At 37.5% G+C, this 144,179-nt stretch overlaps 6 protein-coding genes and 1 non-coding gene across 8 annotated transcripts; 6 read left to right on the forward strand and 1 right to left on the reverse strand.

The window, feature by feature from the left end:
- Positions 1–1,627: 1,627 nt before the first annotated feature.
- Positions 1,628–3,159, forward strand: LOC146166658 (ferric reductase 1-like). Its single transcript, XM_083395571.1, has 4 exons — positions 1,628–1,753; positions 2,202–2,387; positions 2,818–2,919; positions 3,058–3,159. The coding sequence occupies exons 1-4, from the start codon at positions 1,694–1,696 to the stop codon at positions 3,157–3,159; spliced, it is 450 nt and encodes a 149-aa protein (XP_083251697.1). The 5' UTR covers positions 1,628–1,693.
- A 3,759-nt stretch (positions 3,160–6,918) lies between these two features.
- LOC146166659 (ADP-ribosylation factor-binding protein GGA1-like) lies at positions 6,919–22,905 on the forward strand. 2 transcript variants are annotated; one of them, XM_083395093.1, is made up of 14 exons: positions 6,919–7,198; positions 9,572–9,656; positions 10,115–10,289; positions 10,698–10,821; positions 11,192–11,340; positions 12,829–13,002; positions 14,375–14,600; positions 15,268–15,411; positions 16,440–16,684; positions 17,175–17,251; positions 18,283–18,509; positions 19,390–19,562; positions 20,153–20,263; positions 21,027–22,905. In XM_083395093.1, the coding sequence occupies exons 1-14, from the start codon at positions 7,156–7,158 to the stop codon at positions 21,138–21,140; spliced, it is 2,067 nt and encodes a 688-aa protein (XP_083251219.1). In that variant the 5' UTR covers positions 6,919–7,155; the 3' UTR covers positions 21,141–22,905. The 2 variants fall into 2 exon arrangements, 1 of the variants encoding a protein (XP_083251219.1); XR_014501587.1 differs by lacking the exon at positions 21,027–22,905 and having other exon boundaries at positions 19,338–19,562.
- A 4,777-nt stretch (positions 22,906–27,682) lies between these two features.
- LOC146166660 (kinesin-like protein KIF12) lies at positions 27,683–53,809 on the forward strand. Its single transcript, XM_083395946.1, has 16 exons — positions 27,683–27,904; positions 28,724–28,780; positions 29,670–29,836; positions 30,234–30,343; positions 32,911–33,066; positions 33,878–34,105; positions 34,901–35,045; positions 35,091–35,111; positions 38,670–38,788; positions 43,480–43,568; positions 44,512–44,687; positions 46,037–46,155; positions 47,538–47,674; positions 49,860–50,192; positions 51,563–51,975; positions 52,810–53,809. The coding sequence occupies exons 1-16, from the start codon at positions 27,789–27,791 to the stop codon at positions 52,926–52,928; spliced, it is 2,505 nt and encodes an 834-aa protein (XP_083252072.1). The 5' UTR covers positions 27,683–27,788; the 3' UTR covers positions 52,929–53,809.
- Positions 53,810–54,302: 493 nt separating this feature from the next.
- Positions 54,303–65,835, reverse strand: LOC146166661 (tetraspanin-18-like). Its single transcript, XM_083389348.1, has 6 exons — positions 65,676–65,835; positions 64,412–64,600; positions 63,436–63,597; positions 61,875–62,039; positions 59,709–59,780; positions 54,303–54,974 (listed from the first exon to the last, which is right to left on the reverse strand). The coding sequence occupies exons 1-6, from the start codon at positions 65,736–65,738 to the stop codon at positions 54,927–54,929; spliced, it is 699 nt and encodes a 232-aa protein (XP_083245474.1). The 5' UTR covers positions 65,739–65,835; the 3' UTR covers positions 54,303–54,926.
- A 4,047-nt stretch (positions 65,836–69,882) lies between these two features.
- LOC146166662 (uncharacterized) lies at positions 69,883–78,574 on the forward strand. Its single transcript, XM_083389188.1, has 9 exons — positions 69,883–69,974; positions 71,617–71,641; positions 72,044–72,231; positions 73,762–73,869; positions 74,301–74,550; positions 75,163–75,350; positions 76,598–76,705; positions 77,139–77,382; positions 78,055–78,574. The coding sequence occupies exons 1-9, from the start codon at positions 69,927–69,929 to the stop codon at positions 78,183–78,185; spliced, it is 1,290 nt and encodes a 429-aa protein (XP_083245314.1). The 5' UTR covers positions 69,883–69,926; the 3' UTR covers positions 78,186–78,574.
- An 11,572-nt stretch (positions 78,575–90,146) lies between these two features.
- On the forward strand, positions 90,147–94,289 carry LOC146166663 (uncharacterized). The gene is made up of 5 exons (XM_083389189.1): positions 90,147–90,255; positions 90,650–90,832; positions 91,735–91,857; positions 92,824–93,082; positions 93,509–94,289. Exons 1-5 carry the CDS (start codon positions 90,199–90,201, stop codon positions 93,601–93,603), a joined length of 717 nt encoding a protein of 238 aa, XP_083245315.1. The 5' UTR covers positions 90,147–90,198; the 3' UTR covers positions 93,604–94,289.
- Positions 94,290–111,368: 17,079 nt separating this feature from the next.
- Positions 111,369–111,443, forward strand: Trnaa-ggc (transfer RNA alanine (anticodon GGC)). The gene has a single exon. It is a non-coding gene; the product is annotated as a tRNA-Ala (tRNA).
- The last annotated feature ends 32,736 nt before the right edge of the window (positions 111,444–144,179 follow it).

Raw genomic sequence — 144,179 nt, forward strand, 5'->3', positions numbered from 1 at the left:
GAATTTTTAAATTTGGGGAAGAAATTTGTTCCAGGGAGGAATTGGGGAAATGGATACAAAAATAAGTCATTTAATTGGTTATACGCAATAAAAGGCTTTTTTAACTGTAATGATTGATTTGTAAAAAGTCTATTAGGCACATAATCTAAGTCTATTGTGTCACAGCCATGTAGGAAATATAAACCAACGCAGGTATTTTTACAAAATAATTAAATTAATGCCTATACGTCATAACGATCAAACAAACTCAACTCTTTTTACTTCAGATTTTAAAGTGTGATTTGTTTATTTCAACAGGTTCTTTTCAGTCATTTCATATTGTTATTTTTTCTATCTGTCCACAACCCAGCGCTATGTGGGCTTTTATGTCTTTTAAGTCTCCTTCTAAGGTAAAATGTTAGCCAACTGTAATTTATGGCCTCATAGCTGAAAAAATGCCCCCATCCAAAAAGTCCTGGATCTGCCCTTTTTAGCTAGATTTGCTTTAATGCGAGAACTGTGCAGCGTATCGATCTTTAAAAAGTAATTGGCGAAAGTAAAGCGGTGTTTGGCACTTTATTTGTCTAGCTTCTTCAACCCTATGACAACTCTGCAATAACAAAACCGCATCCATTTGGCCTTGACCACTTAGATAAGAGCTCTTCTCTCTTTTACGACGGAGCTATTGTTCGTTTTGCAAGTCATCGTTTGAAAGGTAGAAATGGGTGAGTATAAAAGGGCCTATAATAAACTGACTTAACGTATAGTCAACTTCAGTGGCTTTCTTAATCCATTTGTCTCTTTCAACGCTTACAACTCCTAAACGGTGTTGATGTGGCCTTTAGACCAAGTAGCCGTGCATGTAATTGAATGTCTCTTACCGTTTGTAAATTTGCAGTCGAAGAAAGACTATAGCTTCGTATTTGCAGCAAATTATACATATTATTGGTGAATTTGGTGCATTTTAGATCAGGCTATTGATAAAATAAAAAATAGTTTACTAGTTTTATAACTTTATTTGGTGGCGCAATTTTGTGGCGAATTTTCTAGGTAAAACTTGCACAGTTTGAAAAAAATCCGTTTTTAAACTTCCTTCGTATAGTCCACATTGGCTTTGGTTGGTACCAGCTAACAAGATGGGTATTATACAGCTACAACAAATCGAGATGTCGCGGTGAGCCAAGCAATTCAAAACCCATGGGTTGAGAAACACTGCGAATAATAGCTTGTAATTTTTTCATCGTTTTAAGAATCTATTCAGCCTCTCTACGAAGTGTAATTTTTGCTAATTTAGACTATAAATGCTGTTATTTCACGTACAGAAATGGGAACTCGTTTAATGAAAGGGACAACTGTGGCAAACCGCAAGCACAGGAGAGCCATAACATTTGGCAGTATCAATACAAACACGATGAATATTATTTCTAATATTCAGTAAGAAGAAGAGCCACATAAATCTGGTCAGCGAGCCGCAGCTGCCAACCTCAGATAGAATAGCTGGTTAAATGTTAAGACAGTCATTTTGGCATTCAGTTGTCTTCGGTTTTACCAGTATAACGGAATGTTAGACGCTCCACAAAAAGGCAGTCAATTGGGCGCGGTCTTCAATAATGTGGCCGTGTCGGAGTTGACGTGTGACAAACGGATACACAGTTTGTTGCAGGTGCTAGTTCGCTTAGCTGCTGTGCGTTGCCGACTCAGCAAAAGCTAGAAAATGCTTGCCAAGAACGCGATTTTGCTTCTTTTCGGAACCACGTTGTTGTCAATGGACCGGGTACGTGTAGTTTTTCTTTTTACCAAAATGTAAAAGCGGACAACGGAAAATCCAAGCCTGACAAACATAAAATTGCTTCGGAAATTTTTAAGGTTGGCTTTATTTAAAAACAGTAAAAGTTAAGGTTAGATTTCAGTGTGACGAAATTATAAGGTTGGCTTTGTTTATAAAAAGAGTAAAACATCGCAGTTTAAGGAAAAAAAAACTTGTTTGTGTGTTTTTGATACAATTAAAAAAATGATTGACTGGCTGTATTGGCCTGACCACACCTTTTCTATATTTCGTTATTCTCATTAATGATATGAAATGATTTAATGTGTTCAGTAGGTAAATTGTATACGCGCCAGTTTGCATTTTCCTTATTTTCAAATCTATTGAGCCAAGTTTACAAACATGGGTTTAAGTTACTTTTATTGCAGAATTTTCTATTTTTTTGTTGTGCTTATAGGTCGCCTCACAAAACCACGCCTCAGGTGTGACAATCAATGCGGACGGTAGCGGCAAATGGATTGTCAATGAATGCCAGCCGTGTGGAACAGTTGAGTGGAAATCATCGGGACAGTCGTTGAACGTAATGCTGACCGGAACGGGAACGGGATACATCGCTGTGGCTTTGTCTGACGACAAACTTATGGTGACTTTGTCTTTTTTAAGTCTGTATAGTTAGTCTACAAACTATAGTAAGCGTTTGTAAAACAATGTCGCCATGTAAAAAACAACATTGTCTATAATAAGTGTACTCTAAGCATTTTTAACAGTTAAGTTAAAATATTAGAGCGGGCATAGGAGAGCAAAGGCTAATAGCAAATTAAGATGATTAAGACATAAGTATGTGTAGCCTACTTAAATGGCATATTTACATAATATATACTAAATTGGTCTTAAATACCATTTTTTACCGTCGGTGGATATGTTAGTCTTATTAAATTCAATTACCGTGTGACCTTATTGGCGTTTTCATTGCTTTTAACACATTAATCTTCAACATAAATATAGACTACAATTCAAAACAAAAAGTGTAAAAAAATCCTATTTTTGTTCAAACATGTTTTGTTCTTGTCAAGGGACCATCTGACCAAGCATATGTGTGCATGACGACTGGCAGCCAGAATTCAATACATTCGGCGATTCTGGTTGGCCGCGAATTTCCGCGCTTTGGCGAAAATGTAAGTCGATTTTCTGGTGATCTATAGCCAGGGTTGCCATACCGTCCTTATTTTGAAGGGCCAGGTCTTAGAAAACTTGAATGTCCTTATTTATAAGAAATGTCCTTATTTTCGACTTATGTCCTTATTTTGTCTTAGTTTCAACAACTACAGAACTTCGATCGTTTTCCTCTGGTGACCGGTTTGAATAATATTCTAAAGTTATGCTTTTGCGCCGAGATTTTATGGCATCACAAATAAAAAGGTACTTCTAAGTGGTGAGATAAGTAGGGCAGTGGTACAACAGTTTTGGTGCTCTACCAGGATACAGCAGCTGACGACATGGGTGCAGTAAACAGCCGAACAAGGTTACTGCTGTGTAGGCTACAGAAGATTAGCGGCACGGGTAGCGTTTATTGCGAAGTGGTTGGTAATGGGGAAATGGGTGCATTGCAGTCAACACTTCGATTAAATAAGTAAAGCTATAAGCTGCGGCGACCAACACTTCAATCGCGATCCACTTTTTCATCGCCACATTTCGCTGCGTTATGTGTCGGACTTTTAAAATAGCGTTCTTTAAGCAACATAAACAGGATTAGACGGAAAAACAAACCACAAACCTTGATAAACTGCTGGAGCAAATTGTTTCTGCCAAAAGTATGGAATGTGATACGACACGGCTCATATAAATACAATGCATGTCCAAATAAGTTAAAAGTTTTTAAATGCTAATCTAATTTTTCGGTTGTCCTTATTTTTGGGTCCATGTCGATGGCAACCCTGTCTATAGCAGTTGGCAACCGCCGGTCTGCGAGAAGTTAGTTACCGGTCCGTAGCAGGGTTGCCAGATTAAAATTTTGATTTAAACCCACACTGTACATAAAAGCCGAAAAAAAGTCGGAGAAAAATCAAAAACAATTAAATGTATTTTTATATTCAAAACACATTACCTTTTGTTTAAATATACTTCATGGTTGATTGGTATGATGAAAAAATATTATTCTCGAAAGGTACAATACATCGAAATATAGGCCAAAATATCATGTTTTTTTATGTTCAAGTGTGCTCATTCTAAAGTGCAATAGAATAACATCATGCAAAAAAAATGTTAAAAAACAATGTCCCATTATAATAATAAAACACTTTTACTAGCCGTACTTGATGTACAAGCTTAAAATACGCATTAAAAAGTTGTAATAAATTTCCCTTACTGAACATTTGTTGATCTTTTACGTCCGGTCCGCGACAAAATTCCAGTTTTAAACCGATCCGCAGTGCACAAAAGGTTGCCGACCCCTGATCTATAGCACACTCATATATATTGGGTTTTTGAAATGAAGGTATTACTTGTCAGGTTTTAAAACCGAAATAATTTTTTACAATTAATTTAACCTCAATGCTGTACCTAATAATTACCAATTAAATCCTAAAGTCGTTGGGCACGTGATGGCTATATGCTGGCCTGCCCCAAACTGTATTTTTTGCCTACTTTAACTGAATCAATGCACGTTTTTTGCGCGAATCCAATCATGTTTTCAGGATATGTATTACTCCATTTAACAAAAATGGTTTTGGCCCAAAGGTGTTGTGCTTTCCTTCGCATCTTCGAAAATAAAAGATTGGTAACTTAAACGATGCAAGGGCGCTTTGCGCTATGCGCGAATCTATAACATCGTTGTAGCTTTTGTTTTGAAGCTAACACCTGTCCAATCTACAACTATAAGGTTACTTTTTTGGACGTCACGCTTACTTAACTTTGTGATGTCATCTCTAAAAAAACTGGTCAAGTAATGCAGTACCACCTGCTTTATGCTCAAGGTGCCGTTGAAATGGACTCCATCCGGTATCATTTCAGCAATAGGAGCAGTACAGCCGACAAAGTCTGTCTGACTGGAAACTGCCAAGGTTTGTCCAGTTACTTTATAACTGACGGTTTCAAATTGGCAATTCTACAGTACAAAGACCGTTTTGTCGCAATGTAAATAATGTGCGCTGAACTTGAATATTCACTAGTCGTTGAGGAGTTAATATACAATATAATTATAAATATCAGTCGCTAAATGCAGCCATTCTATTCAATGTATGTTAATTGCGATACAATTGTTATGAGGTTATTATTATCTTTGTTTTATGTTTTAGTGACGACAACTCAGAGTCCAACTACTACGTCAGGAGCGCCAATCACTTATTTCAATCTACTCTTGTTTCTCTCTCCTTTTATCGCGATTATTAGTTTTTAAAAAAGTATTACTTAAAATGTTAACTAACATCGTATTTGCGCAACTTTTTAAAAAATGACTGACTGTGACTGACTGTATTGAACTGATAACACCTTTCCCATTTCGTTTTTCTCATTAGATGACTGGTAATTGGCTTGCGCGCTCTGTGTAAAACTATAATAACATTCAAAATATCGTTTATTCTACATTTCTTATTGTCTTCTTAAACACGCTGCTTGTTGTTCATGTAGGTAGGCTTATTGCAAAAGTAAATAAATATTTTGAACTATTAACTGTAAGAAGAATCTCACACTTATTAGTAATAATTCGTCCAGGTTTGTATATTAGTTTCAATATAAAATAGTGTTTCCCTATTGAACTTGTAATTAAATATGTTTAGAGATGGGTCGTTTATTTGTAAAACTGCGGAGGTGTTTTACAAAGTTTAATACAGTACCTCTTCTTAGGTTACCTTTTTCACCGAAGGCGGATCAGCATTTTTGATTGAGGGGCATAATTTTTTCCCGATGATATTACAAGTCATAATAACGTGACGCCATAAATAATCTTGAGTCTTGCGACAAAACGTGGTAGCCTATGCAGTACCGTATGCAGTTTTTAGCAAAACTTACATTAATCGCTGGAAGCGCGAAAAAAACAACGTTAAAACTTGACCTTAGATTAAAAGGAGGCCCGATGCATTGGGCAAACAAAAAATTGCACTATATGGCCTCAAAAATTGAACGGTTTCACAAAACGTTAGTTAAGTGTTAGGGCCTACTCACAATTTAATTGCCATAGGCCTATATCAAGACATTATACATGATTATAGGCTACAAAGTTTAGCGAGACAGAAATTGTATTTCATACTTAAAGAATCTGAGTTTATGCAGAGCTATAGGGAAACACATAATAAAGGAAACTATTGTTCACAGCGCCTAAAAATGCCTTGAAACTGACACGTAAACTTGTGACGTTATGTCAAAAAAATTTTCATGCCTTCTGTACTAAAGTAGGTACTTTTAATTATTCAGAGGATATCATAAAAAAAAGTGTTATTGCAGCCCAACTAACCAGTGTTCTAAACAGGAAATTTAAAAATGACTTAAGTTTCAGTCAAGTTATTTGTTAAAAAAATTTAAGTAGAAGTCAAGTCCAAAAAAGTACTAAGTCTAGCCCAAAGAGGTTATAACCTTAATAATATCTGTGGTCATAATCTCTTTGGTCTAGCCCACTGATCTCTAGATCAGTGGTCTAGCCCCAGTCCAAGTCATTAATAGAAATCAGAAAATAAAATTTTAAACTATTAAAACAATCAAAACTGTCCGAGAGCAATAACTTATCTAAAAAAATAACTAAAACCCAAAATATAGAAAGCTAATTTTTTATTTGCAAAAAATGAGATTAATAGCCCAATTTCAAAAATCGTGTTAACTGAAAACATTTATTTTCAATCAAAGTCATTAGAATAATGACTTAGGTCAAGTCAAGTCATTTGAAAACAGTTACCTCACCGCACTAAAGTCAAGTCATTTACTTTAGTTATTTAAACACTGCAATTAACTATTCTATGCGATTGTGATAACGAAACCGGGACTTCTCCATGTGTTTAGCTGACGTCATCATGTTTACGTCATGTGAATAGGTTCCGATGTAGTACAGGACAACAAATGTTACTAATTTTATTTAAATTAATCTATAAAGTACGAATACAATTTAAATATTTTAATTTTACCACTCTAGGTTTACATTCGACACTATAAACGTTTTTATTTATTTTTTTTACATTAAGTTTACATTAAGCTTTTTTTAACTTTAAACACACCACTGAACAAAAAATCAATATCATCACCTCTCCTAATAATTTTGCTCAATATTTTTTGTAAAAAGCAATTTCATCTGTAAGGCAAAAATTCTTAGACAGATATTTTATAGCCATTTGCTTCAATACTTGTATTTTAAAACTGTTAAGTAACACAGAGTAGGTTTCATTGCATTGCGTAACTTGCCAGGGTTGTGGAAGACAACAAAACACACCATGGCGTTAAACCTTTCAGAAGAAACGATGGAAACTTTGTTAAGTAAGTGCTATACAAACATTGGAAATAACCTATGTTTAATTTTTCTGCATTTTATAATTGCCCAAAATTCCCACAATTTTGTTTAACTCTATAGTCCGGTTGTTGCAAGTTGCCAAATTTCTGTAAACTTAATTGATTGCCTTATGTGTTATTGCAAAACATGTAAACTGGACTTGCCTTATCTTAAAAATACAGTTTGAAGTTTACCTACCTTAATTAGGAAATGTTTCGAAGATTCCGTATAATTTAGTAATTCTTTCCTCAGTGAGACTCCACTATGTTTTTGATGGGCAACCGATGCTGTAAACAAGTCATTTTAAAATAACTGAGGTCCCAGTCAAGTTATTTGTGAAATAACTTATGTACAAGTCCAAGTCATTGACTTTTAGAAGACATTACAACACTGACATTAAAAAAGAAATATAAGGCTTGACTACAAATTTTGTTTGGCCAAAATCATAAGCCAAAAAAAATGCCATATATATATACACCAGGACCAGATTTATTGCTACATGGCTATTTATTATTGTAACATGGCAATATTTTATGCAAAATAACGTCATCCTAATCTATATACAGTTTCTGTATGACTATAAACATCCATCTTTCTTTTGTTGCCAAGATTATGTTACTTATTAGTTGTAGTAGCACCATTTTTTATTCATAGTTCAGCTTCAGTGAGCATTTTATGTCACATTCTGCTGATCTTAAGTGGGTAGCACCAAATTTTAGGTTTAGAGTAGGCATCACCACCCTACAGTCCAAGGGCGAATGTTGCCCTTTGGGTTAGATTTGTCAGTTAGCAGAATATTTGTCTGATAAACATAAAAAAATACAGTTGGATGTTATCTGATGCTATCCACACTAAATTTTAATGAAAAATTAAACTGTACACCATTTTTTGCTCACAATATTCTTTGTTTACCGACAATCAAGTTTAAAATAATTGTTTGCATCCAGCCTGCAATTGCCAATATTTACAGTTATACGTTTTGTGACCCTTTGTTAAAAAAATGTTTTGTGACCCTTGTTTAGAGGTATGCTGATTTGCTGCACACCGGAGTTTAGAATTCTTTCACAATTCAATCACCAACTCAAACTAATTATAAATTTTCTAAAATCTAGGTGTGCAATTTACCGCTACTTAGGTTTTCTATACAAATTGTTCTAAACAATTTATGGGTGTGCCTATGCACCTGTCCCAGAAAGCGGCGTGGGTTAAATCAAGTTTCCAATGTATAGTTTACGTTATTTAATTATTTTGTATGGTGGTAGCTAAGCCAGGGTTGGGATTTTGCCCTTGCACTCCCCAATGTGAGCGCAATTTGCTTGGGGCTAGCGCTGCTTTGTCTTATTTTTTTAATGTGTACCAGATTATGTTTAACTCCCAACAACCTACGTTCGATTATTGTGTAAATCTTTAACGATACATGCTTCCACAATTACAACTTTTAAAACAAGCACATCTCATTTGAGAAAATGTCTAAGTATTTAATAGTCAAGGAAATAATTAATTGAGGCAGATCATACTGCAACTATGTCAATGCACCGAAATAGAAAGGCATATTAAATCAATGCTGAAAAATCTAGTTAGAGAACCAATTAGCAGACGGCATGCCAGAATTTTTGGCAAATGTTATTTCTTCCAGGCGAGTGCTGATGGGAAGAGACCCTGCCACACTAAAATGTGGATAGCAGATTAGTTCTGGGCCTCACTATAAACTCTTTGACGCTTGCATATCCAGTACTAAATTTCTGATCTTAAATAACTGCTTCCAAAGAAGTGATAACTTTTATAAGTTTTATCTGAACTTCCCACCGACAATGGTGACTTATTTTCATTGCTACATGTAGCAATCTTCTACTACTCAATAACATGTGCATGTTTAGTTGTATTATGCATACATCCACATGCCCCAACTTTCGAAATTCCAGGGTGTTTTTTTTAACCAATGCAAAAATAGTTGTTTTTATTCACATAAATAGTGTGATTGTTATTATTCAATTTTTGTGCTGTTGCACATTATCAATGAATCGAAAAACACTGCATTTACATAATATTAAAAGATATAGTTTGGGGGTTCATTGGCCACGGGACTATGTGGTAATTCCGTAAAATTTCCAAACACTTTTGGTGAACTAAAGATGTGCTACGGGATTTAATTTTGCATACTAATTGTGCACATAACTTGGTCAGATTTCATGGTTTCTTGACGCCCTGTTGGAAATTCAGATTGTCTAAAAACGCTCTGCACACCGACGTTCGGTGCTTATGCATACCTCAATAGAATTCTATGCTGAATGCCTTCCTGAATAAAGAATAATTTTACAGTGTATTTTTAAAAACTTTGGTAAATTTTGTTGTTTTCTTAGACAAAGCTACCAGTTCACTGAACCGTGAAGATGATTGGGAATACATCATGGGATTTTGTGATAAAGTCAATCAGGAATTAGAAGGGTAATTGTGTGTTTCAACTCTAAAAGAATACTTAATTGTTTAATATTTAAAAATGTGCTAATAGTGTTGTAGTTATTTTTTAAGCTGCACTTTCAAATATTAAACCTCAATAACATTACAACCTGTTTTCTGTTTCAACATATGAAACCCTCATTAGAGTCACTGCTATTAGGTTAGAGACATGTATCTATTGTTTTTTTTTGTCATATTGTATTATGCCTAGTCTCACAGGAAGTAAGATTGACGTAACTTAAAGCGAGCAGTTGCAGCTATGCGTGGTTCCATACTTACAATAGTCAGTCTGCTTTTAAAGTAGACATTCAGACGGCATCTAGGTAATCAATTTTCATAGGATTGTGAAGTATATATGTTAACAGAGACAATAATTTGTGCTATATAAAGACTTTTTTCTAACATAGGCAGTGATATTACCTCTGATCTCGTTGTGTATCTATTAGTCCACAAAACAGCACCAGGCTTTTGGCGCACAAGATTCAGTCGCCACAAGAAAAGGAGGCATTACAAGCTCTGTCAGTGCTGGAAGCTTGCGTCAAAAACTGCGGTGAACAGTTTCAAAAAGAATTGGGAAAGTACCGTTTTCTGAATGAGCTCATCAAGGTTGTTTCACCAAAGGTAAATTTTAACAGACTTGACATGTAACTTTGTGGGTGTTGATGTATGTATATTTTACTTTGATTAATTTTTGAATGTCATGACATGCAAACTTAGTTATGTGTTTTTCCATGGGTAACAGTTATAAAATATGTTGACGTTTCTTTGGTGCTGCATACATTTGACTATTGTTATTCCAACTAAGGAGAGTGAAAATGGGTCAAGGGGCCTTAAGGCACAAGGCTTGTTGGTATAATTTAATTCTTCAAAAATAGATTATATAGTTAAAATTTGAGTTGATGATTAGGAAACTATTTTAGGCCACTGTTTGACACAAACGGTGTATACACATTATATATATCCTTACAAAATTTAAAGAATATTATGTGTTGGATGTTAGTTATTTGTATGTTTTCCTTATCTTGTCAGTACCTTGGAACAAAAACATCGGATAAAGTCCAAAAGCGTGTCATTTCTCTGTTGTACACGTGGAGCGTTGCCCTAACTGACCAGGTCAAAATAAGAGACGCCTATCAGATGCTTAAAAAACAAGGTTCGCCACATCTTTGATGTTTTTAATATTTTAAGACTTTAAAAAGGTTTGAGTTAATAGTTTTTGAAAACTGAAAACATAAACTTTCCATGCCATTGTTAAATCAACATACCAATTTTTGTATTTAGAACTATTTTAGAACTTGTAATTTTGAAATAAAGGGCGTAGTAAAATCTTTATGCTATGTCAATTTTTGTTCTTAAAACTGTCAAATTTTAGAGGTTGTAATTCTGAAAGAAAGGGTTTTTGTAAAATCGTTTAAGCATTTAATAATATTTCAAAGAAATGATTTAAAGTCCAGTTTAATTCCATAGTCACCATCCTGACCTAATACTTAGTAAACCAAAGTTTTTTAAACTTGTGCTTACAGGAATAATAACTGCCGACCCTGAGTATGATGTATCCCTGATAACGAACATTCCAGCTCCAAGGGATGACAGGGACAACCTCTTCAAAGATGAAGACAAAAAGAAACAGCTAGAGCGCCTGCTGAGGAGTACAAAACCTGAAGACCTACAGGTCACACTTTTGTTTGTTAATAAAAATAATGTAAATGTTTAGATCAGGGGTTCTTAACTGAGACCCATAAACCCCTTGGGGGTCCGTAAACTAGTTTTAGGGGGTTCATGAAGGACTAAGTGAAATATTAGTGTATAAAATCAACAGATTTTAGGAGTCATTTGTATTGTTACTTTGTTACGTCAATTTATGATGTCATTTACGAAAATTTCTTGCCTACAGTGGTCTATGGAAGCAAAAAACATTTAGGGGTCTGTGTAGAAAAAAGTTTAGGAACCCCTGGTTTAGATCAAGCTACTAGTTTGGTAGATACCTTTTTTATTCTGGATATATATGTATATTCATGTTTATGTCAACAATTGTATTTACATAATTTATTTGTAAGTTTGATGTTTTAAAACCTAAATAAAATTTGGATTACAAAATTTCCTTTCAAATTTAGTTGAATAAATGTTTATTCATAAAAAACACAGAACCTGTTTGCACAAATTGCGTATATAACCATTTTTGTCTTAACTTTTTATCATTGAAAAACAATATCTATCATGTTGAATTGCTCTGTCGGTAGCAATCTACTTCTTTGCTACGTAAGTGTTTCAATGTTTCTCCTGTTTCATATAAGTATCATTTTATCACTTTTTGAATAGTAGATAGCTCTTGAAAATGCTCAAAGGACATAAGTGTGCTTCTGTAATACAGGAATAATGGTAAATTTTTAGCACACAGTTTTAAAAAGTTTTCTTAGGTGAATAAAAAGTTGGATGCCTGTTAAGCTACATCTATTTACGAACAAAATTAATGCCAACCTGTCCATTAGTTTTTTTACGTTTTTGATTGTATCTTTACCACACAATAGTTTTAGCAATGGTTGTTTATTTTAATTTATTAACTGAAATGCCCTTTGCAGTTAATTAATAGGTTGTGGAAATTCTAATTGCCTTATTAACTAATTACTAATGCTTTATTAAAACCCATTTTTTTAATTCATTAAATTTTAATCACATATTTGCTGATAGCTATATTTGTCTAAGTCTAAATTTGATAATCATGTGTCATTGTTTAACTCCAAATTCTATTAAAATCCTAAGAACTTGAGATTTTATTACAATGTTTTGTTAAACACTGACACATGATTTCCAGATTCATACAGATGTTGTAGCACCTTACAACTTTTACAGTTTAATAACTGTAAAAACATGTTAACTTTTTCACCATAGTTATTTTTCTACGGATCTTACAGTGCACTTTAAATTTCAACTATACTTTGATTTCTGCTGAATCTGATTGTTTTGTGTATTGACTAGCGACTATCACCAGGATATTTTTATTTAAATCTATTATAATCTATACTCTTTACAAAACTACCAAAATAATTCCTTAAAAAAATTGTGTTAAAACAAAGTATTGGCTGTTCTAGCAACTTGGGATACATTCTTCCAAGAGGTTAGATAAGTTTAGTGCTAAAACAATGGCGGTGACTCTTTCCAGGCTGCCAATCGCCTTATCAAAAATGTGGTGCAAGAGGACGAAGCAAAGATGGAAAAGTTGCGAAAGCGCACCGCCACACTCGAGGAAGTTTCAAACAACGTCCGTCTTCTCAATGAAATGCTATCCCAGTTTAAACCTGATGAGGCTTCTATTACTGAAATGCAAACTATGAAGGTAGGATAAACATTATCCTGAAAAATCATTTCTTAGGCTTATTCGTTACATGGAAGGGTCATTTGTTTCAAATGGTGTTAAAAGTTGCCAAGTGTTTTTTGTACGTTATTTTGTAGGAAATTGAACGGAAACCCAGGAAAACAACATTAAAAAGTTGTTAAAAATGGACTGACAGTACATTTATCTTTCCTTTTAAAAATGAAATCTATATGATCCTTGTCGAATAGTATCAAATAGACATCCAATTATTATGTTTTGTGAATGTTAAGATTCTTATATAATAGAGAATAATACTCTCATCACCTGTGAAGCAATGCTTTAATGTTTCTAAATCAAAAATCTGTACAACGATTAACTCAATGAAACCTATTTGCTGAAAATTCCCAATAGAGTTAATTGTACAATGTAAATGCTGACAAATCAATAGCATGTTGTCAATAATCCTTCATTATGCTGTAGGCCTAGGCGCATTATTATATTAAAAAATAAATAATGCAGGAAATGCTTTACGAGAAATAATAAACAACAAAAGATTTGCAATATTCGACAAATAAAAATCTTTAAAACAAATAAAAAAATATGACGAAGTGTTTGTGTTTGCGAGACCGATCAAACTAAAAACAAAGCCCTGAAAAACCCGCCGAATTCCGCGACACGCAACTGAATAAAAACTCTACCATATTGTCTAGTATCAGGCGCCCAAACAATATCGAACCTATAAAAAACAGACACTGACACTGAGCCTACTTTACTTATCCTGCTCCGGTAAAAGGCTTCCTAAAAAGGGTGTCAGTAACGAGTTAAACAACCTTTTGCCCAGCGCCCAATCCCAAACTGACGTGTTGTTGTCTTATTTAAACGAGTTATTGCGTTTCTTTACGGGTTTAAACGCCGTCTCAATACAGTTTCCTAGACAATTCCGCTTGATATATGCACTGCTTTGCAGGCCTTACTGTATGTATCGCGCAGAAATTGTCGCTTTATTAGCCTTGTTCAACTGTTCATAATGTTCCGCTTGTGTGCGACAGCTACTGTAGCACACATTCAACGTGATTGACCAGGTGAAATGTGGCGATCGACGTGTTGGCAATTCCTGATATACAGAATACAGTACCCTAGACAGTTCCGCTTAAGATATTGCTGCTTTACAGGCCTTACTGTATGTTCCATCCAGGAATTATACGACGCCTGTCACAATATTGTACAGTATCCTAGAAAATTCCGCTTGAGATATTGCTGCTTTACACTGTATGTTCCGTGCAGGCGTGAAGGAATTTTACGACGGCTGTCACAATACCGTACAGTATCCTAGACTAGACAATTTTGCTTGAAATATGCACTGCTTTACAGGCTTATTGTATATTCCGTGCAGGAATTGTACGACGGCTGTCATAAGTTGCGCCCGACCCTGTTTCGCCTGGCCTCGGATACAGACGACGACGAACAAGCGTTAATGGACATCCTTCGTGCAAACGATGACGTGTCACGCGTCATGCAGTCCTACGAGAAACTCGTCCAGCCAAAACTGACCGCTATGACTGACCGGAACGGCGACGGCGCCGCGGACGAACCGGCCAAAGAATCGGCACACAAGCCCGGTCAGTTTGTTGTTGTTTTTAGTTTTCGAGCATTCATTAAGAACACACAACAAGACCTAAAAAGCAACAACACCTTGGGTAATGGGTATACACTATGTGTGGATCTGTTATGTAGCTTGATAAACAATTGCAAAGCCAAAAAGGTCTAGTTGATCGACATCATCTTGATTAAGACGTTTCGACACGAGCTTGAATCTTCTTGAGCAAAAAAAAAATTAAAATGTGGTAAAATTGTGTTTAAACTACACAACAATTAATATCTAACCTTAAAATAGCATGAATTGTGATGCATTTCTTGGGTCAGCTCGAACTTTTAGCAATATCTAGCAAAATGATTCCAGTGTTACTTTGTTTTTTTAAATGATCTATTAATTTGTCGTTTATGTTTTTTACTAAATTTTAAATATCCTGTTTATTTAACGTATTTTCTTGCTTTGTGCAATAATTTTATTATTGCTTTTTAATTGCCAGTTAATCTTTATCGAAATTGATTAAAATTTCTTCCGAAAAAGAGCAAAAAAAAGGTTTAAATCAAATTTCAATTAATTATCGTAATTCTCATTTTGCAAATATCTTTAACCTGTGAATAACTCAATTCGCTGCTAACTAATTCTTCTGCGAATGACTGCTACAAATAAACGATGATTTTTCAACCGCTGCAAATCAGAAAATTCCACGAATATTTTGGATTTGGCCGGACTTAATCTGAACTCGGCAGCGCCACCAAGTGCACAAAGCACTAATTCTGATCCGTTCACTCCCTTCGCTGATTTTGGTGCTACACAACATCAGACTGCTAACAGCAGCAATGGTATGACTTGTTTTTTTGCTGATCGTCTTGTTGTTATAGAATTGTGTGTTTTGTAATTAACTTGTAATGACTCGTTTTAATTATTTCTCTATCACACCTGATTTTGTTTATACTGATAAATTTAAAGTAATTTCCTTTCGAATTTTTAAAACAATACCTTTGGCATTTACGCTATTTTGGCAAAGAATAATTACAATAATAAAGAATGTTTACTCGAGTATTTTGTGCAATAACTTTTTGATAAAAGTATCCACTCTTTTAGTGAACCTGTTCGTTTTGTAAGGTGTCATAAAACCCAAATTTTGAACGATGTTCTATTTGACGTTTTTAAAACATATAGCGATCCTAAAGGAAAACTGTTTTGAAGTTTTCCATGGCAGTGTTGCGAACAAGACATTTAAATTACTTAATTCCCAGTCAAGTCAATTGCAAAATAATTTAAAACCAAGCCAAGTCAAAAATAAGTCGGCAGTTGTCCAAGTCAAGTCCCAAGTATTTTAACAGAGCCAGTCCAAGCAAAGTAATTGGCGTAAAAGTAAAAAAATATACCAATAAAATTGATAAACTCGTAATTGGAAAATTTAGATGAATAACCTAATTTTATTCAAAAATTGCAATGGAAAACACTTAATTTCAAACCCAGTCATTTTACTGAATGACTCAGGTCCACAACAAGTCATTTGCCCAAAGAAAGTCAATTATCCGAAGACTTAAGTCGAGTCAAGTCCTTGTCCGAAACAAGTCATATAATTTTACCGAAATGACTTAGGCCAAGCCCAGTCAAGTCATATCAAAACGTTGACTTACGTTATTCCCACACTGATTTGTGGTATTTTACAACTGCCGCATTGCTCATACTCCATGCTACGTTCTCCTACACATCAATGAAAAAAATTACTATTTCTTAAATATACACTAATATTTCAATTAGGCCTTCATGGACCCCCAAAAACTAGTTCACTGACCCCAAGGGGTCCATCGATGAACCCCAGTTTAAGAACCACTTTATTAACGTCCTTTCGATCCAGGACTGGACGAGAACCTGCTCAACTTCCATCAGCAGCAGCCAGCCGGTTCCTCAACCCTTCCAGAATCTTCCAGCAATGACGTCAACAGCCTGCTGAACTTGGATGACCTTATGTCCGCCTACCCCTCAGCCGCGACGTCATCGGGCGTGACGCAACAGCCCATAGTGACGTCACATACCCCACAGGCGATGCAGCCGGTGATGGCGATACCCAAACTTCCGTCGCCGCCAAACCAAAAACCACAAGTGAGTAACACGCTTATTTTGCATTTGTTTCGGGCGTAGTTTGCGTGCAGTAAAACTGGGTCTTCAGTAAGGCCCGGTCTCGCCTGGCCGGCGAAGTGTCTTTTTTCAGCGCGATTTATATATATCTACACTGTTGTTACCAGCAATAGTAATAATTCTCAAAAACAGCTCCTCTGGTAATTGTAATTGTTAACCAACGATTCAGCAACCTATTCCAATCGCCTTTGTCAGGGTGAATGACACTCTTGGTTAACAATCACCAGAGGAGATGATTTTCTTTATTATATAATATATATTATATATAATGGGTTTCAGTGTGCTTAATTCGGGATTTTGTAATTACAGTTTAAATCTCATTTACATTTAATTTTCTATGTAAAAAGACATTTTTAGGTTCGAATAAGTTTTTAACAGTTAGTGTAGACAATTTTTTAGGTTGAAAACAATAAATTTCTAGTTGTAAGTTGTTCATTTTTTTAAATTTTTGCAGATGTTTTCCGATCTTGGCGACGTGGGCAGAAACATGATGGAGCAATCTCTTGGCAGGAAACTGCAAGAAACGTTCCCGTGAGTAAACCTAAATGATGAACCTTTTTAAAGCTGTAAATTTATTTTAAAAATCATAATCTTCTTTAACCATGGGAGCCGAAATACCTGATTAAAGTGACAGAGCCAGAGCCAAAGTGTTTTTCAGCTAAAATCAGAACCGGAACTATACGGAAGTCAGTGACTAACCGGTACCGTGCTACAATCTTCTATGGCTTCGTAGATAAAATAGGACTTCATAAGTTATACGTTCTAGTTAAAAAAAAATTTGCGAAACATATTCTTCTAGTTTTAATACTTCATCAAAAGCATAACCTTTTAAGTCAAAGCATGACTATGAATCAAACAGACCTTTAAGGTAACGAAAGTGACAAAAACGTTAAAAACTAACAATTCTTTGTAGACGTAGGCATCCCTTACACCCAAACTCCCACTAACCACACAAGAAGGCATCGTAGCAGAAATTTTACAAAAGTTTAAAAAAATATCTGTTAAAAATTACCTAAACTTTTTTTTCAATCAAACACTCATTTGAAAACTGATATCTTTTAATGGAACGCCTTCAGAACGTTTGTTTCACCAGTATTTACGTTGTTTTTTGTTGTTTAATGAATTATAAGGCTCTAATACCGGAAGACTTCGATTAACCTAGTTAGATGATCAAAATGCAAGCAAGCAAGGCGAGAAAAACAACTAGCCTGCGGTGAGGTTCGAACTCGCGACCCCTGGTATAAAGCCCTTATATCGCAAGACATAGGAGTGTGCCTGTACCGTTTAAACTTTCCAGATTGCCGCATTTCTTTTATTTACAGCACTCCTGTGACATAACCCACCCTCAACGACCTCAAAGCCCCCTCGTAAAAAAACTCAAAAAGACAAAAAAACTCGAGATCATCAAGCCTGAACGATATTATGTGTTTGCTGAAATAGTTTTTGCTTAAATTATATCTGTTTTCACAAAGATAAAATTCCAACCCCTTATATCGCAAGTCCATAGAAGTGTACTTGTACCTTTTAAACTTAACAGATTGCCGCATTTCTTATATTTACAGCACTCCTGTGGCAAAACCCACCCTAAACGACCTTTCCAAGCCACCTCTTACCACAACTGCGCCCCAGGCCCCCGAAACGGCCACTCTCTTTGACCTGGCCGCACCCATGGCGCGGCAGGAACCCGCCCCGGTGGCCACACCCCCCTTGGCGGCACCGCCCGTGGCCCAAATACCGGTGGACAGTTCGTTAAACGACGTATTCGTGCCTTTGGAGAAGATTAGACCAAGTAAGATTTTTCTGTTTGAAAAAAGCTGTTTTGGTTTGTAATTGTTGTTTTAAGCTTGAAAGTTTAAATTAGGCACACGCAATAAAATTCCGGATATTTTACATTTTCCGGATATTTTCTATAATTAGAGCCGTGCTTTCCAACCAGTGGATCGCGAAGCTATTTCAGGTGGGTCGCAAAGCATTTCTAAATGTTACAGTTTTCTATTAGATCGGGAAAGATCATTAATTTGTTTTTCATTCGCTTGGTCTTATCTCATTGTGGGTCGCACAATAAAACTTGCATTAAAAATGGGCCGCGAACTGGGTTGAGAAGTACTGGTTTAGAGGGTGTTACACTTCGGAGGATTGTCAAATTTTTTAAATTTTGTTTTGCTCTGCGGTCCAAAAACTATCAAAGTAATTTTAAAATGTTGGCAACAAAGACAATCGCGTCAACTCCACAAGCGATGAAAGTTTTTTTTACAATGTTTTCTTATAGATGTGGATGGGAATTTTCCACCTGCATTGGCGTGTTTTTAGAAAAATCCTCGACCTTTTGCTTTTAAAAAAATACAAAAATGTGTGTAAAACCAACAACATTTAAAAAATCAGCTGTGTTGTCGGTACAACCTCTTTTTTGCTGCCAATTTGCGCAAAACCCTTATATATTAAGATTAGTGTAGTGTTAGTTTTATAAATATATTTTAGTCGAAATTGAAAGTCATACCCGGTGGATATTTTCAGATATTTCAATCACTGTGTAACCCAATGTACTGTATTAGACTATTACAACATAAATGAAATTGCGAAAGGCCTCGTAAAGTAACTAATCAGCCAAATTTGCCAGCACCCATCAAACTGCAGCCCAAACGTCCAACTTGTGAGCTTCTCGTCTTAAGGTTCCTTCACACCGATTACGGTTTACGACAACAACAACATCCGCGTGATGATGCACTTCGCCAAAGATCACGCGAGCCCTGAGCGAACCGACACCCTAGTGGCCGTAGTGTCCATGATCAGTACGCGAACCACACCAGTACAGAACGTGCTGTTTCAAGCGGCCGCCCCAAAGGTAGGTTGATTGCTGCCTTCGTGGCTATAATCCAGTTAATGTGGCGCTTTAAGAATCGCTAGTCTTGAACTTTTAACCAAAAAAGTGTTTCAGCCTTAAGCTGGTTTACAGGCCGCCTAAAAAAAAACAGGCCTTTACTTTACCAGTCTTGCTTGCATCATTAATGGCAGATTCGGTTAGTCTGCGATGGCTTTCGGTGTACTGAAGTCCTCTGCTTATGTTTTCAACGAAGTGTTCAGAGCTTTAGAAAGGGGCCAAGCACTCATTGAAGGTTATGAACCACTGCTCCATATTATGAACACGAGTCCACCTATGTTTAATTGTTTATTATTACCGTTTAATATCATTATATCATTGTGCTGTTTCCATGCAAACTTTTCGCTTTATCTAGAAGCAAAAATGAGAAATTACTTTTAAAAACATTTCAAATTTTTCCGTTAGACAACTGATATTTACTAACTAAACAATAATTACCTTTTGATTTTGACTAAATCTGTTGAAATAGATTAAAAACTTCAACGCTAATTTTGGGTCTGAAATATAAAATAATTACTCTTTATAGTAGTGATTTCTGAATACTTTTTCATTAGATAATGAAGGTTAAGTTGCAGCCCCCCTCCAGCACCGAGCTAGCTGCTTTTAACCCCATATTTTCGTCCCCACCCCTCACCCAAGTGATGGTGGTCGCCAACCCCAGCAAAGTAAGTTGTTGCAAAAGTACAGTGGTGCATAACTGTACTGTGGACGGTAACCACAGATTGGGTGTACGTATTTGTATTGGTTTAGTACAGCTACCTATGTTGCGAAATGTTTAAAATGCAGAGGATTACAATTTTAAATTCACAAGATGACAATTTTCTTCGTATTAGCTGTATTTGCTAAAAATAATTGAACTGAAATAATAATATATATAACATTTGATACACATTACATATCAGACATTTTCTTTGTGGAGGGCATTTTTTTAAATCAAAAACAGATGGTATTATATATTGTTTATGTTAAGTGTCTCTGTATTTTAAAAACACCATCAGACTAACTTTAAACCTAAAATTTAACAACGTCAGTTTTCTACGTTTATACAAAAAGCGGTGACGCTCCGTTTAAACTCATCGACATTTCCTACCACAACACACGACATTGAAATATTTCGTAAACGACGTAAACAACGGCGAAAGTTTGGCCTTTTATCACGTACAGAGTCAAGAGAGAAATTCTGATTTAAAGTGGAGCTTTTTATTGGATTACTGCATACTTTATTACATATACAGACTTACAGGGTCGGGATTTGTCACTTGTCCATAATGTCAATGCGAGTGCAATTTGCTCAGGGCGAATGTTGATAAGACCAACTCGCCAAACTGACGAATGCCAGTAAGCAAATATTATTATCAGACCTACTGAACTCAATGTGCGATAAATGTTAAATGCCACAGAATGTAACAAGGCTTTACATTCGCGCAGAAAGACGTGAAAATCCGCTACAAGCTGGACTACAAGATAGACGAGCAAACCAGCATCGGAGACAGCGGTGTCATCACGGGGTTTCCCCCTTGCGACGACTGGGGCAAGCTATGATGCCGTCATGAGTTACGTCACCGCACCGGGCGGGCGCGTTTGCCAAGATTTTATTGTTCCTTGTTTTGCTTCGGGAACTCCTGATTTGACGTCACTCGCCGTCGCACGCTTGACTGCGTTTCGGACTTGCCAAAATCAGCTTTTTTTCAACACTTGTTTTCAGGCTTTTGATGAATTCTATATTTAATCCAGCGAAACTCACTGGTTTAAACGGAACATAATGCGACTGTAAATATTACACTTGAGTTGATTTTTTTAAATATTTATAGAAAAATTGGTGGTTAATGTACTATTAGGCTTCTCCCAATACATATATTTTGTATAATTTACGTTCATGGCGCCGTGACAAAATAGTAGAATGATTACGTCAAGGAAACCGACTGTATAACGTTTAACGGAATTGCGACCTCTAGTTAAAAACTTACAATCATAGAAATGCTAACGTTTGGGGCAAATCAACGACATAATTTCCCAATACAATTATTCAGTGGCTAGATTACGCCATCGTACGTTTTCCACACATCATTAAAGTCATGCGCATTGCGGTTTGGCAAATAATCGTTTGTCGGGTTGTTTCACGTTTGGTTTGAGACCTCCGGTATATGTCGGTACTTCATCTATATTTGTGCATTGCCCCGCAATATACCGCGCTTCCAATCTGTAAATTTGCACGGGCAAGATTGAAAGCGTAACTTGTACAGCTAAATAAGCCTGATACGTTATTTGCGACTACCTTTAAAGACTTGCATGGCGTACCTTTCTTATTACCGATTCCTGTTCTGCGTCGGTTGATCTATACATTCGTCAATTTATCAGCGTGGTTAGCACGTTAGCATTTCTCATTTGTCTTTCCACTCACTCATCAATTGCCACAAACTGCTTTGCTTATAACCGTGTGAACTAAGAGGCAATACCTGCCTGAAAATAAGCTCGATGTCGCAATAACAAATAGTTACCTTGTCTCGAACTAGTTTGCAGTTTCACGTTGTTCGAACCAGGGATGCGGAGTCGGTTAAAAATAACCCGAGTCCGGCTACCGAGTCTCGAGGACTCCGGGGAATGTCTGATTTCGTCCAGTACTAAGTCCGGCCCTGACTCTAAAGTCTACAGCCTGTATTCGGCCAATTTACGTAACTAAGTTAACTTGGATATTCAGCAATCCACTTATATGGGGTGTCATTAATTCATTCACACACAATACATGGTTGGAAAATACCCGCCTTATAGGCCAATCCGCATTTACGATTTACAGTCGCCGGCTATATCAGTTTTTAAATTTGTTACTGCGTAAGTCGGACTCGGAACTAGGATAGTTTTACGTGGTCTTACCCGACTCCGCAGCCCTGTTCGAACAACTTCCACTTAAGTTTACTTCCAAGTAATTTGCCATACTCATATCGTTTTGTTCTTCAGCAGTAGATGAATGTTAATGAAAAGCTCCACAGGTCCTTAGACGTCGTGTTGTGATACTCTGATATTTTCTGTCTGTACTCCGTGCTTCGAATTCGTTTTCCATGTTGTTGTGATACGCTACTTCTGTCTAAGTGTGATTTAGTGCGTCATTGCTCCTTATTACTACGCCAACCCATATCAAATGACGTCATCCACTGTTACGTGGCGATAGCGTCATCACCGAAACAATTTGACGTCTACTTTTGCTATTATTATTATTATTATTGTTATTATTACTATTATTAGTTCCCGATTATTCAAGATTGTTTAGCAGATGACAAAATTATTTAACGTGCAATGGTAAATGAATCGTTCCGTGTATTGTTTTGTTCATTTGTTTTGAGCCAAACGAAAGGTGTATTATTCAAACACTTGAAATTAGTTTAGTGCAACATATCAGAAGGGTGTTTGACTATAGTACGAAGTTGGCTTAGAATGCAGAAAATACAACAGCAAAATTCATCAGGCATTGTAGAGTAAATACTGATGAATACAAAACATTTTTTGGGTAAAATGGTGCCATAAGTATTTTTGTCTTTTAGAATAAGTGGCTTAGTCGTTTTTGATCTTAAAAGTAAATATATTTTGCCAGATATAAATCTTACACAATCATCGTGATTTACACCTTTAAATGCCTTGGTAAACTCACGTCATGGAGACATCTTTTTGGTGGCCAGGCATCAACAATTTGCTTACAACTTATATTGCGAGACTCTAAGAGTCACTTACTTATACCAGGTACTGATCAGGAATTAAGGTCGACATTTATCTTGCAAGGGTCAAGGTGATTTCTATTATTCACATATTCAGTGCAACTTATACCAGGTTGACAGATTTGTGACAGCTGCGATTGGTCTAGTCCTTGAAAAGTAATTAAAATTTGTGTGATAGTTTTGTACGCTGACATTATATAAAATTTTAATGCTTAGGTTAAATCAGGAATTACTATGGCCAGATTTTATCAGAAATTAAGGGCGCATCCAGCATTTCCGTTTGGCCGGCGGTGTAAAAAAAATAGATTTTACATCACTAAGTAATGTCATTAAACAATTGGCTTACATTACGAAACATGCTGTTCGCGCAAATGTACAGTATAACTGAAATTGAGTTTATATTTAGCTGTAGAGATGACCGCGAAGAGGGGGAGAAATGCATTTTAACTGACAAAGCTTTTCAAGTGAGAATTCGTGGCACATTAAACACACAAAACCTGATTTAAGCTCAGTTTGATAAATAGTGTCTTCCCCGTATATCTGCTCTAGTGGTACCGGTAATAGTAATTTGTGTCACAATTCAATAGGCTTTTTTTCCTGACAAGGATTTCGTGGCAAAGTAGTTTAATATATAAAAAAACTCGGTATACTCTGAATTATAGGTTGTTATTTTAATTTGTTCTGGGTGAGTATTGGTTCATAGGTATTTTTTAAATTCCAGTGTTTCTATTCTATTGTCAGTTGAAAGCTTTCGGAATATTGTTTCAAAAAATAGCAAATTTGGCTGCACTGGGGTCATCAAATGAGTCCACCTGGGGTACTTTCGCCTTTTTACCGCGGCTCCCAAAAAATTGAACAAAAAATCTCGCGTATAGACCACGGTAGGCCAAAAGATTAAAAATGACCTCTTAAATTTACGTCACAATACAAATAGACTTCATAGATCTGATGATCTCGGTCGAAGATGATAAGTGAAGCGGAGACTTAATGCATTCAGTGCCGTTTTATTTTTAATTAAACTTTTTTTTTAGTTGATAAATTTATTACTTCCTAAATATACACTAATATTTCAATTGGGCTTTAATGGCCCCTTAAACTGGTTCACAGACCCCAAGGGGTTAATTGACCCCAGTTGAAGAACCCCTGGTTTAAACCAAACAACCAATATACAGTGCGCTGCCGCTGTTGATTCGATTTCGTCCGGGGGTAATTGATTTCGTCACAATGGTGTCGCGCGACAGGACCCCGGGAGATCGGATGACCATTGTTTTAAGCGCCACCCGATCCGTGCTCGCGCGCCCGAAGATTCACTCATTTTGCCCTGGAGACCGCGACAACGTTCCAAACTGACTTGCTGTTTGTGCGTAAGCCCCCAGCAGTTCGTATTAACATTAGGCTACTAAGGTCTTGCCTTGGGCCCTAAAAATTTGCCCCTTAATTTTTATAAAGTTAATTTTTTGTAGGGCTGATAGTGATATAGATCTAGTACCAGCACAATACAGTGCAGTTTTGTAGTAAATAATTTTAATTTTTCATGTATAAACTTTTATTTGACCTACAGTACCCTTAATCCGGCCCTGCTGGCAAGGACTGGTTTAGGCTCCTCCTTCTGTATTAGCTGTAGGCCTACATTAAATCTTAGGCAAGATTAAGAATTATGTGATTAGGCAGGTTCAGCGCAGAGCCCAGGTGCATGTTTTTGTATTACTTTGCTATTCTCTGAGTTGTTCAGCTAAAGGCAATTTGTTTCTCAGGTTTAAAAACGAAAATTGTTTTGCAGATATACACGACTTGTGTGGGTTACGACACATCTTGCAATTTCTCTACAAATGTTCGTCCACTAATACGGCGAATGTTCGTTTACTAAAAAAATATTGCTTTTTGGAAGACGAAAAAGTTGACATAAAAACTTGATTATAGGACAAAAGACTAAATTTTACACTTATGACACACTTTGTTGAAAATGTTCCTTATTTTAAAAACGCATGCTGTAGTGGACAACATGTTTCCAACAGTTAGTGGAAAGAGCAGTTGGCAGCAATCTTGCAAGCGTTTCGGTATGCTTTATAAACGTTGCATAATATGGATATAGAAAACCATAAGGAAGCATTTTGTAACATCTTTGCAAACGTCATATTAAAATATTCTTTGAGCTTTGCAAAGCGTTTTACCATGGCTATTGGTTATGGTCTTGTGTCGTAACTCGGTAAACTTCCAGCTTAGCTTCGATCCATTTATAATATGATATTCGACATGTAAAAGTCCAAAATATGATGATTTTAGTTGACTTGGTCACAATCTATAAAATCGGCTTTTGTGTCGTTTGTTCGTTGTTCACTTTTCTTGAAAAAAGAAACGCCGTGTTACTACCCTAGGGTACTTAGGTAGCCTATATTACTTTTTTGCCAAAAATGATGCGGCTTATATATTGTCCCGTTTGTTGCAGGACTGCATTTTTAAGGTTAAAAAGATTTGCGTTCCATAGCAAATATATAACACAAATGGCTCGGGACATCAAAGACCTGTGAAATTGTGTAAGGCTGTTTTACGCCTGTTGCTTTATGGAAGCATAATAGCGATTTGGTGGAGTGTTAGGGCCAAAAAAATGTATTCTTTAGTCAAGATTTACCATGCCTTATAAACATTACAACTGGAAGGAATACATATGTATGTGGTATTCTTATCACGGTATGTAGCCTATATGCGGCGTAGAGGGGGGGTCTTGAGAGAGTAACGGTTACATTTTTTGTATTGTCGATACGTGTAAAATAAGGCGTAGTACACGACGCCTCCATGCACTCTGTATTGTTCTTTACTGTGACATGTTCAAACAGAAAGAGAGACTTGACGTCAAAATGACATTTGTCGCAAAGAATTCCCGATCGAAAGGCAGTTGTTTAATTTTTTTAGCTTATTTACATTTGTCAAATCGTAACTTTAGTTTAGTTTAACCTCTTTACCGTCAGGGCGGACTTTAGACCTCTGAAAAGTGAAAATCTATTAGGCTTACCGACCTTAAATAAAAAAATCGACACTTAAACGAGCCTAAATGAAGCGCGGAAGTTTATTACTCGAAACAGGCGATCAGTATTTTACAATGAGGCATACTTTACTTACCCTTTCTTGATACGGAACTAAATCAAGAGGGGATTTTACATTTTTTATAGTAGATTACACAAGGGTTAATATTCAATGGATATCACTGCTTTACAAGTGGTCGGCTATAGCATTAAGCATATTTAAGTTCTTTGGTTCACAATATAACTGCACAGGAACTTGATAGTTTTCTTCTTGCAATTGGATATGAAATATAATCCATCCCAATTTTGATAACCTTGTGGTTATTGACAAGAGATTTCCAATTGTACTTGCGGCCTGCTGTTTAACAACACAGCTGTTAGCCTGTAATTAAAACAAGGTTGAGCAATAACTTCTCAGCAGTTAAGTGGGAGCATCAGCCACCGAGCTATAGTTGCGGTTTGCGAGGAGTTCGAAGTCTTATATCGTGTTTGACACCAGCGCGCTAAACCAACACGCATAAAATCCGATTCGGTGAAGTTCGTTTGTATGCCTCTTGCCAGCTCGCTGTTTGTCTTTCGTTTTGAACATTTGCGTTGCCGTCGATTCGGTGATTACCAGGTAATGGTCTCGTTTATGCTTACACGTTCACTTGGAGGCGGTTTAAAGCGATGCGAGAGCAGCTTTGAGATAAAAATAGCGTTTATTTTAGAGCGGTGAAACAGCTGGACGGTTAAGACAACAAACCTTGCACCTTTTTGTTGGATCTTTTAGTTGTGTATCCACCTCTATAACGTTGAGTGTTACTACAGTTATGCAGTAGGTGTCGGCATGTACACAAACATAGTATGCAGTACCTGTCGGCATGTACATTGTACACATACATCGGTAGGCGCTAATCATTACAAAAGCATTAGTATCATTTAAAGTTCGGTACAGCCGCAGTTATACAGTCAAAATAAGAGTACCTGTCTTCTTTGAGCCTATTTTTATATGTTAAGGGTCAGCAAACTCGTAAAATCGGTTCGTTATAGCCCCGCGTAGTTTGTGGTCTTTTAAACTGCCATAATTGAATCGTTCGATAAAGTAAAACAGGACGTGTTTTCCTAAAGTATGGGCACTAAGTCGCTTAATACAAAATGTGTCTATTGAGTTACCTTCTTTCCAAGGCAAGATGAAATAGATTCTTAGAGTTAACGAAGGGTTTAAGCCTTAGCTTTAACAGTTAAGGAGCATCAAGGAAAGAATTTCACAATATTATTACAGTTTTGTGGGTTTTGTCCGTGCGAAGTTTGTCTAGGCTGCACTTTGATCTTCATTCACTCAATTATCCAGCCTGTTTTACGGCCAGGTGTTCAACGTAAAGCAACGGTTTTATTCAAATACTTTGGAATACTGTATTATGACGTAAACAAGGGCCTGTTGTTGCTCGCAAGCCGTAGTAAACCTTCTCGAACGCGTCACAATGGAAGTGGACTCGGAGGCGGTCGCCAGCAAAGATGAAACTGCGATGGAACACAATGAAGGCGTCGTCGAAAAAACACAAGAAACAAACAAAGAAATTACTTTCAGCCTCAAACGGTAAGAACAAGTTAAATCGTGTGTTTTGATTTTGCTGAATTATTATAAAATACCAACTAGATTTAACTTGTTTTTCGTCTTTTACAAGGATATTGAAAAAGTATTTCGGGCGCTAGTCTAGAATCCTACCACAGCGCACATTATTTGGGTTATGGTGAGGATTGGCAGTTTGGGTTTGGGTAGGTTAAGTATTACTACTGAATGATCAATACACTAATACTTGACCCAACCACACCTAAAAGCTAACTCGCACCCTAACCCAAATGTTGTGCGTTGATTTATTAATTGTTGTAGGATTTCAGATCAGCGCCAAAGTATTTCGTCCTTAAGATCAGTATCCAACAACGACCCAGTTGTACATAGTTAAGTTAGGGTGCGTATTTGTAGACTTGCGACAAACTTTTTTTTTTTTTTTAAATTCGAGTTGCATCTGGGGATGTTGGGTTAAATATAAAAATTATATTTCTAACTTCAATAAATGTGTGATTGTGTGTGTTGCGCATAGACTCGTGTCTCTAGGCATTGAAATAACCCACTTAAAATGATTGCTGTTTGACATGCTATCACTCACATGAAGATAGCGCTATTTGTCTAACCTACACGTTAAAAAGTTAAGTAGCGTGTAAACAGTCCACGCCAACACATCGCAATCAAAAGTGTAATCGATTTTCGGTGTCACGTCAGGTATATATACATACTATTGATATGAACATTTGTGATAAGTGGCGTTTTTACCCGAACAACCTGTTATCACACTGTCTCTTATCTTCTAACCAGTCTGTCGAGCTTCTATCGTGTGAGTAATGAGATGTTTTGCAGAAAACCTTCATCGGCTGATTCTGATCCGGACGAATGCAATATCAACGTCGTGGCCAGGTTAGAATTCTGTTATGTTGTGGTTTTAAATACGATATGAGAAAGAATTATTGTCAAATATGCACAATTGATTAATAAAATTGAAACTTAAAACGAAGCCTCGTCACTGCATTTCGGCTTTGCTGATCCTTGCGATTTACCCCAATGTTGGTGACCTGGTATTTTTGCTTAGTGGTTAACTGTAACGTTGCAACAAACGAAACAGCACAATAACTGTGCAACAAGGTTGGAAAAACCTTTTTAATCTTTTTCACTTTTATCGTACACAAAAAATTGTTTTAAGAGCAAAAATTGGAATCCTAAATAATTTAAAACATCTCGGTACCTTTGAACCTTAAAAATGACACGGTAGAGTGCCGCGGCATCCCCGGTTGATTACCACTGTATTAGAGGGGTGGGCGTTTGGCTGAAAACTCCGTAAAAATATTTATCAAGTTTATGTGGGTTGTATTTTATGCAATTTATAGAATAATGGCTAGGGCAGTGGTTCATAAATTTTTATGAATGGAGGTTTAGAACAAAATATGGCGGATCATATAACAATAAATTTACGTTTTATTTACATTCTTCTCAATTTCCCCCATGCCATTGTTTCTGTAAAATTAGGTATAGTGACACAAATGAAACCAATTCTTTAACAAATCTAGCTTTTTTAAAGTGGCCCGTCTAAAACGTTTCCATGGCCTACCAGTGAGCCATGGCCCACTGGTTGAGAACCGCTGGACTAGAGGATGCGTATTTGTGAAATAATATTTTTCTAAACAGAATTTTATTTTTATTTTACTAAACAGGATTTTTTGCACATGTGAGGTATTTGCTACACGAATATCGATACTGACGTGCTATTTTTCCTCACTTTTTCAAATTTTTCGTTTCCTTTCTTTACCAGGGTCCGTCCTCTTAACCCACTAGAAGTGTTAAGAAAAGACAAAGCTCTCATCGAGTTTCCAGGCGAAGCAGCGATTTGGATTGACAACCAAGGCAAAACCAAACCCTTCTCTTTTCACGCTGTCTTCCAACCCGGTTGTTCCCAAACCGACGTTTTCTCTCACAGCGGTGGGGCGTTAAGCTGTGTTTGGTGATAGGAATGTAGTAAACTTAAATATTCCACTGAACTGGTTTACAGTTTAAAGAAATTCGAAATTAATTTTTTTTAATTTTGATAGTCTGAAAAACAATTGGCGGTATTTGTTTCTATATACTAACTCATGAAGCCATCTTTTGTCTGTTCAACTTTGTTACGGCTTGAACAGTTTATATTGTAGGCTAATATATTTCAATAAAGAATAACTAAAGTAGTTGATATTGCTAAATGTTTTCCTCACTAAGACATAATTTTTGGAGGAGACCGCTCTAAAATCCCCCCATGAGTGACATATTTCGATATACAGCAACGCTATAGCGTTCATAAGCATGAAATGAGTAAACTTTACGTTACATTACACTCTTACAGGAATGCAAAATCTTCTCGACATGGCTTTGAAGGGATACGCTTGTACGGCGTTCGCGTACGGTCAGACTGGCTCTGGAAAGACTTTTACGCTCACTGGACCAGTCACTCCGGTAAGGACCACATACTCTAACACAGGATCCGACCCGCCAAGCAATTTAATCCGGACCTCGGCTCATTTTTAATATTTAATCTTATTATTTAGGCAAAAATAAGCCTTAACCTTTTTTATCAAATTTCAGAATTATTTTATGAAATACATTACTCTTGTAAAGCAATCATACCTATTTCTATTCTTACCAGCTTGTCAAAACAAGGATATTAAAATATTCTTTTAAAAGGAATCATACATTGTTTTATGTGTATTCGAGATCCACTTTTTTGACACGGCCCATTTCTGTTCATCACGCGGCCCGCTGTCGAAAATAATTGCCCACCACTGCCTCAACAGTTGACTTGTTAGCAAGTTTTAGTTAACGCCACCATGTTAGGCTATCCTGTGTGCTTTGTTTCTAACCTAATATCCAATATTTCAGCTAGGCCTACTTTTCCCAAAGTCTCTGAAACATGAACTTTTTTGCCCATTTACTGTGAATTTCAATGTCTTTACTGTTTTAATACATTGGAATCTATAAAACAAAAGGCTTTCCCACCAGACTTGATACTAAAATTTCGCACAGCAAATAAATGAGATAAGCTCTAGTATCAGGCGTGTTGTAGGTATACATTTGGAGAGCTTTTTATAGTGTTTTAGTTTGTCTGAATATATCGTAGCATTTTAAATTGCTTTTCTGTAATTGTAAACATACTATTAACCAAACACGTATTATATTGGCGTTTCTTTAAAATAGTTTTTTTATTTCATACCTAATAGAAGCAGTGATCATTGCTAAATTGGGGACATTTTTTTCACTTATTACGCTCCAGGTTTTTAAGCCGTTAAGTCGATTACTTCCTGTTACTATAGGTCTGTTTTCATTCTGGTTCCACAGTAGTGGGAAAGTTTTGGAACTGTAGTTCGGTTTGTTACGTAACCTTAGCCTCTTCACCACAAACAATCCAGCAACAAAGAATTGTCTTGAACAATGAACAACAAGAACAATAAAAGTTACCAGCACCAAAACGGGCGAACCAGTTATGTCAATTAGCGAAGGCTTTATCAAAGAGCTTCGCGATTATCACAGGCTAGTCATGAGCGTTCACACGAATGCTGGCTTTGTCAATTTCAACCAAGCCAAGTTTTCTTTATTGTCGCGAGCAGCCGCAGTTTGAGCGAACACGGCAAAACGTACCGCTTCCACGCTTGTGTTTGTTGTGATGTGAAATTAACCCGATAATAACCAATAGTAGAAGCGAAAAGTCATTGTTGTCTGTCCAATGGCCTTCGACTCAGTCTTGTTAATTATTAACTTTAAAATGACGAAAATCTCAGTCAAGTGATTTGCAAAATAACTCAATTCCCACTCTAGTCAAATGCGAAACTAGCAAGTCCAATCGCAGTCTTTGTCAAAACAAGTACAGTCCATTTTCAGCAGAATAAAATCTGAAATTTTAAAAATTGGTAAACTGGCCGAAAACAAACTTTACAAAAACTGTTTAATGAAAACATGCCAATTATTTAAGTCAAATAAGGTAATTAGGCCCGAAACACTTTAGTCAAGTTAAGTCATTGAAATATATACAATGACTAAAGTACTTACGACACTGCCCAGGTCCAAACATTGACGCGAAAATTAGTTTTGAAATCGGGCTTTTTAAAAAGATAAGGGTGCAGTCACATTCAAACGAATGCCTCCGACGTTTACCATTTATGAATGTATAAAACTCAAGTTGAAAAAAACTCAATTGAATACAAAAAGTGGCGTAAATTTTGACTTAAGCCAGACGCTGGCAGCCATTGAGCCCATTGACACATACAGCTTACTCCCATATGCTCCGATGAAAACTTTTTCATGGGATAATTTGGGTCTTCCAGGTTCTATAATATCCACCATTGCGTTAGACATGAAAGTTGAACAAAAATTTGAGCAAAAATTTCGCACTATTTATGTTTTAACAAATTTGTTTACAAAGTATAAAGTCTGTGTAATTGATGCAATTAAAGACAAAGTAAATACAGTTTTCACCATTGCTATCGGTCGTGTTACGTGCCTAAAGTCAATTAAAACATAAACAAATCAATGCAACAGAATAACCGTTTGACGATATCTGTTAATTAAATTATGCTGGCAGCTACAGGACAAACAAGATTTACATAGTCCGTCTGAGGATTTTTTTATGCACTGGGAGTTCGGGGCAAGCTGATTAACCCAAAGTTAGTAAATTGAAACAAAAATGCCAGGTGCAACTGATACCTAATGTGTCGTTAACCCGGCAAAGTGTTGGATTTCCTACTATACCGCCTTTAAACAAAACTATTTTTAAAACTTTGCGATTATTATCCTGTATAGTCAATAATTTAATCAATTTATGAATACTCTGTTTGCTGAATATCGTCGCTATGAGCACAGCTAACGGGTTCTTATAAGCTTAAGGCTGCTACTCAGTATTCAAGCCCACAGCCACGGTTTGTACAGGTTTGCACAGCTGATGTTAATGTAGACGTGTTTACCACCTTACTTAAATGCTCCCTTGCATTATAAGAAAACGCATATTATAATTATGTGTTAACTTTTCGTAGGAAGCTACCGAGTTGGCACCAGAGAGGTCTACTAGCGACCCGGACAGTTACGGTCTGATCCAGTACAGCTTCGCCTACCTCATGGACCAAGTCGGCCTTAAGACCGACACCATTTTCACCATCAAAGCCTCATATCTGGAAATTTACAATGAACAGGTATAAAGATACAGGTTTTTGGCACAAAAAGGTTTGCAAAATTTAATAGGGATTGTTTAAAACCCAAATGTGCACATTATAGGCTAGCCCAGTGGTTCTCAACCGGGGTGCCACGGCGCCCTGGTGGGCCATTTCTAATGCTCAAGGGTGCTAAACGATATTTAAAAAAATACCTGTGTACTATTAAAGACCAAAATATCAAACGACATTTTCCTACATGTTTTAAGTTGATTGTGTTGTTTCCAGATCCATATTTTTTTTTGACATTTCAGCTACACCCAACGAAAGTTCCAGTTGGGATGCCAAAAATCTATTTATTATTTTGAGGGGTGGCGTAATCCGTAAAAGGTTGAGACCTACTGGGCTAGCCTTTTTAACTTGCACGAAAATCGTAACCTGATAGACCGATGTTTGGTGTGCCGTTCAGAATTGTGTAACTTAGGGAGTAAAACACGACGTCTACTTGCACTTGTATATGGTTCAGTAGCAGCTGTCACTCCAGGAATTATGTACTCGGTAAAGGCACAGAGCATTACTTTCTACGAAGTGGTGCTCTTTCCACAGCTTAATCCGAAGCAAAATAGACTACCGGTGTCTTCATATTTTTTGTCGTATTTTGTGACTGTTTTAAGATTGATCTAAGACTCGTTATAAAAACAGATAAAACATAAATCATTTCTTAAATTTAAATCATCTGATACGAAAAAAAGAATCTTTCATTTTATTGTCGGCGGAAAATTCCTTACTTTCTAAAGTGTTTTAGCTTGTTTTAAGATTGCCTTTAAATCCTAATTTAATTCCTAAAAATTAGGTGCAAGATCTCCTGAACCCATCTGCGTACGACGCTGCCCAAGTGCGCTGGTCTAAGACGCTGGGATTCTACGTGGAGAACCTCTTCATCCGTGAGGTAGAGACTCTGGAAGACCTCATGACTGTGCTGGAGGACGGGATGAAGAACCGGGCGGTGGCTGAACATAACATGAACGAGCACTCCAGTCGCAGTCACAGCATACTGACCGTGTATCTCGATAGCGAATCGGTAAGCTATGCGAGGCTTGGCTTTGAAATAGAGACTTGTTTTTGTGCAATTATTGATTTAGACTTTATAAGAATATCAGAACCCATACAGAAGTATATGTATCATTTTGAACGTTTCAAATAACTCTTTCTTCTTTTCAAAATACTACATTTGTATGGGCTTTGATATTCTTATTAGGTCTTACTACAACCCCCAACCATTCAAACCTCCGAAAATTATGACCATCAATTTCGACTCTTTTTGTTGATTAGGTTGAATATTTTTTGCCACTTCCTTTATACCTCCATATAGTGCCCTTTGATTGGTGCCTTTTTTAATTTACTATAATGTGACCGATTTGTAGCTTAATTATTTATTTTGACATGCTAATTTTCCGCGTAGTTGCCTTTGTTTGTGTTAGAGATAGACCGGTTATTAATTTTTTTATGAGGAAAAAGTTTCTGCCAAGGGCACTTATTTCCAATTTTTAAGAGATTACAAACTTTCAGAGCGGTACAATAGCTTACCCTTTACAAGTTTATCCGATTTGCGATTCACAGTTCTGTATTTAGCTTTGCCCTTTGTTAAGTTATTTGTTATTTTAACAGTAGCTCGGTGCAGTAAAATACAAAAGACGTAATGAATGTAATGTAATGTTTTCCACAAGTTTCCAAAACAAAACAAAAAACCTAACACAAACAAGAAAAACAAAAATGAGAAACGGGAAATGGATATTGTGCTTAATTTTAAGAGTCCACTGACCATGAATAAAAATTCGTGGTTTGACCCATCTTGAATTCTCGTACTTTCTTACAGAGCGAAGAAGGCGAGCTGACTGTGACGAAACACGGCAAGGTATCTTTCGTCGATTTGGCGGGAAGCGAGAAGGTCAAAGAAACCGGGTCGACAGGGGAGATGCTTATCGAGGCCACCAACATCAACAGAAGCCTGCTCACTCTCGGTAGGAGAAATATGGCGGTCGTAATAGTTGCGGAAGAGACATTAGACACATATAGTGAGGTCGACTGCTTGAACCATGTTTATTTTTTAATTTAAAAATTATTTGTTGGCAATCCGAAATTCCTTGACTTTCCAACAAAAGGGCAATTCGGACATTTTAGGTTTCCCGGTAGTTTTGACTCTGGTTAAGCAGTTTATTAGCGTTAAAATTAAAAAAAATTAAACATTTTAAAATATATTTCAGCCTAATCAAATAAAAAAGAATAGTTCAGCATTTTTTTGCAAATAACTTAGACTAAAGAAGCAATTTTTGTAAATCGTGTTAAATTGTTTCACAGCCCGTTTATTGGCAGTTTAAATGGTGCTCCAAAATGTTGTGAAAGTTTATTAGAAATTTGCTATTTGGCGATTTTTTTTGCTTTATACCATCTGTCAAGTAATTTCAGGTAATTTAATTTAGTAATTCCTTTGAACGAATTATTGCAAACTGAGTGTCGAACTTCTAACGCCCCGTTAAGTGGGCTACTTTAATACGGCGCGTGACTAACAGCCACCCTTCTCGAGTGCAAAAAACCCCAAGTTACTGTGACGTAACAAGATGTCATCGCGAAGGTTTTGAAGTGGTCTGGGTCGCAACAATGAATCAATTGTTCCTCGTGTTTTTCTTTGACAAATCCTTTTCAGACGGTGTTCCGCAAGGCTTTGATATTGATTATGAAAACGCGCAGCGAAATATTGGCATACGCGAGCGATTCTAAACCAGTGGGCCTTTCTAACTACGTGCTTAGTCGATATATTTACCGAGAAGTAAGTTTGTCTACATTTACCGGGGAACGTTAAAGCAGGTGGCCTGGTTTAAAGGTTGGCAGCTGGTAGTGTTTAAAATTAATTAGGATTTATATATTTATTTAGCAGAATGATTGTTTCTTAAGAATAACTTGTTATGCAGTACAAATGGTTAGGTTTTACCTATATACGTGTTGCGCTATATCATTTATTTTCGACAATGAAAAAACTTACAAATATAGAGAAGACATAATAGAAAATTTCTTGTTTAAAAAAAAGTTTTGTATGCTTTAATACTCCAACAAAGAAATATCTAATGTTGCCTATTTCTTAAATTGTGTTTACTGTTTACCCCAAAACAAGTTTATAGTTTGTGTTTTAAGCGTACTTGCTTCGTGATTTGACAAAAAAAAATACGCTTTGGTGTCATCGTGTAGTGAATTGACATTAAAGCATGGTTTCAAAAACTCGGATACCTCTAGTCAGGGGTCACCAAACTGTTTTCATAAAACGCCGTATAACTGAAAGGCCTGACGTTTGCAGTCCGGGTAACTGTATAATAAACGATCGCGGGCCGGATCTAAAATTTTGTGTCGAACTTCATTAAGCTGGTTTATCGTTAAATGAAGTAAATATGAACTAATGTGGAACAAAACTGTAGTGGGCCTTAACAGATTGTCGATCAGTTTAAACGAAATTTTGCTTCAAATTCCATCCGACATCATTTTACCTGTACTGTTGTTTGTTCATTACGGAAATATGCCACGGGTCGGTAAAGTTGCTTCTGCGTGCCGGATCTGGCCCGCGGGCCACAGTCAGGTGACCCCTGTTTTAGGTTCAAGCGATGGAAAGAGCAGCATTCGATCTAAGTGCGACCGAAATTCTTTAATAGTTCACAATGAAGTTAATTTAATTAAAATCTAAATCTGGTGAAATTCAATCGTTCTGGTCAGTCTACAGAGTTGGTTTATAGATGATATTTCGAATTAGAGCATTGTTTCTTATGTTTGAACATAATGGATAAAAAGGCGCGAAAATATTTAAATTCAGATGATTAGCCGAACGGTTATTACTTAAAAGGATAAAAAATTGGGAGGTTTATATCCCTACAGTCGATTCAAGCCAAGATTAAGAATTACATTGAACGACAAAAATCGTTTTTATTCGCTTTATATTGCGGAAAAGTTGCGTTATTGTAACAGACCTATTTTACACGGAATTTTATTTGAACAACATATAAATATTTAGTTGTCCTCACCGTTGGCTTGAAATCGACAATATATAGGGTTCCACTAAGAAAATGTCTGCAATTCTAAATTATCATTTCTTATAAACAAACGTAGGTCTCGAGAGCAGTGTTGTAATGATCCGTAAACCAATCAACTTACTTAAGTGCACGACTTGAGTCAAGTGAATTGACTTCACTTGACTCAACTCTTTTGGTCAAAATGACTTGGGTTGAAATGAAGTGTTTTTCTTAAGTATTTTTTATAAAATTGAGCTGTTTATCCTAATTTTTGCACGTAAAATATTTTGCTTGCTATGTATTGCGTTTTTCTCATTTTTTAGATCTGATATTGTTCATAAACGTACGAGTTTAACAATTCCAATGGCTTGACGTTTTTTATGAATTAAAATTAACTTAAATTATGACTTTGGCTGGGACTTGACTTGGGCAACTAATGACTTGGAATGGGACTTGCCTTGTTATTTATTCAAAAATACTTTACTTATAGACTTAAGTTATTTTACAAATGACTTGACTGGGAAAGTCTTTTCAAACCGACTTGTTTACAACACTGCTCGAGAGTTCCTTCGCAATGAGTTCGCATCGCATGTCGCGATGATTAAATGTTCGGTTTTTGCCTTGCGGTTTTACGGAGGCGACGGGGTGCTTCACAAATATTTGCCCATTACGGTGCGATGCGCTGATCCAGGAAATTCCATTTTGCAAAACTTGTTTTCATTGCCGACCTCGCGTCGCCAGGATACAGATGCGTTCCACGGTTGATTCGAATTTAAAGTAAACCACGACGCTCCTAATATTCCAGCTAAAAATTGCGCCACGGCTAGCAGACAAACAGCGAAGACGGCTCAAACGACCGCGTTTAGTGCCGGTAACGAGCCATTATTGAGCTATATTTAGGCCGATAAAAGTTATATATTTGCAGTGTTTGACGCCAGACAAGTTACAGCCGTTTCCAGATGAGCAAAGCTATTGCATTAACGACCGTAGCTTTGTGGCGTTTCAAACTCTGTATAAATAAAACGGGCGCTTTTAGAGAAGGAAAAAACTCCTTTAAAACTCGCTTTGTTACTTAGCCTCGTTCTGACCCCTTTACACAGTGAAGAAGGTTCTTTGCAGCAACAAGCCTTAAAATCTAAAAGGAAGGCAAAGTGATAATCATTAATTTAAAACTGGTAGACAAGAATCGAGAATGCCTTAAGCGAGCTGATGGAACTATTATCTCAGTCTGACCGAATGCTTTTGCAGAATTGATCATTGCAGATAGTTGTATCTTTTTTAGAGAATTGTAGTCGCCAGTTTTGAGAATTGGTAAAGCTATAGTTTGTTCTTTTCTATAGTATTTACTAGGGCAAAAAAACAATGAAATATTAAGAGTTAAAATTTGTCTTTGATGTGATGCTTGAAAGTTACGAATTTTATTTCGTTTCTGTCCGAAACCTATTTTTGTCCGAAAAACAAAGAAATTAAGTAAAGGGCTTAAAGAACGGCCATGATTAGCAAACTTTGTTTATTTTTATTGACGAACAAAAATATTATGCATAACAATCGGTGTTTGTACTTTGCTAAGTAAACATTTATTTATACGATAAGGCAACTGCATTTCTGCTCTGAGTGACATCAAGAAACGTGGTGGACATATTCCCTACAGGGACAGCAAGTTGACCAAGCTTCTTGCTGACAGCCTTGGTGGATCGGGAGTCACTTTAATGGTAGGTTGTTTATATTTTCGTCCTTGTTTGGGCCTTTTTATTCATCGGTTTTTATTTCAGTCAATTTCAAACAATTTGGCATTCAACTTTCGGAATGTATAATACACATATTGAGTGCGTTTTGCCCGTTTAGCTTAACCCGTTTCTAAAAGACTTGACTACACTATCTCAAATTTAATCGATCGAACAAGTTTGAGTTATTGTTAAACGACGATTAGGATCATTTAAACAGACATGGCTGAATACCTGTTTCGTTGATACGTCTTGTATGGCCTAACAGGGGCTTTATAGTTGTCTAGCCTAAAGCAAGACCAAGAAAAGTTTCTTACCAATTCAGTGTTTGCACTCACACCTCCCTTAAACACATATTTTCATTTTCGTTTGCAATCAGTCATCACACTAATTACGCGAGAGCAGTCTGAACTAGCATTTGTTTGGAGTAACAGTCGCCATTTCTTCACAAGGCCGAAGAGATATCTGTCTAAACACTTTGCTTTTGTCAATATCGGCAAAGACAACGGTGTTGCTTGGCTAACCAGGTAACTCTGTTTTCCCGTGTTTATTTGTATAAGATTGGAGTAGCGTTGTCAGGGACGTATCCGCACCGTCTGCAAGCATAATAGCCACACGACACACATACAAGAAGCGCTAATTCGGGTTCTTGTTAACACGTCAGTTAAGCATCAAACCGCAACTGAAATCTATGGAGGTGTTCGGTACGTCAAGGGCGCTTAGGCCGGTCGCATCCCAACAAGGCAAACTGTTTGCTTTTGGCTATGCCAGTATTTGCCCACTACTTCCAACTGTCGACACACGCGCGCTCGCGCCCACTTTGAGAACATAACCGCAATAAACAAGCGATGAGCGGCTTTGTAGGTAGAAGTGCATACGTGAGTGGTTCGATTGCCAGGATTTTGCAGGATAAGTACAACACGCGTTTTGTAAATTGCTAAGAAAAAACATTCCCGGAAAATCAAATCAGATAGCTGTAATGGAGAGTTTTTGTGTGAATGCTCAAAGGTGCGTTTGTTTATTTCAACGGACTGCCATTATGGAAGTTTAATACTTGCGACATAAAGCAGTAGGATAATTGTAGCTGATGTGGATATACAAAATATAAATGACATTTAGTTGTGGCGGCTTCACCATAGTATCGTTCTGCCAACAAGTTTTTAACCGATTCTTTGGTTTTTTTTTTTTGTTTACTTTGAAAATAAATCGCAATAAAATTAGTAAATGCATCTTTAATCGTGACGGGAATAGAATATTGCACTACCAGGGTCGGATTTAATGTGAACAATTGGTTGGCACCACACTATTTGTGATATATAATTTCATTTTATTTTACCTTGTTTGAAATGCATATTAAGCGACAGAAATAAGACCTCGTCGGAAATAAGACCCTAAAACGTATAGTTTAGGCAAGAGTAACCAGGGTTGAATTTAATACAAACATTTTGTTGGCACCACAACATTTTTTGATATATAATTTTATTTTATTTTGTTTGCAAATTTATATTATGCGACAGAAATAAGACCTCCTGAGACGACAGTGTAAAATGAATACTTCAGGCAAGAGTAACCAGCAGGGTAGAATTTAATACAAACATTTTGTTGGCAACACAACATTTTTGATATATTATTTTATTTTATTTTACCTTGATGGAAAATCTATATTATGCGACAGAAATAAGGTCTCATGTTGGGATGCTAAATACAAAATATATACTTCAGACAAGAGTATTTGTATCAAGAGAAAAGAGTTCACAAAACGTGGTCAAACTTAAGGCGTGTCTAAGTTTTATTAATCTAAAATCGACAATCGATTACTTTGATTTGCTTGCGAAACACGTGACCTCAATGGTAAAGTGCTTTGGGTTGTGATTGTTCGCCTTTGTGCGCCCAGCCGCTTAACTTAACGGGTGTTGGTAGCAGCAATAACAAAGGGTTTAGCGCAAATACACTGCACCTACTTTCTTCTATACAAGCGCTTGGATTAACGAATATCGAATCTCTTTGATAGGTTTGCTTTAGACAGGCCGAGTGTTTGGTATAAGTTTTAAAGAGATTAAATCCATGGGCGGCGGAATTTAGCCTTGCCTATATAATTGATAAGGTTATGAGACATTTATATTTTTTAAGTTAGTTTTTTCTACAGATGTTTCTCTTACCCGATTACGTTATGGTAAAAATGTTCGATTTGCCTTCGTATGTGGAACAGCGAAAGGATCCATTGCGAGTTCCAAAGTTACGCTTGTGTATATGTTTCGGGAATGTTGTATTAGTGAATAGGCGAACGCCAAATTCGTTTCGCTTTTAAAGAGATTTCAACGTGAAACATAACAAAACTGTTCTGTTTTGCCTGTTTATTAAAGTTTTTCATGCGAGGAATGTTGGGGTATCAGGCCATTTACCTAACGCATCTTGTATACTTGGGTTTTTGCATTTAACTTTTTCGGTTGCGTCGTATTATCAAGATTGAAATTCACGATGATTTTTGTAAGTTATCGCTTTAGAAAGATAGCATGCGTACAAGATAAAATAAAGGGTTTTGTTAAAGTTTTCATGGTTATAGCTTGAGAAATGCACTCTTATTATAAAAATTTAGAACTTTTATCGTCGGTATTATGTGTTCTACTGCAGGTAAGAGCCTGTTGTGGCAATACTAAGTTTTCCTGGTTCGATTTTTATCTATCACGGGACTTTGGCGAGTTGTCGCTCTTAAGAATGGTCCCAATTATCAACATGTGTACAAGATAAAAAAAAAGTGTTTTGCTAAACTATTTTTGGTGCTATATTTTTCTACCTCCACTCCAATGAAAACAACGTCCAAACCCCCTACATGATTTCCCAGTCGTTATAGCCACCAAGCATCACGATGATGGGCCGGTATTGCTGATTGATGCGCGTCCGACAATTTGCTGTCGAAACATTTTTAATCCGACGCCCGTAGCGCCGGTGGCCTGGGAAAGCCGCCGTACACCAAAGAAAACCCGCGACGCAATTGGCTTCGTTTATCATAAGGCGCTGGGCAAGTTTTCTCTGGCGACAAAAGGACCGAACCAACACGGTCCAAAGTTATCGCTTTTCAGGTCGCCCGTCGAACACTTCCATCATTGCGTTTCGCTGTCGTCTTTTGGGTAATCGCATTTCGGCCTGATGGCCTTAAGTGTACAGACGCCTTTCTTTGCTTATCGAGGACCGTCAAGGCCGCAAACGATTTGTGTTGGCGGCGTACAAAGGGCCCGGCTGCCAATTCAAAATAATTGCGGTCCGCTTCTCGACTATATAAATTGCGTAATATACTTTAGAAAAGGTAGCCTAAAAAATGCGAGATGCAAAATTACGGCGCGACTGAGTAATTTGCTTAAAGTACTGGGTACCATTTTTTTCTGCATTTTTTACTACGCACTAATCGAAAATAACCATTATTGGTGTTTTTATTTAATATTGGGTACTTAAAATAGTCTTAGAAGAGAAAGCCAGCCGGCAATTAGGTTGTTAGCCTTGCTCTTAAAGTCGCTTTGGAAGGGTCACTTGAGAAGTCTTTTTTCGTCGCAATACACTTTCAAGTCGCTAGTTGTTGTCCTTTGCGGTTGCTGAAACGCTTTTTAGAAGTTCTGTATTCGGTTTAATAGTTGCGCTGTGCTGGGTGAAATGCTGTTTAATGCGTGGAAGAGATTAACTAGCTTGTTACCTTTCTGCATTTACCTAGTTGATTGGTTTGAGTTGTTGACGATTTAATATGTTTGATGACGACATTCAGACTGACGAAGGCTGCTGGTGTGGCTGCCACGATTTGGAGGAGGTAAAGACTAACAAATATGACTTGCAAGAAAACAAAAGCTTGGTTAAATATATATAAATATATTAATATAAACAATCATCGGAGTATAATGGTTGGAGGTAGTAGAACAACGTAATCAGAATATAGCCCATACAGAAGTAGGTAGCATTATGAACGTTTTGAATAACTCATTATTCATTTCCTTCTCACTATGTTGAATAATCAATAAAGTTATTTCGAAAAGTTCAAATTGCTACCTACATCTGTACGTGCGTTGACTTATAAAACAATCCATTTTTGGTTTAAATAGACAAACTTATATTGTGCGGCTTATTTAAAGATAGATAGGTAACTGGCGGTTTTTCAAATCACAATCAAAATGTCGGCATCGATTATTGTTTTATATCTTCCTCTACGAGGCCGATATCGTTTAAATCCTTTTTAAGTTTATTTTCAGTTGGTTGTTTTTGTTGGCAGTAGGATTGTGACTTTACTCCATGTTAAAATTGCTAATAAAGATGCGATACAACAGCTATTAAACCTGGAAAAAAACAACTATTAAACCTGGAAATACAGGAAACAATATTTAGAGTTTTAGGGTAATAACAAGGTAGTTGAAATCAGTGTTGTGATGACTAAGTTCAATGACTTGACTTAAGTGCACTTAAGTCACTGTTTTCAAATAACTTGATTTAAGTGGTTTTAGAATAAAGACTTGCGACTTGATCCAAGTCTTCTGGGCAAATGACTTTACACAAAAAGTTTTTTTCACAATTGACTCGACTGGGACTTTGTTCATTTCACAAGGACTGGTTTAAAACACTGGTTTAAACTGTTAAAAAATATTTATGCCTCGAAGAGTTTGTAATAGGAAAACTTAGCTTCTATAATTTGACTTTTTCAGATCGCCTGCGTCACTCCTTCAAGTTACAACTTATCAGAAACCTTGAACACATTGCGATACGCGAAGCGAGCAAGAAAGATAAAAAACAAGTAAGTTTGCTGGAGTAGGCTACTTATTTCTTTATAAATGCAATTTTAAACAAAAAATACCAAAATCCACGTTCCAGTTCTAAAATCGGCCACCAGCAGCCGTTATTACATTATTTGTATAAATCAGTGGTTCTTAAAAACAGTATACCTGAGATTCTGAAGTGTGCCATGAAACCTTAACGTCTCGTTACATTATACTTTATAGCTGCCACGAAATTCATTTTACCACTGACTTTAACTTCTACTTACGCTTGTCAAAACAAGTTGGTCATCTCCCTCGTTAACTCCAGTTTTATGCCAGACTTGAATGAACACTATTAGTAAAAGTCGTAATTGTGTTTGTATGATTATTTCCTAGCAATTTTCATATATTGCTAAAATAGAAAGGGTCGGTCTCTTTGTATAACCACTTGTGGTTCAAGGCTGATCCTTCCCCAAATCCGGAACGTTATTTACTTTTCTATTTTGCGTTTGTATTGCATAAGTGTGATTAGGGAGAAAATATATACTTGAAACTTGAATTCCTTAACAAACAGTAATATTATGATATTTACTATTCATGATTTTCTTGATGTGCCACAGGCTGAAAAATCTTGAGAACCACTGGAACAAAGCAACGATCTTGACATTTTTTTACCTATTGCTCATTTTAATATTTTACATATAATAGCTTATGATATTTCGGTCTAAGAAACTGACCCCTAACCTCTTTTTTGACATCTGCATTATATACAAAAAAAGGGCACCAATGCATTTAAAGTTTTGCAGCAAATAACGTGTTTACATCGAATAAAGTTTTTAAACGTTACAATTACGCCCAGTGTATAGTGCGCAAAACATTAGTTCCAGAGGGGGCCCGGGATTCAAACCGTGGAATATATTAATTATATTTTTTAATTATATTACTGAAAAATAAAAATTGGTCTACGTTTGCTTTTTAAAGACCTGTGGTGCATATCGACCCGCGAGAAGAACTTATCCTGAAGCTACAACGCGAGATGAAACTCTTACGTCAAGAAAACCACTTCCTACGTCACGAGCTGGAATTCCCCCAACGCGAGAAACCGCGATTTCCGCATCCGAACACGGCAGACGGTCCCAAAGTGCGACCGAAGCAACGTAACTGAATAAGTGGTTTGATAATGAATTGCAAAAATAAGTGGTTTGATAATGAATCGCAAAGCCAAAACGGCCGAGTGGATCGACATCATCTTGATTAAGACGTGACTTAAACTGAAAAAATGTGACACTAACTGAAGATGATACAAGCTCGTATCGAAATGTCTTAATCAAGATGCTGTCGATCTACTCGACCTTTTTGGTTTTGCAATTCATAATCAAGCTACATTACAGAGTTGTGCATAATGTACCCATGAATAAGTGGTGTTTTGTGGAATTTATGCCATTTCTAGCCTTGTCTTTCTTACACTACAATACTGATCTGACTGATTTCGGCAAGCCTCTCCGTAGGCATCTTACGTACTATATATGGTTACCGTTATAGTTGGCCAATACGACTCCAGAAGGGCTTGATAGAGTATACATAGTGTATATATACGTTTGAGTTGCTCTTGTAGGGCTATTGGTAAAAAATACCGCTTCATTTATTAGCAACAAAAACAAAACACTATAAATGGATAGTTATTCTTGTCAATCAAAAAGTTTGTTTTACCAAACCCCGGTGTTGAGTTTAGCGAAACAAGAGTTTCCGAACAAAATAACCATGCAATCGCGCTGTACGCAAGTCAAGGTTACAAGTTGTTCTATTGTTACCGGATCTCAGAGCCAAAAATGCACCATGATTTCCCTAGCACAGGGGTTCTTAAACTGGGGTCCATAGACCCCTTGGGGGTCCGTAACTAGTTCTAGGGGGTCCACGAAGTTCTAATTGAAACATAAGTGTATATTTAAGCAGTAATCAATTTATTAAAGAAAATAATTTATTTAAAAATAAAAAGGTTTTGAACTAAATGTATTTAGACTCCATTTCACTGTGTATTTTTGGACCAAAATCAGCAAGTTGGTGAAGTCTATTTGTACCCTGACGTCTTTTTTGGGCCTTCGGTGGTCCACGCGAGATGAAAGAAAATTTTAGGGGTCCGCGGTAAAAAAAGTTTAAAAACCCCTGATCTAGCACAAGCTCCACACTTACCTTAGCCTGGTCTTCAAGCATTTCACGCTGTTCGTGCGTGAGTTTGACCTCGTAGATCGCAAGGGAACTGCCAGCCTTGACGTCATGCTCGACGTCACAAACCTGGTCGACGTCACATTAATAGATCATTTTATTTTTCTATCAGTGATTTGACTTGAAGTTGACTTGCAGTAATAATGACTTGACTTGGACTTGACTTGGGCGACTGATGACTTGGATTGGGAACTTGACTTATTTTTTGAAGAGGCCTTGACTACCTGGTCGACGTGACAACGCTTTCGAACTAATTCATTTTGAGAAATCTTTTATTTTACAGCCTCCACCCTTCCCACTCTTCCTCCAATCAAACCAGGAGTTGGAGGTGAAGGAGATGAGAGAGATCAATCTCCAGGCCAACGATCAATGTCCGACAACAGTCTATACGAAATGCTACAGGTATGGAATTTATTAAAGTTGTACCGTGAGGTAAACACGCAATACATTAATTATTATAGGAATTTGTTGAAGTGGTTATTTGAAGAAGGCTAAATAACCAGTTGAGGTGGTCAACAAATTTATTGTAAATAAGTGAATATTGCGGTGGTTCTAAATATTTTTCCTTCTCGTACCCCTTCTAGAATTTCTTATATACCAAAACCACTGTAACTTGTTTTTTTATACCGTACAAGTAACTGACAACACCGTAACACAAATACCAGAAGCAAATATTTTGTGAAACACACTTCATAAATTAAGCATACTAAACCAAGATTAATTTTTCGCACAAAATAAAATTTCGAGTAAGTTATATTCCAAATAAAGCTACTCACAACTTCCGCGAAATGGCGTCACGTTTACCTAATAAAGATTTCAATAAAGTTTATTAATATACATGGAAAACACGAGATGGCATTGCTTATTATTGTACTCATCCTTTATTACGAAAATTGTAATGACACCAGCATGTTCGCCTAATGGAAAATATTGTGTGGTCAATATTGTTATATTTCATACTGAGCATTATCTCAGAAGGCAGTTTTGTAAACAAGTCATTTTGAAATGACTTAAGTCCCAGTCAAGTCATTCGTAAAATAACTTAAGTCCAAGTCAAGTCTTTTTGAATAAATAACAAGTCAAGTCCCAGTCCAAGTCATCGGTTGCCCAAGTCAAGTCCCAGTCAAGTCATAATTAGAGCAAGTCAACTTCAAGTCCAGCCCTTTTTCAAAAAAATAAAACTTTAAATTATGTCAAAAAAATAAAACTTTAAATTATGAAAACCGGCAAACTCCTCCGATTATTATGAGCAACTCAAGTAAAAAATAACATAAAAGCATCATATTACAAGCAAATTCTTTTATATGCAAAGATTGGAATAAATCACGCAATTTTATAAACAATTGCTTAATTGAAAAAATATTTTAACCCAAGTTATTTGTCCAAATGACTTAAGTAAAGTCAAGTCATTTGCCGAAAACACTTAAGTCAAGTTAAGTCATTTTGCCCAAAAGACTTAAGTCAAGTCAAGTCATTTAAAAACAGTGACTTAAGTGCACTTAAGTCAAGTCATGTCATTGAGTTAAGTCATTACAACACTGTCAGAAGGTAAACAGTGTTCAATCGCCAAAACACGAGCTATGGTGCAAATTGAATTGATCCGCAGTCAACACTCAAAAATCTTCCGTGTTTGTTTAGCATAAAAACGTATTTGCTAGCATCTGCAAAACTATTTTTATCTTTTGGCTGCTTTTGTATTTCGCCGTGCCGCACTTTTAGTTGACCCACCAAATGATTTGGATTCAAACGGGGTTGAAAGTTAATATCTTGTTTGTGTTTTGAAGGAGTACATGGTTGAGAATGAAGCATTGCGCAACGAAAACCTCACGCTGCTTTCAAAGCACAGCGTCAATGAACGAGAGCATAAAACCATAGCAAGTGAAAACGACCGGCTGTCGCGAAAGTTGGAAGATCTCAGTCGGTATGTATGGCTTACTTGTACGTTTGTTCTGCCCATGAAGACAATTCAGAAGTGTTTAGTAAAACTCTCACTATGTTCACGCACTATTATCAACAATCCTTTGGTTGCAGTTGAAAAGTATTTACCTTTTTAATCAAAGCTTAAAAGTATATATATGGTTTTATTCAAACCTAACATTACAGACAATCGTTTCAGATTTTGAATTTTCGATTTAAAACATGCATTTCTGGAATTAACGGTAATTTAAAAAGAAAATTAAAGTTCGTTTTTAAACGCAACAATCCTGATGTGTTGCAATTGAAAAATATATACCTTTTTATTCAAAGCTTAAAAGCATATATATGGTTTTATTTAAACTTAACATCAAAGTTAAGGTAAAACAAAACTAAATTTAAGGTAAAACAAAATTAAAGTTAAAAGGTAAATTGTTACAACCCTTTGTGTCCAAACAATTCGATAGGTTAAGAAACTTGAAGCCTTTATTAACAACCAAAGCAATTTCAAATGCAGTGTTTTGCAACCTTTTTGGCTTGCGGCACCCTACAGAAATTACAAACAGTTCGCAGTACCCTTGCTCGTATTTTTGTGGTTAACTGTAACGTTACAATAAACTAGATTGAAAAAGCACATTAACTGTGCAACAAGGTTGAAAATTTTTGGCACTTTTATCGCACACAAAATTTACATTAAGAAGATTACTAATAGAGCAAAAATTGGAATTCCAAGAATTTAAAATATTTCTCGGAACCCTTGGGCGTTAAAAATGGCACCCTAGACCTAGAATGCAGCGGCATCCCTGTTAAATACCACTGCTCCTATGCAGTTAAACATTCGCACCTCTACTCGCAATCAAGGGGTGCTGACACCGACCCAGTTTGTCTCAATCACTCCGTCGCGCGTATTCCATATTCAGTCAGTGTCGATAACACCCGGGTGTCATCTTACGCGAGGTTCGTGCCAAAAACAACTCGGCGACCCGCTGACCGATTCGGTTACGTTTCGGGCGCACAGGAACAAGGCTTGTCACGTTCCGGGCTCGCGCAGAACCCGGTCAGTCTTAGACCCCTGACCCCACCACCAGACGTTTGTTATTTTACGGCCTGGAGCATTGCTGTAGCTGTATTTTGACAACAGGCCACACAAGAGGGAAGGCGGCACCCCACGTAATCATCATTCCGCAACTGTCGGAAATTTACACCCGCGAATAAAAGTCGTTCGTGAATAATGTTTTAGGATAGTAAACGCTAATGTCATCACTACTAAAGCCTAGAGACACTTATAAGAATTGATTCATAAAACTAATCGTTATATGATATAATTTCTTTTTGGAACACTTGAATCTAAAATTTCCAGGTTCTAAAATTTTTGGGTGACCTTTTTTTTAGCACGATCGACATTGTTATGATTTTTAAACCTACTAATACAGGGGTTCTTAAACTTTTTTTACCGCGGACCCCTAAAATTTTTTTTTTGCTTTGCATTGACCCCGGTAGACAAGAAATGCTATCACAATACAATCAGACTTCATGACTCTGTTATTTCGGTCCGAAAAATGTGAAAGTTAAATGGAGTTCAGTGCAAAACCGTTTAATTTTTAATTAAAGTGTTTTCTTTTGAAAATTAATTACTTTAAGTATACACTAGTTCTTTAATTAGGCCTTCATGGACCCCGTAATATCAGTTCACGGACCCCCAAGGGGTCCATGGACCCCAGTTTAAGAACCCCTGTACTAATATAAATCTTAATTTTTTAATGGGAATTTTGAGCATAATTGTTGGAGGTTGTAGTTAGCCCATATAGAAGTAAGTATCATCTTGAACGTTTCGAATAAATTTGTATTCATGTTCAATATCATTAATAAATTATTTTTAATAATCTCGGTCTCGCACAAAGTTAAAAAAAACGCGTTGGTAACATCAAAGGCGTAAGCAGCAAATATATAATCACATTATATTTTTACTACACATCTTGTATCTTAAATGTAAGGTACTTCAAAGTTTAAAGTTGTAGTGTTTTGTAAACAGCTTTAGTTTTATTCGGTGAAAACTACCCAAGGGGGGAATACGTGCCTTAACTTCTTCTTGTGTTTACATTAATAAGCCCTCTCTATAATATTTGCTTTTAACTTGGTTGAAGTTTTGCATCACAAGTGTGTTTTTTTACTTACAAAAATTCTCTTTGAAGGCTAATGATGTCCAGTCCTGCCTACGGCTCTTCCTTCTTCAGTCGGACGACGTCCGGAAGATCTAACTTATCCTTCCAAAGCTTCACCTCAACTCCCCTCTCCCAGCAGATCCCCTATCACAAGCAAATCAGCAAGAAGTCCGACACCAGCTCCTTTGCAGGCTACGCCGTCCGGGGAAACCACCAGGCGCACCCCGGCCCCATGCACGCATGGAACTCCTCGCCCCAACAGGCCAACGGGGACCTGCCCCCTTTGAGAAGGTCGCCCCAGCCGAATAAGAGGGCGGTGCCGCTGGAACGGGGTCTGGCACAGGCGCAAATAAAACAGAAATGGTGAGGCTAATACTATAAAGCAGGGGTCGGCAGCCTTTTTCTAGTCGCGGGCCAAAACCAAGTTAGAAAGGTCTGTGCGGGCCGCACAAAATGATAACTAAGAATTGTGGTAGTAAAATGTTAGAACAACTGTGAATCAGGCGGGCCTCGGTTATTTTTTGCAATTAAAAACGCGTTTAATTACATTTACAGAGGCAGTAAAGTGTTGACGCAAAGCGCGAAAAAAACGTTTGTTTGGTTTAAAATTCTAGTTCACACGTCGTCATCCTTACTGTTAATGAAAAGTATAATCAAACTACTTTGAGGGGAACGCGATAACATTTAAAGCTAATCTAGCTCTGTGTTTGTTAAGCGTTTTAAGTTAAGGTACACCTGGCGAGCTAAGCGAGCGCGATTTTTCGGGTTTACCTGTATTTCATTGAAATTTTTTGCAAGTTTTATTACATTGCCGAAAATAAAAAAATGTTAAAAAATAGATATCCAATATTTTAATTACGTTTTCCTCTTTTGCGCGACGCACGCCTTCTACGGCGCAACGGTAAAGGCAGCTTTTTTTAGCAGCCTTCCACGGCGCAAAGGTAAACAATCGCTGATCTACTTAAAAAGGCGACATCAAAACGTAAAAAAAACAGACGTATCGATAATTCGCGCGAACCGCGAAAATTTTTCACATTTACGTAGTTAAAACAGTCAAAAAAGTATATGGAACAGACTCGTGTCTAATTTGCCAAAGAGGCTGCGGGCCGGATGAATTACATCGGCGGGCTGTAGGTTGCCGAACCCTGCTATAAAAGATAATCCTATCTAGGGATTTCCGATAATATCGGATTGAGCCAAAACTAGGTGCCAAGTGGTAGTATTGTTACTCTCCCGATACTAGGCTCGTATCGTGCCGATAATATCGGATCGGAGCCGATACCCGATTCCAAGTGGTAGTATCGGCACTCACCCGATACATGGGTAGTGTCGGCCCCGATTCGATACCTATTTAATATAGATATTTTAACCATCATTTGCGATCCAATGCGAAATTTTAGGTAATTTCATAAAAAAAATGTCGGTCAAGAACTAAGGAGGTAGTTATACCAAATAAAAACGGCCTTTATTTCTACCCAGGAATGCGATCGGTAATATTTAACAAACAGTCGGTAGTAACTCGTCATCAAATATTAGAAACCGGCTAATTAGTTAAATACTGTATTCTTCAACACGCGTGGTAAAGTAATACGGTCGTTGAAGTGATTCAAAACAAAAACGGCCTTCATTTCTACACAGGAAAGCCATTCCCTGTCGATAATAGTCCGACATCAAATATTAGAAACCGGCTAATCAGTGAAATATTGTATTTTTCAACGTTCATTTCTATCCAGGAAATCAATTCCCTCATACGCCGCTCAGTTCCAGCAGAGGCAGACCTGGAACCGCGAGCTGGCCAAGCACCAACGTACGTCACAAAAGGGCGACAATGACGTCATGAAAGACTTTCCCATGCGCGACTACAAACCCACGGCGGCGGCGGCGTTGCGTGGCGAGTACGTTTACCATCCGAGCGAGTCGGACTCGACTTACAACGAGTACGCCAATGGACACGTGTCGTCAGCCATGCGTGACACTAGTGACACTGGACGTTTTAGGCCCGACTTTCACGTGCGTTTCGGCAAGAAGCATAACCCGGCGGTGGGGAACCACCAACAGGGGAATTCCGGGGGCAACCCCTTACCCGACGAGGCCTACAAAGCCCAGGATATTAGCCCCCGATCGATGACCAAGGAGCTTTCAGCAAGTAAGTCGCTGCGTCGCCCTTTAAAAGTTTCTTGGTGCTAAATGGCGATTGAAAAGAAAAACAGCGTTTACTGATACCTTTCTAGCGACTGTCGACTTGGTTCATTATATGGCAAACCCCTTTACAGTGTTCACTAAATGTAAGTTAAAATCAATCTTCCAAAAACAAAATCGGCGTTTACGTGCGTCGCACTGTGCACCAGTGTTGTAAACCAGTCATTTTGAAATATCCAAGTCAGGTTATTCGCGAAACAAATGTAGTCCAAGTCAAGTCATTTTCAACAAATAGGTCTAGTCACGGACTAAGTCAATAAACAACTAAGTCAAGCCACAATCCAATCATTGCCATAATAAGCACGTCATCCTAGTCCAAGTAAAATGTTGTTATACTTACAAAATCGGAACACGTTCCATTTTAAACAATGTTTCGCATATCAAAAATAACGAGCGAAACAAATGTAAGTTAAGATTTTCTTTCTTTATAATAAAAAAACCCAGATTTTACTAAAATTTGTTCGATTTAATTATTTAAATTTTATGAAAGTCGTTCGCGTAAATATCATGATCTCAAGTCAAATCACTCATCCAATTGATTTGAAGACAAGTCATTTAACCCCAAAGAAAAGTCATGTAAAACCATTTAAAACAGTAAATTAAATTAAATAAAATTAACAAGTAAAGGCATATATTTAAGTTGTCACAATCTTCTTGTACATTGTAAATAGCAAATCAAATACAGCGGTTGGCGGATAAGTAAATAAAAAAGTGCTTTAAATCTGTACTGATTGTACCAGCACCCTGTTTTGAGAATTAATTTTAATTTTTACCACTTTAGCTTCCCTTCGTCGTCTCAACCACCAGATGCGTCAAGAGTTAGGAGTGCTTGACAAACAAATCAGCTCCTACCAGAAAACCATCAACAGCCAATCAAAAAAGAAGATTCCGGCCACGTGACAATGCCGTTACGCCTGACCGACCATGTGTTCGCCTGACCGACCATGTGTTTAAATCTTTAAATTCCAGGTTTCGAATTTGCAAGCCATACAATGCAAATACTTATGACATGTATCGTCTTGTTCAGTGATTCCCAAACTGAGTGCCGCGGCTCACTAGTGTGCCTTGCGAGATGTCAAGTGTGCCATTTTGGAAAATAAATTATTTTTATTGCCAATAGGCATAAACGCAAGCATTTATAGACTTAAATACGCACTATACATTACAAATTAATAATATAAATACATTTACATATAGTTTGTCGCGTGTTGAAAGCGATGGTAAAATAACATGTTTAACAAAAATCTGCCGCGAGCAAAAAAAGTTTGGAAACCACTGGGCTAGTTTGTTGGCATGCAGCATTGTTACAGCCATAGCACAGCGAACAACTAAAATATATAGACGTTTATTACCAGTGTTTCCGTCCAACTGTGATTTTTTTTATTTTACTGTGCCTTGCGCTTCAAAAATATGTCGGCAAACTGACCTAAAACTTTCTCTCGTTGAAGTGAGATTTTAACTTCGAAGATTAAACATAAAACCATTTGCAACGTGAACTGGTTTAATGTTAAAACAATGCTTTTAGTAGGGGTGCATTGCAAAAGTAATTGTTATGGGCTGCCAGAAGTCATAACACCATGGCATATTCTAAAGGTAACACTATTTTCATAGCAATGTCGTATAAATATCGCCTATCGTTAAAACAATACAAAAAAAAAACGATTTAGCGTTCATATTTTATTTATTTCATTACTCTTTTCTCATTTTCTGTTTATGTTCTTTTGAAATTTAAATACATTGCACGTTTATTTTTTCTGTCTTTCATGTCTGGTTGTTAATAGGAAAAGACTAATGCAAAATAAATGTTTAATGAATTTCATCGAAGTCTTTTATGTCATGTTAAATAAATTCCGCATGGTGTGCAGTTGAGCAACGTAAAAGTCCTAGATGCACACATTACAATACTGCCACCTTTAGTTTAATGACAGAAAAGCTTGTTAAAATAAGTACAGCCAAGCTTAATAAAACATACTGGGCGTTTATACGCTCAAGTTGCTGACAGGTAATTAAAAGCAAACCCATTAGGCCTACTTGGTAGAAGACAATACTGTTTTGATTTTAGTTTTTTGTGTAAGGTACCATAGTATTGTTAGGAATAGAATGACCGAAAAGGGCAAAGAACGAAGAATGTGTTCAGATTCTGTACATTTTTTTCCTAAAAATACAAACGTCCCTTAAAGTCAATTGTTATTCCATTTGGAAACCAACTAATCCCTTTTAAAATAAGTTATAATTTAGGGCTTGTTCAAACTACGAAAGGAATCGATTAAAGTGTTTTATTACACACACAAGAAATAATACTGGCAGAACTGTAAATGATTAGAATCAGTTTTGACATTAAAATCAGGATATATTCGTCCAATATATTTCGTCCAATCGCAGAAAGCAATACTAAAACTTTACTCAAATCAGGGGTTCTTAAACTCGGGTCCATGGACCTCTTAGGGGTACATGAACTAGCTTTAGGGGCTCCATGAAGGCCTAATTGAAATATTTGTATGAATTGAAAAAGTAGTCAAATTTTCAAAAGAAAATAGTTTTATTAAAATAAAGCGCTTGTACACTGAATGTATTATTTACAGACTACATTTCACTTTCATATTTTTTGGACCGGAAACCGCATATTTTTGAAGTCTACTTGTATTGTGACGTAAACTTATGACGTCACCTCTTGCCGACACTGGTCCATGCGAAGCAAAAAAAAATTTTTTGGGTCCGCGGTAAAAAAACGTTTAAGAAATCTTTAATTAAATGGTAGTTTTGCCATCAGGAGAAACGTTGGTTATATAGAATGACGACTTCTACTATTCCGATAATAAGCGCAAAATGTTGTTTCAGCAGAAGCCTATTGACATGCCCACTCCTGCCATTTTACGGTTGAAAAATTTCTTCTTTGCGTCAAGGAATGTGTTGGTAGAAGCACACGATTATTAATACCGAGACAAGCTGAAAACACATAAAATATTAGGTGTTAGAATAATTGCGACTATTTTTTTTTTTAAATAGCTTTGTTGTGGTGACTTTAGAAATTAGTGAACATGCTAAATACTTAGTAAAGCATTTTTATAACAGGATGCCTTTAATATGCTTAACGTCTTAAGTATTGCCAAGCGCGCGCGTTTTTTGCCTACTTGGTGCACAACTCGTGGTTGATCGAGTATTTTTGTAAAGCTATACGTTTTAAAAAATTGATCGGATGTAAAAATCGCACACGCTTATAAGGAAGCTGCTAATTTGCATTGCCAAACGTTTAGCTGAAGAAAAAAGTTTTCGCCTAATCGTCAGTTTTATATTTTAAGCGTAGCCTATCTTTGCACGGTCTGAACACTGCTAAACCTATAGTATGGAAACCATACATTAATAAAGTAATCGTAAAAAATACATAGGCTCTGTGGTTGTTGAAAAATATTATCCGAATAATGTCACTTGGCATGAAAAAAAAAGGTTAAAAATCGCCGTTTTAGTCTAATGTTATTATGACTTTCTTCGTTTCCCAAACTTGTTAACGGCTTTTCAGCAAATAGGACTCGCACCTTCAAAGGAATCCAATGCAATCTAAGCCCATTTACAAATCGAGGTAAACTGTTTTGGCGCTTTATTTTCGCCACTTACGCGAAATGCAAAACAACACGGGACTTGGGTTCCATCACGTGACTTGGAACCCTGGGTAACATCACATGACGGGAAATGGTGACGCGAAAAAAAGTTGGGCAACAATAGAATTTGTGCAGGTGTAGGAGTGGTGCCTGACCCAATTGCACAACTTAGATTGCATGTTCACAACTTACGCAAGTGCCCAACCTATGTGAACAATTTACACCTATACCATATTGTTCTGACAAAACATAGCCCAAATCGATTGCAAAAAGTCGCAATTATAGCTCAAAAATCCACTGACTATTTATTCAGTCACTTAACTGCAAAGTGTAATTTTAGGTAAGGTATAGGACGTTTTAAAAACACAGATAAAACACCAAACGAAACCATTAAAATACTGCAAAAAGTTAAATATTGGATTCGAGCTTGCGTCTTTTAGAGCTCGCGTCCTTTAAGAATTTCTTGGCACTCAGTCGGTTAAGAACCACTCAGTTAAAAGATAAACAGAAACATCATTTTGCAGGGCTGTCATTGCCATTTCTTTTATCAGACTTTGTGTACGGACGTGCAAATGTTATTGCACAATGGCGTACTTGACCAATGCTAGGCAGCTATGACGAACGAGACTCTTGGATTCAAAGGGAAAACATTCTTTCAAGCCGCTGAAGCGGTAAGGCGTAACGCAGAAAAAAAAAACTCCCTTAGTAATGCCCATCCGCGCAAGCTTATAACAAAAAAATTACCAATAGGCGTCAAGCTTAGCTAACCGTCCATTGTGACGTCATACAACATACCCACACGCAATCACAAAAGTTGTAACGTTACCGAGTTCAAATTTTTACACAATCCTTGTACAGGCTACACCAGGGTGTCTAACTTAAACATGCCGACGTGCCATTTTTCATTTTATAATTTCTCCCTGTGCCAAAGTTTATAGCAACTATTTTTTTTCATAAAAAATAAAAAAACAGAATAGTGTTATACTATCAGAAGTAATTGTTTGTTGTCGTAATTGCTCGAATTGTTTTCTATTGTTTGTAAACAATGACAATTGGGCTGTACAACAAATTTAGCTTTTTTGACAATTGGCTGTATTTTTGGGTGGCTTGCGTGCCATTTTTTATTAGGTCGCGTGTCACATTTGGCACGAGTGCCTCATGTTGGACACCCTTGGGCTATACCTTTCCAGCAAACACAATTTTTGCAAAAAAATGTTGAACATATTAATATTTCTTAAATATGAATTTTAATATTCAGCGCTTAACTGCCGAGCCAACAAGGTCAAACTGTAACGATAACAACTACCAGAAACCATCTTTTAAAAGAGCCAATGATCAAGGAGTCGAACCGTTTGACTTTTACTTTTCCGGTTCAGGTTCGGTTCGGGTTCAAGATTTTTTTCGGAATCCCGTTCAGTTCCGGTTTCGGTTCCGAGCATTTTAAAAGTTCCGGTTCAGCTCCGGTTCGCCTAAATTTATTTTCTAAATCGGTTTATAACGTTCCGGTTCGGATGCAATATGAGATTAAAATGTGGGTCAACAAATGTAGAGCTACGCGGCGTAAACAAGCAGCTCGTTATTGAAATATCTGGAAAATAATAAAACTAAGGTTTTGTTTTATCAGTATTCATTTTTTTCCATAAAATTTCGAACATGGCATAGATTAACTCTGTAAAATAGAGTTTGCGACGTCATGCTGGAGTAAACCGCTTTTATTGAAAGGTTCGGGTTCGGTTAAGGTTCAGGTTTATTTAAAATATAGGGTTCAGTTCCGGTTCGGCTTCTCAGAATTTTACATAAAACGGTTCAGGTTCGGTTACGGTCCGGGAAAATTTGGACCAAAACCGGTTCATAAAGTTCCGGTTCGGTTCCGGTTCGACTCCCTGGTTATAATCAAGAAAATTAATCAAGTAACATTAAAAAACACATAGGCTCTGTGGCTATCAAAAAATGATTTTTATATAATTATTTTCTTTTCCAAAACTTGTTAACGTCTTTTTTTTTTCTTTTCAGAAAATAGGACTCGCACCTTCAAAGGAATCCAATGCAATCTAAGCCCATTTACAAATCGAGGTAAACTGTTTCGGCGCTTTATTTTCGCCACTTACGCGAAATGCAAAACAACACGGGACTTGGGTTCCATCACGTGACTTGGAACCCTGGGTAACATCACATGACGGGAAATGGTGACGCGAAAAAAAGTTGGGCAAAAATAGAATTTGTGCAGGTCTAGGAATGGTGCCTGACCCAATTGCACAACTTGCATCGCATGTTCACAACTTACGCAAGTGTCCAACCTATGTGAACAACTTACAACTATACCTTATTGTTCTGACTAAACATAGCCCAAATCGATTGCAAAAAGTAGCAATTATAGTTCAAAAACCGAGAACTGGTAAACGTTAGTAGCGAAATTGCAAATGCATGACTCATTTCTCAAGCCACTTAACTACAAAGTGTAATTTTAGGTAAAGTAAAGAACGTTTTAAAAACAGAATGAACAGTGAACACCAAACGAAGCCATTAAAATCACTACAAAAAGGTAAATATTGAATTGGAGATCGCGTCCCTTGAGAATTTCTTGGCGCCCAGCTGGTTAATGAACCACTGAGTTAAAATATACCAAGAAATATTTTTTAAAGGGCTGTCAATTGCATTTCTTTTATTAGGCTTTGTATAAGTGAAAAATGTCATTGCACAATGGCGTACTTGACCAATGCTAGGCAGCTATGACGAACGAGACTCTTGGATGCAAAGGAAAGACGTTCTTTCAAGCCGCTGATGCGGTAAGGCGTAACGCAGAAATAAAATAAAAAGTTGGCTCAGCCAACTGCTTATTGTGACGGCATACAACACCCGCACACGCAATTACAAAAGTTGTGACGTTAGAAAGTTGAGATTTTTTACACAACCATTGTACTGGCTACGACTTTTCAGCAAACACAATTTTTGCAAAAATGTTGAAAACAATTTCGGCGATATTGATCCTTAACTACCAACAAGGTCAAAGTTTAACGATAAAAACTAGCAGACACCATCTTCAAAAAGAGCCATTGGTCATGTTATAATCAAGAAAATTAATCAAGAAAAGTTTTAATAGATGGTAGCACTTGGCATGGCCCAGAAAGTTTACAATCGCATGTTCTAGGCCAAGGTTACTATGATTTTCTTCGTTTAGCAAACTTGTTAACGGTTTTTCAGCAAATAGGACTCGCACCTTCAAATGAATCCTGTGCAACCTAAGCCAAAAATCAACTGTTGGCGTTCTTTTTTTTGCAATAAATAGCTCAATTTTATGAAAAAGACTTAAAGAAAACACTTTATTTCAACCCAAGTCATTTGCCTAAAAGACTTAAGTCAAGTACAGTCATTTGGCCCAAATAACTTAAGTCATGTCAATTCATTTGAAAACAGTGACTTAAGTCAAGTCATTGACTTAAGTCATTACAGCACTGGTTTGAATAACAAACTGGTAATAGATTGATTAATGGTTTTAATAACAATTAGTTAGAAGAAGATACACAGAATATCATTACACAGAGCTGTCATTGGCATTTCGTTTCTCAGGCGTTGTGTACGTGATAAATGTAATACCACAATGGTGTAGCCTACGTGACAAATTTCAGTCAGTTGTTGTGGACGACACTCTTGGGTGCAAAGAAAAAAACACACTCTTTCAAGCTGAAGCGGTAAAGCGTAACACTCGTAAAAAAATCCCTTAGTCATCCCACATCTGACTGCATACCATAATTTGTGGGCCAAAATGTTTTTCGGTTGAAATCCTACGCCCAAAATAGGAGGATATATACGCCAAAACAATTTTGTTTGGTAGGTTTACTAGGCCAGTGATATTCCACGCCAAATTACGTCACTGGCGTGATTTTGGGCAAGCATTTCACGCCAAAAATGTCAGACAGGAAGGCAGTGGAATGCAATCATGATGCCACGAGCTAAAAACTAACAATTACCCACTGTCGTCACGCTCCGCCAACCGCCTATTATGACGCCACACAACACGCAATCACACACGTAATCAAGCCTCTTAGTTTGGAGTTGAACAAAGAAGATCAATTTTATTGCCCACCTCGATAATGATGACCACTATTGTCGTGGCTCCTATTGCGTAGTAATAGAGACGGAGCATTTCCTCGCAGCCCTGCCAACATAAATTCATAAAGGAATGTTAAATTTGTATTTTTTTGGCTATGGGCAGGGTTACCATGCCATACCGAACCGTGCTTTTTCCTAAGATTTATGCCTATTTGTCAGTTGTGTCCTTAGTTTTTCTAGTCTTAGAATTTATTAAGCCTTACAAAATTTTTTATTGCAGTGTTTCTTATGTTTTGTTCGTTTAACGATAATCACGTTCATAAGTTCGACAATAATATTGAACCAAACCCACAAACGTAAATCTTAACAGTTAACTGACCCGCAAAGGTTAGAAGTTTGAACTTACAATTATCTGAAACGTCTTCTGTTGAAATAAAATTTTGCGAATTCAACTAAAAAAAATGCATTTTTCCACGCTTTACCCGATTAAGCTGCTTTAAGCTGTATTTGTCGCAGAGAACAAGAGTTTTGGGCTTATTTGTGTTTGGATGACCCCCCCCCCCCCAAAAAAAACAACAACAAACAATGGCCATAGGTTTATTTGAGTTTGGTAATTATTTTTTCGTTTAATGGCATGACACTAATGCGACGTGTCTGCTGAGAATATCAGTTGTTGTTCCTGGTAAACGTGACACTGATTGACAAAATTGGCCTGAAAACAAACAAATGTCGTCGCAGGAAGTAGTTACCGAGTGACATTTCACGAAAAACTGTCAAAAAATATCTTGGATTTATTATGCCCATTTCTCACACCAGACCGAAATATATTTGGCAGTCCATAATATACTACGACTTGGTTTTGTGGTTATAACTGAGAATTAGCCTACCAACTAAATTTACACTTTCTGTAATTAACCAACTTAGCATTGCAGGTCGAATGAGACTTCAACCATAAGACCGAAATAAGAAGAACAGTAACGTCGAAATAAAACACAGTTCTGAATCAGACCAAAGATTACTAATACATAATGGTCGTAATAACGTAAATCGATCCTAAACCTGTCGGAATAAGATCAAATTGGTCAGAATCAGGCCTAAACAGCCGTTTAACTAGCCCCAAATTCCAGCCCAAACTTCATTACTAACTCCTCTCATAATTTCAACCATAACCCAATTTTTTCTCACACTACACCTATTGCCCTCCCCTAACTCCAAATGAGGACAAGCAATCCGGTGCCAAAACAGCGGCGCCCCATGCGCGCCATTTAAACTAGGGGGCCCAAACGTCGAGATCAAAACGGCCAATGCCAAAGCGATAGTCCCGATCGCTCTTTAACTCTCCTTACATTTTCAGGCGTTATTGTCTTTATTTAAGCCTTATTCCCATGAATTTAGGACGTATTCCACAGGTTTAAGCCTTATTCAGGCGATTTTATTTTTTTGTGTAGTGGATATTACTGCGTATTTGCCTTCATTATTTAGTTGGTCTTAATACCACGGTACCATAGATATTCTGCCTTAGATATCGTTGCTTTTAGTTCTTTTTGTGTGTTCCCGGTCAAATGTCTTGCTCAATTAAGTACAGCCTAATGTTTGTTATGACCAAAATATTTTCTTGACTTGGCACCGGAAGGCAGTGAAGCCCGATTAGTATCGAATGACTATCGAAACTACAGACACATCACGCAATTTGACTGTATAACGCAATACTGCCGGCCATGTCTTGCTGTTGGGCATTTCCTACCTAGAAGTCGGTTTAATACGCGATTGAACTTTCGATAATCCTTCACTTTACATATTTTTGTCAACGTTTTTTGCGCTTACTCTTCGAACAAGAAATGTTAAACCTACACACGTGTGAAAAAGTCTTTCTAATAATATTATATTTTGGCAAAAATTTGGACTTCATACAAAGCCAGTTAATGGTTCTCAGATATTAGTAGTATTTAATTAAAACAAAATCATATGAAAATAGTAATCTTTGTATATGGCCGTATTTATTTATACTTTGACCTGATGAAGCACGGTTGTGCGAAAGCTTGTCGAGAATCAAATACAATTTGTCTTTATACAGTGCCACCTGATTTCTCTATATGAAAATAGGTTAGTCTTTCGGTTTTTGTTTCACTTTTTTATATAAAACAGCTGATATTTATTTTAGATCAAAGCACAAACAAATAACAAAAAGTGTTGGAGAAACCTCGGTGTAAATGTAACTTGGATTTCCGGCGACGCACTTGTCCCGGTCCAGGTAAGCATCCTTCTGCTTGTCCATCTTACAGCACGACTGTGGAAATTCACCGGTGTCGTTGTAGTACCTCGAGGTGTCCCAGTCCCAGTACTTGTTGACGCCGCAACAATGGCCCTGGCACATAAGCAAACGTCTTCCTGTTAGTATAGTACTCCAGCCAAAATATTGAGATACGAACAACATCAACGTCGGAATAAAACAAAGTTCGCAATAAGATTAAAACCTATATAGTAGTAGTAGTACCGTGTAAATCGGAATAAGACCTAGAACCATCGGAATACGATATAAATGGCCACAATCAGGCCTAAACAACACTTTACCTAATCATCTAACCCCAAAGCCCAACCCCAAGTCCATCACTAACTCCCCTAATAAGTTCAGCCCTAACCCAGACATTACCCACCAATAACACCAAACAGGGACAAAAATCCGGCGCAAAAACAGCGGCCCCCTAGCCGCGCCGGTCAAACTAGGGGGTTCTAAGCGTAGAAACCAAAACGGCCGATGCCAGACTGACAGCCCCCGATCGTCCCATACCCTCTACCTACAGTTTCAGGCGCTATTTTGGCCATTTCGGTCTTATTCCGATCAATAAGGCCAGTTAGGCTTTGTTATGTCGTTGGTCTTAATATGGTTTTATGGATTTTTTTCAGATTTAGGCATTGCTGCTATTTAGGTCCTATTGTGTGCTCCCGTTAGTATATTGCTCTATGTGCTGAGCGGTACATTCTCACGTGGACCAGTTTGAGTAGTTTAAGAGGACAATAGAAGAATACGTCTTAGTAAGTCTTTGGTTTTAAAAATTTGCTACGACTTTCTCGTTTAATGGGCTTTCGCTTTGGTTTACAAATAAACGCATTTACGAACAAACATTTTTGATGCGATTAAGTCGTTTCCAGACAGTCATGACTTTAATCGGGTATAAGTGTTATCCTTAATATCGCTTTGTTAAACGTTTAGACGGGAGATTAGCGTCGATTTGTTTGTTTTGCTTTTGGAATTGCCTGAAGGCTACAATATCTGCCAGCAGTGCTGCTGTATCGAATGCCCGAAGAACAAATGCTGTAAAAGGACAACACCGTATACAGTGACATAATACGTAGTTACGGTATGTCAGAAATTCTTATAGCCGAAATTACAATGGTGCCGCCGTGTTTAATGAAATTATTCGAGTTGGTCAGATGACTCAGACCTCAAAAATGGCATGGGTGAAATAATTTTTGCTAATTTTTTTATCAAGTATCATCTTAAACCTATCTATAAAGTATGTAGGTACAGCAGAACTATTTCCCAAACAAAAATTATGTAAACTAATCGTAAACTGACTCCTAATTATATTTTGAACGACACATATAGGACATGAAAGTCTTAAGTGCTTCTAAATTGCATGATCTTGCCCTGGTGTTACGGGTTTATCAACACAGTAAACATCTAAATTGGTTAGACTCCTTAGCCAGCACGTATTTTTAAGTTTAATGGACATACACATTTATACCTCAGCGTGACTTACGTATTTCTGCGCGGCATCCCAGGCTGCAGTGACCTGCGTGTTGTTGGAGTACTGCGTCATGTACGAGTCGCTCAGGGAGGCGCTTGCGTTCAGGTAGAAAACGAAGAGCACGATACAGCCGGCGATCTTCAGCGCAATGGCCAGCATCACGAACACGCAGTACTGGAAACGTAAAGGAAAATATTGGGCTTGTTACTTGTTTGAGAGTGTTTTTTCGCTGGCTCGTTTGGCAATAACTAAAGCTATTTACTTATATGGGGAATTAAATATGCACTCTAGCAATAACTAAAGCTATTTACCTACATGGGAAGTTAAATATGTCTTGTACAACCTTTATGATTCAATTTTTTAAATGACATGTTTTCAAGGTCAATGTGTGGATATCTACTGTCCAATAATGTTAAACAGGTGAACCACAATTAAAGAAATCGTCACTCTATCATGCAACTGAGCTACGCAGGCCCAGAGGGAAGCATGCCGAGAAATAACCATATAGCACCACTACCTATACTGCATTATGTTCTACAGGGCTTGTTCACAGAATATACATTATGTATATTTACGTTTCAGTTAACAATCTTCTATTGATCAGAATCATTCAATCAGGGATTCTTAAACTGGGGTCCATGAACCCCTTGGGATCCGTGAACTAGCTTTAGGGGGCCCATGAAGGCCTAGTTTAAATGTTAGTGAAGGTTATGTTTAAGAAGTAATTAAATTTTCAAAGAAAATAGTTTAATTAAAATAAAACGGTTTTGCACTGAATGTATTTAGACCCCACTTAACTTTTTCTACATTTTTCGGACCGAAAACAGCAGTTTACTGAAGTCTATTTGTATTTTGACGTCGATTTATGACGTTATCTCTGAAAATCTCTAGCCTACCGTGGTCCACGCGAATTAAAAGAAAATTTAAGGGTTAAGTAGTTTAAGAAACCCTTAGATAAACAGGTGGACCACAATTAAAGTAAACTTACCGCGACGATCGCTCTCTTGTTATCGTTGGCGCAAGCAAAGCATCCGAGGAAAGCTGCGAGCATTATGACAGCTCCGCAAGCGATGAGGATGTAGACTGCCGCGTACATGATCGCGTTGATCAGCTCCTTGAGGCCACCTTGGTCCAGGGTCGCCCAGATTCCCAGGCCGAGGACGGTGGCCCCGCATACCTGCAGCGTTTTTATGAATATTAATATCCAGTCATCATAACACAATTGTTCAGCTTTCTCGCTGATTTTTCTACGGTATAAACTCTCAGTTCGCCCAGGTTTTCCTCGGCTGTTGTATAATAATTTTCGGCGCTGCCCCGGAAAACCAAAATTTACATTATTTGTGTGAGGGTTCTGCGTTAACGTTTTTTAAATGATAAATATAATAATACTTGACCCGCCCTCACCCACACGCTAACCCGCACACTAACGTAAATATTGTGCGTTGATTTTATAATTGCTTGAACTCTGTGATATAGAATTCTAGACCAGCGCCCAGTTTCCTTTCAACTTCTTTTTGTAGCTTTTCGTTACACGAAGGATTAGGAAGAAATGGTTAACAGCATATTTTTTGGAAGGTTTAACGGTAGCGACTATTACTACTGAACGGAAAATTTCCAGAGAAATTGCCAAAAATGTAAGGCCACTTTTAGGTGTGACGTGGCCAAGTATACTAACATGACACTTCAATTATTTTATGTTGTGTTCGTTATTTAATCCCTCTTTAATAAATTTACCAAAAAAATGCCTGTTTCAACCTTACACCTACACAAAATGCTGATCAACCACCCGGGGTCATTTGGTAAAAAAACAACAACATTTTAAATACGGATTATTAATGGCAATTTAATGGGGTCTGAGTGGTCCAAAAAAGACATATTTTGTTTTCTAATACAGCCTATACAGTTTCGAAATGCTGAGCTAGTCATGTTTAATATGATAATACATTTTACAAAACACTTCGCTATGTTACAATAAACAACGCCCATTGGTTACTTTTGTAAGTACGGTTATTGTAAGAAATTTGGTACCTTGCAAGTTTAGAATACAAAAACTAAAAAAAAGCGTTTTTGATGTTGCATTAGTTTAGGCAACTGCTGTGGGTGCTTAAACAGCCTGAAAAACTGCATGGGATATGGAAAAAAACAACGGCTAAGTTGGCAAGTTAGCAAAAAGTAAACTAAGTTTCTTCGTTGGTTACATTTCAGAACCGAGCCGTAAAACCTTAAATCTCACGAAAATCAACTTTACTCACGAATATAAAGAAGTTGAAGACATAGACGAACACCCTCAAGGTCACTTTCTTGCAGGCGAGCATTTTTGCAAAATATATTCCAAATCAAACTGGCATTCACTTCAAGTTATGAGGCGGCGATCACTTCACTAGAACTCTGTTAGAGACGCCCTTGCTAGACCGCGCGAGGCAAATTATTCCTCTGCTTTATGACATCACTGATGCGCGATGAATGTAATTCGCCCGCGGCGCCTATGGTTCAACTTACGGCCTAATGTGGTCGTCAGCAGCCTATTTAGGCCCACGTATATAAGAACGAGACGTCAAAAGCCTTCCAGGTTTACGTACAACGTCGTTTGAAGTTTGTGTCGATTACAAATTGCCCTTTCGTCCGTTCGAAACTCGTTCAAGAGCTTCCGGCAACCGAATAGTCTTAGAATATGGTTAAAGTTTTGAGAAAAATTTGATGAAATAGGCTGTGGCCTTAGTATCATGAAAACAGTAATTTTCTTTAACAAGCTGTAACATTTGATATGATTTTCAGATTATAGCTCATTATACAACAGCAATTCCAATAAATATGGATTGTGGAGTCGTGGGCGTTACCTATAATGAATAGGTATAGACACACGTTAGGTTGTCCAGAAAATTATCCGGGGTTTTAATTACATTTATTTAAATACGATTGTTGAAAAAAAAAACATGTTTTGTTTGTTCCAGGACTGCACCGTGCTGAACTACATTAAAATACACATTGGATCAAAAATCAGTGTTTTAAAGTTATACGCCGTGACGTTTCAACTCTATACGTACACCACGATGTCACTATAGACATAAAAACTCTCGGTTATTTAAATTGTGACATAAACGATTTTGAATCTCTTTTCGAACAACAACATGTCAATTTCCACATAGCAGTTGTCGACCATTCAGCTACATATGGGGTTCTTAAAGCCTAATTTATTTTTTTGCGTCGCGTGCACCACAGCAGACAAACACAAGTTAAAAATGACGTCGTAAATTTACGTCACAATACAAATAGACTTCACAAATCTGCGGTCCAATAATGTGAAAGTGAAATGAGTTGTGGTACATTAGTGCAAAACCGCTTTTTTTTTAATGAAACTGTTTATTTTGATAAGTGGATTACTTCTTAATTATACTCTAATATTTCAATTAGGCCTTCGTGGACCCCCTAAAACTAGTTCACGTACCCCCAAGTGGTCCATGGACCCCAGTTTAACAAGCCCTTAGCTACATATTTTAAAAGCTCTGTGTGGTACACTTTGGCGAGAAGTTTATTTACGCGATGATCTGTATTCGCAATTAGGCCAACGGATGTTTAGGAAGGCAGCTTATTTCCAGACTTTTGCCGAGTTTGCTTTTGACTGTCTTTTTATCTTACATCTTTTGTGTTTTCATTTTCTAGTTTTCTAACGTTTTGCCACCCTTCGGTTTCTAATTACATTTTAAAATCACAAAACACTGTTTGTTGTTTTAGACTCTTAGAACGAACTATAGTGTGCAAATTGCAGCCGACTCCAGGCTAATCGACAAATATGCCTTTGTTTGGTTAAAAAATTGGCAAAACTTCTAATTTAAAAGGGCACGCGGCGCGTTAAGCAAGAAAGATAATCTCATATTGCTCAAAATAACAACATTTATAGTTAAATTTAACAAAAATTGCGCTTTATAGAGTTTATCAGTTTACACGGAGTAACACACCATAGAATGCAGGTTTATTTGCAATTTAACGATTGTTTTTATCCAAAGAAATGCATAGCTCGGTAATGACGTAACAGTTTCTGTAACATTTGTAACTTGAAAAAACAAACAGCTGGTTTACTTTATACTTGGTTTTATTACTAAAAGTAGGGATCTGAATACGCGGCGCTTTAAGCACGTAAAAGAGAACCACATATTGCTCAAATCAGTTTACACGGCGTACTGCACCATGGTGTGCATAATTGCATAGCTCATTTGGGCTGGATATAGATTTGCTTAAATCGGACAAAAAGGAGATAGGAGACATGGCCTGATGCCCCCTGGCTTAGGTAACCAAGGTCAAGGTTTAAGCCTTTAAGGTTTACTTACGATACGGCGATTGTTTTTATCCCAAGTAATGCATAGCTCGGTAATGGCGTGACAGTTTCTGAAACATTTGTAACTTGAAAAAACAAACAACAAGAATTGGTTTGTTTGATACTTTTAGGTTTTATTACTAAAAGTAGGGATTTGAATATGAATTAAAACGATATTCTATAGCAGTATCCGTTATGAATGTAATTATTTTGCATTTCTCTGAAATGTTTAACTGGGTTAAAATGTTGTTCATAAGGGATTGAATTGTGTAGAAATGTTACATGTCACCTACACAAAATTGTTACAAAACGGGTCGTCTTTGGTTGAATGACAACCATTCCTATGATTTTGTAAACATGTATAGTTTTAAGTATTTTATTGTAGCAACTGTTAATCAGGTACCGACCTAGGTTTTGGCATTTGAATATCAGGTAATCGGCCCATATTTAAAAGAAGGCGGTAAAGCGTTTGCGCAAAGCGCGAAAAAATGCGTTCGTGAGCGCCTTTCATGATCACAAAGAAAAGGTGTAAATAGGAATATGAGATAAAATTAATCGTTAATCGAGTGTATGGTGAAATTTGAGTAGGACAGTTAGACTCTGTGTAATATTTATGGTAATATTTAAAAGACACAGCCAACTATAGTGCGAAGCATAATAAAATGAATGCAGATATACTTAGAATTAGCGAAACTGTCATTGTCGATAGTTCTAGGTACGGCGTCTTTAGGCTGAAAAGTTTTTCTCGAGACGCAAACAAACTAGTGTAAAGCCACAATTCGCGCAAAGCCCGTAAACAGTTTACAATTTTACATTTATGTATAGTTAAAATCTGACAAAAATTTTTTGAAACGGCCTCTTTCCTAGCTTTCAAAAGAGGTCGCGGGCCGGAGATTCCCTGGCGGGCCGTAAGTTGCCTACACCTGGTTTAGACTAGAGTTATGCTTCAGTCGTTAATTATAATGGTGACGTCATAAACACGGTGACAACATAGACTTGTTCACTGAAGAAAATCTCATTTAAACAATTGTAAAACTGAAGGTGACGGTGGTTCTAGCAATTTCCACGCAAATTGTAAAATCATCAACCTTTTTCCAGTTCAAAGACAGCAACCGAGCAGCATAAGATAATTAACTCAAATTATTTTACAAAAAATCAAATCTGGTAGTTGGGCTCGAGCCCCCCGAAGAATTGACTGACGCATCCTAGGTGCGCGCGCCACCGGTTAAGAACCACTTGCGTAAAGAACCAGCAGTACACAGTTCACTCCAAGTATTAAAAGGTCTCGTTTACACAGCGTTTGTTAACTGACCTTGAGGGTGAATAATTAAAACGTAAAAATGGTTGGCTAGCTTTTAATTTATACTGTAATAATGGCCAAGTAAAAAGACTATAAACGATGGACAAAAAAGCTAGACTTCGCTGTAGTGTGCGAAGAGCTGTAGCGCGATGGGGTCAAAATTGTTTGCGCTTTCAGTCAATCCTACTTTGTAGTTTCGTTTTTAAAAATGTCATTCTGTTTAGTAGACATTTTTAGATCTAAGTTTTTGTGCATACCAATTCATGTTTGCATTGCTTTCTGTGCATACCAATTGATGTTTGCATTGATCTAAGTTTCTGTGCATACCAATGCATGTTTGCATAACTTTAAGACATTTTGAATCACGACAGACGTGTGGTAGAATTTTCGTGCTTCGCGCGAACTGTTACGTGTTTTTTCCTATGCAGCAATGGCGGTCACAACATAACAATGGCGGTCACAACATGTTTGCCAAAATCAGCTTAAAAACAAAATATCAAGCACGAGATATGTGCAATTTGTGTTCAATTTTAAACGCGTTTACTGATGAAGTAAGCAGCAGATTTACAAGTGCAAGATGTAACGTTAGTTTGGGACGTTTGTGACACTATGTGATTCGGAATATAATGTTTTGAAAATTTAAATGGGTTAACAGGATGTATGAAGTCATTTCGTATAATTTAGGCCTGGTGTCGCATTTTTAAAGACAGTATTTATAGTAACACTTATTGGTGTGTGTCCTGTGAAGCACGTATGGTTATATTTGGCAAAGGAATTTTGTACTAGGCAAAGCGAAGAAAACAGAGAAAAAAGAAAAACGCCCGACAAAACTTCCAGCTGAGTTGACGTTCGTGTTCATTCTTCTACCAACTTCTTGCTGTGTGGATTAAAATGATGAAGAGTTCGGTTTTTAATATACTGATTGCCGCCGGCGTGTTGGTAAGTTCTAATGCAATTGTTGTTTCACCAACAGATAAAGTTGTTGTTTATTTCGTAAGTTTTAGTTCCCTTTAGGAAGCGTATAGTAGTAAGCGGCGAACGTGTTGTTCGCAAAATAACAGTGAATGTATCTTTAACTAATGCAAATTTCATGACTAAAAATAAATAGCAAGTTTTGCTAAAACGCTTAATTTGTTTTTGTGGTCGGTCACAAATTGAAGCCATAATAATACACTCTGTGCCCGTCTCGTTTATGCTTAAAACGCCGTACTGCTTTGCATTTCCAAAGTAAACAAGTTTCGTTTACGCTAAGAACTCGCATAGCAGCTTAACTTTAATTTTAAGGAAAACCCATTGAGCATTCACAGTTTTAGGACACGGTTAATTGTACGACTGGGCTGTATGGAGAGAGAGTCTATGGCAGTGTTTCGCAACCTTTTTTGGCTTGCGGCACTCTACAGAAATTATAAATAGTTCGCGGCACACTTGCTCGTATTTTTGCTGAGTGGTTAACTGTTAGGTTACAATAAACGAGATTGGAATATCACAGTAACTGTGCAACAAGGTTGAACAAACCTTTCTAATTTTTGGCACTTTTATCGTGCACAAAATGGTATCCAGAATCTTCCCAATAGAGCAAAAATTGGGATCTTAAAGAATTTGAAATATATCCTGGCGCCCTTATAGGCGTTAAAGCGGAACCCAAAAGTGCCGCGGCACCCCGGATGAGATCTAATGGCCTTCTAGGGCTTACGAGGTCATTGTAATTTCAATGGTCCGACAAAATTACTGTAATATTTAAAGTGAAGCCGTTTGGTACTTTTACTACCTGCGCATTACTCACAACCATGTGTAGTTTTCTAGCAAGTTATTGAGGTTCTAAGTTATCAAGCTTGGAAATGGAGTTAATTTTTCCTCACAACTGTAATTTGGGCTATAAGAGTAAAACGAAACGATTAGTTTGAAATGACACAAACCGTAAGAAATCTTGAGAAGGCAAGCTTGACAATATAATTAATTCGAACTTCACAAGCTCGGCCAGACAAAGCACTTGAGCAAATGCCAGCCAACTATTTCCGGTTTGAGCATATAAGAAACGTAATTGGATATGGTGTGAACGAACAGTTAAATTACATGCTTTGTACAGTAACTGCTTCAAATTTGAAATCAGTAAATCGTCCTTTTTTAGGTTTCGTGAAAAACTAAGGGCTACCATACTAGAGTGCCAGTTCCGTTGTTTTGTTCTATTTTACAAACCAGGGTTTTACCGACCAAAGGAAAGCACGGAGCTCGAAATTTTATGAAGTAATACCTCCGAAAGTAGAAAAAGATATTAATGAGAAATAGTTACACACTATACTCAAAGCAACCTAACTTAGCCAGCAATCAGACTTTTATCAAAATAAATTAAATATCAATGTTCATATTTAGGAATATTCAGCCTTAAAATTCAAACGCGCCCAAAGTGACTCACATAGGGTGATACCTGCGAGTCTACTCTTCAAAAAAGTCATGACTCGACCGCCAGTTATTCGAGGATAGGTTATTAATACTCGTTTGGCGGAGAAGCATAATGCAAACCAAAACGTGATCTGTTAAACTTGTTGATTCGTGTTACTAATCGTTGTTTTTTTTTTTTCAGGCGAATCAAGCCTACCTAACAACAGGTAACGGGTGTTTGCTTCTAAACCAGAGGGGGGGGGTATTATTTTTACCGCGGATCAATTTTTGTTGGCTTGCTTGGACCCTAGTAAGCAAAAAAATTAAAAAATGACGTCATAAATTTACGTCACAATACAAATGGACTTCATCAATCTGACGATTTTGCTCCATAAATGTGAAAGTTTTATGGAGTCTTCATACATTCAGTGCAAAACCGTTTGATTTTTAGTTTTAATTGTTTTTCTTTGATAAATTGATTACTTCTTAAACATATACTAATATTTCAATTAGGCGTTTATGAACCCCCCAAAACTAGTTTACGGACCCCAAATTGGTCCATGGACCCCAGTTTAAGAACCCCTGCTCTAAACTTTTCAAACTTTAACACCCATCCCTCAAATATGCAGCAAACGCACCCAGTACCGATGACGACATCGCCGCCCTAAACGGTGGCGGGGGCACCTGGTTCGTTCACGGCGGGAGAATCATATCATGGCAGCCCGTGAATCATCACGGGAACGACATGATGAAGTTCACGGTGATCGGTGAAGCGACTGGATACGTCTCGATGGCGATTTCGGTGGACGAGGATATGGTCAGTTATTTACACAAGACATATTAAAAGTGATATACACAAGACATGGTAAAAGTGATGTAGGCCTACACAAGACGTGTTAAAAGTGATATGCACAAGAAATGGTAAAAGTGATGTTCACAAAATATGTTAAAAATAATATATACAAGACATGGTAAAAGTGATGTACACAACACGTGTTAAAAGTGATATGCACAAGAAATGGTAAAAGTGATGTTCACAAGATATGTTAAAAATAATGTACACAAGACATGGTAAAAGTGATGTACACAAGACGTGTTTAAAGTGACATGCACAAGACATGTTAAAATACAATTAAAAACATAAAAAGTTGCCCGTTTTTTGAGGTCGTTTCTTTAAATGCAAACACTGTGTCCAAGTAGTTACAACATCAGGTGCAGTCCTAGCGATTTGCATAACAAAAGACTAAACCAGTGGTTCTCAACCGAGGTGCCTCGGCGCCCTGGTATGCCATTTGTAGTGCTTAAAGGTGCTGACAGGTATTTCAACATTTTTTTGAATCTGATTTTTGCTTATTTGATAAGCTTCTTTATACAACTATTTGAGTGCGATTAGAGACCATTGCAACAAATTACATTTTCCTACATGTTTTAAGTTGGTTGTCTTGTTCCAGTTCCATTTATAGTGGCACTTTAGTAAAATACTCTAAGAAAATTAAAAAAATCCATTTATATTTTTTAAGGGTGCCTTAAGCAATAAAAGGTTGATAACTACAGTGGTAAGTGATGTACTCAAGACGTGTTCAATTTGGATCGTTTTATAACTAAAAATGCTATTCCCAAGCAGTTACAGAAGCAGGTCTAGTCAAGCGATTGGCATAAAAAAGACTAAACCAGTGGTTCTCAACCTTTCATAAGTCACGGTTCAATTATCACTAAACACCAAGTGCCCCCCCGCCCCTTGCTCTCGAATTCGAAGCCAACCGATTAACGTCCACAGGCTTGCTGGAAACACAACAATATTATCAAATAAATGCTTTACAATATATAGTCAAGTCAAGACAGACATATCAGTAACATAATAAAAACATTAATTAAGCTATAGGCTCTTCAAGTAAATAGTGGACGCAATTCTTTAAGTTATTTAAAACTTTAGTGTGATAAGATTTCAAGAAAGCAGAATGAAGATAGTTTTATCATGTCAATATCGATCTTACCTTTCCTTTATTGAACAGTCTTTAATGTTGTAGGAATCCGTGCCTGAAAAATAGTTGGTCTAAAACCAATTCAGAATGTTATAATCTAACTCAGTGTTTCGCAACCTTTTTTGGCTTACCTACAGAAATTATAAATAGTTCGCGGCATCCTTGCTTATAATTTTTGCTAAGTGGTTAACTGTAGCGTTACAATATACGTAATTAAAACAGCACATTAACAGTGCAACAAGGTTGAAAAAGCTTTTTTTTTTTGGTACTTTTATGGTACACAAAATCCAGAAGCTTACCAGCTAGAATGCCGCGGCACCTCGGTTGAGAACCACCGATCTAACTTTCAAGTGGTTGTTTTGCAGAGCCTAGACGACTGCTACATTTGCTCCCGGGAATCTCCAACGTCGGCAAATGTCAACGCCCAGTCGGCCTACTTAACAAACAGAACAGCACCCACGATTGTTGGACCAGTAAGTTGTTACCATGACCTACACCGTCGTAAAAACAGAATATATAAAATACACCAGGAGACAATGTCTTGTAATTTTTCATCCTTTTGAAGTGATTGTGATTTTTTTAAAGCAGGCAATATATTTCATTGAATGTGCTTTAGTAAACGCAGTATTTTACAAAATACACGACACGAAGTGCGTTTACACGTGTCTATAGCTTCAGGTGAGTCGAGTTTTATTGGGATGAACTCGTTTCAATACGAGAATGTTTAAAGAGTTAAAAACTTACCTATACGTCCCTCACATGACTGTATAACAAATTTCGATTTTTTGACAATTGGCTGAAATTTTGGGGGCTTGTTTGCCATTTCTTATTAGGTCGCGTGCCACATTTGACAGTTTTCGTCGCCTAAATAGCTCCTCGACGTTGCATGCATTTGCCTTTACAGATCGACTCCGGTGACGTGGAGTTTATTGACATCACAGACGGCATGATGACGTGCATATTCTTCCGTGCACTCAGCGTAACTAAGGACGTGGCCGGTACACCCCAGACCTGGAACTTGACCAGCGATCCGTTCAACTTACTCTACGCTCAAGGGGAAGTAACTGGCAGTGGAGATCTGGTATACCACTCGTACAGAAACCATACCCGCGGTGCCTTTAGCCTGACGGATAACGCCCTTTACGCAAGGACAAGTAAGTTCCTTGATAGGTGTTTTTAATGCCATGCTGCGCGCAATATCAAAATACCTTTGTATTTGCGAAGACACCCGGTGCAAATTTGCAATGTTGTGATCCTATATAAACTCCCAGACAGTGACGAACAAGCCAATGAGAGTTATTCTGCGAACTGACACTACAGCCTAGATAAATTTGTGTCTTGTTTTCCAAGTTTTTAACCTAAGTTTATTGTAAACTTGCGTTTTAGCAAAAAATTACCTTTTAGAAAAATAGGAAATTAATAAGAAAGCACAAAACATAGGTTATTCATACTCCTGTACATTCACCAAATAAAATAAATTGTTTTTCATTTTTCGATAGGTTCAATTAGAACAAGTTTTCTTTAGTATTTGGAATAATTAGGCACGTATCAAATAAAAAAAATCATAAACAATAAAAGTCATTTTTAAGCGCTGCAACTTGTTTTTATACATTTCATTGCCACTTCAACCTTTGATCGCGCGACTGTTATTTTGCCAGTTTACAAACCAAACTATATATAATGAGCCTACTTACCGACATTGTATAGTGGCGAGCTTTCGAACCGGACGAAAGCGTTACTCTTATTCTTGCAATAAATACTTCTAGTAAACCCCACACCCAATCCCGAGGACACAATCAATGCCTTATCCGGCGGCGGTGGAGAATGGGTGGTGGGAGCTGTAAGTGTCAAGTGGGAGCCAGTCATGGCGAATAATGCAGCGATGATGCGCTTTACGATGGTGGGAGCCGCGACAGGATACATTTCCATGGCGATATCGGTTGATGAGGACATGGTAAGTCACAACGCACTTGTCCTGGCCATTTCTTCTAATTCTTGTATTTGATAATATATATATAGTGAAAGGGGGCACCTTGACAGGTAAACCTGTTAGTTGTATCGGTGCATTCTGGCATCTTATTGCTTTTGTTGTTGTATCAACTTTATGTGCCAAATAATATAAATTGAATTGAATTTTGGCAACAATCTCTCTCAATTTTATATTAAATGTTGCTGCCAGGCATAGTAATATAAATTAAAAAAGCAGCTACTCTGGTAATTGTAATTCGTTACCAACGTTTCGGCAACCTATGCAAGTCGCCTTCGTCAGGGTAAAAGACACTGAACGCTCGTACAATAAATAGAAAACACACAAAGGAAAAATGCAAGAAAAAACGCGAGCAACGAAACGATAAGAAAATAATTAGCGATAACGTTTTTCCTCCAGTCCTTCAGCAAGTGCTTGTAGCATGCCGAGAGCATCTGTTTTGATGTTCATGGTGTTACCCTTCTTATGAACGTTCCAAGATTCCAAAAATAATCTTTTTCTGTAGCCTGACTCTCGTGCTATTATTGAAGCGGCATCAAAATCAATTTGATGGCTTTGGGAAACAGCATGGTATGAGAGTGCAGACTTTTTGCGTCGTTGTTCGCCCCTTTAACTATTTATATTAGTTTCTTGATCCTAAGGTTAAGGTTTTCGCTAAGCATGGTTGTAAACAAGTCATTTGAAAAGGACACACAAGTTCAAGTCCAGTCATTTGCAAAATCACTTAAGTTAATGTAGACTCACTAATGTCAATCAATAACAAATTAATTCGAGGTCATTCCTTGCCCAAGTCAAGTCCACGTCACGGCTGTAAGAAGTTAGTTCCAAGTTATGTTATTAGGAAGAAAAAAATTGGACTAAAATAAATTATGAAGTTATTTCATCTCTAGAATTACTTCACGATACAGCTGCCAAAACAGAAACAAGAATAGATTTCCAACTGTTTTCTGACAAAAATAAAATAAATACCTTTATTTTACCTAAATTGTATTCACAGTCAAATCGAGTAGTTTTTATCTAAAAGATCAAAGTTAAAAATCATTGAATCAAGTAACGCAGATGCTTTACAGGTACAAAGTGAATCCTTACAGTAGTTCAAATTTTTGGGTTTATCTATCTAAGGCAACGTGTCCTACAGTAGTCAACTTGCTTACGGGAACATAATTTATAAAAAAAAGTTATGAATGAAAACGGTTTTGTTTCCCTGCTGTTAGACCGACGACGACTGCTACATCTGTGCCCGCCAGACTCCTGTGTCTTCGACGCTCGATCAGCAATCAGCTTACCTAACAGTGCAAGTAGCACCAACCATTGTTGGACCGGTAAGTTTACGCGCCAGCTATACTCTCGCGCTGTTATACTGAAGTCGTTGTGAAAATAACTCAGGGTCGAGTCATTGACAAAATAACATTGTTTTTCAATTGCATCTCTATACAATTTCAATTGCATAAAAATACAATTTCAATTGCATATAAATACAATTTGTATTATTAAAATTGATAATTGTACGAGATTCGTCATTTGATATAATGGTCTCTAATCGCACACAAGTAGTGGTATTAAGAATCTTACCAATTGAGCAAAAATCAGATTCCTAAAAATTCTCAAATATCTTTCGCTACCATTGAACGAGCATTAGAAATGGCACACCAGGGCGCCGCGGCACCTCGGTTGAGGACAACTGCGGCAACCCAATTTTTTTCTCGCGCTCCATTTGAAAGGTGGTTTATGGGCAGCTATTTTGTCACTGGGCAGGTGCAAGCAGCTATCAGCTCTGGCATTACGAATGACGTCATGACATGCGTGTTTGACCGACCGCTGAGCGTGACGAAGAGCGTTGCCGGCCGAAGCACAACCTGGAATTTGACACGCGATTCCTTTAACCTACTTTACGCCGAGGGTGCTGTGCTGAACGACGGCTCGTTGGTCCAACACACTTTGCGAAAGCACACTCACGGACGGTTCAGTCTCGTCGACAACTCTCTTTACCGACAAACAGGTAGGAGTCGTTAAAAATGCTGCCTCTTTCGTCAGGATTATTCTTTTTCAAGTGCAAATTTTTTATCGGAATTAGTAAATAAAAAGTTACTGTACACCACACACTTCGCATAGCAAACTTGTTTCACTTTCTTGTATGTATTTGGTCTTTAAAAAACAACATTTTATCCCAAAGGCGCCGTAAATGCAATGACATGTTGTAGATTGTGATATCTCAATCTACAAACTGCACTTTTTTCAAATTATTTAATTCGAATATTCGAATATAAGTCTCTTTTATGTATTCAGTGCGGATTTCAGCCCTTATTTACGCACAAGTTTGCTCGAAAACAGCCTTTTTAAGATCAATCGTTTTATGACGTCACGCTCTGACGTAACAAAATCTAGATTCGCCCCTGAATTAGAGCTTTGCATAAAAGCCATTTTTGTGCAGCTCGTTTCTTTACGTATTAGTGCCATTAGCCTACGGGGAACTTGACTAATCTTTCTTTTTAATTAAATATAAAGTCATGACCAGAAAAGAACTAATGAATAAGCAAACATTAGCAAGGTCCAAGATGACCTAAATGCTTTCCCTTGGGTTAAGAAACGCTATTTCACGTTATCTTTGTTGTTACTGAACAAGCACCCTTCTGAAATACAGTATTTTTCTAATTATAATGTTTCTTAATAGCTACTACCATGGCCCCCAGCACAACATCTACTGCTCAACCCAGCACAACATCTAAGGCACAGCGCAGTTTTGCCACGTTGCATTTGGTGGTGTTCTCCCTCATTCTTGGAGTACTTGTTGCAGCAAAGTAGCCGATCGTAACATTTGTGTGTACTGTGTGTAAACTCTCAGTCTAACCAGTCGTAACATTTTTGGTGGGGTTACTGTAACGTGCTTATGTTACTATTGCAAACCTTACTGATTAACAGTTACTTTATACTTAACGTGTGAACTTTAACTAACAATTCGCAAAAATACCCTTTATGCATTGATGAATTTCTACGTTTGTTGTAGAAAAGAAAATGAATTTATAAAGAACTGTTGCGTTGCAACAATTACCTTTGTTCTAATTATTTACGTAGACGTATAGAGGAATTTTTGTGCTACATAAAATAAACACTCGTTCTTTGTACATGCCTTTTTTCTACTAAAATTTCGCAATGTTTACCCTATGCAGCAAATAAATGAGGAAACGATAAGCTTCCGTAAATACTAGTAGTGTTTATTTTTTATATGGTAGACGCTTTCCTGTGCGAAAAACTGCAATATGTTGTTTTTTTGCTAATCCACAGTCAGGGCTAGGCGTACGAGGAAACTTATTTGACTAAATAAACCGTCAATATTAAAGAATGTTACAACGCAAAAATAACCCTTTCGGCAAAACAAAAGAAGTTTAATTGCCGAAAAGTTTGTTAATTTATTTTGCCTCAATTTATTCTCTATGGCAGTGATTCTCAGCCTTTCTTCTCTTGTGGCCCATTTTCGTTGCACAAAAATGCTGTGGCCCAAAAGTTTTATGAAAGAACAAACTATAAAAAAGTTCTAGAACAAAAAGTAGCGGAGCACACATGAACTAGTGAGCTACTTGCTTCTGAAAAATAAATATAGGTTTCGTTTACATTCCTTCTTAATTCCTCCCCAAGCCATTATTCCTGTAAAATTAAGTAAAGTGACACAAATGAAACTAAATTCTTTAATATTATCTAACTTTTTTAAATTGGTTTGTGGTCCACCTCAAAAGTTTCCATGGCCCACCAGTGAGCCATGGCCCACTGGTTGAGAACCGCTGCTCTATGGCTAGAAATGGTTGACAATCATGCAGTTACTATCTATTTGCACAAATAAACACTAAACAGTTAACAGTTTATCATACTTTTTCAGGTCGCTTTCTTTTTATTTTGCTGAAAGAAGGGTGATTAAACAAAGCGACAAAGTTTTCAGAATTTTGTTTCTCTGATTTTTTTAAGTTCTTTTTGCATCTCCGTTAAGGTTTAAACACATTTTATTTTATATGTGTAACAAATGAAATCAATTTTTTATTTGGGTTCATTAAAAATACCAAAAAGGGACATGTTGGACTATAACGCGCGCGATTTTTGCTGAGTATTATTAGGTGAAATTCGATGGGTAACCACAAACTGTGACCATCACAGCAGTCAAACATTGAACAAGGGACGACAGGTTGTTGTAAAACAGCCCTGTGCAACTGACATACTGGAGACACTGGGTGTGGAAAATTTCTAATGCCTATAGACCAGTGATTCCCAAACTGTGTGCCGCGGCACACTAGTGTGCCTCGAGAGATTGTCAAGTATGCCGCGAAACTTTTTGTAATTTTGAAAAATAAGTTATTTGTGTTAACAATAGGCATACACGCAAGCATTTTAGACTTGAGTACGCACTATCCATTACAAAATAATAATATTGACAATATTTACATATAGTTTGTCGTGTATTAAGTGCCATTGTAAGATACTCTTATTGATGTTCTGTTAAAAATGTTCCGCGAATTATTTAAAAGAATTTTGTGTGCCGCGACCCAAAAAAGTTTGGGAACCACTGCTATAGACTATAGTGGTAGAAGGCAAGTTGTGATTTTCCATAAGGTCACAAGCAAGGCTTTTCCACAAAGAATGTAAATAAAAGGGCATAGTTTAATTAAACACTTAATTAAACGACGAGCCTGTGAAAATATACAATTAGTCATGCAAACAAATTGAAACTAAAAAACATATTTATAAAAAAACTGCTGGCTGTTAAATTGTGGCGTCCGTTCGCAAGTATTAATTGTTTTCCTTACTAAAGAACGTTGTCAAACAATTTAGAGACCTTAATATTTAAAACCACACATTTTCAACTGATGTAAGATCTCGGTGTAGGAATTGCATCAACCACAAAGTTTGAGAACACAGTTTATAGTCAGTACACCTTTGTGGCAAAAAATGTCGCGAGGTTCAGTCGAGCGAAACCCCTAAAAAGTGGCGCGAGCGTCAGCGAAGTGAAACCCTTAAACTATCCAGTCACCAACCAGCAAACCAAACGAGCCCTGTTTTCCATTGGTTAAACACTATAAGAAAAATACCTAGCTAGAGAAACTGAGTTGGGTAAATAACTAGCTAGAGAAACTGAGTTCTGTAGCCTTAATCAATCCGCTGTAGTATTTTGAAAGCAGACAACCAAAACATTGCCATTGCTGTTGAATGTTTACCGAATGGCAAAAGCAATAAAAAAATGTTGCAAAATAAGCTTTGTTTTTAAGTGGCCCTGTAAGCTATTCAAATTCAATCAAGCGTCTACCTCTATCTATTCTATATGCTACCGAAAATGTTTGTTATATGGATGGGCGCTACCTTTTTGGACGTGACGAATATAATTCCGAGAGCCATAGTTGGTCTGATGCAGAGGCGTAGCCAGGGTATTTTGCGCCCGGGGGCAAACTATAAAATTGGCGCCCCCCCTTCATGTTTAATCACACTTTCTATTACAATAACATAATACACCTTACTTTAAACGAAAAAACTATTCAAATTTTAATACAATATGGTATTTAAAGAAAAATCAGCCTCATTTTGGCTTTTGAAAGCCTCATTTTGGCGCCCCTGTACCTTGGCGCCCGGGGACATATGTACCCCCCGCACCCCCTTAGCTACGCCTCTGGTCTGATGGTCTACACCAGGGGTGGGCAAATGTATGCAATGGAAGAGCCATTTGCAGAAAATACAAGTACCAAAGAGCCACAAAAATATTTCAATACAAAAACCCAAAATTACGCAAGTTCAGCAATAATAACGAAATATTATTATGTAGATGAAATTGCTTGACTTGCAACTAACTCTTCAGATTCTATGTCTAGTGTTACGTCATAATCGAAATACTGGCCTAAGTAAAGAAATAAAAAAGGGAAACGTTTATAAACGGTACTCTTGGTAGTCTTTACAATTTTTTTGGAATTTTACGATTGGACTAGAAGAGCCACAAAAAACATGCCGAAGAGCCGCATGCCGCTCGCGAGCCACAGTTTGCCCACACCCGGTCTACACTCTACACTTTCATTTGTGTGATGTTGTTTAAAGGTGGAACCATGTATTAAAGAGTTTATTGTGTGGTTGTACCTGTGACAGAGCTCTTCTAAACGATAAAATGTATAATGCATAAAAATGTCAGTAAAAAGAGACTTGGCTACGTTAAAATGCCGATAGTACTTTCCAACTGTTAAATACAAAATCGCAGAAGTATGTATATAACGACAAAAGTGTCAAAAGAACTGGCTTGGTGTGACAAAAGGCCACCTAGCCAAGGCTCAGAAAACAGGCTCTGCCTCTAAAAGCCTAGATATTTACGACAGGATTGGGTGCGGTCCTAACATCCTGTCGTCGATTTTGCAAAGCAGCCAAAAAAACGGCCGCTAAAAAAACAATTAAAAAGCTTATCAAAAACAATTGCATCGAGTTATGTCAACAGGCCGCAGGTTGTGAGGCTGCAAAAAAATTAATTAGTAAAATAAAAATAGAGTTAATTGGTAAAGAAATCAATTGGCGTTGAAGTGTTTCTCTTGTTTGCTTTAGCAGATAAAGGACCGACCAATTCCCTTAAACTTTTATTTTGCCTTGCAAGAAACTTTATTTTCGAACACAATGAAGGTCTTTCAAAACGCTTTCAGTGGCAATAATGGAATATTTTTGGTTTTTCAGCAATTTTTAAAACTATGTTTACGATTTTATTAGCATTTTAATAACAGAAAATTTTAATTTTCAAGACAAAATAAACGACAGAAAAATGTTCAAACTCAGCACTTGCGTTTTTGCCAGTGCAATTTTGATTGTTGGAGGAACCGTAAGTAGACATTTGATGAAAAGAATAAAATTACGTAACCCAAATGATTTGTTTAGTAAATAGCAATTAACTAAAGTCTAGTGCAACATAATTGTTACATTTGTGGGGAATTAAATGCTTTAATAAATAAAACTAACCACCACAATTTATTTTTATGGTTTTAGGTGTGTTGTAAGTGTTGAGTTTGTATTTCGTTTAGCCAGGCAGCTCGTCTCGATGGCCGTAAGGTCCCAAGTTATTTTTTATGCTTTTTTTTATCGTTTGGAAAAATGCACAAAAAAAACTCAATCTTAAAAAAAGATGGTTCTCAAACTTTTGGGCTCGCGTCGCACTTGGAAAACCAAATTTACACACCTTCTATTATTACATGCCGAATTAAATCAATTTCTAGTAAAAAATTATAATGACATTATCACACGGCATGATATTACGAAAATAGCATGCAATGCTATCGGTTATTTAACCCAGTTGTTCTCAAACTTACATGCACTCTCGCCCTTCGTAGCAATCTATAGATTATACTCGCCGATTTGCACTACGAAAAGGCGAAAAGAACGTCAGTTTTGTCTCTTCCTAGAAAAAGACAAATATTGGATTTTGAGAGAGTCAAAGTCAACAGGGCAAAAACAGTATGTTAAGTAGGCTACAACTGTTGTACTCGGAATACAACCGTTTTAACACACACACAAAAAACTCATGCCTGGCGGTAAAAATGAATTTGTATATAGTAAGTCATTGGAGAATTTTCTGTTAGCCACGGCGCCTTTGGGCTAATTCCTTCAAATCGGCTAAAATGCATGGGCACAGATACTTATTAGGTCGTTAAAGAAATTCTATGTTAGGCACGGCGCCTATAGGCTTATTCCTTCAAATCAGCCAAAATGCAGGGCCAACGCTATGCTCTAGGTTTATACCACCCAGATTTAGAGCAGAGGTGTTTAACCTGCAGCCCAGATCCAGCCCGCCAACAAAAATCATTCAGGCCGCGACCTATTTCACAATAGGCACGAGACCACGTTGTATCCCTGATTAACAGTCATTGCGGTTGCTACAATAAGATGCGTGACTCTAAACACAGTTAAAATGTGACGGCCCGCAGAGACATTTCTGAGTATAGTTTTGTTCCGCGATTAAAAAAAGATTGCCTACGCGTAAGTATGACTCTATTGCTGCCTTACCGAATCTCAACTCATTTTGGAAAAGGAATCAGATAATAGGAAAAAAGGAAATATCGAATTGAAACCGATAAGTTTCAATATTCTTTCGATACTGAGGTGTTTTTAGTGACGATCGTACTAAACTAGGTTAGTCATTTACGTCATGAATTGTGAGAAGGCATTTTTTATTTTTAAGAAAATAGGATATTAATTTTAGAATTGAGTTTACCAGCACTGAATAATATTTGCTTAACAGCCCGAAAAACAGTGCACTCGCATATATCTAAATTTACTTAAATTTGTTAAATTTTACTTACATTTCTTTTTTCTACGATAAAACTTTGTATTTACCGAAAACATTAGGCATTGGGACAAATATTCACTAAGATTCTTCTTTAATATAAATGGTTAGGGTATATTAAGAAGCATTGGTGCACACAGATTTAACAACAACTGTTTTAGCCTAACAAACTTCTGAAGGTATACTTAAAAATACCTTTTGACAAAAAAAATAATAAATAAATAAAGACAAAACAAGAAAACCTCTTCAATTTCCAACCGCCTCGTGCTCACGCAGATCAACATTGCTCGCGATAACATCATGTCACTGCCGCATGGTGGCGGTAAGTGGTACAACATGATAGGTGGCTCGGTCGAGTGGGAACCAATGGTGCATGACGGCCAAAACGTCCTAAAATTCACCTTAGTCGGAAATGGAACCGGTTACGTTGGTGTGGCCATATCTGAAGACACCTTAATGGTATGTTTGGCAAAAGTGTGTTAGACAAGCTATACTATTTTTATTTAAATCAGTGCTCTTAAACCCGTCGAATGGTACGCACTTGTGGGGGTAAAAAAAGTGTAATGCGGCTGAAAATACTGCATATTATGAGTTTTCATTATGCGTAGTGTAATTCAATAAAATAAGCTGGTGCGCCCACTTATGGGTTACACTACAGGTACAGTATAGTTTCTCAGTGGTTCAATGCAGCTAAATCTATGTGTTTTATATCGATTAAGGCCTGGTTTTAATACACAAACCCGTTCATTATTGTTTCACAAATAAGGAAAACTAAAGGTTGCAACTTATTGTGTGTTGTACGTGCGGATGACAATTTTCCGAAATAACGAAGTGCGAAAGGTCCTTTTAAAGGTTGAAAAGCACTGATTTACAGTAATGCACGTTTCTACAAGGTTTTTCTGAGCAGCCGAATGTGTCGGCTCTAAATGCAATTCAATTTACAAGGGTAAGTTTGAAGTATTTTTTAGTTGTTTTATGTTTAAAACATGCAGGGCGTCTTCCCTGGTGCTTCAGACGACTGCTACTACTGCTCACGGAGGAGTACAACCTCTGGCGACATTACTATCACGCATGCCGTCCTTCTCGGACATCAAACACCAGGGATCTTTGGGCAGGTGGGCGTACATAGAAACACATTTTTGGTTAGTGGCGCCTATTCGGTGAAGACAACATTTTGGTTCAAAGAAACAAAAAAGCACATTTGAGATGATTACTCTAAGCATTGCGGCCCGCCTGATGTTTACGTGCGGCCCACCACTAATTTACACTTTCAGTAGCCTTTATTTAAAACAATGTTTTCACTATCATCAAAACGTGTAGAACTCGCAGTATTTGATGTAGGCCTAATCTTATATTTTTTAAGACTACCCGTATAATGGAGTCTAATGTCGTATTTCAACATCCGTCGAACACTTTTGTGCACCATTATTGTTAACCAAGAATGGTGTTTTTCTAAATGAGTGTTTTTGTGGCATTTTTAAGGAAATATATCAGTCCTAAGGTGTCGTACCATAACATGATACGGAATGTAAACTCAATTTTACGCGCGATAAAACCGATATTTACTAGCATATTTATGCACGAGTTCACTCTTAAAGAGCGGGTATTTAAGTTAAAAAGTTTGTTGTTTTATGACGTAACTTATGACGTCACCCTTTCAATTTAATAGGTTTTGCCGAGTGTCAATGCGGCCCATTCTGCTAAAGGGTTTGACTACTTGCTCTAAGCCCTAAGGCTAAGCTATTTTTTAACCTTATTTGCCCACGAAACGTCTGGGTAAAAGCGGCTTATGTATTTTAGAAGTGGCTTATGTATAGAGGGTTGATTTTGATACGATTCGAATGTTTTTTTGGTGCTTTAAAATGACAAACGCGAAGGCTTTTTATTTGGAGTTTTACACCCAAAAGTCTATTTTAAGAGAAAAACCAAAACGTTTTGGTTAATTTACTTGACTTGACTTCAGTCTTTTAGCCAAATGACTCGGATTGAAATTAAGGGTTTTCATATACCATTTTATTATGAAATAAAAATGAATCTATATATTTTGTTCACGTTTTTCACGTAAAATCATTAGATTGCTACATGTTGCTGTTTGGTTACCAGAGGAGTTGTTTTTGATTTACATATCTATGCCTGGTAGCAACAGTTTATATGTTGCTTTTTTGTTATTTTTTAGTTGAATTATGGCTTATAATCGGACGAGTTTGACCTAGACTTAAGTTATTTCACAAAGGCTTGGCTGAGACTTATTTCAAAATAAATTGTTTACGACACTGGCACAACGCCACGCTTTCTGCGTTGTCAGGTGACGGGAAACTACTCAATCAGCGCCGGAATCGCCGACGGATTGATCACGTGCTCCTTCCTGCGTCCAATCAGCGTCACCAAGAACGTGTCAAATATTATGACGACCTGGGACGTTGCAGCTACCAAGTACAACCTGCTCTTTGCCAAAGGGGCGGTGAGAGATGACGGCACGCTGCGCTATCACGGCTCCGACGGGTGGGCCGTTACCAACGGCACATTTGACCTGACCGATTCCAGCAACTACAGGCAGCCTACTAGTAAGTGCCGGACGATTTCGCGTGGCTTCTGTGTAGAACACTGTTTCTCAGCCTATTTTAGCTACGCCCCAAATACAAAGCGTATAAAGTGTAACAGCGAAGCTATGGCGACCCTTTTTCCTGAACTATGAACTATTTGTAAGCACACAAACCGTAAGACATTAGCACAAAGGTTCGAATTTAATTAATGTGAGTCATGTCTCGGGATTGCTTCATAACTTGTTTTCAAGTATTGGACAAATCTTGATGAGAACTAACCTTCCAAAAGCATTCCAACTAATTCGGTCGGTGACCCAACCGAACCAAACCAAACGGTGACCGTTTTTCATTTTTCATTGAGGGCTCAATGATCTCAGTGTTGTTGGGGCTAGCAATTTGCTTACTCCTCCTTTGGTTTGGGATCATCATCGCCCTGAATGATTTTCATTTATTGAATATGCGGTTTTGGAATACGAGTGAAACAGGAGATAATCGGGATTAGTAAAACAAATCATATTTGACCAAGACCTGCCCTCACTCCTCTACGACAGGGGTTCTAAACCTTTTTATGGTCGTGGCCAACTTTTATTTTTAACATATTCCGTGGCTGCTTTCTTTTCAAAGTTCTGCCTAAATTGGTTTTAATCAAATGTAATGTGTAAAAATTAAAAAAATAACTTTAAAAATGTTGAAAAAAGAACATTCCATAATAATAACCTACACATGACGCAACTGTTAATGCGGAGCTTGAAAATGTACTGTAAAATGAACTAAAGTAATAAACAAATAAAACTAAAATTTTCACAGACTTTGCAGTATTTAAATGCTTCTGCGGCCCACCAGTGGGCGATAGCCCGCCGGTTAAGAAACCATGCCCTACACTACGGGAGTAGATACACGCTTTTTAGGCCGCAAAAAAAAAGTTGAGAAACACTGCTGTATATTGGATGATAGTCATTTTTTGAACTCCGTCGCGAAACGAGTTGTTATAGGCTAACGGAATTTGTGGTTTGTTGGTATGTTGTTTTAAAGGTGGCACGTTGTAATTTTTTGACACGTAACTTATTTTTACTTTTACACACCGGAACTCTGCAGAGAAGCTTATATCAAGAGTGACTTTTTGAGTTTGATATTATAGTTGACTTTTGCGCACAATGTCTAATTATTCGAACTGCTGCGTAAAAGGTGCTTACAAAACCCGAATTGCAAAAGTATCATTTTAACCTTTTCCGACGCACTCCGGCCTTTTATTTGTTATCTCTTTGAGTAAACGTTTGTATGTGTTTTGCGCGAACGCGTACCACGCTAACAGAAATTATACAGTCGAGTTACCCGCATTTTAATGGTCAGCCAAGCCGAAGTGCAATGGCCTTGGGCCCACTACCTACCTACATGATCACAGAAGAACCCCCAATACTGCCTAAAGATATCGCGTAAAACACCTTCAGGACAGTTCGCGTTCCTTCTTAATTCTGGGTTGTGCTCGCAAATGCGTTTATGCCGTTGCGATTTTAAACAGTCTCAGCATCCAAAATTGATATAGTAAAAATGCAATTGTTTATCAAAAGCCATGTTATTCAAATCTTATCAATTATTTGACCTTTTGTGATTGAAGCTTTTATGTCAAACGTTGTATTTTAACAGCAACGACGATGATGACCCCCACGTCATCTGCTACAGCAGTGCAGTGCATTTTGGTGATGATATGTATCACTTTCCTCAACATTATGTTCTTCTAAATTCGGAGAAAGGAGACAAGTATATTCCGGGAAGACGTCTACTGTGTCGCGTTCGTCTTTTTCTCATATTGCTTTTACTTATGCGCTAACCTTGTAACCCGTTTAGAAATTTTGTTTATCGTCCGATTCCGACGTTCTTAGTTTTGATCAAGAAGATCCTTTGCGAAAAACAAATGCATGAAACGTATGTTAAAACTATGTTGTTCGAGTAATTACGAAGTCATTTTTTCCTATATAATGTATTTTAATTACCGCTGTTTTCGCTATGTATTCTGTGCACTTTGTATGCCGCAGGCTATATATGTGCAATTTGCGGTTCCGGAGGTTTTTATGAGATTAACGTGTGTACACTGATGTTATCTTTAGGCTGACTTGCTTCCTCATCTTACCTTTCGAAAGCTATGCAGTTGAACCAACAAAAAACAGCCGGAACTTATAGTTGTTGAATTAAGTGGTAATAACATCGCAGTTCTATGTTTTGTTTCCTTGATATAAATTTGGCAAAACTAATGCACATTTAAACCTGTGAAGACAGATTGCTGAAATGCATGCCGAAGCAGACAACGAGGAATGGTTTGTTCAATACTGATTAAACTTAAAGGGTTGCGAAACGTTTAATTAGAAGGGGTCGTTGACTTAATTTAGTGGCTCTTAACAGGGGTGCTGCGGAACTCCAGGGTGCATTTTCAACGCTCAAGGGTGCCGTGAGATATTTCAAATTCTTGAGGATTTAAATTTTAGCTCTATTAGCAAGCTTCTCAATATAACTTTTGATGCACAATAAAAGTAAAAAAAAAATGTAAAAGTTTCTTTAAACTTGCTACACAGTTAATGTGCTGTTTGAATCTCGTTTATTGTAACGTTACAGTTGACCTCTCAGCAAAAACTAGGGTGACGCAAGTCAGAAAAGGTAGCGAAACACTGGCTTAAACGTTCGGCTTCACCTAAAGAGCAGCGCAACGGTCAGCCAAGCGAAACTTAAAAGACCCGGCCATGATAAGCAAACATAGGGTTTACAGCCATATTAAACCGACGGCCCCGATGGTGCCATAACCTCTTCCTGCAGTTTCAAGCGTTATTTGTGACCATTTAAGGCATATTCCGATTAATCTAGTACGTATTCCGAAAGTTGTAGGCCTTATTCGGACGATTTCGGTCTTATTTTCTCGTGGATATTGGCTTTATTGTGTATAGATTTATTTTTCTTTAGATATTATTGTCTTGTAGATCTTATTCTGTGTTCCCTAACGAAGTGTTCTATATTTCTAGTATTTTGTTGGACACTTAAAAATCAAGCATATACACCGGGTAGGAGTGGCCTGCTTTACACCTTTTGTCTTAGCAGCCTAATAAAGCATCACGGTGAAGTTTGCGACTTTACCATATTTAGGTTGTTTAGCCAATGTAAAATCGTAGCATCATGCGTTTCAAAGTTTTCTACTGTTGGGCTATAAAGTAGTCTGGCCGAACGTTTAAAACTAAGGTTGAAAGAGAAAGCATAGGCACTTGTACATCTCGCTATCATCACAACGGTTAAAAAGGAAAACGCAAAAGCATGTTTGGAAAGCAGCAAAATTGAGCTGTTTTTGAAGTGGCTTCGTAAAACAGGACAAACGAGTGGCTCGGCAGTCAGTCAAGTGTAACGGAATTCCCAGAAATCACCGAAGCAAATGCGCAGAAAACCAAGAATTTTGGAGAGCAAAATAAATGGGTAGGGTGCGACCCTGTCACCACCTTGCATTCGTTTTTTGAAGCAGCCGATAAAAACAAAAGTTAAAACGTTTGCAAAGAACAAATAGCACGAAAGTTTGGCAAAGTTAGCCTGTATATTGCTAAAGTCCGATTTGTGGTGAAGATTTAGTGGCAAAAAGGACATATAGCAGTTTTATTTGTTTGTCTCCCGAGATAATGTATCGACAAATTTCCGCTGACTTTGGTCTGCCTTGCAAGTTACTTTGGACGCCCAGTATCCAACTTAGTTCAGTATTTTTAAATGTTTATTGGAAAAATGATTTCCTATTGTCTGTTTCTAGCATTTTGCATAGATGTTACTACTTACCGATGCATATAGTTTCAGTAAAGAGGTATATTCAAATATTTAAATAGGTTTACAGTTCTAAAAAACTTACTGTTATTATTGTTTGTAATAAAAGTTGTTCATTTTTAGTAATATAACAATCTATTTTTTTACGTTTTTTGCAGTACAATAGCAGGTAATTTCGATTTGAAAGGCGAAATAAAGTTCATTAAGGATGTTTAAACTCAGCATTTACGTTTTCACCACTGCAATTTTGTTTGCAGAAGGAGTGGTAAGTATAGATATAGACCCTTACTGACAAATCAAAAACAAAACAAAATAAAGGTATTAATTACTGCATGAGATGTAACATGATATTGCTAGATTCACAAAAGTCTGGAGATGTACAGGTTGGATTGTTTTTACTGGTTTAATCTCTCTCCACCACCCAAGTTTTGTTTGCGCTTTCGTGCCAGCAAAACATTTATACGTCACATGTTTTCTTTTTGTGGCAAACTAGACTGACGTAAGGCTTACGCGAAAAAAATGAATACAACTAACTTTACGCGCGCGGTAAAAGCAAATAAATTGCAAAATATTTCCTCGTTTTGTAAGCACGAACAACGCTCTCGCTTAAATGTAAGGAGTGCAAAAAGAGTTTCAAAGGAGCATCTTTTTTGACGCAGATTGATATCGTTCGCGACCGGATTGAGGCACTTCCGCATGGTGGCGGTAAATGGTACAACGAGCTGAATGGCACGGTCGAGTGGGAACCAATGGTGCATGACGGCCAGGATGTCTTGAAGTTCACCTTGGTTGGAAGCGATACTGGTTACGTCTCAGTGGCCATATCTGTGGACACGCTAATGGTAGGTAACAGCTAAACACAACATCGGGGTTGGTTGTTTTATAAAAGCCACCGTAGCAGGGGTTCCTAACCTTTTTTACACCGTGCCCCCTGGTTTAAACAGTAACCGGTAGTTCGAATTATAAAATAGTATAAATACAACACACATAACTTTCATCATAGTTCCTTTTTTAGCAGGGGTAGCAAATTTTAAAATATTAATATTAATAAATCTAAAAAGTAAAATAAAGAAGGTAAACTCAAGATCAAGATGTAGCTTATTGCTGTACTGATATTTTTATTAAATTTTAATTTATTTCTTTTGTTACAGTAGAGCATACTTAGAGATAATAAATTAAAAAAAATATTATTTTCAGATTTTTTCATGGTCCCCATAAAAAAGGCCCATGGCCCCCAAATATGGAACCCCTGCACTATAGCATTCTAATCTGGACATATAGATTTTTGTGTGATTTGTTACACAAAGCGCCGAAAATCCGCTTCGTCCTAGCAGTTCACTAGCTTTAGCCGCGTGGTTAATACAACATAGTATAAATATAACATACGTGCTTTGTTTGTTTACACAATGCACGGATCTGTAATGTAGCTTGATAATAAATTGCAAAGCCAAAAAGGTCGAGTAGATTGACATCATCCTAATTTAAACATTTCATCTTAATTAAGACGTTTCGAACTTGTATCATCTTCAGTTAATCTGACTAAGAAGTGATTCAAGCATCACTTATATAAGGTGGGACACAATTATTATCAGTCTAAGTTTCTATAGTTAGAGCATTATTTAACACCTTCTTGTGTTGAAAAGGTACAGCGGTGTTAATAAGGTGTCAACGTTCAGGGCTGCAGCCTTGGATAGATAATGTGCTTTGTTGCCTTTACAAACAACGCTGTTGCTCACATGTTTAGGGTGTCCTTCCTAATGCTTCCGACGACTGCTACTACTGTTCGCGACAAAATTCAACGTCTGACGTCATCACTATTACGTCGGCCTACCTTATCGCACACGGACGACCTGTTATCGTCGGAGAGGTGGGTATACAGCTAAATGTTTTTATTTTGTTTCGATGAACCGATAAATACTTTATTTTAGTGTTGAAATGAAACTCTCGGCGTTTTAAATAAAAACTCTCGGCGTTTGCGTGAGTGAGTAAGTGCGTCATTGGGTAAGTATTTGAGTGCGTTAGTGCGTAAGTGCGACAATTTGTGAGGGAGTAAGTACGTGTGTGTTAGTAAGTGCGTGTAAGTGTGTAACTGCGTGAGTGCGTGAGTGCGTGAGTGCGTGAGTGCGTGAGTGCGTGAGTGAGTGCGTGAGAGCGTGAGTGCGTGAGTGCGTGAGTGCGTGAGTGCGTAAGTTCGTGAGTGCGTGAGTGAGTGAGTGAGTGCGACAATTTGTGAGGGAGTAAGTACGTGTGTGTTAGTAAGTTCGTGTAAGTGTAAGTGTGTAAATGTGTGAGTGCGTGAGTGCGTGAGTGCGTGAGTGCGTGAGTGCGTGAGTGCGTTAGTGCGTTAGTGCGTTAGTGCGTAAGTGCGACAATTTGTGAGGGAGTAAGTACGTGTGTGTTAGTAAGTGCGTGTAAATGTGTAAGTGTGTAAGTGCGTGAGTGCGTGAGTGCGTTAGTGGGTAAGTTCGTGAGTGCGTGAGTGTGTGAGTGCGTTAGTGCGCGAGTGCGTGGGTGTTTTAATGCGTGAATGCGCGAGTGAGTGCGTGAGTGCGTGAGTGCGTGAGTGCGTGAGTGTGTGAGTGCGTGAGTGCGTGAGGGCGTAAGTTCGTGAGTGCGTGAGTGTGTGAGTGCGTTAGTGCGTGTTTTAATGCGTGAATGCGTGAGTGCGCTAATTTGTAAAGGCGTTGAAAGGTATTTGTGTTGGTGCGCCAATCCGTAGGGTGTAAATGTAGAAACGCCAACTCTTGAGTACGTAAGTGCGTAAATGCATGAGTGCGTAAGTGCGTCAATTCGTGAAACAATCTCCGCAACGCTTTGCTTTCTGCTTTACCAGGTTGTGGGGAACTACAGTGTGAGCACAGGGGTCGCCAACGGCGAGATCATGTGCTCCTTCCTGCGTCCAATCAGTGTCACCAAGAACGTGTCAAATGTTATGACGACTTGGGATGTTGCAGCTACCAAGTACAACCTGCTCTTTGCCCAAGGGGCGGTGACTGATGACGGGGCGCTGATCTATCACGGCTCCGACGGGTGGGCCGTTACCAACGGCACCTTTAACCTGACAGATTCGAGCAGCTACAGACAACCTGCAAGTAAGTTTGAGCAGTTTCGGCAAAACTGATCTTAGAAATTTCTGATATTATTGGATCGTTCTTAACCGTAATTTATTTCGGTATACATAACTTAACCAAAGCAAATTTCGCCTGATTCTCCCCGCAAAATATTACCTTTTTTACTTTAAGAGATAAACTACAGAACGTTTAAACAAGAAAGCGTAACGTTTAAGAAACAAATAAGAAAAATAATATATCAACGAATATTAGAGTGAACGCTACACGTTTGATCTGTTGGAATATCGTTTAATTAATGTCTGTTTTGAACAAAATAATATTTTAATTTTACACCTGATATAGTATATTCTCCACTTGTCACACGGATTATCTAAAACTCCTTAGGGAATCCAACAAATTTTGGGCATTACGAAACTTAACAGCAAAGTTAAACGTTGTTTTTTTCAGCAACGACCATGATGACCACCACATCATCAGCTACAGCAATCCAGTGCAGTTTGGTCATGATGTGTATCGCTCTTCTCAACATTATGTTCGTCTAAATCGGATAAAGTGGACGAACCTATTCAGGAATTGGCTTTTTCTTGATGTACCTCCATTTATGTGCTAACTTTGTAACCCGTTTTAGACGTATTAACTTTTTAACGGTCAACATTCACTCCTATTCTGGAAAATTCTGTGTGCAACGTGTACTGTTCATTCACCCATGTTCTGTGGCTGGTATAATCGCGCTCGGTTTTGAGTTTGTTTGTTCCTAATGACTGGTGCCCCAACGTGTTTTAGTATAAGCGTTTGTCGCGATGAATTCTGTGCATTTTGACTTTGCCATTGACAAGGAACTCTGACTATGCAACTGCATTTGCATATGATATGAAGTCAATTGCCTTTCAAAATAAATTGCCACGTATTCGCAGTTTGTAACAACATACTTACACCTTAACCTGGGGTTATACATCTTAACCTGGGGTTATAGGCTACATCTTAACTGGGGTATGAAGTTTAAATGGCGGTTATACACTTTAATCCGGGGTTGTATACTTAACCTGCCGGGGTTATACACTTTAACCTTGGGTCATACACCTTAGCCTGGTGTTATAGGCTACACTTTAATCTGGGGTTGTACACCTTAATCTGGGGTTATATTACTTTAGCGGCTTTTTCTTTACGAATGACAGTTTTGCTAAGACAATTCCGGGTTACTCCTGCTAAATGTGCTTTTAATTGGGTTTATTGTGGCCCTTTTAATTGAATTTACTGTTTAGTCAAGTAATATTTCCTGAAATGATATTTGTCACATAGTTTATCCCATCTTTTAGGTATATCTTTCCAAATTTTAAATGTTACCGCAATAGCGCCCGTCACAAGAAACCTCCAAACTACTAATACACACTAAACGGAAGTGACAAAGAATTTATCCATCGACAATCATTGACAGTGCGGGTATAAATCAATACCACCGAAGGTTTTCTAGCTAATCTTTAACTTATACAACAAGCTGCAACAATGCCGATATCAAGAAGGACTTTAACACAAAACACATTTACTTAAGCAACATGAGGTGGTTTGGTTGGCTGTGTAGGTTTAGCAAACTTATATGGTTAATTTAGGTTAAGATTGGGAGAACAGTTTGAACAAGATTTCATTTTCTGCCCTATTGGTTGGTCAGTCGGACACTTAACAAATTTGCTGGAGTTAAACTGCCAGTTAGTCGTAGTCCGATAACGAATGAGCGAGATATTCACGAAGTTTTTTTTATTATGATAAATTTAATTGATAGTGTATCTAATGACAGTTCAGTTGCATTTTATGCACTTTATTAGTGTATTCTTGTGACCTCAACATGGTATCATTATGGTTATATATCTATAATTTGCTGTTCAATATTATGCAAGTGTCAATATTTTTTAAAGCAGCCTTCAGAGATTGCTCAAAATACTTGAAAAAGCAAATCAACAATAATGGAGCATGACTGTGTAGGCATATTATCCTATATTATATACTTCCGATCACTACCTGTGTATTGTTAACTTATTTATTCCATACAGAAGGTCGCCAAATAGAAGGGAAGCAAAGTAGACCAGAGAAGGTATAGAGTTCTGGCCTAACCCTGTTTACACTACGGGGAGTGAAATTGCGTTTGTACTACGGCTGCGTTGAGCCTAGTGTTTACAAAAGTCACGTGATTAATCAGCTGTTTATTGTTACATCCAGTTTAATTGAAGCCTGACATAGTAAATAAAGGTGATCTTTAATGCTATTAGAAAAAGGCCTCATCACAACAAATTGACTACATTGTTGCAGCTACATTTTACAACTAAAAAAGCGTTTTTTTGAATCGAAAATTTCGTTACATAAATACAGAGATCCATTTTCACTTCTTTTTTAAATTTATCTAAATAGATTTTCAATTTAAAACTTACCGAGTAAACTACAAAATGATTATTCGAGCAATATTGCGAAAATAGCGCTGTGATCGACTTTGTTGTTTCAACAGTTATTAGCAAAATCACTTTCACGCTTTTAACGCAGTCGAGCAAAGCGTGAAAATCGCTCCAAAGCGTGTTTTTTTTATCACGATTTTGGGGCATAAACATTATTTTCTAAATTATAAATTACTTATTACGAAGACGTTATCCAATTTGCACAAATCGCAAATAATACATTAACATGATTATTATCGTGACAAATAACGTACTTTATAAACTAGAGGAAAACAACCTGGGCGAAGTTGGCGCGCTGGATTGGTTTTGGGCAATATCTCCAAAAGTTGACAAGGCGTTAGCCTATGATAAATAGAAAAAGTTTAGGAAAGATAAACAGAAAAAGTTTAGGCAATAAATAGAAAAAGGTTAGTTAAGTTGACAAACTTTGTTAGATAACAAATGGCTTTTAATTTTTCGATGTCATGTTTATATTTATAAGACGAAAACTTTTCTATAGTATTTACAGTTCATTTTGGTTGAAACTTTTGAAAAGTTTTCTCAAACGAGGTAAAACACAATAGAAAAAAGCTTTTTATACGTGAAACAACGACTGGCGGCACAATACCTTTGCGCTGCTATGATCCAAATCTAGCGGTCTGCATTAAACTTTAACTAGAACTTTGACATTGTGTACAGCTTTGACATTGGATGTCAATAAAAGAAGGATAATGATTAATTTAAGTTAATATGTTATTTTAGGTACTCGTCTGCTCATAAAATTCAGTATAATTTATTTAAAATTTGCACAAAAAATACATTAACATGAATATTATCGTGACAAATAGCGTATTTTGTACACTAGAAGGAACAAAAGGCGTTAGCCTATAATAAATAGAAAAAGGGTAAGAAAATTCTTTGAAGAAACGGGATGAATTGTAGTACTTATCTAGTTTAATGTGACAAACTTTGTGAGATAACGAATGACTTTCGACTTTTCGATACAATGTTTATATTTATAAGAAGAAAACTTTGCTATAGTATTTACAGTTCATTTTGGTTGAAACTATTTTGTCAAAAGAGATACAACACAATAGAAAATGTTTTTTTTTCGGCTGAATGTTTTTTTTTATTTTGTTTTGATTAAACGATTAAGATTTCATTTTAGTGTTTAAACGAAACTCTCGGCGTTTTTTTTGGTTTGATTTTTGACCAAGAGCAATCGGTAAGTACTGTTATTGTGAGCTTAAGTACTTTGTGCGTAAGTACATGAATGCGTAAGCGCGTGAGTGCGTGAGTGCATGAGCGCGTGAATGTGTAAGTCCGTGAGTGTGTGAATGTGTAAGTGCATGAGAGCGCTAGTGCTTTAGTGCGTGAGTGTGTGAGTACGTGAGTGTGTAAGTGGTTAAGTGCATAAGTGAGTGGGTGCGTGGGTACGTGAGTGCTTTAGTTCGTGAATGCGTGAGTGCGAAAGTTTGTGAATGCGTGAGTGCTTGAGAGCGTTAATTTGTGCGGGCGTTCAGAGGTATTTGCGTAAGTGCGCCAATCCGTAGGGTGTAAATGGGTAAAAACGCCAACTCTTGAGTACGTAAGTGGGTAAATGCATGAGTACGTGAGTGCGTTAGTGCGTCAATCCGTGAAACAATCTCCGCAACGCTTTGCTTCCTACTTTACCAGGTTGAGGGAAACTACAGTGTGAGCACGGGGGTCGACAACGGATTGATCACGTGCTCCTTCCTGCGTCCAATCAGCGTCACCAAGAACGTGTCGAATTCCATGACGACCTGGGATGTTGCGGCCACCGTGTACAACCTGCTCTTTGCCCAAGGGGCGGTGACTGATGACGGGGCGCTGCGCTATCACGGCTCCGTCGGGTGGTCCGTTACCAACGGCACCTTCAACCTGACCGATTCCAGCAGCTACAGACAACCTTCAAGTAAGTTTAGAAACGTTTCCGCCGAGAACTTACTAAAACTAGATTTAACGCCAAAGGGCTGCAACATCGCTACGTTAATCGTTATGTGCAAGGTGGATTAAAATTGGTATAAACAAGACGGTATTGGTTTTTAAACCAACGCTTCAAAGAACAAAAGTAAAGCTAAGCGTTTATTTGTGTTGTCAGCAACGACGATGATGACCACCACGTCATCTGCTACAGCAGTGCAATGCAGCTTATAGTGATGATGTGTATCGCTCTTCTCAACATTATGTTCTGCTAAACTCGGATAAAGGGGAAAATCTTTTCATCGAGTTGGCCTTTCCTTCATTTACCTCCATTTATGTGCTAACTTTTTTAACCCATTTCTGACGTATTAACTTTGTAAATTTTCCACCATTGGCTTTCACGCATATTCTAGAAAATCCTGTGTGCATAAACATGTACTGTTCACCTATGTTTTGTGGCTGATAAAATCGTGCTCGGTTTTGAGTTCGTTTGTTCTTAATGACTGGTTCGCAACGTGTTTTAGTATAAGCTTTAGCCGCGATGAATTCTGTGCATTTTTTGCGCAGTTTGTTGACTTTGCGATTGAGAAGGAACTCTGACTATGCACTTGCATTTGCATCTGGTTTAAAGTCAATTGCTTTTCAAAAGAATATCGCCATGCAATCGCAGCATGCAGTAACACAATTACACATGTTTTATAAACACCTTAACCTTGGGTTATATTACTTTAGGGGTAATAAGGGCAGTTTTGTTTGTGATGACAATTCCGTGTTGCCAATTCAAAAGCTATAACTGTGATTTTTTTGGGGGGTTTAGAACAATGCTTTTATTGAATGCGACCCTTGTCGTTGAATTTAGGCCTACTGTTTTTTTCAAGTAATGTTTTGTAAAATAAAGAAAGGGGTAAAATACAATTGCTTAAGAATAAAGTTTATTGGTTTTCTTTATGACAAGTTTAAACGTTTAGGTGACAATTTATCTTTATTCTTATTACGGTTTAGATTAGACCCACGGAGGATATTTGACACATAGCTTAGCCTTTAGGCTATCTTTTAGGTATATGCTGATTCTCTCATAATTTTAAATGTTACGGCAAAGACGTATGTTACTAGAAACCTTCAAAAATACTAATACGCATTAAACTAAAGCGACAAGTCAGAATCTATACATCGAAAATCATTGACATGCGGGTATAAATCAATACTGCCGGAGGTTTTCTAGCTAATCTTTAACTTACACAACAAGCTGCAGCATCGATATCAAACAGGACTGTAACACAAAACACATTTACTTGAGCAACATAGACAGGTTTAGTTGGCTGTGTAGGTTTAGCAAAATTAAATGGTTAATTTGGGTTAAGATTGGGAGAACAGTTTGAACAAGATTTCATTTTCTGCCCTATTGGTTGGTCAGTCGGACACTTAACGAATTTGCTGGAGTTAAACTGCTAGTTAGTCGTAGTCCGATAAGGAATGAGCGAGATAGGCCCTATGTTTTTTTATCATGACAAATTTAATTGATAGTATATCTAATGACAGTTCAATTGCATTTTGTGCACTTTATTAGTGTATTTTTGTGACCTAAGCATTTAATCTTTATAGTTATGTATCTATAATTTGCAGTTCAACAGTATAAAGCTAATGTTTTTTGGTTTGGCCCTAAAGAAAATGGTCCAAAATACTGGAAAGGCAAACCAACAATAATGGAGCATGACGGTGTATTAGGGCAGTGGCACCTTGTATAATATAATGCCGACTACCAGCTGTACTGTTAGGTTGTTTATTCCATACAGAAGGTCGCCGAGAAGAAAGGAAGCGAAGTAGGCCAGAGAAGGTAGAGTTCTGGCCTGGGCGACAGACAGGGCGGTCTCTGGCGAAGAGACATAAGGCCTGTTAACCCTGTTTACACTACGGGGCGTAAAATTGCGTTTGTACTACGGCTGCGTTGAGCCTAGTGTTTACAAAAGTCACGTTATTAATCAGCTGTTTATTGTTACCTTTACTTTAATTGTAGGTACATTAAAATAACTGGCACAGGAAATAATAGTGATCTTTAATGCTATTAAAAAAGGCCTCAGCTCAACATTGAACAAATTGACTATATTGTTGGTATGCAGCCAAATTTTACAACTAAAATAACATTTTTCGAAGCGATAATTTCGTTACATAAATGCAGAGATACATTTTCACTTCTTTTTTGAATATATCTTAATAAATTTTAAATTTAAAACTTACCAAGTAAAATACAAAATAATTATTTCAGACAAATTGCCAAAAATCACGGTGTGATCAACTTTGTTGTCGCACCAGTCTTAGCAAAATCACTTTCACGCTTTGAACGCAGTCGAGCAAAGCGTATAAATCGCTCCAAAGCGTGTTAATTTCATCCCGATTTTTGTTTGGTCGGGGCATAGCATTACTTACTAAATTATAAATTACTTACTACAAACACGTTATGAAATTTGCACAAATCGCAAAAATTACTTCAACATGATTATTATCGTGACAAATAACGTACTTTGTAAACTAGAGAAAAACAAGGCGTTATAGCCTATGATAAATAGAAAAAGTTTAGAAAATTTTTTTGAGGAAACGGGATGAATTTTATTACTTACCAAGTTTACAAACTTTGTGAGATAACAAATGGCATTCAACTTTTCGATGTCATGTTTATATTTATAAGACGAAAACTTTGCTATAGTATTTACAGCTCATTAAGGTTGAAACTATTTTGTCAAAAGAGATAAAACACAATAGAAAAAAAGCTTTTCATACGTAAAACAACGACTGGCGGCACGATACCTTTACGTTGCCATGATCCAAATCTCGCGGTCTGCGTTAAACTTTAACTAGAACTGACATTGCGTACAGCTTTGACATTGGATGTAAATAAAAGTAGGATAATGATTAATTTAAGTTATGATGTTATTTTAGGTACTCGTCCGCTCATAAATTTCAGTGGCTATATTTATTGCTCGGCGGGCACCTTCCATTGGTAGGCTACATAGCAGTGGCGTAGCCAGGCGAAAATTTTGGGGGGGGCCAAAAAGTTGGAATGTTTTGTTTAGCTCTTAGCATTGCATCAACTGCCGTAAAGAACACAAGTAACAATGCTAGCAAACCGTTTCGAGCAGCAACTGACTTAGTGTTAACGCAATACTAAAAAAACAGTCAATGAGCAAAAACTGTCTGAAAGTAGTAAAAGTACATTAATGTATAGTAAATGTTATAATAACTACATCGTTTGTGACGTAACAATGCATGACAATTGAAGGTGTGGCATGCCTGTGATCAAATGTTGTGGTACTGCTTATAAATGCTACAAAACAAATTATTAAGAGTAAAATATTTATAAAATTGTGGGGGTCCATGGCCCCTCAGGCACCCCCCCTGGCTACGCCTATGCTACATAGGTTGTAGCCGATGATCTTAACATTTGTAAACGTATTTTGTGCTTCGTTAAAATCTTTAATGGTATAATATTTGAGAACGATATGTTGTTTCACGACTTTTAAAAATATAAGCTGTCAAATTAGACTAGCTATCAATGCAGATATTTCAAGCAGTATTAGAATATATTTTATGTGACTCATGCGTCACTTGTTTTTTTAATTGAAGTTTTACCAGTTATAAAGAAATAAACGTATATTAATTCGAGCTACGACTTCCAAAAAAAAAACTTTATGTTCACTTTATTCATGACACCAGTGTGCGCATTGGTTTCACAAGCAGGGTTGTCACAAGGCCGACAATATTCTCCAAATACCGCCATTTTAATTTTTTACCCTTTTTGTATTTGTGCAAAAAAATTTAAACTTTCTGGTAACTCGACCGAGTTGATTAATTAAAAATCCATATTTCGAATAGGTTTTTTAAGTCTGTTGTTGCCAACCAATATGCAAAAAACAAAAGCAAAAAAAATTGTAGCGGTTCGTGAACAGCTTCTTCTGATCACAAGTATTTCCACTGTTATTTTCAGAGAATAGAAAACAATCGAAATGAGTAAGCTCGCTTTCGTGGGAGCATTTGTTTTGATGTTCGCCTTGTCCTATCATTTCCTGAAAAAACCAGAAGTAAAACGCACTACAAAAAATACTGGAATGGGCCAAGATGACATTACGAATGCCTTGAGGGACGGGGCACGGATCAGGAAAGTGGTCAAAGTCACAGAAGGTGTTTACTCGGCAAGAGGTTTCAGTCTCGCAAATACAGTTATGCTGGAAGGTTGGTAAACCTGGTGGTTTAGTTTCACCTAATATCACAGTAAAGTTATAAAACCCAAGAGGTTGTAATTCTTTGTTAAGCCGTTTGCTGTACTTTGGCCGTTTTACTAGGCCTAAATTCAAGCAAAAAAAAATAGCGAATCTAACATTTCACAAGTTCAAATTAAACCAAACGCCGTAAACTGTTATAAATGCTGCTTTTTACTTTTTTTAAAATATGACATAGGCTAATAGGACCTCTTTACTTATATTTGTGATGGGTTGTGTTCTTTACCATACACCTGGTATCGTTTTGATACACTAGGGATAGTAAGCTAATGAAAATCCAGTGCAGAAAAATAAATAGAATTAATGTAGAAATGTAGAACAGTCGAGACAAAAAAAGTTATTTTCATCCAGGAACTGACGGGATCATTATCGTGGACGCATCAGGAACGCGTTCACATATGCGAGAAATTATGCAAGAATATCGCAATATAACAAAGAAACCGGTCAAAGCCGTCATACTTACACATTTCCATTTGGGTAAGTAAACATTTGTATACTCTAAGATACGTTTGACGTGATTGCAAAAAAGTTAAGTATTATTATTCTTTAAAAAAATACACTAAAAGAAATAGTTTTAACGTTTTTGGCAATCAAATTTACAAGTAAATGACAATTAAGAAACTGTATTAGTGTAAAACAACATATTCGATAAATATTCTATCGAGAATGAAAAAGCAATCGTCCAATAAAGTAATCTCGTATTCCAGTGTTTCGCAACCTTTTTTGGCTTGCGGCATCCTACAGAAATTATAAATAGTTCGCGGCACCCTTGCTCGTATTTTTGCTGAGTAGTTAACTGTAATGTTACATTAAACCAAAACCAGACTGAAACAGCACATTAACTGTGCAACAAGGTTGATAAAACCTTTTAATTTTAGCACTTTTATAGTACACAAAAAAGTGTATCAAGAAGCTTATCAATAGAGCAAAAATTAAAATCCGAAAGAATTTGAAATATCTCTCGGCAACCTTGAGCGTTAAAATTGCACCCCAGAGTGCCGCGGCACCCCGGTTGAGAATCACTGTCGTAGTCAATGTAAAGGGAAATTGCATTTACAGATCACATAGGAGGTTTAAAAGCTCTGTTGGACGAAGAAAAACACGAGGTAGACGTCTACACGCACAGTCTTCTTCCTATAACCTCGTCACAAGCGCGTAAGTGCTATAGTTGTTAAGCAAGATGCTGTAGAAGTATAGCATGAAAAATAAATCTCGTGACAGCATTACCAAATACCAGCGTATAGTGCTTACATAAAGCGTATAGAGAATGTATTTATTACATGGGTCATTTTTTTCAAACAATCGAAAACTAATGGCTGGGTAATATTGAACATTCAATGTTAAATCCAACGTATGTTGAACGGGGGAAGCATGAGACCATGATTCCAACAAACTACATTTTTTGGTATTATAACTACTCAATACAAACTCTTTTCCTAATCTTCTTCTGTTTCATACTTTATATATATCTTTTGTTGATTCAAGGGAATATATTTCGCTTAAATTGGACGCGCTATACTTTCGTTTTTCTTTTGTGTTTGTAGCCTGGCTCTGTGTAGACCTAGTTCAGTGTTTCCTAGCCTTTTTCACTTGGGGGCTCACCTAGAGATATTTTAAAACGTTGCGCGAGCCCAAAATTTTTGAGGTGTACCTGTATTTCTTTTAAATTGCTTGCCATTTTTTATTATATAGGCTTTATAGTTGCATATCTTTAAAGAGACTCCAGCCTTGAGACAAAAATAAGAACAACGTCAACTTCGGAATAAAAGACAGTTAGAAATAAGGCGAAAAAATGACAAAATCGAAATCAGACCTAAATGGCTAAAATAAGGCCAATACAACCTTTTATCTAACCCCAAACACCGCCCATAACTAACACCAAATCCCCGAATATTTTTAACCCTAGTCCAATTGATAACACCACCAACTACCGCCTATAAGCCCAAACAGAGGCAAAAAATCCGGGGCCAAAACAGCGGCGCCCAAATGTCGACAGCAAACGGCCAATGCCAAACATGTGTCCCCCAATCTTCCCATACCCTTTCGCTACAGTCCTGGGCGTAATTTTGTCTTATTCCGATAAATTTGGATCTTAATTCGACATGTTTAGGTCTTATCTTGGCTATTTTAGATCGTATTCTGTCGTGGTCATTTATGCGAATTTGGCGTTATTACGTCGGTAGTCTTAGTAATTTGGTATTAGGGATAATCTGACTTAAATATTGTTGCTTTGTAGGTATTCTTGTGTTTTCTACTTGAAAGTAGGCTACTGTGAAATCAATGAGCTAAGCCTAATAGAAAAGTAAAAATACATGTTTTTTATATTAAATTATTATTTTTCTTTTGCTCGCGGCGCACCTGGCAGCCTTCCATGGCGCACCGGTTGAGAAACGCTGACCTAGTCACTGCACAAAATACTAATTCTCATAAATTGGCGCATGTTCGGTTGGACTTCGCTAAATCAATTTTGGTGTGCTCACACCTCACATCTTCAACGCCTTTCCAATATGACCATTGTGTCGTGAGTAACACCTCTCCCACTTTTAAAACTAGATAAATGCAATGTATGCATTTTTGAGCTTTGTGAATACTTTGTGATTTCGGTACAACCATTCAGCTGTGGAATCACTGTGCTAATCTTTTCATGTCCCCAATGCGTCAAGTTTCCATTGATTACATTTTATCAACGAAATTAAACAAATTAAATTATTTCGCCTTTCGCGCAATTAAGTTATCAGTATAGTTGCACAATTGCACAATAGTTCGTTAGAAAAGGTACGCTTCTCAAGATTACCTAACTTTAACTTTTGATTTCACATCTGAATCCCCCCAAGAAAAAAAATAGAAATTCCCAAATCCTAGATTCGCTTATGGTCCCAGGTGCCTAGGAATTATACCACAGGAGGTTCACCCATGTATTTATTTTGTTATATATTGTCTTTGATGACAGTTATCACTCAATCCGGTGCTTCCCCGAGAATGATGAAACAGTTTGGACTTATCCTTGGATCGAATTCCGCAACTAAGCTGTTTGACTTCGACATGAACGACCTCTCGTCGGTTGTGTATCCAACCCATTTGACGGAAGATTACATGACCGCTGAAATTGCAGGTATAGGCTTGCCGTTGGATACATTTCATTACAAATTGCACTAAATGTGTAAAAAGCAGTTGGCGGTAGCATCTTTTCATAACTTCAGTTAAAACCAATTCTAACACTGGTGAAAAGATCAATGGTAAACCGGAAACGAAGAAACATTTTCTTACCGCAGCGCATTGGATTTTTTTCACAAAATAACGTCAAATAGAGTCGTCTCAAACAAATAATCTTAGAAAACCTGAGGTTTTTGTTTGATGTAGTGCCCAAAGATGCAACTACAATATTAGTTTAAACACGTTCAAGGAAATGACTAGATGGCCTGCTAAAAAGATATATTTATTTCCTGAAAATTTACTTTCACCACTGCTTTGGAGGCTTCGTAACATTTTGAACTAAATGGGCAACAAGCAGTTAGCAGTAGAACTTGTTATACAACTTTAGTTAAAACCAATTACAAAGCTCTTTAAAAAGCGGGTCAACTAAACTATAAAACATAAAGTTCTACGCCTAACATCTTCTGTAAACTATGAGCAAATTTGGCCCCTGTGTGTGTTTGTGCTATGTGAACCCTACAGTTTCTTTAAATAAGAATATATGCGTCTTAAATTGTGTGACCATCTCATATCGTTCGATGAAATAAATTAAAACATTCTTCACAAACCTAGAGTCAATTCAGTTGTACAAACGTTTTTCCAGCAAAATTGTAACATTTGTACAATTGTCACAATGGCTGGCAGCAACAGCATACTAGAGTCAATTTGTACAATAAAAATCAGCAACATCTTTTATCTTGCTTTAAAGGCATTAAACTGCAATTCATTACCACGCCGGGAGAAAGCAAAGACCAGATATCGGTTTGGCTGCCAGAGACGAAGGTGCTCCTGTCGTCTGACGTCGTCTACAACGCCTTCCCTAACGTTTCACCTCCGCGCGGTGAGGTTGCTCGAAGCGTAAACGACTGGTTTAACAGCATTGACAAGATTCGCTACCTCAGAGCAGAGCACTTGGTCTCCGGGCACATGGACCCACTGAGCGGCGTTGAACCAGTGTGGGAAAAGCTGACCAACTATAGGGACGGCATACAGTTCGTGCATGACCAAACCGTGCGACTGATCAACCAACGTCTTCACGTCGACGACATTGTGCGACGAGTAAAGTTGCCTCCAAGCCTGATCGACCTTCCTTACTTGCAGGAGCACTATGGCACTGTGGCGTGGGCCGTACGCGCTGTTTATGCAAATTACACCGGCTGGTTTGGAGGCCGCGCCGAAGAGCTGAACCCGCTTTCCCAACAGGAGCGGGCCGCCAAGACTGTTGAGATGCTTGAAGGTGGCAAGACGGACGCTCTGGATGCTATGATCGGAAGCGCGGAGGAAAGCCTTAGAAAGTCAAGGGAGAACTTTGAATCCACCGGCGAGCACCTGTATCTTGAGGCGCAATGGGCGCTGGAAATCACTAGTATAGCGCTATTGGCTTCACAGGAGGGCTCTGAGCAGCGCGAGAGGGCGAAAAAGGCCAAGGTGATCGCTCTGGTGATGATGGCCAAACTGTCGGTGAGCCTCAACGCCAAGAACTACTATCTGTCGAGCGCGGCTGAGCTGGACGGCAGCGCAGTTTACCCGGACATGAGCGACGCTAAAAGAGCGGCGATCAAGGAGCTGAGACTTGACGACCTTATGACAATCCTGGCTCGTCGCCTTAACCCAGACAAGTGCGACTCAAAGCAACGCATCGTCGCAGTTTTCCATTTCACCGACCTCGATCGCACCGTTGCCTTCTTGCTGCGCAACTGCGTCATTGAGTACGTCACAGATGGCGCGCGGCTGCCCGACGAGCATGACGTCATGCTGACTATGACATCACGCGTTTGGCGCGAGCTGGCCAGCAAGGAGCGCGGTGGCTTGGGAGCGTACATGTCGGGCGACCTGACCGTGGATGGAAGCGTGATGACCTTTAAGGGACTGATGGACATGTTTTCTGACTGACACGACCTTATGCTAACGGTTGCTAGCAGGCATAATGTTAATGAAAAAACAGCTCCTCTGGTAATTACTTTTCTTTATCAACGTTTCGGCGACTCATTATTGTTCGACGTTATTCACCCTAAAGAAGGCGACTTGTATATACTGGGCATAATATTAATCGAAATACAGCTCTTCTGGTAATTACATTTCATCTCCAACGTTTCGGCGACTCATTATTGTTCGACGTTATTCACCCTAAAGAAGGCGACTTGTATATACTGGGCATAATATTAATCGAAATACAGCTCTTCTGGTAATTACATTTCATCTCCAACGTTTCGGCGACTCATTATTGTTCGACGTTATTCACCCTAAAGAAGGCGACTTGTATATACTGGGCATAATATTAATCAAAATACAGCTCTTCTGGTAATTACATTTCATCTCCAACGTTTCGGCGACCTATTCAAGTCGCCTTCCTCAGGGTGAACGATTTTAAACGCTCGTAAGAAAAATAAAACAAGAGGAGCTGTTTTTTTAATTGTGATGACTTAATATTATACAAACAGGTTTTTCCATGTGGCCCACCAAGACAAAAACACAGCGATTTTCAATTACATTATTGCGCATGTTTTATTGTTATACATAACGATTTATGCAAAAAATGACTTCGAGATTTTTCAATTTGTAAAGTTTAACTCTTGGAAATAGGACTTTGCAAATCAACAGAGAGTGTTAGGGCTAGTATTTAACCTGTTTTATACTTCCAAATATGCAAGAATCAATTTATACTGGACAGCAATCACAAAGTAATTTAAGACGTGTGTTTGTTGTATGCTTACTACTTTGGGCTTTTTTGAAACGACAACCATTAAGAATTACTGCGTTTGCAATTCATGGCAATTATAATCCGGTTTCCAACCTGTTTTGCACGCGTTGCACTTCGTTCAATTTTGTTGGTTCGCAGTACTGAGTACTAACCCAGGTCTGTGGAGTCTGTTTAAAATAATCTGTCTGTTTCACGGTTTGGTTTTATATTAATTCAGTATATAGTTTAAAAGGCTTATTGTTATGTACGTTTGTTTAGTCTGCCCTTAACCAGAACTGAAAACATTCTACAGCAGGGGTGGACAACTTTTTCTGGGGCCAAAACCCAACTTAGAAAGGTCTTTGCGGGCCGTTAAATCTAAACTGTGTAGATTTTACGCAGCTTATGATAACAATCGCGACGACAGTTAACCAAGGATAACATAAGGTATGCTATTTTGTAGTTGAACAGGAGTTTAACTACAAGCCACATTGGATGCAGGAACAAGATTTGCAGCACCAAAAACTTTTTCTATTACTTATTTGAAAAAGCCTAAAAAATATGCGGAGTGGTCTCGTACCCAGTTTGTAAAATAGGTCGAGGGCTGCATGATTTTGCGTTGGTGCGCGGGCCGTATGTTGCCCACCCCTGTTTCACAGCTAATAAGGTATGTAAGCAAAATTTAATACATGTTCCCCAAAACAGCTTATATGAATTCCAATAGAATTTTCACGCTAGCGATTATACCATTTAATTTCAGCACTGAATTGTTCGTGATTTACGCCGCGGACAACGGTCGGTCTTACGGCGCAGCCAAAAAACAGGGACCACAAGGGCACAAACTGCAGCAGCAGCGGCTGTAGCTGTATACTACGGAAGCAGCACACCTCGCTTCTCCGCGAAGGCTCGTCAACGAAGCGCCGGGGAACTGAGTCACGGATTGAATGCGCGCGACATTTCCGGAAGACGGCTCGCGTCGCTAATTCTTTCTAAATGGCCTGCCCCGATTTGTTCTGTATTCGTACAGAGGTTGTATGGGCGCCAATTGTTACACGACAAATGAGCTCGCGAAGACTATTATCGAAGCGATGTTGTTGCGAAGGTTCGAAAATATATTAGGTCTTACATAAGGCACATAGTTTATAGCATTGGATGTCTTAATAATAATAAGCTACATGACGGTAGTGATTAATGAGCTTGTGTGTAAACCGTAAGTTTGGAAAGAGTGCGAACACAGTTTTCGAAGCAATGTTGTAGGCAAAAAATCGTAATAAGGAGCTTTTGAATGTCTCACAGAGAATAGGCAAGATATGACCCAATAGTTGGAAATAAGAGTACAATATCTTGGCCGGCTAGTCATGTTAAAGCAGAAAAAAGATTATTATGGAAAATATATGTTGGACATATTTTATTGACAGCATTTTGTTGCTGTAACCATCATCAGGATATGGTACAGCGTATGGCAGCTAGCAGTCAAGTAGAATCCTAACGCGTGAAAAGATGGAGGATAGTCTAGGACTTCTGGATAAGTTTCGGTTGTTTAACATTATTCATGAACTTTTTCATAATTCACCAAAACCTTTTTCAATTGGTCTGTTAGTCCAAAGGGAAGTACGCATCTCGAAATTTCATCATGTAATGTCTCCATAAGTAAACAAGATACCGATCAGAATTTTTAACACATTACTCAAAGCAACCTAACTTAGCCAGCAAATCTCTTATCAAAAAAATTAAAATATTATTATTAATATATTCAGTCATACGAAGATATTACACGACGAAATTTGCCTCCATACTTCCCTTTATTCAATGTCGGTGGGTTTATTGCGGCTTGGTATTATCGTTCGTTGCGTTTCTTCTGTTGGATAGTCCACTGTAATTATAGTGAAGTCCTATATGGATCCTTCCGTAACACTAATTGAATGTAATTACTTTTCTTTCCTAAAAAGTCGTATGAAGCAAAATACGGAAGAAACGCATGTTAACAGGGGTAAATCAATATATCTCATTACAGTTTTAATAGGTAATAATTTACTGTTAACCATGAAAAAGTGGTTGAGTTTTGTACTGTTGTCAGCTTTGTTTTGGAGCACTAAAGGCGCTGTAAGTATTTTTCGTATTTTCTGAATGCTTTCGTATATTGCTCAGATGAAGTAGACGATGTAGTCTAGCCCTTCGGCCTAGGCCATACAGCAGTGGTTGTTAACCGGGATGCCGTGGTACACTGGGGTGCCAATATTCGAGTTTAGTGGTACCAAAAAATATTTTACATGCTTTTTAAATGCCAAATTTTTTATTGTTTTTTTTCTTTGGCAAACTTCTTAATAAACTTGTTAGTGTACGATTGATATAAATAAAAGAAAGACACTTTACATTGTGCACAATCGATGTGTGTTGATTTAATATAGGTTATTTTGACATCGTAGGGAAACCACAGAGCAAAACGATAGTAATATTACCACGACCAATTTGTTGCTACTGAAAAGTGAGCCTACTATACGAAGTGGAATAAAGCGTAAACTAAGTTTTATAAACATCATTTCGCCCTTTAAATGTCCAATATTTGTAGATATGTAAATATTAACAGCTTCAAGCTAGGGCTGCGGAGTGGGAGTCGGACTCGGGACTGATGACTCGGCGGAGTCGTTTTGTTTGTTAAGATCGAACTCGAGACTCGAGTAAGATCACGTAGAACTACCCGAGTCCCGAGTCCGAAGGTCGCATGCGCAGTACGAAATTTCAAAACTCATAGTGCCGAAATCTGCAAATTCTAAGGTTGGAATAGAATATATGGTTGAATATTTTTCAACCATGTATTGTGGTTGGATGAATTACTATATGACACCCCTATGAGTGGATTGCTGTTTGTCAACCTGAACGACGTTACGTAAATTGGTAAAATGCAGGCTGTAGAGTGGTACTCGACAAAATCGCACACTTGGCCGGAGTCGGACTCAGGTGCATTATTTGGTCAGAGTCGGATTTGGGCTATTTTCACCCGACTCCGCATTCCTGGTTTAAGCATATAGAAGGGTAACTCGATTTTTTTACTCATGGCATATTTAGCAAATCGCAATGTACCAGGCAAACAATCACAGGCTTCAAACGTATAGAATTGTGCTTCACAAACTTTGCCAACATGTTGTATTAAATTATTCGGCGGCGTATCGCTAAAAAAAAATTTATCTCTAGGTCGGCAATAACAAGTGAGCAAATATCTTACTCCTGCCAGAACCAGATAACCTTTAATCAGGTCGAAATTTGCAGTTTTAGTTGTTACCAACACAATTTAAAATGAAATGCTTATTGGCAACAGCGGAATATAAGCCGGATTTAAAGAGAATTTATTCCTAAGGTTGTATTTCCAATTTCCCCTAAAACACTATTGTAACACACATGTCACTAGGTGGCTTGTAATTTTTTTATTTTAATGTTGGTGTGTGACATTTTAAAATAAATCTGTTAGTTAGGTCATTGCAAACAAAAAAGCTATTATTTGAGGAACTGTGTTGAAAATAAATCAGTACGTTAGATCTCTTATCACGGTTAAAATTGCAATGACAATTTGCTACACGAACTAGCACTTGGCATCGCGGCCGATCTGTTATTATCAGACACCCTCAAAGAGGGTCAAAAAGCAGCTTCAGAAGGGATCTCAGTTGTTAACACTCATATGTGTGTACATATATTTCATTGTATAATGATATGATACTGTGGATCCTGTTCAATTTGAAGTTGCTTGTACTAACAGATTGAGCAAGCATTGGCGTATGGTTGTTTCTCGACTCGCTCCTCTCTGGGCCTGCATAGCTCAGTTGGTAGAGCGACGGTCCCGGCTTGACCGGAGGTCGTGAGTTCGAACCTCACTGCAGGCTAGTTGTTTTTCTAGCCTGCTCTGTTGCATCATTGATCGACAGATTCGGTGAATCTGCAATGGCTTTCAGTGTACCCTCAAAGGGGCAAACAATTAGCGCATTAACTATTTATTTATCCCTCATATGCGACGCTATGATCATTCTAAATTATTTTAAATCAGTCAAAAATTGTACTTCATTCCGATAGCGGATCAGAGGACATTCATGACTTTCAAATAACATTGGGAAAATAAAACAAGACAAATGATGTGTAATTTTTGCTTTTTTTTAGGAACAGTAACTAAACTAATTTATATACAGTGCGAACAAAAATGATATCAAAAGAAAAAATGCCAATGATTTACAAAAATCTTTCATATGTTTCGAGCGTATGCGTATAGTTTACCCTTTGTGCTCGGAAATATTATTATCAAGAAATCTTTATGTAACGACAAATTGGCAACATCGAAAAATTATTTTCCGAATTATTTCCGAACCCGTTCAAGCGCGAAAGTATAGCTAAAATTAAACTAAAAAGGGGTATGTAAAATATAAATTGCGAAAATCGTCTGGCAGTTGAGTTTGACTCTTTCGAAACTTGACTTTTTGGCGTTAGCATAAGTTTTTTACCGAAACGGTCCCCCAAATTTCTCAGGCGGTTTCCCAAAATTTGGACTTGCAGCTTACTTGTATTTAAATGAAACACTTGCGGTCTCTTAAAAACTTGGCGGTCACCCAAACCAAGCCTTAAAAAAACCCTGAGCGTGAGTTTTAAAAATGTTTTTAATGTTAAGAACAGTGAATACAGTTACACTTAGATTATTGCCTACCTTCGAAATTCCTGTCTTAGTGTATATGTTTTTAGGCAGAATCCGTTGCTTTAATTTGACTGTTTTACCAAGGATTTGTCACATTAGCTAATTTATTTTTGAGTGCGAAATACCCATATTTTAAAATATTGAATATTCCTTATACTCGATAAAACATTTCAAGTCAACTGAAAATTAAATTGTTAAAACATGTTTGGTAATTTTGGAAATAAAGTTCAAGTTGAATGTTTTATTGCACAACAAGATTGTGAAACATGGCCGTCTATTGATAAACACGAACATTGGAAGTCTGAATTTATCTCTTGCAAATAAATTAATTGCGACTTGTGCTAAACATATTTTTATAAGGTTGATTTCCTAACAACCGCTGCGAAGCCTACAGTGGAAACCAAGAGAACGATGTACCAAATTTATGTTTAACGCCGTGTTAACTAAATACCAGTTTAACACCGGTTGAATGTATGGACATGGAGGGCAGATACTGTAATTTGCAAAACAAGAGTAGGAAAAACTTTCACGCCCTAACGTTTTTTTCTATCTTCGGGCTAAGTATCAGATATTTATCGTAAAAGTCCTAGGGGTCAATTCTCCCCGTTGTATTTTCGGTATCATCATTTCAACTATGCCCTCTGACCGCGCCGGTGTATTGTATCAAATGTATTTAAATAAACATCGTCACCATATAATAGAAACAAAAAATAGCACCAAAATAAAATCAGGAGATAAAAGGCCTCTCTACACGAGCAAAATAAGTGAGCTAGCGCGCTTGTCTGACACACTTTAAATGACGCACGGCGACGTCGCATCGCCTGACTGGTTTTTGTTGTGCTAAAGCGCGCTAAGTCTCGCACGCTCGTAAGAGGTAGGTTAGTCGCTTAATAAGTGTGTTGAGCAAATTTCTATCTCTTGGGTTGGCGTTTACTTTGCGATTTGTTGTTAAAATTATAATTCATTTCATCCTACTTATATACAGTTACCTATTGAACATATTTTCACCAAAATTTTAATATATATATGTACATATTAGGCTATAGTAGGTATAGGGACGTTGGACACATTAGGTAATGGCTATTGTTAATATTATTTGCAGAAAAGAATTAACAATTGTCGTTTCCACACAATTTAACCATTTGAATTAAGTTTATTGAAAATAGTACTATAGAGTATCCTTAGAGATGTGATTACAAAAATAGTCATATGGCCAAAAATTAATCATGAATACCAACAAAAATCATAATTAGTGGCTAGGAGTTCACGATTAACATGGATTAAACTTTAAACTTCGCTGGGTTTCCGCCATTTTGTAGTTGACGCGCATAATGTGCTTCATGTAGATCAGGCCACAGGGGTGTCCAACTCAAACATGCCGGCGTGCCAATTTTTATCTTATAACTTCTTCCCGTGCCAAAGTTTCGTAACCGAACCAATTCTTTTTAATCATAAAAGCGCTTTTTTTACCAAAAAAAGAACGTTTATTTAAACTTGAAAAAAAATGTATAGTAGAAATGCGCATCACTACATCAAAGTGTCTCTCGGTGAGCTTACTTTTGTTTCTTCACACCAAGCTATATAGTATTATGTGAATGCTAGCCTCCACACAGTATAATGTTACCTTATCAAAAGTAATTGTTGGTTGTCGTGATTGCCGCGATTGTTTTATATTGTGAACAAACAATGGCAATTGGCTGTATAACAAACTTAGCGTTTTCTGACAATTGGCTGAATAACAAATTGAGCTTTTTTGGCAATTGGCTAAATAACAATTTTAGTTTTTTGGGGAGGGCTTGCGTGCCATTTTTTAGTAGCTCGCGTGCCACACTTGGCACGCGTGCCGCTTGTTGCACCCCTGATGTAAATCAATTCGTTTTCCAGCGCTTTTGTAGGCACTCGCGCGCTTTTTGACACGGATCAGCTAAAACACATGTAGAGAGGCTTAAAGTAACATGAATCTTGGGAATTGAAATAAGTATTACCATCTGTGGTAATTAAGGGAAAAAGCAACAACTATAGAAAACAAAAAAAGAACAATAAAAAAACAAAAAAAGGAAGAACAAAAACAAAACTTTATCGCCTCTAATAGTGTTAAATGATTTGTTTAACAATGACACTTGCTTTTTTCAGCTCAATCCGTCCGATGACATCGAACGTTTGGTTTATACAGGCGAGGGAATATGGCGCACCCCTGTTGACAAAACTTCCATTAAATGGCGCCCGGAAGGAGCTTCAATCCGGTTCACCATAGAGGGAAGCGACACTGGATATATCGCGATGGCTATTTCCTCTGACAGTATCATGGTTTGTACATTGGCTAGCCCTAATGGTAAATGTGAACCAAGGTGGATTGGCGAAATTGGTCGACCGTATCTGTCTGGCTGTGTGGTAATGGTAATGGCCTTAGTAAAAATAACTCTTTCAGTCACTCTTTTCTTTCTGATGATTTACAGTTGGTTGGATTGACGTGTTTGTATGTGCGACCGTGCGAGTGGATGTGTGTTATCGTGTGTTTGTGTTGTGTGTGTGCGTGTGTGTGTGTTTGTGTGCATGTGTGTGTATTTGTTTGTATTTAATTCTTAACTCTCATCAGTTACTTAAAACACTGAAACATTCATACGCGTAACGTGTACAAAAGCTTTGATCAGTTACAACGTATTTTATACTATTTTACCCAATATACACATTTTTATTTACTGCTACTTTTAGGGGAATGTCCAAGATGATTGCTACTACTGCTTGTACAACGAAACTTCAAGCCAAGTTCAGATTTTTTCCGCTGTGATTTTCGCAAGAGCAACACCGGCTGTAATTGAAGAGGTATACCTTATACCAAACGAATGTATAATAAGTACACTTAGGTTTTGATAACACAGTAACACACAAGTCATCTCGTTGCTAATAAGGTACTTAACTTTGGCAGGAACACTAACCCCTTCACTACTAATGAAATCGTTAAATTTCAACGAAACCAAGTGAACATTTAAATTTTGTTTTAACCTAGGTCTGTGATCCCCCTTGAGTTGGGAAATAATTTTGATGGGTTTTAAATTAAATTAGTCGCACTAGATCAGTGATTGCCAAACTTTTTTTCTCGCGTACCATTTTGAGCTTTTGTACAGTGTTGATGTACCACCTAAGTTACACCTTACCAGAATATCTCAAACTTTAACTATTTTATACAAAATAAAATGAGCATGTAAGCAGAATTAAACTTTACCAAACGCCATACCAGGAAGACAAAGAAGCCATAAATTAAACAAAACCCAAGGTTCAATGCGATAGTTGTTTTTTCTTCATTAGCTGGTCGATACATACGACCATACTACACCGCTCACTATTAGTTTAATTAAACCAGCTAACAATTAGCGTTTTATTATTTTGAACAAGATAAGTGTTACGTCATAAACGTGCGAAACCTCAAGTTAAAGGTAACTAAAACGCAGCACGGCAAATTACCCAATCAGAAAGTTTTAAAAGTTGAACGTTTTCGAAATTTATACGTATGCTGAAGTTAGTCGCGTACCACCTGAAAGACTCTCGCGTACCACCGGTGATACGCGTACCATAGTTTGGGAACCACTGCACTAGATGCTTCTTAATTTAGTTTTCATGGTAATTTGGTTGTTGGTATGTAGTAAGGAATTTGTACTGATTATAATGTTAGAGAAACTAATACAAAGCTTTTGAATAAATTTACTCATTTAAAAAAATATAATTCTCCCTATATATCTTTTGACTGGTTAACTAAAACAAATTAAGAACCACTTTTCGAAACTCCGCCCCCACCAATAACAATAACTCTTCCTTCGTTGTAGTAATAACACATATTGGCGAATAACCACTGTTCTACATTTTCCGACGGGGCATGATTTGCTTACTAAAAGTAGAGAAATACAAGCGAGTAACACGCTTGCATACTGACAAGCTGACAGCTTTAAAGCAATCATGAAACTCACTTGTAGGGCTCTTTTCACAAATAAGCTTCGAATTCAATAAAGTCACACTACGTACATATTATATATAGGCTGCAGGCGAGGTCAAGTTAAAGCTTCGATATGTTTTGTCAGATAACAGGTGCGGACTACCTTGAAGGGGTGGTGGATGAAGGGAAGCTACGGTGCACGTTTTTAAGGCGGCTAACGGTGACCAAAACTCATATGACGGTTACCACGACTTGGAACCTCGCAAATACGGAATTCAATCTGCTGTTTGCCCAGGGAAACGTGGTCAATTCGTTTCTTCAATATCACGGACCCAACAATAGAGCTCCGACCAACGGAGGATTTATCCTGCCCCGCATTGATCTTCTCCCAGGTACGGTTTCTTGAAGGATTTTTCATTTTTTTTGGTGTGCGATTCGCGAAACTATTTTAAACAGTAGTTTAAGTTGAAAAAAGGTTTTTGAGTGAAATGATTAGAAATTAGCTGCCAGAAGTATTTTGGAAAAATGCGATATTTAGAGCAGTGTTTGCCAACCTTTTTTTGGAACGTACACCATTTTAGGTTTACAGAAGCACTTCTACATCCCGCGCCACGCAATGCACTAAAGTTATAGAAGCAAACACCGTGTTATGCTTGTAAACGAGCTGTTTACGGTTATGGAGAACTAATTAGTACCTCAATATAACGAGTAACAAGATCAATTTTTGGTTATAATGTCAAAAATAGAATCTTACAAGCTACGTATGCTTTAAACGCATAAATCCACCATGTATTGTACGCTCAATGCAGTCTGGTAATCAAAACCTATTTATTATAATACCTGATCATAGGTGCTTAATGTAATGCGGTATCTTATACACCCCAGTACACCCCTTCAACGTGGTACACCCTTGAACAATTTTGGTACACCCTGGGCCTTACACTACAATACACCCGGTTAAAAAGCATTGTTTTACAGACGGTAAATTTATTTCATAGTGGACAGCTTGAACTTTTCTATGGGTTTGTGGAGCAATCTCAAAATATTTTCACCAGGGAAAATTTTTTTCAGGGAATATATAAAATGTGTCATGGGCACCAAATAGACGAATACAGAATAGCTTGGGAAAAAGTTCAAACTCACGGTAGGGAACTTCTCTTCAACAGTTGCACAACGCAGGCTCACAGGCACATGGGTTGAGACCTAGGTGGGATTACCACAAGTCAGGGTTTTCCCTGGCATGTCCGGGAATTCAGTGTTGAAATCATCGTCAGGAAGAAACTCTAAAATGTATTTTATAGTCACGGATTTAAAAAATATCCACACATATCGTTTTCAAATTTTAGAAATCGTGCAATTTGTTTAAAATTGTGCAATACTTTATATGCAACTCAATTTTAAGTATCACAAACTCTATTTTAGTTTTCTTTATGGTTCGTTCAGCTAAAATATATACAGTTTCTCATGCGGCCCCCAGTAAAAATTAAATACATGCGAAGCATTCTTCGATTGCTTGTTCACGCACTGCTTCGTTAAAATTTAGAAAAAATAGAAAGTAAAATCATGCCTTTTTTATGCCCCCCCCCAAACATTATTTCTATTTGTATAGGCCACGATTTCCTCATGATTTTCCGAGCAGTGAAAGACCATATTTGTCATAACAATTGATTTTAATTTATGGCCTTACTTTAACTTATTCAGTCCATTTTATTTTCACAAGTTTAAAATAATTAATTGGCTGCACTTTGTATTAATCATATGCTTCATTGTAACCTATTTTTGTTTTGTTTATTGTTACAGTGAACTCGCAAGCCACTTGCAATACCCAGACATCATTGGTGTAAGTCGAACGCTTTTGAATATTTCGTTAAGTATGAACTGTAGCCCCGTGATTGATCCATGTTAAAAGTGAATAAAGAGTTATTCGAACCGTTCAAAATGACACCATACTTTTGTATGGGCTTTAATATTCCTATTGCGTCTTCCTAGTAACCTTCAACCATGATGCTCTAAAGTGATTGACTGTTTTGTCATCTTGATGAAATATATGTTTGCATTTCAGTATTCTTGAAACATCCATGTTGTTTTTCTTTTTCAAAAATTGTCCGTCATCAAAATATATAATGCACAATTAAGTCGGAATACTAATAAAGTTGTGGGTTGGTTAGCATTAACACTGGGCCACATAATATGTTCTACACCTGATATTATATCTCATGTCCAAGATCATGCCGCTTACTTTAAAGCCAAATCACTGCCATTGATTAACCATGCACTACTTCACCTAAACTTGCATTCATATCGCACAAGGTAATCCATTCAGAATCCATAGGGTTTTCGATATCTGAAAAAAAAGTTTCAATACTTGCTAATATCGAAGGTAACTTGAAACAGGCTCGGCAACGATGATATGATGCTTCTTGAAGTTGGCGGAGACGACACAATCTTTATCGCCAATAATCGTCACACGGATCCGATGAGTCTTCCTTCCCAATGCGTGAAATCCATCGTCCTCGGCTCCGTCCCATCTTGGCTTCAGTTCGTTTTCCACTTGGGAGAATGCGAAGCCCAAGTGACGGTACGTTTGACTGTTCACTCTAACGTCCCTTGAAACGGCGAAAAAGGAAGATCGATCGTACAAAAAAGTTATTGTTCAACCTATGAAGTGTTTAGTTAAATTCAAAAAATACTTTTTTGGAAAAAAAAAAAAGAATTTCAAAGATACATTTAGTTTGCCAATTTTCTGTAATACCTTTGGCCAGTTATCTTTTTTCAAAAGGGTTGGCCATTTTTTACCAGACTGACAGGGTTAAGTTGTATGGGATCCCAATACTTTTTAACACGATATGACGTTATTACTGTGACCAGGAAAACAACCAAGTTGAACAAATCAAATGTAAAATGTAATGTTAATTTATTAGCTAAAATTTGCTTAGCGTAAACATCTAGGCCAGGGGTTCTTAAACTTTTTTTTACCGCAGACCCCTAAAAAACTTTTTTGCTTCGCACGGACCAGCGAAGGCAAGAAATTTTTAGTGATGACGTCATAATACAAACAGACTTCAGAAATTTGTTGTTTTCGGTCCAAAAAACGTATGAAATAAAGTCTAAGTATATATTCAGTGCAAAAACGTTTTATTTTTAACTATAGTCTACTCTTTTCTTTGAAAAATAGATTGCTTGAATATACACTAATAGTTAAAATAGGCCTCCATAGACCCCCTAAAACCGGCTCACGTACCCCCAAGGAGTCCATGGACCCCAGTTTAAGAGCCCCTGGTCTAGGCTATATTTTGATTGTTAATTCAGCATTTTCCAGAAGATCCGTTTTAAAGTGTAAAAGTTTTCGTTGGATTGCGAGTAGGGCGGTAAGCATTAGTTGGTATCAGAACGACACAGATATCACCCAAGTAACAATACCAGTGTTGTAATAACTTAAGTCAATGACTTGACTTAGGAGTCAATGATTCGACTTGAGTGCACTTAAGTCACTGATTTCCAATGACTTAACTTTTGGGCAAATCACTTCACTTGACTTAAGTTTTTAAAAGTTTTAGACATACAGTATGACTTAGGTTGAAATTGAGTGTTTTCATTAAGCATTTTTTCGTAAAATTTGATTATTTATCCTAATATTTGTACATAAAAAAATATACTTGCCCTCTATGGCCTTTGGGTATTTTTAAGTTAAGGTATGGCTCATAATACAGGAGTTTGCCCAATTTTTAATAGCTCAACGTGTAATTTTAATGACACAGACTTGACATGGAATTGACTTGCTTTAATTATGACTTGACTCGGACGTGACTTGTTATTTATTTAAAAAGACTTAGTTTAGACTTAGGTTATTTTACACATGACTTGACTGGGAGTCATTTTTAAATGACTTGTTTACAACACTGAACAATACTGCCACTTTTCATCGGGAATTGGCTTCAACTCAATACCATCGCACATTTCTATTTGACATATAGTTTTAAATACTCAATATTTAAATTATCACTACTAAAATGCGCATACAAATGCAATCGTCCCTAACCTACCTAACTGCTATCCACTTGCAGCTAATCGACAACGAACTGGTGTACAACTTCACCGTGTGGAACCTAAAACACGCCGATCCTAGCAAGAAAGTTCTGCGCAACCAGCTCTTTTGCAAGAACTATGTCTGCGTGTTCGACGCTGCCCGGAACATCAGTATGGACGGAGTAGAACCTAATATCGAGTGAGTTTGCGGCATTGATATGTTTCTGACACGCGTTTGTTTTAAGATTTGATGTTTTTTTTACGCTTTCTATCTAGTGGTAAATTTATGGGAAGAAAGACTGAAATACTTAAAACGATTATACTTTAGGTTTAGCTGTTGATGCGTCCGTTTAAATAGAGTTCTTCCAGGGAGTCATAACTAAATCCTCACAATTTTTACAATTTTGTTACCCATTTGTTATTAAACCTTTCTATTTTGAATCGATAATGTGTGACTTTTACTATAGCGCAATTATTTTACGCAAATCTTGGTTTGTAGCAGTAACCGTCAAATTCTAAATCTGGAAATTTGGTGGCACTCCACAAATGGGTTTCTACTTTGACCTGATAGACACGGTTTTGCGAAAGCTTGTCAGTATTTTATTACAATTTGTCTTTATATAGTGTCACGAGATTCACAGATTTAACGTAAATGTTGGCCGCTTCTGAGATCTATTTAATTTAAGGTATCGGAGTTACAACTGTGTGGTTCTGTTAAACACATAGTTTCTCGATGAATAAACGATTACATATATAATATACATATACGCGTAATACACTTATCCATGACCATTCTGCTTTAAATTTTGTTGTCTTTGTATGAAAGTTATAGAACACACAACGGATTCGTGTTGTAGCAACAACACAACTCATACTTAGAAAAACGTTCGAAATGTCCGGCAAATTTAAAAAGCATAATAGCCTATAACTGCAACTGGAACATACATAAACACCACAATGTGTATTCTGTGATCAAGACCTTCTGGCTCGTACTGGCCTATAACGGCACCCATATAGAACTGGCCAACGATAACGGAACCTATATAGTACACAAGATGCGGTCGGTAGAGTCCTAGGGTATCACCGCAGGCTATAGTTTTTTTCTAGTTTTGTTGGACCACAAACCAGATCAGGCGATTTCGGTAAACCTCTCTAAAGGCATCTTGTGTATGCCTCTTAACTGCATCGATGAATCAATGGAAATAAGTAGGGCGGCGGCATTCTACCCATAGCTCCGCTCCTTTATTGGGCACCTGTTTCCTTAGGAGTTTTGGTTGTCTGTGAGGCATAGGCTTACATATCCCCCCCCAAAAAATATTTAAAAATGGCTTAAAAACACACAATAACGCCATGGGTATATTTTTGGTTGTTTTTATTACCGATATGAATTTACTCTGAGTTTCTTGCCTAAAACAAAGAAAGAAAGAAAACCTTTGTAAAACACAAAAATAACCGTGGGCTGCGCACTCTCGTCGCAGGAAGATCGGCTTTGACAACGCCCCGGTGTCCGGCCAGTTCGCTATGGCCTTTGAACTCTCGCTCAGTAACGACTTTAGCTCGCCTCTTCAAGCTGACGCAAACGTCACCGTACCCAACTACGTGTTCGCTCAAGTTCTGATGACCGACATTGAACCACAAGCAACCAACTTTGTTGTGCAGGTGAGAAGAAAAGAGCAGTGTTGCAACCAGACTTGGATAACTAGTTAATTTTATTTTCTAATTCATTGAATTAGAGCAAAATATGGATAATTCTAATTCTAATTTAATTTATGAATTGCTTGTGTGCTCTAATTCTAGTTGTAATCTAATTCGGATTTTACCAAAACTGCTACTTGTACAACGGCAATTTTAGTCTGTCAGTTGAAACACAAATTTCCAATTAAAACTCTTTGGTTTGAACAACTTGTATGTAATTTTTACAGTCTAGAAGCATAAAAAGGCATAAACATTAGCACCATTGACCATTCACGTTCTTATAAGAAAAATCGCAATTAAATCAAATTGATTTTAAATATATTTGAATGTGATTCTAGTTCAAATTCGGGTTGACATTTTTTAGGAATACGGTAATTCTAATTTGAGAAAACTCAAAACGATCTAATTTTAATTCTTATCTAATTCGGAAAAATCAAAATGTTCTAATTTTACTTATCTAATTTAAAAACGCTGAAATAAATCTAGTTGTCCAAGTCTGGTTGTGTCTTACTTCAATGTCTTGTCTTTACATAGGTGCACTCAGGTCACTCTTTTTAATCACGGCTTGACCGTTTCGGTAAAATGACCTCGATAAAATGTCTTTTCAGTAAAACGATTGACTTGACTCAAGTATTTTGGACAAATGACTTGGCGTGACTTAAGTCGTTTCGGTAAAAACTTTTTATTATAACAGTTAGACATTTATCCCATTTTTGCACGTAAAACGATTGAATTACTTCATGTGCTTTGGGTTATTATTTAGTTGAGTTATTGCTTATAATCTGACGAGGCTACAGTTACCAATTTTAATAGTTTGTTGTTCTATTTTCATAACAGTGATTTTGGCTTCACTTGATCTAATATGACTTAACTTGCTATTAGTTTTAAATTCTTGACTTGGAATTAAGTTATTTCAGAAATGACTTGACTGGAACTTAAGTCATTTCAAAACAACTTGTTTACAACACTGCAAATCTCACCTAGAGAATTGTGGAATGTTGTAAGCTGCTATATTGTATGTGAGCATTTTAGGCTAATCTATGCTGTTTCCTTGTTTCAGCTGACGAGGTGCTGGGCGACCCCAGACGCAGACCCAATGTCTAGTCAGTTTTACCCGATTATCTACAACAAGTAAGAAATGTTAACTTTAAACAAATTGCGGAACCACAAAAAATCGTGAAATTATTTAGAGCATTTGTCTAAAAAGTTTTTAAAGTTTATTTTCAGTGGACTTTTAAATAAACTTTAAATGCGTTGCTTGTGATTTCTTTACACCAAAAAATGTAGAGCATTACGTATTGAAGTGACGTCACGTTCTGACCTAAATTTGTGACGTCATTTCTGAAAATTTGTTCATACCTTTTCCCAAAAAAATCCTAGATCCGCGCCTGTTAAAAGTCCAGTTATTTTAAATTATTACGGCAACGCATGAGGTTCAAAACACTTTTATAAACGACTGCCAAAAGTATCTTAAATAAAAACATAAACCAATCTTAAAAAACTCGAGCGCCAATGTGTCACTGAAAATGAATCTTAATTAACAGAGAAGTCGACGAAGCGTTGACTGTTTCAAAAAAAAAAACAGTAAAGGACAATAACTAAAACAAATGAAAATTGAGGAACGGATAATAACTTTTGTTTCAAATCTAATGAACTTAATTGTATAAAAGAGGAAATTAAAATACCATTTAAAAAAGAGAAACCAAAAATACCATTGTTTAGGTTAATAGGTCACCATTATTCAGTTAAAATTGAAATCCGGCAAACTTTTCCAGTAAAATAATCATATTTTAGTGTTAATTAAAAAAAAGTCGGTTTTGTTTGTGCATCTGGCAAGTATTGTGTTTTTGCCAGGTTTAACCGATTAAATGCAAAATAAAATATACTTAGCGACATTGAAATTTGCCTTCTACGCCTTTAAGCCAACTTTCGGTCTTTTCAGCGCAACGAGCCACGAGAAGTACATTGTACAGATCTAGCTTGAAATGTATGAATATTCCAAACTGATTTTATACTAATGTTGTCCATGAGTAGTGTTTTTGGACTATACCTTAAGCCACTAACACTCAGTATACAATATCCACCCGTGTAAGTGCTACAGCGGTTTCGGTAGAGAAGAGTGCCTCGAAATTCTGTTTCCCGGTGGGCAGTTTTTTTTGACTGGAACGGCAGTGTCAAAAGGCGGAGAAAACACAGGTGTGAATAGGCTTTTACCAGTTGCATATAAACATTTAACAGTAGTACACTGAAAGCCATAGCAGACTCACCGAATCTGTCGATCATTGATGCAAGCAGGGCAGGCTAGAAAAACAACTAGCCTGCAGTGAGGTTCGAACTCACGACCTCCGGTCAAGCCGGGACCGTCGCTCAACCAACTGAGCTACAAAGGCTCAGAGAGGAGCAAGTCGAGAAACAACCATACACCAGGCTACATTCTATTAGTACAAGCAACTTCACATTAAACTTTTACATTTCCATCAACAGTTGCGAGTCGACCATGTTGGATGAGGCCAACGACACGGTGGTGGTGTTGCGCAACTTTATGTCGCTCTACGCCAAGTTCAAGGTGATGTCGTTCGTCTGGACCAACATGTCGCTGTCGATGGAGCGCATATACTTCCACTGCGACGCCGCCATCTGCGACACCAACGTTCCCGGCTCCGACTGCTATAACTCGGTCAGTATTAATCGCACTATTTACCAGTGTTGGAATGACTTAAGTCAATAACTTTACTTGAGTCCACTTAAGTCTCAGAATAACTTATTTTTATTATACTATGCCTGGTAGCAATAGCATATTTATACAACAAGCAAGTTATTTCTTCGAGTGGAATCTACTTAAAATAAGTCGTAACTGCACTAATAAAGATCAACAGTGGCCATCGTCAATTGAATTTGGAACAACCTATCAATTTACAAAAAATGTCTAACTTTATACAAAATTCGTTCATGCGTTGTTTGCTGTCAATAAAATTCTATTGACCAGCGTTCTACGCAAGTCATTTTGAACTTACTTAGGCATCTTCATCGATATCAAGTAGCCGCTCTAGTGGGTATAAGGGGTTAGTCGGGGATGTAAGAGTTGTAGTATTATTTGATATGTCTGGTCGCGAATAACGGTGGAAATGTCAAATTACCAAAATAAGTAATCTACCAAACATAAAAAAAACTTCAAATTCGAGTTATACAGTGGCCCGCGTCAATTTTTGCCACAAATATAGAATCCCTTCATAACTTTGCGTGCCGATCGCTATCTCCAATTAACTTTGACGTGCAGGGATGCAGTGTTGTAATCACCAAAGTCAATGACTTGACTTAATACAAATAAGTCACTGTTTTAAATTACTTGACTTGACTTGAGGCGTTTGGGCAAAAGGACTTGACTGGACTTGAGTCTTTCGGACAAATGACTTGGGTTGAAATAAAGTGTTTTCTAAGTCTTTTTTTTATAAAATTGAGCTGTTTATCCAAGTTTTTGCACATAAAACAAATTATATGTTGCGTTTTGCTTATTTTTTAATTCAGTTATTGCTCATAATCGTACGAGTTTATAAATTGTAATAGTTTAAAGTGTTATTTGTTTGACAATGACGTGACCTGAAGTTGATTTGCTCTAATTATTACATGACTGGGACTCGACTTATGTAAATGATGGCTGGAATAGAACGTTTTAGTTATTTTGCAAATGACTTGACAAGGACAGGCATTTTAATGACTTGTTTATAATACTACAGGGATGTAAGCGAAAGCGTCGCGACCTCGCCATGGAAACCCGCAAGACAGAGACCTTCTCGAGCGGACCGATTCACATCATCACTCCTCTTGAAGATGAAGATGTGGAAGTGGATGAACCGGGGGTAGAAAGAGTACTGGTGGTTGAGGAGCTGCAAGTCGCTCCTGAAACCGATCTTCTTCCCTTTGCAATCGTCGGAGCCTTTTTCGTTGTTTGTGTCTTTGTGCTTCGCTATTTGAACAACTAACTTTAATAGTTTTGGGGCTTAATGGTTGGAGGTTGTAGTAACACGTAATGAAAATATCAACGCCCATACAGAAGTAGGTATCATTTTAAACGTTTCGAATAACTCTTTATTCATTTTCAACTTCAAAAAATGAATAAAGAGTTATTTGAAAGGTTCAAAACTATACCTACTTCTGTATGAGCTTTGATATTTTCATTAATTTTAATAGTATCATAGGTAAACGAATCTGACATCTCCTCTCCACAAGTTAATATCACCGGCTCTGCCTTTTGTGCGTTTTAAACGTTTGATCTCGTCAATTTCGGAGCGTTTTAATAGCTTTTCAGAAGTTTCTTTCTTCGCATAGTTACTCGGAAATTAACCGTTGTTATACAGCCAATAAAACTCTTTATCGAACGTATAACGTTGGCGTAAGCTAACCTGATAGAATCCATCTGAGAAAGCTGTTTTTATCCTCTGTACATAGGTGAACAGCTAAAGTTTGACAGGTTTTAAAACCCACTGTTTATATTTTTTAAGTAACAAAGGCCAAATAAAGTGATTTCTATACTTATCAACGAAACCATAAGGAAAGGGCGTATATAGTACATTCAACCAAATAGTAAAATAAATAAATACTTTTAAAACATAAACATAAAATAAATATACTAGTTACACAAACGTAATAAAGTGGTTTCCATTCTCTTGAACAAAACTATTAGTAAAGGGCATATATAATACATTCAACCAAACAGTATAATAAATAAACACTATAAAAACATCAATATAAAAAAATTTACACAAACGTATGACAGTGTATAAAAAAAGTAAATTAAATCAAACACGACTACATCACGTTCAAACTTTCAAGAAATAACAAAACTACATATATAGGTAAACTTTTAAGAAATAGCAGCAACTACATGAAGTTAAGACTTTTAAGAAATAACAACGACAATGCTTTCAAGAAAAAAGCAATGCAGTACTTTAATAAATAAAATTTAATAAAAAATACAACAGAAGCCACATGTTTTCGTCCGATTCACTTCACCCGGATTTCTTTATGATGGGGTCAGGGGTCACGGGTGCGGGAGGGGGCAGCTTACAAGACACACATTTGCCGCAAGATTTGGGGCAAAGGTCAATTACATCGGGAAATTTAGTGGCGGGCCCGCAGTGCTTGCCTTTCTTCCAGTGGGCGCAGTTCGGATTGTTGTCTCTACAATCTAAAAAAAAGTTTTGGGTTATTTTTGTTTTACGGCTGTGTGCGAACAAATAGAAGTGAATACAAAACCGATCAATTCTGTTACATTTATATTGGTCGCCTTTCTAGAGATTAATCATTAGGTGGATTAAATCTCTAACTTAGAACACATTTTCTACATTATACATAGTACTGTTAATTGAAACCCTTTCTTTTTTTAAAGATGTATGTTTGGAAACCTTAATTATGCCAATTATGTTTTGGTATTCTATTATATAAAGGAGTCTTATATGAGTTTTAAACTCTATAGTTAAATTTTTTTAGTAAGTGTGTGTTGAAATATTTGCAAGTATTTTGGACGCGTTTAAATAAGAATTAGAAAGTTCAGGATAGCTATGGGGTCAACTCACGGTGTACCAATCAAAAAAAAAAAAAATCACAGAGTGGGCTGAAAGTAGGCTTACAGTAATAAAAAGTAGGGTTTGGGCATAAAAGTAAACTTATTGTTTTGGGGTTCTTCTCATAGACCTTGTTCTTTACAACACCTCCCAAAAAGAAATCCATTGGTGTCAGGTGAGGTGAGCGTGGTGGCCATTCAATGCTACCTCTTCTTCCAAGCCAACGCTGTGGAATAACTGTAAGCCTACTTTTGACCCACCCTGTATATTAAAGCCTAAAGGATTTACGAAAAACTGTTCGACAGCTTACCGGTTGTGCATAGAAGTCGCGGGGCGGGCAGGTTGCAAGCGCGACACAGGCCACAAGTCTTGCGACACAGGTTTCGAAAGATTGAGCAGCGTTGAACGGGGGTGCTCAGCAAGCAGATAAACTGGTTGGCGTCCAAGCAGGAACCGTCTGAAATAACGACAATAAGTTTGATTGTTTTGCTCAAAAGAACATGAATATACTGCGTTTTAAACGAAAATCCGTTGCCTTATAACAAGCTTATAGAACCATTTGCTCTGTCAAACCTGTAAGACATGATTTGTCAATTTCGATGTGGATATTTAGGATTTATTTAATTTAGAATTTTACACTTAGTTTCTTCATATTTGAAAAAGTTAGAATTTTACACTTAATTTCTTCATATTGTATTCGTGACAATAAATCAAGCGTCAGTTCATTTTAATGTATGTAAATTTTAGTTTTTCTTCTTGCGTATTTCACCAGGTGTGGGCAACATTTTTCTAGTCGCGGACCAAAACCAAACTTCGAAGGTTTCTGTGGGCAGTTCAATTATAATTGTGTATAGGACTTAACCCATAACAACATAACTACCGCTGTAATTGTTGATAAGGGATAAAAATAGATGGTATTTTGCAGTTCAACACGACGAAGGAACAAAATTTGCTCAAAGTTAAACAAAAAAAAAATTGATTTAAGGTAGTTCAAAAAGCCGAAGAAATATAATAAATGGCCTCGCGTTCAGTTTGTAAAATAGGTCGCGTTTTGCATTGGCGGACCGGATATGGACGTCGGGCCGTAGGTTGCCCAACCTTGTATTACACTATCCAGTTTTACAAACTTCTTGGATTGACCAAAGAGTTTAAAAAATTGGACGATCAAGTCATGACTATATAATAGTGATCTTACCTGAGGTACACTCTGGTTTTAAAGGGGCGCATCCTTTGCACATTCCACACATTGTCGGACACAACAGTTTGTTGGCAAGGTTGTTGCAATCAATTCTCCTGAATGCGCAGATCAGGTTGTCTTTACAATCTAAAGCCAACAAGAGATTAAAATTTTGACACGACAGGTTGAAGGTTATTTGATGTAAGTTGATTATTAGGTCCAAGTGTAAAATAAGAGGTTTGATCTGCAGATTTGAAGCATATTGGTTTGAGGTTGTAGTTAAGAATATCAAAGCAAATACAGAAGTAGAGGTAGCATTTTAAACGTTTCGAATAACTCTTTATTCATTTTAACCATTATCTTAAACTTTTTGTCTTGCGCAAAATCACATTTATTCGACCAAAATGTATAGTGTTTGATATGTACACTTACTGCATCGATTTTGTCCATTTGCGTTGACGACGAAAAGACACAGCGCAAGTGCGATTCCAACTGTAAAGCTCTTCATCCTTTTGAAATATTGAGTTCTTTAACTGCGAAGTTTTCTATATTCTAAGTTCCGATTTGTACTGATGTCCATGCTTTGCGAAGCCTGTGCCTCCGCCTTATATACAAACTTTCGATCATAAAAAATCATGTGAGCCGTTCGAAAGCGAATGAAAATCCCGCAACTGCTACGTAACAGGAAATTTGCAGAATCTGTTCGCAGGAAACCTTAATCTGTCGTTAGCGTGACAAAGCGGTGGCAGAAGAACTGCAGCAGATTATCAAGCAACAAACACGAAGTGAGAAAAAAAATCGCTCCTGGCGTGTCTCGGCAGTTTATACGCTGACGTCACAGATTTCACGCTAATTCCTCGACGAAAACGTGCGTCAATCAGGCAGGCAACTTGTTTTCGCCAATATAGAGATTTCTAAGTCCCAACAAATCACATGTTGGCGGGAAGTTGTAAGTATGTTTTAATAAATACGCGCCAGAAAACACAAGTAGGGCGTCCCTTAGAAAATAGATTACGGTAAAACATCTATTATTTTTTATTTACTGTGAATTTTTGTCGCAGGAAATCTGTAAAACTGTTCTTGTAAAATGAAAATTCTTAAATTGTGTCATGTTTGCACTTTTGGATAACACAGCAATTTTGATAACTTGTTTCTCAGTTTTCAAACCTTTCAAAATTAAATATTTAAAATACGATGAAGAGAAACTTAATTTAAGGAACCAATAAAGTGTCAACGCTAATCTACGCTTTGTGTAGATATTTTCAGATTTGTAGTACGGTAAATTAATTGGTAAATATACTGGTTGAAAAACATATGCTACGTATAGCCTGGTATTTAATTTATTTAAGATTAGATAGGTCGCGAATTCCTATCCATGAAAACAGGCTTTACGTCATTTGTTTGCGAAGTATAGCGACCGATTGCACAACAGTCCTTTGTATTGAATAAAATCACATAATACCATCCAATCAATGCAAATGTCAGGAGAAAATTATTTCAATATGTTATTAAATATTTGGTTTACCATTCAAACAGGTCACACGTTAAGGTAATAGTTCTGCCGGCGGCGCTAAAAGCGAAAAACATTCAGTTATAATCAGAGAAAATCTTGTTGCATTGATAAACATGTCAAAAAGCTGGAAACCACCATCTTTAAAGTAGCAATTATAAATACCGCTCATTAAATCTCTAGTAAACCTGCATACTGATAACAGAGCGATTATTTTTTGATCAAAAAATTTGAAAATTTTGACAGGAAAAATTGAAGTTTTGACAAAATTTGACCAAAACTAATTTATTTTAACGAATTTTTTGAACGAATGTTTTTTCGGGTTAATGCAAAACTTATGAAAATACTTAGTTGATATTTTCTCACTTGAGGACAAACAACTATAAAAGTGTCAAATTACAAAAACGTATTTTAAACGGACGTAAAATTTTGATAAAATTAAGACTAATATCAAAATGCTGACTACAGTGTTTTTAATTTTGTAAACGATTTATGGAAATTTCATTCTTGAAATAATTTTGATCTAACGTGTAAATTTTGATCAAATTTTGAATTTTTTTGACAAATCTAAAAATAATCGCCCTACTGATAAGGTATTTCTCCGCCGTGCTAAAGTTAAAGACTTGGAAACACTGTGTTCGCTTTGTAAGGTTTAAATTTGCGCTTTAAACACAAGTACCACTATGTTTTATTTACCCTGAAATGTTTTGTTTTGTTATAGTTTTTGACAAAAAAATTATTAACACATTTATTCACTAAACTGTTACGACAGTAGTCTGGCGCGCTGCATGTACTATAGTTTACATCAGGTTGAGAAGAAGAAGTCTAAATATTGATGTTTTTCCTGATCAGTAAAACGAATATTCTTTTGCAAATCAATTGTAAGTTAGCACTGAAATCTCTAGGAAACTAACAACCGTAAAGGGGCAATAAAATTTTAAAGGGAAAGATTTACTCTCGTACAGGAAATATCCCGGGGTATTTTTCTGTCGTGAGTCATCAGTATCCTGCGACACTGCTATAAGTGTACGTCCAATAAATAACGGTCAAATCGTACAATTGTGTCACCGAGATTGCGAAAGTTACCCTGTACACTATTTTAACTGTTTACGATTTCTAATTCTATCCAAATTAGTTGGACAAAATTTTACAAAAGTTAACTTTGTCTCACATGCCAAACTCGCGTTACAAATAAAATTCACCACAGTTAGTTCTCGCAGAATTTCCTCTTTGATAACAAAAACGAAAAAAGAGAACAAAGGTATCAAACACCTCCACAACGGGAGAGTTTAAAACGTACACGAGTTTAGTTTTGTGATCCATCAAATGTTCTATACTAGGTTGTTGGCAGTGGTCTTCAACCTTTTCAATAACCGATCCAAGTTTAAATAAACTGAAATCAACACTTACTGTACATGCGACCCAGTATGTTTTCAGAAAACACGAAATTTTTTTTTTTTTTAAACACGAAGATTGATTATTATTTTGTTATACACAAGTTTAGAGAACTGTGGCTACACATGTGTACAAAAATAAGAAGTTTAAATTACCGCTTGGACTTTATATACTTATTGCACTTGTTTAAACGGCATGCGAAATTAAATCACTAAAAAAAACGCACTAAAAGCTGCAGGAATTCGGTGATTGCGACCCCATAACCAGTGCGTAACACTTCGTCGTCATCCAAAATATTAGAAATAAAAATCAAGTGCTGTAACGGAGTGTTGCTCTTTCAGTAGTATTATATAATAGATCGACGTTTCGACGTGCTATACAAAACGTGTGCGAGTTTGTAGTCGCACGATTTGTTTTTTGCCCCATTATAAGGAATTCGTTTTACCTTATATGTCAGTATCCTGATGAAGACGTTCTGTATAGCACGTCGAAACGTTGATCTATTATATAATACGGCTGGAAGAGCAACACTCCGTTATATATTATGCCTGGCAGCAATACCTTATTTTAAGTGCTGTAAATCTAAACGTGGCTATAATTTCAATAAGTCTTTACCGTGACGTATCACTCGAACTAAAAAGTGATCTCTAACGCTACCTGGCGGCGTATGGTTGGCGAATCTCAGGCCTAAAGTTACCGGTCGCTATAGATTTGCGTTTTTTGTAAAAACTTCGTTTAAGCGTAAAAAAAATTTTCAAGGCGGGATAAAACAAGAACCAAATAAAAAATGAACATTAAAAAAAAATTCCTTGCTCTACCATTTTAAGTAATTGTTTTTGCTGGTAGTTGTCAGCTATATCGTCATGGTAATACAGGAGATAAAGCAGAAATGTCAACTGGAAACAAATTTATTTGCAATTGCTGTAGGAAAATGAAAAAATTATTGCGGAACTGTTTGATTGTTACGCAATTCTGAATCTCACGTGCGGCAAGTTTATTTAAACACCAGTGTTTATTTATACGCCAGTGCAAACATTTTCATAAATAATATAAAAATCGCAATATAATTTTTTTCTTCAGTAGAAAGGGAGTGGCCCAAATAATAGATAAAAAATTCATTATTTTATTAGCAAACGTTTCGGCAAGTGCTTTTGCCATCATCAGTGCGGTAAGTGAGGCTAAGATAAAAACGAGTCACTTAGTATATATATATTTTTTTTTCTAATTTAAGATACATCATTACACAACAAACTAAAACAATAAATAGTCACACTTATTAAACGAAAAGCTAATGTTCACTTGACAATCTTTCACGCAGTTTAAGAACCACCGCCATGCACAATTGTTTAATGTAAACCAGACATGAAACACGCTAATTTGACATGATGTAGGATTTGAAACCTTGGCCGCTAGCGGCGGTACAGATCAGTTAATATAGCATTTGACAACTTAACCAAAGCCTAGCCTATTTTTTTGAGCAAGATCCTAAATTGAATTGTAAACATGCTATTTTACGTAAAATTGCTGAAAAAGGGAAAAATATAACAGGGTAAACTGTTTGAAATAACAACTTTACCGGGATATTATATACTTCAAATATAGGAGAGACCCTATAGTGAGAAGGCTTAAAATAAAGCAAAAAACAACTGTTTTAATTTTCGACATCCAACGAACGTAATGTAATCGCTTCAATTTAAGACGTGAAAGGCAATCTATATACAAAAACATCAATTGTACCTTTGGTGGCCGCGCAGTCGGACTTTAAGAACTCTGGCCTCGGAATAAGACCGACTCTCAAACTTTGGGAATATGGCAGGAACTTTAGGTATCAAAACAAAGTTGTTTATTATCGTTTTAGCGGTGACCTGGAATGACAAAAACAAGAAAAAAAGCGTATGAAAACTTGTTAAAACTCCATATCCTGTTTGCTGCTGAAAGATTCCCCTTCCAGTCAGTTAGCCATTCATATACATATAGATTACACATTTGTTTTTTTATAATGATAGATTATTTAACAGAGTTACAAATAAATAAATTTAATATAGCCCATGTTTCTCTCAATTATTCGCAAATAACGTAATACAAGTTATGTATTAATACCACATAGCAAAGTCTCAGTCCAACTTATTCCCTAACCAAGTCCCTGCTCATGTCATTACTACGGTAAATAAAGTTCAAGTATTCCGAAATTTTATAATGGAACATTTTGATCATTACCTAGAATTCATAAAAAGTACATTCATTTGAAACGCCTTATTTTAACTTCACTTAAGACAAAGCTCATTTAAGTCACTTACGAAAGTTCATTTATTTATGCCCGAAGAAATCAAGTCGAGGTAAGTCCATTTATTTAACCCAAAAAACTTAAGTCATGTCAAGTTAATTGAAAACATTTACTTGAAGGGCTATTAAAACACTGTTATGTACATAGTCAAGATTTAAAAAAAAACACACACACCTAAACTGAAAATTTGCCTTAGAACTGATTTAACTTAAAACAAAGAAGGCACCTATAAAATTAACTCAAAATAGATCTTACATTTTCCATCAGGCACTATAAGGTTTTTACAAGCCTTGATTTGACCCGGGCGTCATTTTGATGCCGATGACGGAACGTGATTCCGTTAAGCGTTGCCTTTTATAGATACACGTTAAACGATTCCCGATTCACGGAATAATAAACCATAAAATTGATCAATAATGCCTGTTTTCGCGCTGACAAGGTGGTTTTCGTATCAGCGTTCACTGGCCATCTCGGATGCTCATAAATACAAGGCACTATTGTTTTATTCTTTACGCACATCTTTCTTGCGCACACAGCAGGCTCTCTTCTCGAAAATATAGGTCGTGGTTTAACAGGACGCCGGCATGTGCAATTGTTGCTGCTAAAAAGAATGACAGGTCCTAAAAATGCCTAAGCCAACACGAATGAGGCTGCTTACACCAGTCACTAAATTCCGATGTCAGTAATTTTTTTCTGCTACTTTTCATTATGCCGGTACATTTAAGTTAAACTCTATTGCAGAGTAATCAAACAAAACAGTGGAGAAGATCACACAATTTCAATAGTCAATGACTCCTGAACATAAGGGAAGGGTTCAAGTCGCAGAGTTATAAAGAAGGTTAAAACGCTACAAGGGAAAACAACAAAAGCATGAAAGAGCACCAGTAACCAAAACTATAAAAATCTATGACTTTAAATGCAAGGAAAGCGTAGGGTCTAGGACGCGAAAGACATAAAGTTAAAAAGGCATACAGTGTCGGTTTAGCTGTGGCAGGGGAGAAGGGGCACTCAGCGGGCGCACAAGTTTTGTCAGACGCGGGGCCGACGCGGTGTGTAATTCATTTGAGTCCGCTGTCCTGGGCGAAATCCATTAACCCTACACAGGAAGGGCGGGCGCGCCCGTTGCCAAGTTATTCTGGAGACTTGCTCGCCGGCCGACTGGGAATATTCGTAACTCGGGGCGTGAAATCAACTGCATGTCTTTGCCTCGCTGCGCGTCAGGCCTGTCTTTGCCGGGGCCCGCCGCTAATGCTCACAAAGTCGCCCCGTCCGCCGCCGATGTGCCTTCAATTAAACCTGCCAACGGTAATGGTGCTAGGCTTGCGCCGGGCCGTGTTAAAATTGCGAACAAGTTCCCCTACAGCAGAAAGCGGGCGCGCGCTCTCACAGCGATTGGCGACTCGCGCGGCTTCAGGCTACAGGGCGGAGGTGAAGCGGTGTGAAATCACGGGCTGCAAGTGACGAAGTGTGTTGGTTATGCTTGGAATCAAGTGTCAATTTGGCCGTCACGGGCGTCGGCGGAAAAATCAATGTTGACGTGCCCTGGGCGACGTTAGAGTATTCGTCTAATGCGAGTTTAGCGCCTCGCCATTCCCCGCACTAACCCCGCGGGACGCATCCATTATTAATAAACGTTTGTCTTCGGCTTGGACCGCGCCGTGACAGTCGACGCCGACCGCTGTCAGCGGGTTGACTAATCCCCCTCCAGGACGGGCCAGAGTCGGGCCCAGGGCGCCCCGGCTCATTTGCGATCTCGGTTGTACATGACGCGGGGGCGCGGGGCCCAAGTTGGTCCCGATTCGCTTAATCGAAAGTGACAACGATTGCGATTTTTCGCCCGGCGATTTCGCCCGTCGCCCGACGCGCCACTCCATTATTGGGGCCTGCGGCAAATCGCAATGCCGATAATTCATCAGCGGCAATTAGCGCGCCCTGATCGCCGCTGTCGCTCGGCAAAATACCGGTAATTTCCTTTTCGCGTTTTAAATCATATTCGCGCGCGCCACCAGGGGGCGTTTAGGCCGTTTCGAATCGCCGGAAATCTCAAGGCGGACCAAGCTTTGACTATAAACACAAATATGAACCGTGCACAACATTTGTAAATTATATCCTTTTATGTGCAAGGTATGTCATTTACCAATGTAATTATGCCGAAAGTGCCCCGAATATGTTACGCTTTTCGCGATTTTATCTTTTGTGCGAACTTCCGAGCAATATTCGGCTTTAAAAAGAGGAAGTATGGCGATACACAAAAAGTGTATATACACAAAAGTAAATGGTCGTTAGATGCCTATGGGACCTTTCCTAATAAAATTTGTTTTCTCTGTGCTTTTTTCGCCTTTTTATTTATTGTTAAAAAAGGTTGGATCACTTGTACTTCGTGAAGGGCATTTGATAATTTCGACTTTCGCCTGCCAACAGCATTGGTTCTATAAACAAACAAGTGTTAATAAATAAGCTGTTGCTAGCAGACATAGTAAATGCTGAGCCGACGCTCTTCCGGTACTTATTTTATCCTACGTTTCGGGTACCTATGCAGGATGCCTTCATCAGGGAATGTAACAACTCCACGTCAACAAGACAACACAAAAAGAAGATAAAAATGCGCTAACCAACGGTCAAAATAAAAATGGAATAAGAGGGACAACGCACAGCTCACCTGTTTTCTTTCAACACCTGTTTGTTTTGAGTTAGAAACAAAACGTTCGTTTTTATATTCACGGTGTCCGGCCGCTGGTGAATATGTGCCAGGATTTACGAAACAGACGTTTAAGATAGTCACATTCGTTCGCAAAAACAGAGCCACCAGAAAAATTAATATCGTGTTGAAATTGCACGCGTGCTGCAGCAAAGCTGACTTCTTAGCGTCGTTGCTTATCACGTCGCAAAAGTGTTCTTTCGCCGTGTGTCAAATGACCTCTCTGTTTCACCAACATAAACCATGGGGCAATCTCCGCACGGAATGGCTTAAACCACGATCGAGTGCTAACTTTTTAGCGTAAAAAGTGGGACTAAGTAAAACAAGCGGAGAGAACCCTGATAATAATATTTTGGTCAACCACCACAAGTCGTTGCTAAAGAAATCAGAAGGCAAAATCGTGTTCAGCAACTATTGATATGCCACATTTAGGAGTTAATCGAACACTAAATATGACTAGGAAATAATATGAAATTTCGCTTTGGCTAAAGGAGAATTTATAAATGTCTTCGCGGCGGAAATAATTTCAATGGTATTCCCTGTTAACAAAAATAATTTATGAGCGTGCACATTTTTATTGAACGTTTAGTGAATAAAGTTTGCGTTTTTCCTTGACTTAAGGGTTTTTACCTTAGTTGCCGCAATTTCATGGGGTGCCTAACGGGTCTGGAGCTACTTCTTGCGTATTGATTTTTAATTTTATGGTTTACAGCAGGAAATAATTGAAGTTGTCGTACACATTAATAAAAAGTTTTAAGACTGGTTTCATACGTTTATGTATTTGATTACCTGTAGGCCTCCCAAACACTATATTCCTCCCTAATATAAGCAAGTGTTTCACAACCTTTTTGGGCGGCATCCCAAATTCGTTAGCTTATAGGTATAGCAGCGAGGGTTTGGCGATCAATTTCGTATTACTAAAGTTGTTTGTAAGTTCAATGTAATTAATTACAAACAAACTAAGACTGAGCATAGATAGGTTCAAAACCAATTGACATGCTCAATAACTCCGTATTGCGTCCACAGTTAGTTCAGAGCAGTGATTCTCAACCAGTGGGCCATGGCTCACAGGTGGGCCATAAGAACATTTGAGGTGGGACAGACCAATTTAAAAAAGATAGATTTAGTTTCATTTGTGTCACTATTTTTAATTTTAGAGGAAAAATGGCTGGAATTAAAAAAGGAATTTAAATGAATTGTTCAGCCGCAAGTATCTCACTAATGCACGGTTGAATAAATAATCTGTTTTGAAATATGTTCTGCTGTGTTTTATTCCAAACCTATTTTACATTTTTTTCTTCCATAAAACTATTGGGCCACAGAATTTTTTTGCAACGTAAATGGGCCACGAAAGAAAAACGGTTGCGAACCACTGGTTAAACTAACATAATAAAGCTGACAATGTAAACTATACCGCGGTCGGCCACCTAATGTTTGGTCGGGACCCTTCGAGTGAAAAATACTAAACTATAAACCCATGTCATCCTCCTTGGTATATTCTGTAATCTGTAGCGCAGTATCAATTATATTTTTATCATTTTTTTTGCAAATTGCCAATAAAATGCCGTGTAAAGAAGCATTCTAGTGATTTGGATTTTTTAGTTTACATTACATTTTTTTCTATAAATATTTAATAGCGGCAGTACCACAAATTACTTGCTTTTATCCAAGCAATCTATTTTATATGTCTACATCCTATTTTTCTGATCCATAAGGTACATAAGTAACGTCTGAGCGATGACAATGTGCAAAATATGTCAGGGTATGTCAGCATTGACGTACGTATATAGACAATATATTTTGCAGTAACTCAGACATAGACCAAACGTACTTAAAATCACAAAATTCCACTAGGCCTATGTATGGCCTTTTCTGGAAGCTTGTGTAATCAAATAGCCAGAAAAGCCTTTTTGATTCACGTAAAAGTCGTAATGAAAAAATCAAAAATAACAAAACTAAGTAAAAGTAATTTCGACGATGCGACTGTAAAAGTAAGTACTTAATACAATGAATTATATTTAGATTGACATTGATGATAATAAGGGTCCAAGATGAAATTTTATTTGTGTAAATTCAAACAACGTGACCTCCGAATATTATATTCCAGTTCAGCGTACCCATTGTAACACGATAGTTATTGGGCTTCCACGAGATTAGGTTTGCTATAGTTAAGTAAAAGAAACCACCACTAAAACCTACTAAACCCATGTTTACCTGAACTAAAGGAATTCGGCACACTGTTGGTCAGCCAAAGCTACCTAACCGTACCAACGTTTGAAATTCCATTGCAGGGCGGATACCGCAATAGCATGTTTAACGTAGTGTCCACGGTGGCAATAAAAGGCGACCATAGCCAGCCTTCTGTCTTTTGTGTCCTCCAATCCAACAGCCCGTATGGAAGACAAACCGTCCAGAAGGTCATCGCGGCATCGCGGCGCTGCTTTATTTCGTCATAAAGCCATTGTGCCGGTCGCCCAACGACCCGGCGCTTGGGTGAAACGGGGGCCGCTCGTAAATCGGGGTCGCGCCGGCCGCGGGCGTTTTACGGCTTGGACTCGGGCGGGCACTGACACCGCGCGCCGAGCTCGTAAATTTGGCGCTAAAAGCTCGCCCAGGCGCCCGGTGCCGGCTCCGTCCAGTTATCGACGCCCTTTTCACCAGCAACGGCGGCAGCTTGGTTGATATACGCGCGCTCAGCGGAACAAGCGAACATAAAACCACTCCCTGGGCCCGATGACCGATCGCGCGACGGGGCTGCAATGTGGGCCGGCTCTCATTTGTCGGCCTATAGTATAGCGAGCCAATGTTCGCAACAGTGTTGCAATGACTTGACTTAACTTAGTTGCACCTGAGTCACAGTTTTCATATGACTTGACTTGACTTAAGACTTTTTTGGTAAAATGACCTGACTTTTGTTCTTTATAGAAACGACTCGACTTGGACTTAAGTCATAAGTCAAATGACTTTTCGTTGAAAAGCGTTTTTATTTAACGTTTTGGTATAAAATTGAGTTACTAAATAAGGATTTTTTCTTAATAGTTGACTTGTTGCTAGAAATCGAAAAATTTTGGACTTACAACTTTTTGGTATTTAAATGAAACACTTGCGGTCTCTTAAAACTACTTAGCGGTCACCCAAACCAAACCTTAAAAAAAACCCTGGACTGAACTGGTACTCAAATTATTTTAAATGACTTGTTTACAACACTGGTTCAAAATCCTTTTGTGAACTGGCTTATAGGTTAAAATTATCTCACTGGTGCCCTAAAACTGACAATGATGTAAATTGATCTTGATTTTGGAGGGTAAAAATCTTGATATGGGAATAACCAAAAAAAGTCACGTGCTATTTTAAGGGCAAAATGCATTAAGGCTTCTTGGATGTTGAAAGCCTGCTGCATTAAAAGTGGTCTTGTTTAACTAGTTGTTCAGTTCAAAAACAATGGCCAGTGTTTAAACAAAAAATTTTGAGTGATTTTTAAATGTCGACATGTCTACAAAATGTGGGTGAAAGAACCCACGAAGACGTGGTTGAAAACTAATATCTCTGACTTTTGAAGCCGATTTATGTACAACGGGTACGTATAACGAAATAATAGCTAAATCCTGGGGGCTCGAATAGTAAAATAACGCCTTGGGCAGAAAATGACAAAAGTCCAGTTCAAAAAAGGGAGCCTGGTACGTTTCAAACGGTCTCCAAAACGGGCCAAAGCGTTTAGGAGGTGGATGACAGGCGATGGAGAAGCGGAGATTAACGAGGCGGACTGGGAACGGTCATTTAACGAGCTATTGATCCAGCCACCCGGACCATTTCGCAACTGCGACCCGTTCTCGGCTCGCTTTCATTGGCCCTGTGCAAATTTGCCGGAGCGCCACTGCTTTACGAGCGCTGTGTACGGGCAAATATTCCTTAGCGCGCCTGACACAGAGCGTGATTTGTTTGCGCCTTTTATGTGGCGCTCTGTTGATTGCGCCCCGCTTTGCAAAGCCCAAATTCCTGAACTCCGAATGGCTTGCGCATGGCTGCAACGCCTCATGAATGCTACTATGCCTGTTGGCAGTGTTGTAATGAGTGATTGACCTGACGTAAATACACTTAAGTAACTGTTTTAAAGCGACTCGGCTTATGTTTGTTTGACCAAAATGACTTGACTTGACTTAAGTCTTCTGAGCAAATGACTTGACACATAAGTCATTTTGTCAAATATCTTGTGAAATTTAGATGAAATTAAGTGTTTTTTTTAATGAAATTTATCTCAAGTTTTTCACATTAAACACTCTTATTGCTTTATATTGCGTTTGTGTTATTTTTTAGTTAAATTGTTGCTTATAATCGGACGAGTTTACCAATTTGAATAGTTCAACAGTTTACTTATACACCAATAATATGACTTGAAATTGACTTGCTTTTATACTGACTAGAAGGAGGCTTGACGTGGGCAACCGATGACTTGGACTGCAACGGAATTCACTTGGTAGTTTTTCATATGACTTGACTGGGACTTAAGATGACTTGTTTACACACTGCCTGTTGGTGTTGTTTTACGTATTATTTTATCGTTTTTTTGTGTGGTATTTTTTCGACATTTCATCATTTGAACGACATTTCATCATTTTTTTCTTTCCCACTCACATAAATTATTTTATTAAAGTCTTTTTACCCATACTTCGATTTAGTGCGGTCCCGGTATTGGAAAATCAACAAAGTATGACCTTCGCAGAATACTGCGCTGTATAGTTAAATAAACAGATATAATTAGGTTATGGGTATCCATCAGCAAACACATAGGACAACAAGTCAATCGTTAAAAGGTTGCAGCGAACGTTATTCTTTTTCCACAGCATTTACCAAGCAACGGTGGCCATTATGGCTCGAACGGCCGACTCAACAAACAATCACGGGGATGCAAACTGGAACGAGTCCTAATGCGATTTCCCTTCGGGTAAAAAGGTGTGCTCTTGATTTTCTTGGGCACGCGACCGCTGTTTTACAACAGAGGCTAATATGCGGCGCGAAAACTCACACAGCAGACGCCAATTTCCTTTCGGGCGTCTTAAATTGGCCCGAACCCCGCGTAGAACAATTTGTGCGAGGGTCAATTAGCGGGTCGGGTATTTTCATTTTTTTTCAGGACGAAAAGATGAGGACGCCGTATGTACACGACAAGGAAGGTTTGGCGCAAAAGACCAGCCGGCGAAAAAAACAAACCGAAACGGACATGTGCGGCGCATGCATGGGGCCATTACGACAGGGGCCTCGGCAGAAAATTGGCCTTGCCGCCTTTCGCTTACACGGCCGGGTGTTTAGTTTGAAAACAAGATAATTTCCAATCTACACAAAAGCAGCGGCCCGCGTCTGCGCGCCCTGGCGCCGTGGCGGGGGGAGAGGCGCCCTAAACCCCGCTCGCTTGTCAGATTTATCTTCAAAGGTCCGACGCGCTGACAAAGCTTAGCACTTTGTTTCTCTTTCGCAAAGGGCGATGCAGGCACGTCCACACTCCTTCATTGGTGGACGATTAGCGCGCGCTTCTTGGCTGGGCGTTGGCCGGTAGTCCCCTGGCCAGAGGACAAGACATGGTGAAAATATATTATTTGTGTTCGTCGCTCGCACCGTACTTTAATGAATTTTTCCGCAAGCTGCGCTGCAAATTATTTTCGAAATCTTAAGCTGCGCTGTCCGCAAAACTTGAGCACTATAACCAATATATTCCAACACTTAAAAAACACTAGAAACACCTAAAAAGCTAGTTTAAACATAAAAGTTTAGACAACAGCTTACGTTTTAAGGATAAAACATCTATGTAGAAACTGCTTGCTATTTATCTTTAATTAACTAAAAAGAAAACATCTCTACAGTGGACCTGTCATTCCCGGGCGCACAATCTTGACAGCGTAATTGTTTAGCGGTCCAGCGTTCGGACCTTTTGGCGAAAATAAGTTCGACTCCGCAGTAAACACAAACTAATCACTTTTAGCCACACCGAATAATTTGCATGTCTGCATCCTATTAGTTTCGCAGATCCAAACTGACCAACGAACACGAAACAAGTCACGCGGTATTTGTATAACAGAATTTACACCATTAATTGTTTACACCATTAATTGTTGAAGGGACATCCTTGTTGTCTTGCTATATACTGTATCAATTATATTTTTATCATTTTGTTGCGAATTGCCGAAAAAATGTCTTGTTGAGGAGTGATGTGGATTTTTTAGTTTACATTGAAATATTCTCTAAAAATGTTTAACAGTCGCAGTAGAATAAATTACTAACATTTAATCACGCAAAATAATTTGCATGTCTGCATCCTATTAGTTTCGCAGATCCATAGGTACGTCTGCTGAACGACAAAACTGGTGCAAAAAAACTCAGTGCAACGAAAACCTAAAGACAAGCCACACGGAATCCGTTTCCCGAATAACAGAATTAAAAAACACCATTAATATTTGAAGGGGCATCCTTTTGTTTTGTTGCTATTTACTGTATCAATTATATTTTTTTTAGTGGATTTTTTAGTTTACTAGTAATTTCGATTTTCTGTTTACTAATGGATTTTTTAGTTTACATTGAAACATTCACTAGAAAAGTTTAACAGACGCAGTTACCCAAATCACCAACTTTTATTCACATATTGGAATTTCCATGCGTGCATCCCATTAGTTTCGCAGTTCCATAGTTACGACTGCTGAGCGACTAAACTGGTGCAAAAAATTCAGGGTATGTCACTATTTTAAATATTTAGACAGTATATTTTTGGAGTTAACTCAGAAACATGCAAAACGTGTTTCTAAAAGCAAAATTCTTCTATATTTGACAGGTTTTGCGAAAGCGAAAATAAATTCAACTCCGAAGATGACCGTAAAAAGTTCCAAACATCGACACAATAGGGATCCCTTTTCCGAAAAACTTATTTTAGCTTTGTTTTCCAAATCCGATTTTGGTGCTATCAAATGGAAACAAAAATGAGAACGATTTGCGAAATCAAAAACTGTAAAAAAAATTTTAAATTTGGTGGCGTTCAATCTTAGTTGAATAAAGAGTAAATTGGTCTGGAAAAGAGGTTTGGCACCTTGCTCACCTTTTAAAGCGCAAATTGAATATTACTTGATTATTAATTATAATCAAAGTCACCAGCCAAAGCATAAATATGCAAACAAGAGAGAACACGCGAAAATGGCACAGATTTTAACTGTACGCGTTTTTACGTTTCCCGTCCTGTCCCGAGCTTGATTGGATTTTCACCCATCTTTTAGTCAGGCGTCTGATGCATCTCGTCAGTGGATTTTTAATTGGATTACACGCATTTCCTCTGAGGCCATTCTGGTATTTAAGCTAACTGTTAATTAAGAAAAAATCGAAAGATGTGTAGGTTAACTTCGATAAGGATAATAATGAAAGTAAGCCGTGATGTACATAAACCTTTTACCTAAAAAATAGCGTAAATTTTTAGTGCGCCATTGTCACTGATCGCATTCTACGCCCGGCCTATTTGATGCGTCAAAATTCGCCCCAAAATGGACAAAAAAGATGTTTCCCGGCCTAATTTAATGCTTCAAAATCCCCCAAAAATCTGGACAAAAAAAGCGTCTTTAGTCCCAATTTAATACGTCAAAATACCGAAGAATCTGGACCAAAAACAAAGGTTTCAGCACCGCTGATCATCCG

The sequence above is a fragment of the Ascidiella aspersa genome, chromosome 1 (genome assembly GCF_963924565.1).
Source record: "Ascidiella aspersa chromosome 1, kaAscAspe10.2, whole genome shotgun sequence".
NCBI lineage: Eukaryota > Metazoa > Chordata > Ascidiacea > Phlebobranchia > Ascidiidae > Ascidiella > Ascidiella aspersa.

Coding starts and splice junctions, on each gene's coding strand:
- LOC146166662 (XM_083389188.1), top strand. CDS start 69,927: ATGATGAAGAGTTCGGTTTTTAATATACTGATTGCCGCCGGCGTGTTG. Junction 69,975..71,616: donor TGATTGCCGCCGGCGTGTTG/GTAAGTTCTAAT, acceptor TTTTTTTTTCAG/GCGAATCAAGCCTACCTAAC. Junction 76,706..77,138: donor CACCAACCATTGTTGGACCG/GTAAGTTTACGC, acceptor GTCACTGGGCAG/GTGCAAGCAGCTATCAGCTC.
- LOC146166658 (XM_083395571.1), top strand. CDS start 1,694: ATGCTTGCCAAGAACGCGATTTTGCTTCTTTTCGGAACCACGTTGTTG. Junction 1,754..2,201: donor CGTTGTTGTCAATGGACCGG/GTACGTGTAGTT, acceptor TTGTGCTTATAG/GTCGCCTCACAAAACCACGC. Junction 2,388..2,817: donor TGTCTGACGACAAACTTATG/GTGACTTTGTCT, acceptor GTTCTTGTCAAG/GGACCATCTGACCAAGCATA.
- LOC146166659 (XM_083395093.1), top strand. CDS start 7,156: ATGGCGTTAAACCTTTCAGAAGAAACGATGGAAACTTTGTTAA. Junction 9,657..10,114: donor GTCAATCAGGAATTAGAAGG/GTAATTGTGTGT, acceptor TGTATCTATTAG/TCCACAAAACAGCACCAGGC. Junction 16,685..17,174: donor CGCCAAACCAAAAACCACAA/GTGAGTAACACG, acceptor AAATTTTTGCAG/ATGTTTTCCGATCTTGGCGA.
- LOC146166663 (XM_083389189.1), top strand. CDS start 90,199: ATGTTTAAACTCAGCATTTACGTTTTCACCACTGCAATTTTGTTTGCA. Junction 90,833..91,734: donor TATCTGTGGACACGCTAATG/GTAGGTAACAGC, acceptor TCACATGTTTAG/GGTGTCCTTCCTAATGCTTC. Junction 93,083..93,508: donor CAGCTACAGACAACCTGCAA/GTAAGTTTGAGC, acceptor TGTTTTTTTCAG/CAACGACCATGATGACCACC.
- LOC146166660 (XM_083395946.1), top strand. CDS start 27,789: ATGGAAGTGGACTCGGAGGCGGTCGCCAGCAAAGATGAAACTGCGATG. Junction 35,046..35,090: donor CAGAAGCCTGCTCACTCTCG/GTAGGAGAAATA, acceptor AAGAGACATTAG/ACACATATAGTGAGGTCGAC. Junction 50,193..51,562: donor GCGCAAATAAAACAGAAATG/GTGAGGCTAATA, acceptor ATTTCTATCCAG/GAAATCAATTCCCTCATACG.
- LOC146166661 (XM_083389348.1), bottom strand. CDS start 65,738: ATGCTCGCCTGCAAGAAAGTGACCTTGAGGGTGTTCGTCTATGTCTTC. Junction 62,040..63,435: donor GGGATGCCGCGCAGAAATAC/GTAAGTCACGCT, acceptor CTTATGTGCCAG/GGCCATTGTTGCGGCGTCAA. Junction 54,975..59,708: donor TAGTGGTCATCATTATCGAG/GTGGGCAATAAA, acceptor ATGTGTTTTCAG/CTTGTCTCGGTATTAATAAT.